Source organism: Amborella trichopoda, chromosome 10, assembly GCF_054954075.1.
Source record: "Amborella trichopoda isolate Santa Cruz 75 chromosome 10, AtrichopodaSantaCruz75HAP2 v2.0, whole genome shotgun sequence".
Classification (NCBI taxonomy): domain Eukaryota; kingdom Viridiplantae; phylum Streptophyta; class Magnoliopsida; order Amborellales; family Amborellaceae; genus Amborella; species Amborella trichopoda.
The window spans coordinates 11340729-11484907 of record NC_142345.1 but is presented as its reverse complement, the minus strand read 5'-3'; the positions used below and the strand labels follow the sequence as shown (position 1 = coordinate 11484907).

General features: G+C 37.9%; 4 protein-coding genes across 24 annotated transcripts in view; 3 read left to right on the top strand and 1 right to left on the bottom strand.

Annotated features, from left to right (window-relative positions):
* Positions 1-53581: 53581 nt before the first annotated feature.
* Positions 53582-95509, top strand: LOC18446103 (beta-1,2-N-acetylglucosaminyltransferase II). 12 transcript variants are annotated; one of them, XR_016042836.1, is made up of 4 exons: positions 53582-53784; positions 54037-55537; positions 56225-56276; positions 95296-95509. XR_016042836.1 is itself a non-coding variant. In XM_006856205.4 (3 exons), exon 2 carries the CDS (start codon positions 54206-54208, stop codon positions 55511-55513), a length of 1308 nt encoding a protein of 435 aa, XP_006856267.1. In that variant the 5' UTR covers positions 53582-53784; positions 54037-54205; the 3' UTR covers positions 55514-55537; positions 56225-56417. The 12 variants fall into 12 exon arrangements, 5 of the variants coding, with proteins under 5 accessions (XP_006856267.1, XP_020530490.1, XP_020530491.1 ...); XR_016042837.1 differs by lacking the exon at positions 95296-95509 and adding an exon at positions 72624-72981; XR_016042835.1 differs by lacking the exon at positions 95296-95509 and adding an exon at positions 68193-68452.
* SVR7 (pentatricopeptide (PPR) repeat-containing protein) lies at positions 85665-87878 on the top strand. Its single transcript, XM_006856207.4, has one exon. It carries the CDS (start codon positions 85694-85696, stop codon positions 87779-87781), a length of 2088 nt encoding a protein of 695 aa, XP_006856269.3. The 5' UTR covers positions 85665-85693; the 3' UTR covers positions 87782-87878.
* A 16641-nt stretch (positions 95510-112150) lies between the features above and the next one.
* LOC18446108 (phytochrome C) lies at positions 112151-122970 on the top strand. The gene is made up of 4 exons (XM_006856210.4): positions 112151-114230; positions 114696-115512; positions 121669-121962; positions 122485-122970. The coding sequence occupies exons 1-4, from the start codon at positions 112178-112180 to the stop codon at positions 122699-122701; spliced, it is 3381 nt and encodes a 1126-aa protein (XP_006856272.3). The 5' UTR covers positions 112151-112177; the 3' UTR covers positions 122702-122970.
* A 6096-nt stretch (positions 122971-129066) lies between these two features.
* The window catches only part of LOC18446109 (Pyridoxal-5'-phosphate-dependent enzyme family protein), a 20424-nt gene continuing 5311 nt past the window's right edge, over positions 129067-144179 (bottom strand). For 2 of the 10 annotated variants that reach the window (XM_088849783.1, XM_020674739.2), the window contains exons 4-7: positions 130652-130834; positions 130429-130545; positions 129724-129959; positions 129067-129553 (exon numbers count right to left, since the gene is read on the bottom strand). In XM_088849783.1, coding sequence (XP_088705909.1) covers positions 129331-129553; positions 129724-129959; positions 130429-130545; positions 130652-130834 — 759 coding nt within the window. In that variant the 3' untranslated portion in view covers positions 129067-129330. Of the gene's footprint in view, positions 129554-129602; positions 129960-130408; positions 130835-144179 lie in introns of those variants that run through there. The other 8 variants (XM_088849780.1, XM_011629485.3, XM_088849781.1 and 5 more) reach the window with 6 other exon arrangements.

The following is a 144179-nucleotide window of genomic DNA, read 5'->3' as shown; positions in this document are numbered from 1 at the left end:
GTTCGTCTCAATGAGACGAACGCGCTCCAACAAGTTTGAGCACGATCCGATCTCGGATGAGGGAGATATAAGCATTGCAATTCACTATTTGTGATTGTCCCTTTAATGGAGTTTAGTTGTAGGGTGGCCACACGGTAATAGGGTGTAGCTCCTCCTGGTTCGATCTTTCGCCTATAACTTCTTCCTAGAGTGCCCGTTTAAGCTAAAATTTGACCCATGGGGGTTTTCAACCATGTTGGCTCCAATGGCGATGGTCCCATATCAATTTGACGCACCAAAAATAGAGCTCTAGTTATAGGGGTTCGTTTCACGGTGCTAAAGGCTAATTCTATCGAAAACTGTCTCTCAGTCTGCATTACCTTAGACACGTCGGATTGTGACGAAACTTGGTAAGAGACTTTTAGGAGTCCTTATAAAGATCTTGACCAGATCTGGGGGCATTTTGAGACTGTGAAATTTTCCACTGTTCGTTAGGCTTTATTGACAGGCTTCTCCCTTTATTCCGCATCGGGGACAAATGGTGCTGAAAAATGTCTTTCAAAAGTCTTCCCTGAGTTGGATTGGATTGTATTCTAAAGCATGGATGGGTCTGGTTGATACTTATTTAGCAGGGATACATGGAAGACATTATGGATATTGGCCAAATCAGGTGTCAGGGCAAGTCGGTACGCCATGTTCCTAACTCTTTCCAGAATTTTTAAGGCCCAATATATAGTGGGCTCAATTTTCCCTTCTTGCCAAATCTCATAATACCCTTGGTCGTTGTTACCTTCAGGAAGACCCGATCACCTACTTCAAATTCGAGGTCTCTCTTGAGTTTATCGGCACAACTATTTTGCTGACTTTAGGTTGTCTTGAGCTGCTCTTTAATTAAGGCAATATTCTCAAAAGTTATTTGGACTATTTCGGGCCCCAGTAATTTCCTCTCGCCCACCTCATCCTAGTAAATCGGCAATAGACACTTCCTCCTATATAGGGCCTCATACGGTGCCATCTGGATGCTGGCTTGGAAGCTATTGTTGTAGGAAAACTCTATCTAGGGAAGATAGTCCTCCCATCTTCTTTAAAATCAGTGATACATGCCCTTGGAATAACTTCTAGTGTTTGAATGGTTCTTTCTGATTGGCCATCTTTTTGGGGATGAAAGGCAGTGCCGAAGGTAAGTTCGGTCCCTAAAGTTGATTGTAGGCTTGACCAAAATATAGAAGTGAACCTGGGTCCCTGTCTGACACAATGCGAATAGGAGTCCCATGAAGTTTCACAATTTCTTTAACGTACAGCTAGGACAACTTGTCCAATGGATAGGTCGTGCAAACCGGTAAGAAGTAAGCAACCTTAGTCAGTCAGTCCACCACGACTTAGATACTATCATGCCCTGCACTCGATCTCGGCAAATCGGAGACAAATTCCATTGCGATGTGTTCCCATTTCCATTTTGATATGAGCAGGGGTTGTAATATCCCAACAGGTTTCTAATGTTCAGCCTTCACTTATTGGCACGTTAGACATTTAGCTACAAACTGAGCCACGTCTCAATTAATGTCATTCCACCAGAAGGCTCCTTTCAAATCCTGATACATCTTTGGTCCCCTAGGGTGTATCGTGTAGCGAGAGTGGTGTGCTTCCTTTAGAATGGCCCTTTTTAACTTTCATCATTGAGAATACATATTCGGCCCTTAAACCTTAACAATCCACCGCTGTCTATGGAGAAGCCCTATTTCCCTCCTATCTTCAGTTCTTCGAGGATTTTCATCAGTTGGGGATCTTCTTTCTAAGCCTTTGGAACTCATTGAAAGAGTTGGGGCTCCACCCTAGGACATGACAGTACTTCATTCTCTTTACCGAGAGGTTAAGATGGGTGCCACTCCACCATATCTTCCAACAACTTCATTTCTCGCACCATCAGTTGTGCTACTGAGACCATGGTTTTCCGACTTAAGGCGTCAGCTACTATATTAGCCTTACCTGGATGGTATTTGATTATGCAATCATAGTCACTCAGTAGGTCCATGCATCTCCTTTGCCTCATGTTCAACTCTTTCTAGGAAAACTAGTACATGAGACTCTTGTGGTCCGTGAACACCTTAAACTGGGCTCCATAGAGGTAGTGCCTCCATACTTGTAGTGCAAATACTATTGCCGCGAGTTCCAAATCATGAGTGGGATAGTTTTACTCGTACGACTTTAATTGCCTGGAGGCATAAGCAATAACCTTACCTCTCTGCATTAGTACACTCACGAGCCCTTTATGGTATAAATCATGAAATCTTCATTTCCCTCAGGCAATGCCAGGATCGGGGTGGTGGTCAATCTCTTTTTAAGTTCTTCGAAACTTTTCTCGCAATCTTCTGACCATATGAAGTTTACGTTCTTCTGAGTCGGCCGAGTTAGGGGAAGTGCTATCTTTGAGAATCCCTATAAAAAACCCTTGTAGTACCCAGCTAGCCCCAGGAAACTACGAAATTCATTCACATTTGCTGGTCTCTCCCATTTAAGTATGGCTTTTACCTTGGAGGGGTTGACCGTGATCCCATTCTTGGTGACACTATGATCAGAGATCGATCTTTGAAAACACCTGGGCCCCCTGGAGCTGATCAAAGAGGTCATCAATTCTAGGCAGAGGATACGTATTCCTTACCGTTACTTGGTTCAACTACCTATAGTCAATGCATAGCCTCAGGGACCCATCTTTCTTCTTCACAAACAGGACGGATGCACCCCAGGGTGACACACTGGGTCGGATAAACCCCTTGTCTAACAATTCTTTCAACTACTCTTTTAATTCCTTCAACTCTGCGGGGGCAATCTTCTACGGGACTTTAGAGATGGGAACCGTGCCTGGGAATACATCTATCTCAAATTCAATTTCTCTCGTTTGAGGTAGGGAGGGTAACTCTTCTGGGAATACCTCAGGGTAGTCCCTTACAACCAGTATTACCTCTAGTTAGACTTGAACACCTTTATTTTTTGCTACATAAGCCATATACCCTTCACATTTCTTAGCCAGGAGGTGAGAGGCCCAGAAGGCGGAAATAAGGTGCAGAGGGGGAATATCCCTGGTGCCCTCAAAGGGCAGTACTGCTTGATCAGGACATTTAAAGGTTACCATCTTTTCATGGCAATTGACAGTGACATGATGGGTGTACAACCAATCCATGTCCAAAATAACATCGAAGTCTTGAATATCTAAAAGGATCAAATCTACAAGTAGGTCGCACCCATCAATTTCAATCCCACACTGTCTAAATACCCTATCAATTTCCAGGGAATCCCCCAGAGGTGTGCATACTACCAGAGTATAATTGAGACATGTAAGTGTAACATTTAACTAGAAAGCAAAATAGGGTGCAACAAATGAATGAGAGGAACCGGGATCAATTAAGGCTTTGGCTCTAACACCACAGATAGAGATCGTACTTCTAATCACCAAGGTGGATGCCCTGGCTTTTTGTTCAATGAGAGCAAACACTCATCTTTATGCCTTCAGTCGATCCTCAGTCTTTGCCAAGGGGCAATCCTTAACCCAGTGACCGAGCTTCCCACACTCTAGGCACATGTTCCGCTTCCTGTAGCATTCGACGGCAGTGTGGCTATCTTTTCCATAATGAGAGCATACCGGGCATCGATCACCTTCGATGTTGCCCGAGTGATTCTTCTGGGTCTTCTGATTAAGCTGGTAAGGGTTTCCTCTAATATCCCTTCTTAGAAATTGTCCAGGCTTCTTTCCAAACCTTCCCGATGGCACAACCTTCATCTTTCCTTCCTTCCTTGATCTATGGTCCTCACAGTCCCTCTCAATCCTTAAGGCGAAGTCCACCAATGGGGCATATGTCTTCAGGTTGGTCTACATTACTCTCCCACTAATATCCGGTCGGAGGCCCCTCTCAAAGTCCGCCACCTTTCGTGCCTCGGTGTTAATAATGTGGGGTGCGTACTTAAAGAGCTCTGCAAATCTGGTAGTTTATTGCTCCACTGCCATACCCCTTTGTTGGAGTTCAATAAACTCTACTTCTTTTATTTCCTTGATGGAGTCTGGAAAATACTTCTCATCGAATGCCGTCAGGAAGTTTTCCCATGTGGTCTCGGTGCCCGACTCCCCCCAAGACCGCGTCACCGAGTCCCACCGGTGTTCAGCTTCTCCTTCCAGCATGAAGGATCCTAATCTAACATTCTTCTCGCTTGAGAAGTGCAACACTTCTAGGATCTTTTCTATCTGCCTCTTCCATCTCTCAACCTTCTCTAATCCTCCTTGCCCCAAAACGTTTGGGGGCGCCAACCTCCTAAACCTCTCTAAAACGCTACTATCATTCTGTTCTAGGGTAGGGGTAGACTGGACGGGCATCGACTCCTTCATAATCTGGGTCATAGCCCCCAAAGTCCCATAAAATTCACTAAGCGCCTCGGTGTTGTCATTACTGGAACTAGCATTGTGGGTATGAGCTCTCGACATCTTCAAGATAACCGTAAGAGCACCCAGTCGCTTGTCCACCCCAAAGCTATTCTAAAGACTCCCTTCCTTACTCTCAAGGCCAAAGACCCTATCCTGGCTGCCCCCCGACCACCTTACCCCTGATGGCAAAGGGCGACCGGGCACAGGTCCATAATCCCAATGTAGCGTTTGTTACTCGAGTAGGAGCAGTCTCAACGCCTTACTCTTGGTAATCAAGCAAACCAAGGAAAATTGATGCTCACAAGCTTAAAAATTTAAAACTTAGCAAATTCATTCATAAGAAAAAATGTTTCGTTACATTACAACCCAAAAGTAGTATAATAGAGTTTAAGGCTCCAGGGCCCAGAGCTACATTGTTCAAAGAAAATAGTACAAATAGAGCTAAGAGCCCAGCTACCTACAAGATCTAAAATCCTTCTTCGAATGGCCGCTTTGATCTTTAGATACAACCCGCACTCCCAACTTTGAACCTGTCACTTTCAGTCTACAAGGAGGGAAAATAATAGAATGAACCTTGAAGCTCAGTAAGTAGATCTATTGTTATTCTTTGGTAACAAGTCTACCCATGTGCGATAAGCAATTTACTAGATCATAATCAGTGGCAGTGCAGTAGTTACATATATTGGTCCTCAGATCAATACATCAATTATAAATAGGATATCCAAGCAATAGAGCATCAATTACAGATAATATTATGCTTCAATTATAGACAATCTCATGCAGTCATTACAACTATAGGAAATCACAGTCATAATTCATTCATTACACACTCCTTAGTTCACCTACTCCTGCTAGTAGAAGCTCTATCCATCAGGCCAAGTCAATCCCGTTGCTTAGGACTTCTACCATCCCATAGGAAGGAAGGTAATGACAAGTGGGGTAATCTTCTTTGTAACCCCCTCAACTCACACTCACAATCCCAACGCTCATTGGGGTTCGACAGGCCCTTACCTTGCAAGGCATCAACCAATCACATATCTCATCTCATGGATCATAGGTAGCGACCTCTTTTCTTCCCTAACCAGTTCTTGTCATTGTGCAAGTTAGGGAACATGCCGGCATTACTGTCTCAGTGCATCAGTCTCCACTACCGATGGGTGTCCCATCGCATAGTGGCCAGTATCAGTAAACCAATGGCCAGTATTCTCATCAATGTAACAGTACAATACCCACTACCAAGGGGTGTCCCATTGCATAGTGGTCATCATTAAGGCCTCTTCTCATGCTCGAGCATTCAATCCATTCATGCCAATTCAGTGCCTCATAACAGGTAAATCACATTCTCATCATATCAGTATGGCAACTAACATGAAACATTCATTACATGAATCGTAGCATAACATTTACACATGGATATCATCAATGACATTTTGGCACTTATCATGAAACTTTCATCATGAAATAATCACATCAATATGGCGCTTATCACTTTTCACAAAGCACATTGTTGTGGAGCATCATTCACATAACCTTGTGGCATATGCATGGCAATTATCATATAGCATTCATATTTGTCACTTACCAAGGGAATTTTAATGCTTCAATTAATAGCTAGATGAGAAAATTTCAATGTTTCCCTTATCACGAGAATCAGACCTCATTAGTTTGGTCGAAAATTCAATTCTAACAAATAATAGTTGCTGAAAATAGTGGGCAATGATACACTCATGCATTTTGGGGTGTAACTCAAAATTTATGGGAAATTTCGAAAATCTCAAAACAAGTAACTTTAATTCTATTCACAAGGATTTCCGTGGCAATTTGAGGATGTTCGGATGTTGTTTGCCAGGCCAAAGTGCTGCCCAAAAAGAGTCATAGGTATTGGAATTTACAGCGAATGTGAGCAGTGACATGTCTCACATTTTAGGTCATATCTTTTGATCAATGTGACATTTTATCATGATAGAAAAAGAAAACTTTAACTAGACATGTATATTTTTCATTTAAAATCGATTTGGGCCCATTCGGGCACCGTTTGTTCAGCGAAAAGCACAAGGCAAAAGCCCATACAATTGCTGGAAAATCTCCTTTCCTCAAGCATTAACATGCCATCACCATATGATACACCATCTTAGAAATCAACTTAATTTATAATTTCAGTCTGAATCATATGAACCAAACTTGTAATTTTTATAAGGAATTAAATCTATAATTTTTTCCAAAATTTATTGGCCATGTTCAAGCATTTATTCCACTTCATTTTTCATCCACTCTACATTCATTCATTCTATCGTTCTTATCCCATTCAAGTGAATCTAAGGGAGGCATAGCACTAAATCCACTTACCTAAAGGTCATGGCGCCCTTAAAAATCCTTGCACATTTTGCCCCTTGCTCCCCTATGGTAGTCTCACTCTTGGATTCTCACACGCAGGTCGTGCTTGCCCAAGACGGTAGCTTCCCAACGGCAGCAGCACAAAGCACGTGCTAGGTGCTAGAGAGAGAAAGTTTGAGGGGAAAGAAAGGGAAGGCACATGGTGGTGGTGAAGGGCATGATTATAGTCGCGTGGGTAGGTGATGCCAACTGTGCCAGACATCGCGGGGTGGTTGAGAAAAGACCTGTGGCTGACGTCACTCACGCAGTGCTGACAGGTACGGCGCGGCGCTGCCACCACTAACGGCTGCACACTTGAAAAACCATGCACGGCGTTACTCAAGGCGGCGATGCTTCTGATGGCAACACACTTGCACTGATGCTCCAGATGCCAACACACGCTCGCGGCAATGCTCCAGATGGTAATTCAGTTTCTCTTTCTCTCCTCACTCACGGTGTTAGGCCTCCTCACGTGGCTGGTGTTATACTTCCTTCCGCCGACGGCGGTGCGCAATCGGCGGTACTCGATTTCATGCACAGCGTTAGTCCAGGCAGCGTTACTCCAAATGGCGATGCTAAGGCTTCTCCACTCTCCCTCAGTGCTACCTCACGTCGTGCTCGACCTTACTCCTTACACTCGTGGCAATGCCTCCATTCATGTGCAGCATTAGTCTAGCCTGAGCACAACGTTAACCCACCCTCTTTCCACCGCCTCTTTTCCTCGGACGGCTATAAGTTCAATTGCACAGCGACACAGCCCAAGCTCATGCACTCCGGTGCCTGCTCACGTGCATGGCATCAACCCTTATACCCACGGCAATGCCCTCATTTGCACCCGGCATTGCCTCCATGTTATATGGACGACACTAGGCCAAATCACACGGACGGTGCTATCCTTCGCCCTTAACACCGTGCATGTGCTCCCATCTCTTTCGACTTCCTTCTCTGTCTGCCGTCAGTGATTAGGCTCAATTGAATTGTGGCCCTTACATTTTGAATCTAGAATCTACAATGTATGGTACATCGGTTCATAAGAGTAGGGAAATGCAATTCAATCAATATGGAGTCTTACTTCCATATCTTTTAGAAATGCAAAATTCTATTTTGTCTACATAATCCTATTTTGTCTGTATAATAATGAAGTCAAAATCACCATTTAGAAATACATATCTTTTGTGTATAATTTTCCTAGTAGATTATTTGACCCTAAGATCAATGGTCAACACAATCACTTTAAAATTTTCTCTACAAGTCTAATAAGAGACATATGATATAGTTCTAAAGTTGATAGGGTTCAAGATGTGTATGGGCTTCCTACTCCATAAAATTGAAATCTTGATTACTGGTAGGGGTCAAACACATTCATTCCACACTAATGTAACTCTCGAATTCAAAATGACATGTATCTCGGATCCATATATGTCAGAAATGTGATTCCAAAGATGTTGGAATCTCTATTCTAAATTGCAACATATCTAATAGATTTTGGAATCTCTATTCCACATATCAAAAAAACTTGACTCCTCGAGTGTCGATCCCAGGGGGTGGGAATCTCGATTCCAAGAAAGCCGAAATCTCGATTCCAAATGTGGATGAATCTTTAATCTATTTTCATCGAAATGCAATTTCAGTAACTTAGGAATTTCATTCCCCAAGATTCCCAAGGTATGGACATCGATTCCTAAAATAGGAATCTTCTAAGCAGCTGTGATTATGTGATTTTGATTCATGAAACAATTCGGGTTCCCAGGTGTTTACAAGAACTATGGTTCATGGTAATGAACTTGCTCATTTCTTGTAAAAAAGGATCATGTGGAGAATTTGGAGTTGGTAGTATAAAGTGCAAAAATGAGATATATTTGTTGTCATTGAAAGGAACTCTTGTTTCCTTTGATGTTTTACTAAAAATTTTGGGGTGTGATTTGTTGAGTTGTTTAAATTGTCATGGTGTTGGTCATATTGATGATCTTGCTCCTTTTCTTGTCAAAAAGGTTCATGTGGATAATTTCTTGTTGGTAGTATAAAATAAATGTTGTCTTACCGTTGTGATCCAGCCATAAGCTATGTAAACCTATTTCAACTCATCCAATACCTTTATTTCATTAATTAGCTAATTGTTTTGCATTGAGATGTCTTTCATATTTTTTTTTCTTTTTTTCTCTAAATCTTCCAAATAGATATTAAGGTTTCTTAGATAGGAACAACAAAAATATTTGGATTCTAGTGATTGAAAGGCTAGTAAAATTATGTGGGCCATGGAAAGAAATGTTTCTTTCTATTGTGGTAGGATCACATTGATTAATACAACATTGAGTTCCATACGATTTATTATTGCATGTCTCTGTTCCAAGTACCCAGTGCTAGTTTAGAAAATAGACTTGGCTAAAGTACTCGGGCCTTGGCTGAGGCGATTTACTCAAGCGAGTCAGAGTAACTTGCATGAGTCCAGCTCTTTTGTTTTTTAAAGAAAAATGAATATAAATTCTAATTATATATAGTGCAAGTGGAGCTTTTTATCATTGATCCATATATGGGCATGCTGGTTATTGTTTCCTCTGTAAATTGACCTCTTAAGAAGAGGTTGTGGGATCCACTCTCATGGAGGCCACCTTTTTTTTTAGACTCCCAAAAGAAAGATGTTTTAAAAGTAGTGTGTAAAACGGGATTGAAACCAACAAGTTCAACTTTATGTGCAAGTAACAACCAAAAGGACATTAGGACATTTTAACCTATCTGATATACGTTGGAGGGTTTAATATAATTAAACTAAAAAAATGGCGTACAACCACCTCGTTCAAAATTCGCCTTGCCCATAGAGCGAGGCCAAGTTACTCAGCCGAGTCTCAGAACGCTGCTCAGTGCCATGCTATGGAATTTTCATGGCAGTGATACTATGACAACTTGGTGAAGTGGGAGGAGTATGCATGCCTAAGCAAGTTTAGGGACTTAGGGTTAAGCGCCTAAAATCAAATATACAAATAGTAAAGTTTTGATTGGGAAATGGCATTAGTGCTTCATTACTAGGACAAATCACTTTGAAATGTGGTTATCGTTGCTAAATATGGGAATGAGAGAGAGGGATGGTGAATATGATCTCCTAGCAGAGAACCTAGGATGTTTGACGTTGGAGGGTTATCATTCTAAAAGAATCTCCAAAAGTAAATCCAAACTCAAACGGGAGATGTTTGAGAAATTGTTCGTTCTTATAGAAATCACAAAATCTGAAGTTTTTGAAGTTATTTTCTCTAAAATAGTTTGAATTGGGGTTTAGGGTGCATATCAACCTAAACTTCTGCAACCTAAAAATTAAAAAAAAAACAAAAAAACAAAATGGCGCTCCACAAAGAGCATTTTTCGCCCATGGGGGAGGTGCAGGCCTTGGCAAACTACCCAAGGTTGGGTGGGACGGTGGCTCAGGGTGCCTGCCTAAGCCTGGGTGATGTGCGCGGGACCCCTTGGTCCACCTCGATGCTAAGCGAGGCACTTTTTTAATCATTGTTTTACGTATCCATAGAACTGACCTTGACAAACTTGTATGACCCATCTTGGAGGAGTGCTTTCTCGGTGAAATCATGTACCAAATGTTATTTTTGGGATTTCCTCCCAATTATAGTCACCTGAATCATGTACCGAGCTCACGATTCCCGATCGAAATCGTGATTCCATGAATCCTAGGATGAAACACGATTTTGGAAGATAGGAATCATGTTTTCAAGTTCTCGAAACGTGTAGTAGGTTATTATTAGAAACCCAATTGCTGGAAGCTTGGAATCAAGATTCCATACCACAAAATTTGTGATTCATAGTTGCACAACAATGCGCTTCAATGGGTGCCAGATGTTGATTCCAATTTTTTAGGAATCACAAATCCATGTTATTTGGAAGCTAGATCCACATCATCAAAACACGCAGTTCGTAGATGCACTAAAAAATGTTTGGATCAACATCGAATCAAGTTCTAATGACACAGAATCAAGATTCAAAGGAAAATGTTGAATGAAATATGTTCACAAATTGTCTGTTGCTTGAGGAGCTCCAGGAACCCATTCTATGTTACTAGTGGAGTTCCAGAAACCCTTTCGGATCATATTACATTTTAATACAAGGTTATTTACCCATTATTTAGGTTTTGGGACCATGATGTTGTGAGAGAAAAAACGCCTTAATAAACTTTTGAGATGAATCCATGTACAATAATCTCTGCCAAGTTACCCAACATATTTATCAATCTATAACTCATGTAGTTGGTGGCAGCCCCACCTCAAGGTAAGACATTCCTATTGTATGCTTGCAATAACCAATTGCTTATTATTTATGTTAAAAAAAATAATATTGATGCTCATTAAAAGAATTTGTTACTTCAAATTAATAGTGTTTGATAATGATGGTACTAAGATACGCTAGGGGTTGGTTTGGCTAAAATCGAATTGCTCACTTTTAAAAACTACATTTAATAGAAATTGAGAATTTCTATTTCATTTTATTGGTTTTACAAACTCCAAGAAAAGATATAAAGGGAGCTCGATCTTGTTTCATTAGTTGTATGGAGAGTTATGTTAAAGGGCTCTTGCTAGACCGAGTCCATTGCATGACAGTGTTAACAAAGATATCGATCAGCATAATATGGTTGCCATTGATAATTGTACTAAAAGTATAGACTTCATATTTCAAGCTTGTAAAAAATGTAAAACTTTAAATCTTTCCTCGCAAAATAATTATCTCATTTACTGGAGGGCATTGGTGCGTGATTCCTGAATTATGGGAATTTTGAATCCAAGTCGATGGGAGAACAATTCTAATAATATAGAAATCACGACTCCTATTTCATCGGATTTAGATTCCAGAGGCCATTAAATGGAGTGTGGTTCATTTGCAATTCCTGAAAGGTAGGAAACTCGATTCCAACATGATGGAATACCGATTCCTACATACAAGAATCTCGATTCCTATTTTATTGGATCACAATTTCGATTATTGGGAATCATACCTCCAACTATTTCCATTAGACTGCGACGATTCTGAGATTAGAAATCATCTGAGACAAGAAATTTTGATTCTTGAAGTGAATTGGAATTAAGGGGTTGTATGGTTTGGAATACACCAGCAATCCCTAAATTGTTATGCTATAGCCTAATGATAGCCAATGTGTTAGACAAAGCTCCAACCCCATACCGCTTACAACACAAAGGTACACAATTACCTAATGTTTTCCTATGTGCCATGACACAAAAGAAATGGTAGACCACTTGTTCTCACATTGCCATTTTGCTAGGATGATTTGGCCAAACATGCTAAAGAGAAATATCTTTGGGATACCTCAGGGTTCTATCCTAAATCACTTTGGGGTTTGTTCTTTAGTTCGAAATTCTGCACATTCTGATAGAATGCCATTATTTTCTGGAGGCTTACCTTTCCTACTATCCTATGGGTATTTGATAAGAATGAAACAAGTGAATCCGTGAGGAAAAGTATCCAAAGATAAATGTACGGGTAATAGATTTCAGGATGTGATGATGTATTAGCTAGTAAAGAGTTTTGGGTTTACAGGTAGTAGATCTGGAAAGAAGATAGAAGGTGGTTGAAAGGACCCGACCTTTTTTGGCATTTTTTGGTGCCGCCGTGCGTGGCGAGGGCGCTGTCGTGCGTGCATGAGAATGCCACCGTGCGAGACATCGCTGTCCACAGTGCCTCCATGCGCGACATCGCCGTGTGCAATGCCACCGTGTGTGACATCACAGTGCGTTGTGCCGCCGAGCACAACATCGTCGTGTGCAACATCACCAAGTGCAGTGCCGTCGTGTCCGACACCGCCGTGCGCGGCATCAATATATGGAAGAAAGTACAGGTAACCCATTTGTTGGGATGAAATTGGTGAAAGAAGGCTTTTAGGGCTAGAAATTGTCCAGATAACCTCAGAACATATTGCTTTAATTTGAGAAAGGCTCAGGACAGCTCAGAGTCGGCAAAAGAGTTACGTCGATAACCGAAGACGAGACCTCAAGTTTGAGGTGGGTAGTCGGGTTTTCTTGAAGGTGTCGTAAACTAAGGCATTATGAGATTCAGAAAGAAAGGGAACTTTAGCCCTCGTTATATTGGACCTTTTGACATTGTGGAAAGACTTGGAAGCATGGCATCTCAACTCACCCTACCACTCGAGTTAGCGAATGTCCACAGCGTTTTTCATGTATCTCTGTTATGGAAGTACCAACCCGACCCATCCCATATTCTGAGGTACGAACAGATTCCGATCAGAGAAGATCTAAGCTTCATCGAGCAGCCAGTTGGGATACTAGATAGAAGGGTGCAGGTATTGCGTAATGAAGAGATCCCTCTAGTCCATGTTGTGTGGCAATACCAATCATAGGAAGAGTCGACCTAGGAACGGGAAGATGAGATGCGGGACAAGTACCACCATTTGTTTGATTAGCAGAGGTGTGATTTTGAGGACAAAATCCTTTTTGAGGGGGGGATGATATCAGGACCTCGGCGTTTCCAGCAGTTTTTGGTGCCATCGTGCGTGGCGAGGGGGCCGCCGCTCTTGCATGAGAATGCCTTCATGCGTGACATCACAGTGTGTAGTGTTGACGTGCGCGACACCTCCATGTGTGACACCGCCGTGCACGAAAACGTCGTGTGTGGTGCCACTGTGCGCAACACTTCCGTGCGTGACATCGTCGTGCACGGTGCCGCCGTGCACGACACTGCAGTACGTGAAATCGTCATGCGCAGTGCTGCCATGCACGACACCGCCATGTGCGACATTGTCGTGTGTAGTGCCACCATGCATGACACTGCCGTGCGTAATAATGTCGTATGCGATGCCGTCGTGAGCGACACCACCGTCCGCAATGCCGCCAAGAACTGTATGCTTGATCTTTCATGAGAGCCATGTGCATGCCACTGAGTGTCATGTGCATGCCACTGTATGCCACTTGTATGCGACTGAGTGCCATATTTATGCCGTTGTATGCCACTTGTGTGCCCTTGCATGCCACCTACCAACTGCCTCACCCTCTTTGCTTATAAGTATTCCCCCTTCACAGCCCTCCCAAAAATTTGGCTCTCTCTCTCTCACGCCTAACCTCCATAGCCTTAAGGACTTGAGACCCCTAACCCATCCTTGGAGCTAGCATTTTAGAGTGCATTTTACAGTTCTTTTGGTACTGTCAGTGGATCTACGATCGCATGTTTCATGCCTTGTTGATGCATATTCAATTTGTTTGAAAAAATATGAAAATTGAGTAGAAATATGGACGTGATTGTAGAATGATGCTCTTGAAATTTTGTCAACTATGCACTCTGTTTTTCAAGGATTGTGACTCTCCTTTGAGTAATTGTTTAAGCACTGAAATTATCTCTGTTGATTCTGAAATTTTGTGGACCCCCCTTGAGTTTATTTGAAGAGGGAAAATACCCCATATCAATAATTCTTTTGATCGGAAAGTTATGATCCATTTCCTAGATTGTGCCAAAATTGTGAAAAGAAATTCCAAAAACTTTATATTTTTATATTGAACAGTTTACTGACCAAATCATGTCCAAATGAGCTCAAAACACTTTTGAATGAAAGATGAGTGAATATAATTTAAATATGGCTATGGAATCAAAATGAAATTCCCTATGGTTCGGAAATTATGCTTCTTTTTTAATGAAGATGTCACTGTAGTGATGACAAGAAATTTTACAAAAACTTTACATGTTTTTGTAAAGAACAATTTATGGAAAAAATCATGTCTAAATGATCTCAAACTACTTTTGAATGAAATATGAGTGAGTATAATTTAAATATGGTTTTGGAATCAAAACTAAATTCCATGTGGCTCGGAAATTATGCCCCTTTTTCTATGAAGATGTCATTGTAGTGATGACAAGAAAATTTCCAAAAACTTTATATGTTTTTGTATTGAACACTTTACTAAACAAATCATGTCCAAATGAGCTCAAACTACGTTTGAATGAAATATGAGAGAGTCTACTTTAAAAATGGCTTTTGGATCATACTGAAATTCTCGGTGATTTGGAAATTATGCTCTTAAAGGTGAAATGTGCTCACTTCTCAAACCAGCAAAATAATTTGAAAATGTTTTTAATGAACCTTATGATTTTTGTTTTGCTTTAGACATACAGGTGTGCATTAAAGTATGCTCTGTGGGGGTAAGAATGCCCGATAATAAGATAGGACCTGCTATGATATGAAAGCATGTTGTAAGATATGCCCTGTTATGATATGTGTACATGACTATTATACACGTTCTATAGTGTTATGTGTGCATGATTAATCGATATGTGATTTTTTCGGCATGCTTTGAGAGTATTGCATAGCGGTAATGTGCTCTGATAGAACTGTGTTCTGATAAAAAGTGTTCTGATAAGACTGTGTTCTGATAAGAATGTGCTCTGATAAGATTGTTCTCTAATAAGAATGTACTTTGATAAAAACATGCTCTGATAAGTGGCACTACGCAACGGGTCATCCGTTGGCAGTGTAATGTGATCTGATAAGAAAGTTGTACCGACAGTTAAGATATTTCCCTAACTCCTTATGATAGGATGGGAGCTAGAACGATTATGTGAGTTGGGATGGGTCGCGCCCCCCAAATATTTGTATGAGGCACTATCCATTGGGACCCCTTTGGTAGTGTAACGCTCTCTCGCAAGAAGGGCACATGAGAGGGTCGTGTCTTGCAAGGCCAGTGCCTAGCAAAAGCGCCAAAACGCATTGGGACTGTGTGTGTGTGTGTGAAGGCATTACAAAGTGGGTCACCCACTTGTCATTGTCTTTCCTCCTGAGTGATGGTAAAAATCCTAAACAATGGGATTAGCTTGGTCTGATGAGTAGGGCTTCTACTTCGGGAGTAGGTGAATTAGAGAGGGAGTTAGTTAATGCCTTTTAATGTGGTTCATGCTTATCATGCTTGTCGAGTTATAGTTATGATGATTGTTATGATGCTCGTGATAGAAAGATTTGATATATTGTTAATTCATATGATATCTACATTATAATTTCTTATCCCTGAAAAGAATCATCCACGACACATTGTTAAATATAATTGTGACGCATGGCATCTAGATCTATTTACTGGGCTTTATAGCTCATTCTTTAACTTCCATCCTTGTAGAGAGATAGTTACAGGTCGAGGACGGCAGGTATGAGAATCACAGCTGGCTGTTGGAGCCCCATGACTACAGAATCATCCTTCTATTGTTTGTTTCTGATGGCAGTTTTGCCATAGTTTTTGCTTAATTTTGAAGTTATGTAATGATTTGTTCCTTTAATGCGCGAGACTCTTTTGTAATAGTTTGAAAATTTATGTACAGTGTATTTACAGTTTTGGGACTGGGTTATCCAGTTTTTGGTGAATGTGTGTGTGTGTGATTTAGAGTTTTTGTTTTCTTTCGTGGTTTGCTTTGATTCCATCTTTCTAAAGCGTTGAGCGCACTTCCACCTGAGTGGCTTTCGCTACCCTGCGGTAAGTATGATAATGGGCAAGGGGGCGGGGTCATGACAGTTATGGTATTACGAGTGTCCTTAAAGTGGTTTTTTGGTAAGTTAGTAACTGGGTGCTCCTTTTTTAGGTTGAGATGACGAGGACTCATGGCAACAATGCGACTTCTAGTAATTAGAACACCGAGGGCATCAAAGAATTCTTCAAGACGCTAGGAGCCATGACTTAAGTTATGAAAGATTTTATGCTAGCCCCAGCTAGCCCTGCCCCAGACCAAGAAGATAGTAGTCTAAGTGAGAGATTTAGGCGGCTAGCACCTCCAGCGTTCTCGCGGCATGAGGGAGTAGAAAAAGCCGGAATATGGAAGAGGCCAGTAGAGAAGATTTTGGATGTTTTACACTGTTTGGACGAGTAGAAAGTCAGCCTAGGAACCATTAAACGAGAGGGGGAAGCCGAACATTGGTGGAGTTCAATGAAACAGTCCTGGAGGGAGACAGGGACGGATGCCACCTGAGATAACTTCCTAGTGGAATTTGTTGAGAAATATTTCCCTTATTCTGTCCAGGAGAAGAAAGAAGTCGAGTTTATTAAGCTGCAACAAGGGAGACTAACGGTAGAGCAATATGTAGCCAAGTTCATATAACTCTCTCGATACGCGCCCCACATCATCAATACAAAGGCATGTAAAGCAAGCAAGTTTGTGTGGGGCCTCCAGCCTGATATAAGAGGGAGAGAAATATCAGCTAACCTTAAGACGTTCTCCCTGTTAGTGGACCTCACTATGAAGATCGAGAGGGATTGTGAGGAGTTCTAGCTAAGGAAAGTAAGTAGAGAAAGGTCTGCACTGTCTTGAAGTTTTTGAAGGAAGACGTGGCCACCTCCTAGGAGAGACTTTAGGGGAAGGGAAAACCAGGGCAGCGTGAAAACTCAAAATACCTTTCCGATGTGAGCGAGAACCGGCACCCAGCCTGCTCATATTGTGGACTAAACAACCATTCTTCGGCGGAGTGCTAAAAGAAATCGAAAACATGTCTTAGGTGTGGAAGCCTGACCACTTAATCAAGGACTGCCTTACGGACCAAAGACTCAAGGTTGGGTATTTGCACTCACGGAGCAGGAAGCTAAGGCATCTACCTCAATGATCAGAGGTACGCTCTTTCTTTGTGGTAGAGAAGCTAAAATCTTGATTGACCCTGGTTCCTCTCATTCTTTTATTGCACCTCATTTTGCATGTCATCTTAATATTGAACCTTCACTTCTTAACTATACTTTAGTAGTGTGCACACTTGTGGGGGATTCTATGGAAACTAATAGGGTATTCAAACAGTGTGGAGTTTTGCTAGAGAGTTGTGACCTACCCATAGATTTGATACTTTTAGATATTCAGGATTTTGATGTTATTCTAAGCATGGACTGGTTGTTCACACACCGCACCACTGTTAACTGTTACGATAAAACTATGACCTTTAAATGCCCTAAGCAACATGAGTTGAGCTTTGTTGGTATCGAGGATGCTCTCCCTCTACATTTTATTTCTGACCTTCAGGCCTCCCATCTTTTAGCTAAAAGATCTGTCGGGTACTTAGCCTATGTGGTAGAAAATCGGGACGTCCAGTCTGATTTAGAAGAGATTCCAGTGATAGGAGTATAGCCAGAAGTTATTTTCAAAGAGTTGTCCTCTTTACCTCCAGTAAGGGAGATTGATTTTTAAATAGATGTGGTCCCTGGTGCTGCCTCCATCTCTAAGGCTCCATATCGGAAGGCCCTAACAGAATTGAAGGAGCTTAAAGAGCAATTGCAGGAGTTGTTAAGAGAAGGGATTCAACCGGCCCAGTGTGTCACCTTGGGGTGCGCCAGTTCTGTTTGTGAAGAAGGACGGGCACTTGAGGCTTTGTATAAACTATAGGCAGTTGAACTAAGTAACAGTAAAGAATAAGTACCCTCTGCCTAGGATTGATGACCTCTTTGATCAGCTTCAGGGGACCCAAGTGTTTTCTAAGATCGATCTCCGAACGAGTTACCATCAATTGCATATTAAGGAGGGAGATATTCCCAAGACTTCCTTCAAAAAGTTGATATGACCATTATGAGTTTTTAGTGATGTCGTTCGTATTGAGTAATGCCCCAGTTGTTTTCATGGACCTGATGAACAAAATTTTCAGACCCTTTTTCGATGATTTTGTTGTGGTTTTTATTGATGATATTTTGGTGTACTCGAAGGGCCTAGAGGAGCATGAGAAGCACCTGAGAGTTGTAATTCAGGTTTTAAGGTCGGAAAAGCTGTATGCCAAGTTAAGCAAGAGTGAATTCTGGCTTGTTAGTGTGGCCTTCCTCAGGCACGTTATTTCTAGGGATCGGGTCATTGTTGAGCCTTCTAAGATTGAGGTCGTACTCTAATGGGGAAGACCAACATACGTGATGGAGGTCCATAGTTTTATGGGATTAGCTGGGTATTACAGACGCTTTGTAGAAGGATTCTCAAAGATAGCACTTCCTTTGACCCGTCAAACCTAGAAGAATGTGATATTTGTGTGTTCATATGAATGTAAGAAAAGCTTTCAAGAGCTTAAGAAGAGACTGACCACGGCCCCGATACTGACCTTACCCGAAGGAAATGAGGACTTTGCAGTTTACACCGATGCCTCTCATAAAAGGCTCAGATATGCATTTATGCAGCGAGGAAAGGTCATTGCATATGCCTCCAGACAGTTAAAACCGAATGGATAGAACTATTCAACTCATGATTTCGAGCTGGCAGCTATAGTATTCGTTTTGAAAGTCTAGAGACACTATCTCTATGGTGTCCAATTTAAGGTATTTACGGATCATAAGGGCCTCAAGTACCTGTTTTCCCAGAAGGAGTTGAACATGAGGCAAAGGAGATTGATGGACCTATTGAACGATTATGATTTTACTATTCAATATCACCTGGGTAAAACTAATGTAGTAGCAGATGCTTTGAGCAAGAAGCCCGTGGTATCGGTGGCTCATCTAACGGTCCGAGAGACGAAGTTATTAGAGGATGTAGTGGGATGGCATCCAACTCTGCCCCTGGGTAGTGCGGTAAGTATGACAGCTTGCATAAGGGTAAAACCCCTTCTTTTTCAACAGATACGCCTGGCACAAAAGAAGGATCCCCATCTCATGAAGATTTTGGAAGAGCTGAAAGTAAGAAAGAGGGAAGATTTCTCTATAAGTAGTGACGACTTGTTGAGATTCAAAAACAGGTCTGTATCCCGAAAGATGAGGATGTGAATAAATCTATCTTAGAGGAAGTTCACCGCTCTCGTTATGCTATACATCCTGGGAGTTCTAAGATGTATTAGGACCGGAAGAAAACTTTCTGGTGGAATGACATGAAAAGAGAAGTAGCATTATTTGTTTCTAAGTGCTTGATATGCCAGCAAGTGAAAGATGAGCATCAGAAACTCATCGGATTATTGTAGCCCTTACCTATGCTAGAATGGAAATGGGTGCACATTGTTATGGACTTTGTTTCTGGTTTACCTAGAACGAGTACTAGGCATGATTGTATTTGGGTCGTTGTGGACAGGCTGACCAAAGTTGTCTACTTCTTACCGATCCACACAACCTACACCTTGGATAAACGGACCCAGTTATACATCAAGGAGAAAGTGAGAATACATGGAGTACCAGTCAGCATCGTGGCCGATAGGGACACTAGATTTAGCTCTAGATTTTGGGCTAGTTTACAGTCAGCACTGGGGATAAGACTCACTTTTAGTACTGGCTTCCACCCCCAGACTGATGGATAATCTGAGAGAACCATTCAAAACTTGGAAGATATGTTAAGGGCTTGTATCTTTGATTTTAAGGGAAGCTAGAATGATCACTTACCCCTGATTTCATTCACCTGTAATAACATCTTCCAAGCCAGTATTCAAATGGCACCTTTTGAGGCCTTGTATAAAAGAAACTACAAGTCACCTATTTGTTGGGATGAAATTGGTGAAAGAAGGCTTTTAAGGGTAAAACTTGTCCAAATGACCTCATAAAAGATTGCTTTAATTCGAGAAAGGCTCAAGACAGCTCAGAGTCAGCAGAAGACTTTCGTCGACAACCAAAGAAGAGACCTCGAGTTTGCGGTGGGTGATCAGGTTTTCTTGAAGGTATCGCCAACTACGGGCATTATGAGATTCGAAAAGAAAGGGAAGTTGAGCTCGCTTTATATTGGACCTTTTGAGATTGTGGAAAGAGTTGGAAGCCTGGCATATCAACTCACCCTACCACTCGAGTTGGCGAATGTCCACAGTGTTTTTCATGCATCTCTTTTAAGGAAGTACCAAACCGACCCGTCCCATATTCTGAGGTGTGAACCGATTACAATCAAAGAAGACCTGACCTTCATCAAGTAGCCAGTTGGGATACTAAATAGAAGGGTGCAGGAGTTTCGTAATAAGGAGATCCCTCTAGTCCATGTTTTGTGGCAATACCAATCACGTGAAGAGTAAAACTGGGAACGGGAAGATGAGATCCAGGAGAAGTACCCCCATTTGTTTGATTAGTAGAGGTACGATTTTTACGGCAAATTCCTTTTTAACGGGGGGATGTTGTATGGACCCAGGCTTTTTCGGCATTTTTGAGTGCCACCGGCGTGGCGAGGGCATCGACATGCGTACCAGAGAATGTTGTCGAGCACGACATCATTGTGCGTTCATGAGAATGTCGTCGTGCATGACATCACCGTGCGGGACACCGCCATGCGTGATATCATCGTGTGTGATGCCACCATGCTTGACACTATCTTGCACAACATCACCGTGAGCGATGTCGTCGTGTGCGACATCACCGTGCATTGTGCCACCGTGCGTGACATCACTGTGCTCGGTGCGGCCATGAGCGACACCACTGTCCGAGACATCATCGTGTGTGGTGCCGCCATGCTAAACACTACCATGCGCGACATCATTGTGCGCGGTGCCGCCGTGCATGACATCGTCATGCGTGACATCGCCATGCACGGTGCCGCCGTGCGAGACACCGTCGTGCGCAATGCAGTTGAGAACTATATGCTTGATCTTTCATGAGTGCCATGTGTACGCCACTGTATGCCACTTGTATGTCACTTAGTGCCATGTGTATGCCACTTGTATGCTACTAAGTGCCATGTGTATGCCACTTTATACCACTTATGTGCCCTTGCATGCCACCTGCCAGCTGCCTCACCCTCTTTTCTTATAAGTATTCCCCCTTTACACTCTCAAAAATTTGGTTCTCTCTCTCTCTTACGCCCACCCTCCTTAGCCTTAAGGATTTGAGACCCTTAACCCATCCTTGGAGCTGGCCTTTTGGAGTGCATTTTAGAGTTCTTTTAGTATTGTAAGTGCATCTAAGATCCCATGTTTCATGCCTTATTGATGCATGTTCAATTTGTTTGATAAAGTATGAAAATCGAGTAGAAATATGGAAGTCATTGTGGAAAAATGCTCTTGAAATTTTGTTAAGTATGCACTCTGCTTTTCCAGGATTGTGGCTCTCCTTTGAGTAATTGTTTGAGCACTAAAATTATCTCTGTTGATTATAAAATTTTGTGGACAAGTACCCATTTGAGTCTATTTGAAGTGGGACAATACTCCATATAAATATTTCGTTTGAAAGGAAAGTTATGATCCATTTTCTAGAACGTGCCAGAATTGTGAAAAGAAATTCCACGAAATTTACATGTTTTTGTATTGAACGGTTTGCTAACCAAATTATATGCAAATGAGCTAAAACCACTTTTGAATGAAAGATGAATGAGAATAATTTAAATATGGTTCTGTAATCAAAATGAAATTCCATATGGTTCAGAAATTGTGCCACTTTTTCTATGAAGATGTCACTGTAGTGATGATAAGAAATATTTCAAAAATGTCACAAGTTTTTGTATTACACCGTTTACTGATCAAATCATGTCTAAATGAGCTCAAACCACTTTGAATAAAATATGAGTGAGTTTAATTTAAATATGATTGTGGAATTGAAACGAAATTCCCTATGGTTTGGAAATTATGCCCCTTTTTCTATGAAGATGTCATTGTAGTGATGACAAGAAATTTTATAAAAACTTTACATGTTTTTGTATTGAATGATTTACTGATAAAATCATATCCAATTGAGCTCAAACTGCATTTGAAGGAAATATAAGTGAGTCTACTTTAAAAATGACTTTTGGATCATACTGAAATTCTCGGTGATTTGGAAATTATACTCTTAAAGGTGAATTGTGCTCACTTGTCAAACCAGCAAAATAATTTGAAAATTTTTTTAATGAACCTTATGAATTGTGTTTTACTTTAGACATACATGTGTGCATTAAAGCACGCTCTGTGGTGGTAAGATTGCCTGATAATAAGATAGGCCCTGTTATGATATGAAAGCATGTTGTCGGATATGCCGCGTTATGATAAGTGTACATGACTATGATACACGTTCTGTAGTGTTATGTGTGCATTATTCTGATACAAGTTAAGTGATATGTGATTTTGTCGACATGGTTTGAGCGTATTGCATAGCCGTAATGTACTCTGATAAGACTATGTTTTGATAAAAATGTGTTCTGATAAGACTGTGTTCTGATAAGATTGTGTTCTGATAAGAATGTGCTTTGATAAGATTGTGCTCTGATAGGAATGTACTCTTATAAAAACGTGTTCTGATAATTGCACTACCCAACAGGTCATCCGTTGGTAGTGTAATGCGATCTTATAAGAATGTTGTGCAGGAAGTTAAGATATTTCCCTAACTCCCTATGATAGGATAGGAGCTAGGATGATTATGCAAGTTGGGATGGGTCGTGCCCCCCAAATTTTTGTATGAGGCACTATCCATTGGGACCCCTTTGGTAGTACTCTTTCGCCAGAAATGCACATGAGAGGGTCATGTCCTGCAAGGCCAGTGCTTATCAAAAGCCCCAAACTGCGCTGAGACTGTGTGTGTGCATGTGAAGGCATTACGAAGTGGGTCACTCACTTGTCATTGTCTTCCCTCCTGAGTGATGGTAGAAATCCTAAACATTGGGATTAGCTTTGTCTGATGAAAAGGGCTTCTACTTCGGGTATAGGTGAATTCGAGAGTGATTTAGTTAATGCCTATTAATGTGGTTATGCATATCATGCTTCTTGAGTTATAGTTACAATTATTGTTATGATGCTCATGATAGAAAGATTTGATAAATTGCTAATTCATATAATATATACATTGTAATTTCTTATCCCTGAAAAGAGTCATCCATGGCACATTGTTAGATATAATTGTGACACATGGCATCTAGATCAACTTACTGGGCTTTATAGCTCATTCATTTAACTTCCGTCCTTGTAGAGCGATAGCCGCAGGTCGAGGATGGGTGGTACGGTAATTGCAGCTTGCGGTTGGATCCCCGTATTACTACAGAAGTATCTTTCTATTGTATGTTTCTGATGACAGTTTGGCCATAGTTTTTCTCTAATTTTGATGTTATGTAATGATTTGGGCCTTTGATGCCCGGGACTCTTTTGTAATACTATGAAAATTTATAGTGCATTTACAGTCTGGGGACTAGGTTATCCTGCTTTTGGTGAATGTGTGTGTATGATTTGGAGTTTTGTTTTCTTTCGTGGTTTGCTTTGATTTCACCTTTTTAAAGCATTGACCGCACTCCCACCTTAGTGGCATTCGCTACTCTATAGTCACGATCCCGCACCCTGCTAACCTTCGTTAAGCACGGTAAGGGGAAAGTGGGCAGGAGCGTGACAGTTATGGTATCAGAGCAGCCATGATAAGATTCTTGGACTAGAGAGTCTTAGGAGTGTCCTTAGAGTGTTTTTGGATAAGCTAGTAACTAGGTGTTCTTGTTTTAGGTTGAGATGATGAGGACTCGTGTCAATAACGCGAGTTCTAGTAATGAGGACACCGAGGCCATCGAAGAATTCTTCAAGCGTTAGGGACCATGACTCAGGTTATGAACCTACCCCAGACCCTGTAGATAATAGTCTAATTGAGAGATTTAGGAGGCTAGCACCTTCAACGTTCTCGAGGCATGAGGGAGTAGAAAAAGTCAGAATATGGAAGAGGCAAATAGAGAAGATATCAGATGTTTTACACTGTTCAAATGAGCAGAAAGTCTGACTAGGAACCTTTATGATGAAGAGGAAAGCCGAACAATTGTGGAGTTCATTGAAACAATCCTGGAGGGAGATAAGGATGGAGATCACCTAGGAGAACTTCCTAGTGGCATTTGATGAGAAATATTTCCCTGATTCTGTTCGGGAGAAGAAAGAAGTCGAATTTATTGAGCTGCAACAAGGGAAACTAACGGTAGAGCAATATGCAACCAAGTTCGTAGAACTCTCTCGGTACGCGCCCCACATCAATACAGAGATGTGTAAAGTAGGCAAGTTTGGGAGGGGCCTTCAGCCAGATATAAGAGGGAGAGTAATATCAGCCAACCTTAAGACGTTCTCCCCGTTAGTGGACCTCGCTATGAAGAACGAGAGGGATTGTGAGGAGTTTCAACTAAGGAAAGAAGGCAGAGAAAGGTCTGCACCGCCTGGAAGTTTTGGAAGGAAGACTCGGCCGTCTCCTAGGAGAGACTTTTGAGGTAGGGCAAACCAGGGTAGCGTGAAAACTCAAAAGACCTTTTCGGGTAATGTGAGGTAGAACCGACACCCGACCTGCTCATATTGTGGACTGAATAACTGTTCTGCGATGGAGTGCTACAAGAAATCGAAAACGTGTCATAGGTGTGGAAAGCCTAACCACTGGATCAAGGACTGCCCAATGGTATAGCCAGAGAACCGACCAAAGACACAAGGTTGAGTATTTGCACTCACGGAGCAGGAAACTAAGACGTGAACCTCAGTGATCAGAGGTACGCTCTTTCTTTGTGGTAGAGAAGCTAAAATTTGGATCGACCTTTTTTCTCCTCGTTCTTTTATTGCACCTCATTTTACATGTCATCTGAATATTGAACTTTCACTTATTGACTATACTTTAGTAATGTGCACACCTGTGGGGGATTATATGGAAACTGATAGGGTATACAAACAGTGTGGAGTTTTGCTAGAGAGTTGTGTCATTAGGTGCCTTGATCTCACCCTCCGGATCCTAGATGATTGGACGGCACGCATCTCGGGTTCGAGAGAAGACCCGAGACTTTTTTGAGATCTCTCTCTCAGGAATCCCGTTCAAAAACGAGGGCTGATGTTACCAACCAGTGAGAGAGGAATTTTAAGTTGGGTTCGAGACTTACTCGAGCTGGCTCATGTGGGCTCCCTCTTAGATCACAAAGAAAGCCCCCCAGTAATGAAACTGGTTTGGAATCGCTTCCCTTGGCTTGTTTCATTCTTCTTTTCTGCAATCACACACAATATGGCAAAGGTTATAAGACAGGTGGGTTAGACCTCACCCTTTTCCTCTTTGATGAACGTACACAAGCAAGCGCATTCAAAAAGAAGGAGAGAAGAAAGATAGGGGAGAGAAGAATTCGATTAAGAGACAGGATTAGAGAGGTGACAAGGCTGATGGATAATTAGCCAGATGTGGTAGTAAAATAGGCTCGATAACTAAGATCGGCTCACAGGATTACTATTAGACGTCGTTACCAAGACCGACTAGTTAGGCACAATGGTCAGTCTGTCGTGGCAATAACGTGGGCCAAGAAACCCTAGCACAACAAAATTACGGCTAGACAACAAGATTACCATGAAAGGCTATTCTCAATCCCTCTTAGCCGAATGAATGAGTAGCAGAATTAAGGCTATGAGGAGAGAATAAGAAGAGAAGAAGGGAAAGAAAAGAAGAGGGAGAAGAAAGGAAGAGAAGAGTAAGAAAGACGAAAGAATAAAGGAGAGAGAGGGAAGGAAGGCGTAGTTGGGGTTTAGCATTGTCGACTGTGTTTAGAAAGAAGAGAGAGAAATCCAGTCGGTGCTAGGCTTCACCGACTGACATGAGAAGAGAAAGAAAACTAGTCGATGCTAGATCTCGTCGACTGACAGAGGAAGAGAGAGCAAATCAATCGGTTAGGTCTCGACGACTGACAGAAGAAGAGAGAGAAAACCAGTCGGTGCTAGGTCTCACCAACTGACAAAAGAAGAGAGAAAAAATTAGTCAGCGCTAGATCTCACTGACTGACAGGGGAAGGGAGAGAAAAGCAGTCGGCACTAGGTTTCGCTGACTGATAAAAGAGGAGAGAGAGGAAGAGAGAGAATACCAGTTGATGTTATGCTTCATCGACTGATAGAAGTGGAGAGAGGAAGAGAGAGAAGATGAGTAGGTGCTAAGCTTGCTGACTGACAGAAGAGGAGAGAGAAAACCAGTCGGCACTAGGTCTCACCAACTGAAAGACAGAAGGAGAGAGAAAACCAATCGGCACTAGGTTTTACAGACTGACAGAGGAAGAAAAAACCAACCAGCGCTAAGCCTCGTCAGTTGTGATAGAAGGGGAAAATCAACCGGTGCTGAGCCTCGTCGTTTACATTAGAAGAGGACAGATGGAGATAGAGATGAGAAGTGAGGAGAGAGAAAGTGGGGAGGATAGAGAAAGGTGAGAGGAGAGAGAAAGTTACCTGTTAGAAGGGTATCGACCCTTTTCTTCTCTCTCCACTCTCTCTTCAAGACGTACTCACAGGCTCAAGCAAGAATGGAAATTTCTATTGAATGATCAAATAATGAACCCAAGGGTCTTTTACAATTTAGCTTTGCACGTTTATATAGAATTGGGCCAAAACATGGGTGGATGCCCAAAAAGTACCTAAAATTGATGATAATTAAAATTATTTTGAATTAAAGAAAATTAAGAAAATAAGGTGCAAAAGGACTATTTTGCCCCTGCCTAACAATTCATGGAATACCAAAACAGTCCCTACTGCTGCCATAGAACTTGTGTGATCTTCCATCACTTATCCGAGGTTACGCTATTGCCCGTTTGATCAAAAGATGATCGTTTTCTTGTAAGGCTTGGCATGGGGATCATTTTGATACCAACTTCGAGTCATGGATCGAGTCTTTGAGCCACGATCACAAGACTTGAAATTTGCTAGAATCTTGAAAACATTAGATTCATAGTACGCTCGTTCGTTTATGTTTTTTTTTTTATTTCTTCATCGTAGTGCACTAAACATGCCTTCACAATCACGTGGCAACAAACGGAACGCGATTTGGAGCCCGAACAAAGATTTTGCAACTTTTGAGTTTTGGCCGGAATCGTGAATCCGGCGGCCAAAATTTTAGTTATTTCATTGGCTTCATTCATGAAATCTGAACGTCCATCATGCACGGGGTTAAGACCACTTATAGCCCTAGACCTTACGCATACAATGAAATTGGTTTCGCATTGATCTGTTGTGCGAGCGTCGTGATTTGGTCCATCAAGCGAGGCATGTCGTTGCTGAATTTTCTGCAACTTCTTCATGGATCGGCAACTTCTCTCTAATTGTTCTCCCTGCTCAGATATCGTCTCAAAGCGTACCACATATCTAAACGCTTGTCTCGACGAGACGAACACGCTCACAAAATTTGAGCGCAATCTCGAAACGATTGACATATGGGCCCCGAAAGTCACGGCCCGTGACTATGAAAGTAGCCACCTTTAATGGTGTTTTAGTGCAGTGAGGCCACTTGGGAATAGTGTGCGGCCTACCCTTTTTTTGTCTTTTTCTCATAACTTTGTCCTGGAGTACCCGATTAAGCCAAAACTTGACCCATAGGGTATTTTGACCATGTTGAATCCAATGGCGGTGGTTCCACAGCTGTTCGATGCACAAAAAATGTAGTTTCAGTTATTGAGTCCGTTTCAGGGTGCTAGAGGCAAATTTTTTAAAAATTGTTTCTTTGTGTTCCCTGGTTTAGACATGTCAAAATGCGACAAAACTTGGCAATTGCCCTTTTGAAGTGCTTATAACGATCTAAACTAGTTCTAGGGCTATTCTGAGACTGTCGGGAATTTCCACTATTTTGTAGGCTTTATTGACCTGCTTCCTACTTATTCCTAATCAGGGACCAAGGTGCTGAAAAATACGTTCAAACATTATGACCTACCCATAAATTTGATACTTTTAGATATTCAGGATTTTGATGTTATTTTTGGCATGGACTGGTTGTCCACACATCGTGCTACTGTTAATTGTTACGACAAAACTTTGACCTTTAAACACCCTAATCAACTTGAGTTGCACTTTGTTGGTATCAAGGATGCTCCCCCTCTACATTTTATTTCTGCCCTTCGGGCTTCCTATCTTCTAGCTAAAATATGTGTCAGGTACTTACCCTTTGTGGTAGAAAATCAAGACGTTCAGTCTAAGTTAGAAGAGATACCAGCGGTAAGAGAATGCCCATAAGTTTTTTTTGAAGAGTTGTCCTCTTTGCCTCCATTAAGGGAGATTGGATTTGAGATAGATGTGGTCCTTGGTACTGCCCCCATCTTTAAGGCCCCGTATCGGATGGCCCTAGCAAAACTGAAGGAGCTAAAATAGCAATTGCAGGAGTTGTTAGAGAAAGGATTCATCCGACTCAGTGTGTCGCCTTGGGGTGCGTCAATTATGTTTGTGAAGAAGAAGGACGGGTCCTTGAGGCTTTGTATAGACTATAGGCAATTGAACCACATAATAGTAAACAATAAGTACCCTTTGCCTAAGATTGATGACCTCTTTGTTCAGCTTCAGGGGGCCCAAGTGTTTTCTAAAATTGACCTCCGAACGGGTTACCATTAACTGCGTATTAAAGATGGAGATATTCCTAAGACCACCTCCAGAACCCGATATGGCCATTATGAGTTTTTAGTGATGTTGTTCGGATTAACTAATGCCCCAATTGTTTTCATGGACCTGATGAACAGAATTTTAAGACCCTTTGTGGATGATTTTGTTAGGGTTTTTATTGATGATATTTTGGTGTATTCGAAGAGCCTAGAGGAGTATGAGTAGCACCTAAGAGTAGTACTTCAAGCTTTAAGGTCAGAAAAGTTGTTTGTCAAGTTAAGCAAGAGTGAATTCTAGCTTCCTAATGTGGCCTTCCTTGGGCACGTTATTTCTAAGGATGGGGTCGCGGTTGACCCTTCTAAGATTGAGGAAGTACTCCAGTGGGGAAGTACAACAAACGTGACGGAGGTCAATAGTTTTCTGGGATTAGCTGGATATTACAGATGCTTTGTGGAAGGATTCTCAAAGATAGCACTTCCTCTGACCCGTCAAACCCAAAAGAATATGAAACTTATGTGGTTAGATGACTGTGAGAAAATATTTCAAGAGTTAAAGAAGAGACAGACCATGGCCCCAATACTGACCTCACCCAAAAGGAAATGAGGACTTTGCAGTTTACACAGATGCCTCTCATAAAGGGCTTCGATGTCTACTTATACAGCGAGGAAAGGTCATTACATATGCCTCCAAACAGTTAAAATTGTATGAACAGAACTATCCAACTCATGATTTGGAGCTAGCAGCTATAGTATTTGCTTTGAAAATCTAGAGACACTATCTCTATGGAGCCCAATTTAAGTTGTTTACGGATCATAAGAGCCTCAAGTACGTGTTTTCCCAGAAGGAGTTGAACATGAGGCAAAGGAGATGGATGGACCAATTGAACGATTATGATTTTCATATTCAATATCACCCGAGAAAAACTAATGTAGTAGCAGATGCTTTGAGCAGGAAGCCCATGGTATCTGTGGCTCATCTAATGGTCTGATAGATGAAGTTGGTAGAGGATGTAGTGGGATGGCATCCAACTCCGCCCTTGGGTAGTGGGATAAGTATGACAGCCTGTATAAGGGTAGAAACCCAGCTTTTTCAACAGATACACCTGGCAAAAAAGAAGGATCCCTATCTTGTGAAGATTTTGGAAGTGATGAAACTGGGAAAGAGGGACGATTTATCTATTAGTAGTGATAACTTGTTGAGATTCAAAGATCGGGTTTGTATCCCGAATGATGAGGATGTGAAGAAAGCTATCGTGGAGGAAGCTCACCGCTCTCATTATGTTATACATCCTGGGAGTACTAAGAAGTATCAGAACCTGAAAAAAACTTTCTGGTGGAATGACATTAAAAGGGAAGTTGTATTGTATGTTTTTAAGTGCTTGACATGCCAGCAAGTGAAAGGTGAGCATCAGAAACCCGCTGGATTGTTGTAGACCTTACCTGTGCCGGAATGGAAGTAAGAGCACAATACTATGGACTTGGTTTTTGGTTTGCCTAGAACGAGTTCTACGCATGATAGCGTTTGGGTCATTATGGACATGCTAAATAAAGCTGCGCACTTCTTGCCGATCCACATGACCTACACCTTGGATAAATGGCTCAGTTATACATCAAGGAGATAATGAGAATGCATGGAGTACCAGTCAGCATCATGTCTGATAAGGACACTAGATTTACCTCTAGATTTTCGGCTAGTCTGCAGTCAGCATTGAGGACGAGACTCACTTTTAGCACTGCCTTCCACCTCCAGACTGATGGACAATCCGAGATAACCATTCAAACTTTGGAAGATATGTTAAGGGCTTGTGTCTTTGATTTTAAGTGAAGCTGGGATGATCATTTACCCCTAATTTAAATCGTTGATAATAACAACTTCCAAGCCAACATTCAGATGGTGCCTTTTGAGGCCCTGTATAGAAGAAAGTGCAGGTCACCCTTTTTGTTGGGATGAAATTGGTGAAAGAAGGCTTTTAAGGCTAGAAATTGTCCAGATGACCTCAGAAAATATTGCTTTAATTCGAGAAAGGCTCACGACAACTCAGAGTCGGCAGAAGAGTTACGTCGATAACCGAAAAAGAGACCTCGAGTTTGAGGTGGGTGATCGGGTTTTCTTGAAGGTATCACCAACAATGGCATTATAAGATTCAAAAGGAAAGGGAAGCTGAGCTCACGTTATATTGGACCTTTTGAGATTGTGGAAAGAGTTGGAAGCATGGCATATCGACTCACCCCACTACCCGAGTTGGCTAACATCCATAGTGTTTTTCATGTATCTCTGTTAAGGAAGTACCAACCCGACCCATCCCATATTCAGAGATATGAACCAATTCTGATCAGAGAAGATCTAACCTTTATCGAGCAGCCAGTTGGGATACTAGATAGAAGAGTGCAGGTGTTACGTAATAAGGAGATCCCTCTGGTCCATATTTTGTGGCAATATCAATCATGGGAAGAGTCGATCTGAGAACGGGAAGATGAGATCCGGGACAAGTACCTCCATTTGTTTGATTAGCAAAGGTACGATTTTGAGAACAAAATCCTTTTTGAGGGGGGGATGATGTAAGGATCCAGGATTTTTCAATATTTTTTGGTGCCACCGTGTGCGACGAGTGCACCACTATGCGTGCATGAGAATGCCATCGTGCGTGACATTGTCGTGCATGGTGTTGTCATGTGCGACACTGCCATGCATGACACCACCGTGTGCGACATCACTGTGTGGTGCCAACATGCACGACACCACTGTGTGCGACATCATTGTGCACGGTGTCGTCATGAACGACACCACCATGCGCAACATCGCCATGCGCGGTGCCGCCGTGTGCGACACTACTTTGCACCACTTCACCATGCACAGTGTCGTCGTGCGCAACACCGCCATCCGTGACATTGTCATGCGCGGTACAGCCATGCGCTACACCGCCGTGCGCAACATGGTTATGCACAGCGACATCGTCAGCGACACCGCCACGAGCGATGCTGTCGAGAACTCTATGCTTGTTCTTTCATGAGTGTCATGCGTATGCCACTTGTATGCCACTGAGTGCCATGTGTATGCCACTGTATGCCACTTGTGTGCCCTTGCATGCCACATGTCAGTTGTCTCCTCCTATTTGCTTATAAGTATTCCCCCTTCACACCCCTCTCAAAAATTTGGCTCTCTCTCTCTCTCTCTCTCTCTCTCTCTCTCTCTCTCTCTCTCTCTCTCTCTCTCTCTCTCTCTCTCTCTCTCTCTCTCTCTCTCTCTCTCTCTCTCTCTCTCTCTCTCTCTCTCTCTCTCTCTCTCTTTTTCCAAGATTGTGACTCTCTTTTGAGTAATTGTTTGAGCACTAAAATTGTCACTGTTGATTATGTAATTTTGTGGACAAGTACCCCTTTGAGTCTATTTTAAGAGGGAAAATACCCCATATCAATACTTCTTTTGATTGGAACGTTATGAGCCATTTTCTAGAACATGTCAGAATTGTGAAAAGAAATTCCAAGAACTTTACATATTTTTGTATTGAATGGTTTACTAACCAAATAAATAAGTTCAAAAAAATTTTGAATGAAATATGACTGAGTCTAATTTAAATATGGTTTTGGAATGAAAACTAAATTCCTTGTGGTTCAGAAATTATGCTGCTTTTTCTATGACGATGTCATTGTAGTGATGACAAGAAAGTTTTCAAAAACTTACATGTTTTTGTATTGAATGGTTTACTAATCAAGTCATTTCTAAATGAGATCAAACCACTTTTGAATGAAATATGAGTGAGTCTTTTAAATATGGCTCTAGAATCAAAAGGAAATTCCCTATGGTTCAGAAATTATGCCACTTTTTCTATGAAGATGTCATTGTAGTGATAACAGGAAATTTTCAAAAAACTTCACATGTTTTTGTATTGAACGGTTTACTGATCAAATCATGTCCACATGAGCTCGAACTACTTTTGAATTAAAGATGAGTGAGTTTACTTTAAAAATGGTGTTTGGAGCAAAATAAAACTCTTAGTGATTTAAAAATTATGCTCTTACAGGTGAATTGTGCTCACTTCTCAAACTAGCAAAATAATTTGAAAATGTTTTTAATGAACCTTATGATTTGTGTTCTGCTTTAGACATACAGGTTTGCATTAAATTATGCTCTGTGGTGGTAAGAATGCCTGATAATAAGATAGGCCCTGCTATGATATGATAGCATGTTGTAAGATATGCCCTGTTATGATATGTGTACATGACTATGATACACGTTTTGTAGTGTTATGTGTGCATGATTTTGAGACAAGTTAAGCGATATGTGATTTTGTTGGCATGCTTTGAGCGTATTACATAGCCGTAATGTGCTATGATAAGATTGTGTTCTGGTAAAAATGTGCTCTGATAAGACTATGTTCTGATAAGAATGTTCTCTGATAAGATTGTGCTCTGATAAGGATATACTCTAATAAAATGTGCTCTGATATGTGGCACTACGCAACAGGTCATTCGTTGGTAGTTTAATGTGATCTGGTAAGAAATTTGTGCCAGCAGTTGATATATTTCCCTAACTCTCTATGATAGGATGAGTGCTAAGACGATTATGTTAGTTGGAATGGGTCGCGCCTCCCAAATATTTGTATGAGGCACTATCCATTAGGACCCCTTTGGCAGTGTAATGCTCTCTCGCCAGAACGGCTCATAAGAGGACTGTGTCTTGCAAGGCCAGTGCCTATTCAAAGCCTCAAAGCACACTAGGACAGTGTGTGTGTGTGTGTAGGTATTACGAAGTGGGTCACCCACTTGTCATTGTCTTCCCTCCTGAGTGACGTGTTTACAGCACAGAATCGAGCGATCTAACGATGTAGATCACCCTGATCTGACACTTCAAACTGATAATATGAAAAGGGGAAAAGATATGGTAGAGAAAGTGTGAACAATCGAATTCAGATCTGAGATCAGATCTTCCGGGAAACGAGCAGACCTGCTCTCAGATCTGTGGAGGAGCCAGCGTGATCCGAAGCATTTCAATACAAGACTTTCAATCAAAAAAAATCAAACTCAGATCAAAACAAAATAAATGAAATAAATAAAGAATAAATGAATGGAGAATGAGTACCTGACCAGGCCAGATGGCCCAGGACTCCGAAGCCCCTGAGGGCTCACCCATATCATAACTGGTACCTCTTTACCCATCTGATTCAGGTGTTGATGATTAGCAAGTCTCTGTAGTTTTGGGGTGGTTGTACTCTAATTTCGGATCTAGGTTGAGTTTAGATTTGAGGTGCAAAGTAGGGTAAAGGTTCTCTCTGTATCTCTCAAATTTATCTTTCCAGCCTAAAGTTTTTAAAGTCTCTCAGGTTTCTAAAAGTCTCCTAGAGTTTTTGTTGCCCCCCCTCAAAAGACCACCCAGATGGTTTTTATGAATGAGGGATTTGTTGGGCAGTGTTATCCCCGCAACCAATAAATCCTCGGTCAACACCATTCAAGTTTAAAAAAACAAATTTTGAGAGGTACGAATAGCTTTCCACGGGCCCCACACCCAAGATAAATTACCTATAAAGTAGGAGAAATGCGTGAGAATGTGTAAAAATGCATTTCAGTGAAAACTCATCTGGGCGACACAAGTAATGTCGCCCAGACCTGGGCGACACAGCCTGTGTCACCCAAGACAAAACACCTCCAATTTGAAAATTTATTTTTCACACGTGTTCTTGAGTCTGTTGTGATGCTCCCAAAAAAAATTTAGGTCAAAACAGATTTTTTTACTATTTTTAATGATTTTTTCCTTAAAACAACGTGTTTTTAGGGTTTTGGGTCAAAACAAGGTTCAACAGGGTTTCTGAGCTGGCAGAATGGTTCTGGGTCCGTGGGTAAGTTGTGTGACCTATGGATTTTGAGTTCACTAAGTCAATGTGATCTTAGTGGTCAAAGAAAACTATAGAACTTGCCATATTTAAAGCAGGGTGTCTACAGTTGCCCCGCTTTGGCACTCCCTGTCCTTCGAGGGACAAGAGAGTGGCAAAGAAGTAGACACGTTGTCATTCCTTATCCTTCGAGGGCAAGCGAATGCACACTCTCTTTCCTTCGAAGGCCAGGCGAGTAGCAACAGTAGACTCTCTTATGCTCCCTGTCCTTCGAGGGACATGAGAATGTCAAAGATGAATGTCATCCCGACGTCAAGCGGGCAGATGGCACACCAACTATCCCTCCAAGCCACTACACTCCCATGCTCACCCACCTAGGGAATTTTCATCCTAGGGCTTTCGACGTGAGGTTTCGGTGAGTTATGTAGGCTTGAAACTCGAGGTGGATTTTACAGCCATGCCACTTGACCTCAGGGTTTTCTCAGTTTGAAAATTTTAACCCTGGCAATTTCTTTGATTTCCTTAGGGGTTTCCTAAGGCTGTATATAGGAAAAGGATTTCTATAGGACGAGACTTGTCTGATCAATTCCAAATAGAGTGGCGAGGCAGCAACGCGGTAATCATGGCAATGCGGTGTTCATCATATATGGGTGCCCAAGCTCCTTTGTTTTTACAAGTCTTTTTAGAATTTTTGAATGTAGGAAGGGATTTGAAAATGAACCCGGAGCAATGACAGGCTACGATTTTAACAAAAAAATTAAAGTTTTTGAAAAGCAATATTGGTTAGCAATTTCAACTATTGCAACCATAGAGCCCTCTAAGCAGTTTAGCATCATGCAGCGATGGATGATGTAGTCGGCAGTTATGCTCATACGACCGACCGTGGAGTTTTTATTTTTTTAGTTTTATATTTATTTTGTTGCCCCTGTTGGGGGGTGGTTTTTCTTTCAATGTGGGTCTTACAATTTTACCACTTGTGACCCCTTTGGTGGACCCTATGTGAGCGTATCGGGTCCTTGCTTGAATCTTCGGGACAAGAAATCATCATGTATTTCTTTATCTTCCAACCTCAACTCTTTTTCTGCAATTCAAGGAGAGTTCTCTAGAGTTTTGAGCGAAACAGAGTCTTGAAAATAAGGATATTGCCCCTAGGTGTTCAGAATCTCTATGGATTTTTTATTTCGTTCCTCCACCGCCCACCTTTTGAAGTTTCAGACGATCTAGGAGCTTAACAATGTTTTGTCAGGCTAATTCTCACCACTTTGACTCAAGGGGTGGAAGAGAAGATGCTTAGAGAGAAGAGACTTTGGAGAGAAGAAAGAAGGAGAGATCTTCTTCTTTTTCATCGCCCCGGGGTCCCTTTCAGGTGTTTTGCTCGGTAGCCTTTTTTCCAACGCTTGAGGTTCCTTTCGAATTTTCAGGCCGGCAGATTTTTTTGTTTTTTTTTTTTCATCGCTCCAAGTTCCCTTTCGGGTTTTCATCCCTGTAGCCTTTTTTCCAACGCTTGGAGTTCCTTTCAGATTTTCAGCCCAGCGAATTTTTTTCTTTTTTTTTAAGAAGAAGAGAACAATGACAAAGGAAGAGGAGGAGGAGGAGGAGGAGTAAGAGTCAAAGGTGCCCCCCTTTTTTTTTTTCGTAGCAATTCGCCTTAAGATCATGTAACAATTTGATCATCTTTTCCTCCTCCAAGTGGCAGGGAGGTTCTAATGTTGTTCTTCCTCTGATTTCCCTTGCCCAGGTTGGCATCCAAAATCTCTTTGACAATGGTTGTTGAATTTTTGTTGAACTACTCCACTTGAACCTTGATCGTGGGACTAAAAATCACTCTTAGTTTTCAAATCCCTTAGCCTACTGTACGGATGGATAGGCTCATCAAGGTTTTTCTCGTTAATGGAGTACTTCATGTGTGAGGCATGAATCCCTCATTTGGTCATTTGCAAGGGGTTAGTGATCACCCAACTCCTTTTCAATAATCTTTTTCATTGAAAATTTTGAATTGTTTCTCGGGGATTAACTCCGTAGTAGACTCCTTTTCAGTGCTCGAGTTTAGGTGAGACTCTCGCACAAGAGGAGTGGTTGAGTTGGTACTAGATGGCCTTACGACATGTTGGGAGTCAACAGAGAAGGGTTCAATCTCATTTGGTGCCACCGTTGCATTAAACGGCCTTATGACGTGTTGGGAATCAACAAACAAGGGTTCAATCTCATTAGTTGTCCCTGTTGTATCCTCTTCATGAGAGGATTTTGCCCCTATTGAATATTTTGATGGGGTTTCCACTGAATGGCTTTTCGTTCCATTGGGAACTTGCTCTTCAATGGATGCATTCTATTCACATAGTGGTGCTCCGGTTATCAAAGTTGTGCTCATGTTGTTAATGACTTTTAGAGAGTCTGCCTCTTCAGGGGGTAACATGATCAGAGTTTCAATATTCAATTATTGATCCCAGATTGGTGGATTACTCAAGAAATCTTGTGAAGGTGGCCCACCCTTAGAATTTTTAAAGGTTTGACTTCTTTTGACATTTGAGGTGTTGGCCCCTTATTTGGACGCGTAGTGGGAGACTTCGGGGTGTTGGCCCCTCGTTTGGAAGATGATCCCCTCTCATTAGCTCTGACCATGTCAATCTCTAAGGTATCATCTTCGTAACACTAGTCCCACTTAGGAGGGTCATTAGAGTTCAGGGACAAAGAGTTTCCTCTAAGAAGACTCAAAAGATCTTCTTCAACCTCTTGGAGACGATGGTCGCCAAGGAATATGAATTGACTAGGATCATCCTCTTCATCTTCGTTCTCAATCATATGAATGATAACATCCTCCTTTGAGTTACTCAGAGCTCCCATTTCTTCGGTCGTTGTAGTCACATTTTTTGGGAGAGGGTTTGTGAAGATACCCATCTTTTGATTAGATTCCTCAACAGGTTGATTTCTAGATCCAACAGTGATGTCGCACCTATTGATAAACCCTTGAATCACCCTCTTCAAATAGAAACAGTTTTGGGTATCATGAGCATGGTTTCTATGCCACTTGCACCATATGTTCTTATCCTTAACCTCAAATGGTGGTTCAGATGGTGGCGGTAGTTGAACCATGTTTTTCTTCACGAGTAACTCCAGCACTTTTTCTAACGGGTCTTTGAAAGGACTGAAGTTGTCCTCTGGCCATCGATTATTATTTTGAGCGTTAGCTCTAAGCTGACCCCTTCGATTTTGATTCATATTGTTATGCTGGGTGGCTGAACCTTGAGCAAGTCCGGTAATGACAACCTCAATAACCTAACCGAAAACATTCCCCTTACCATTGCTCTTACTCTTTTTTTGGGGAGTCGTGATGGGTTTGTTATCGGGCCTAGTGCTAAGGGGTGTCCCTCTCTCCCTTTCATGTCGTTCCACCTGCTCGATCATAGAGTCGAAAGAGTGGGGGACAATGCCTTGGCTAAAAAAAGTCTTGTATTCAGAAGCGACATTTTCTAAGGCCATGGAGATTTTAGCTGAGTCTGTAAGTGGACATTTGATGACCCCCATCACTGCCTCGCGAAATTGACCAATGAAATCCTCGAAGGATTCTCCTAAGTTTTGTTTTGTGGCACTGAGCTCACCTAGGGAGAGAGATCTTGGTGTCGACCCACGGTAATGAGAGAGGAACTGGTTAAACATTTCATCTGGAGTAATGTGTGGTTGAGCGATCATTATTCTCCAATGTCAGTTCAAGGCCTCGTCGGTCAATGTTTGTGAAAACAGGGCCTTCAACTGGTTGGGACTGTCTCGTAAGGCTTGGATGGAGAGGAGGTACGCGTTGACATGCATATCTGGATCGCTCTTCCTATTGAACTTATTTCTAAATTCTAGGATGACAAAACTCAGGGGAAGATTTTCCATGCCTCCAAGGGTCTCTTGGACATAGGCCTTTAGGGGTAGGACTCCAAGCATACCCATCCTTACAAGCATATCTTGTATCGCTTTTAAGGTTCCTTTTTGTTGGGTATTCAGCATGAGAGTAGGCCCACCGGTCAGTGGGTTCCCAAGCATAGACTGATGAGTCAAGACTTGGGATAGATGTTGGCCTGCTTGGGCCTGAAATTGATGAGTTGTGGTCACCAGCATGGTTTGACACATTTGTTCTTGAGGGGCGTACTGACCCATAGGTATCGCCACCGATTGCGAAAACTGCACGGTTTGTTGGACCGGATGTACTAAAGGGACCGATTGAAGAATTGGCTAACTCAGTTGTGCTAGGGGTTGATCTATACTGTTAAGTTGGTTTAGGATTGACTCATGAGCTGGGGCAAGAATAGTGTAACCTAAGTCAACTAGACTTTTAAGGGTAGTCTGGATGCCTTTCTCGCCTGAGGGTCGGTCTAGATTGACGCGTCTACTGCATACAGTGCTCGGGACATCATGGGTAGTACTATGGTGACTCGAGGTTGGGTTAGATCTCTTAGACCTAGATAGGTCTTGATTTTGAGACCACTGAGCCCCAAGGTTATCTTAGTGTGACTTTTGGGAATTAGCATTAGATACAGTGTGAACTTCTTCCCTCGCACGGCTCCTACTTTGGTTGGCTAAGGTAACACAACTCCTACTGTGGTTACGTAAGGTTCCTTGTAGGACAATGCCCAGTCGGACCCCCCTGACTATTCAATGTTTTTCAAGCAGAGCCAAATTTTTGGACCATACAGAGCTCAAGGTTAAGAGTGGATCCTTAGGACTCAACTTTTAATTGAAGACCTGGACGATGGATAATCGATTGGCCCAAGTTCTGGCCGTAATCCCAAGGGATTGTGGCATACTGGTCCCTAGGTTTAGGAAGGTTCGGTTTAAAGTCAGCCGTGGAGCGGTCATCATAATCGCCTTGGGTGACTGGCATCATGATCGCCCTTGGCAGGGTTCTAGAATCAAGCTTGGGAAAGATCTAGACTTGACGGCTTAGGATAGACCTAACCTGACTCTAGGGGTAAACCTTAAGTAAGACCTAAGCTAGGACTAGACTAAAATCTAGACTCAGTGGGTTTTGGTTGGACCCTAAGTTAGGGTGAACTAAAGTATCCCTCGAGCTAACTATAAACTTAGACTTAACTAGAACCTAAACAAAGATCTAGACAAGGTAGGTCCAACTCTTGGCTTGGGCCAAGTGTAGGTCTAAGTTCGGACCTATGTGTAAACTTGGTCCAGACTTGGACAGAGCGGGGTGCAAGCCTAGGCTTGGACCTAGAGGGTTATGATAATCAGATCGAGTGTGGACCCAGACTGGATCAAATTTGGTTTAGTCACGAGCCCTTGGCTTCGACTAAAAAGGGGCCTAGGTTGGATCCTGGGTGTGAACCTGGTTCAGATTTGGGCTAGGCTGGGTATAAGCCTGAACTTCAACCCAGAGAGTTGAATGATCAAGCCAGGTATGGACCTAGATTGGATCAAAGACAAATTAGGAACAATCCTTCAGCTCGGACCAAGAGGGGCCTAAGTTCGGACCAAGGCTAAACCTGGTTGGGACCTGGGCTAGGCTGGGTACAAGTCTAAACCTGGACCTAAAGGGTTCAGCTTGGACCAAAAGAAAAATTCGGGCTGAGACCCAAGATCAATGAGCAAGCAAACACAAGAAAACATTTGACCTAGTATAGTATTATAAGTCGGCTTGGCTTGAGAGTGGGTTCCTAACTACTGAAATGAGGCTAGGCTGATATAGGTCCTGGCCTCCTGTTATAGGATTTTTCCAGGTCCTACTATATGCGAAGTTTCTTTGAGGAAAAGGATTACAGAGGGGTGCTCATAGTTAGAGTTACGCGAATCCCAACCGCCTCGACTCTCAAAGCTGGGTTCCCCTCACGCTGTTAATGCGGATTTTGGGGGTTTTTGAAAAATTTGTTTTCTGGTTTTCTGGGATTTCTGGTCGGTGGTGCTAGAGTGTGTTAAGAAGCATGCAAATGAAAATAAAGTCAAGCACATAGGCACACAACAAGAAAGAAAATAAGTGAGCGCTCAACGTTAATCGCACCTAACGATGCGCGCTTCAAGGCGAAACTCGCTCGAGAAACAATATAGATGAAGGGGTGAGGAACCCCTAAGAATGTGTGGTCAAAGCAGTGAAACTAGGCATAGTTCGTGCTAAGTCGAGCGTTACCCGAGTCGAGGATGACTCGAACGGGACCGGTTCAGAGAGGGTGCAGGCAAGCCTCAACAAAAAAATTTTCTTTTTTTTTGTATGTTTACATTTTTTTATTTTAAATTTGATGAAAAAACTAAACTAAGCATGATTAAAATGGTAAAAAAAGTAATTCAACCAAAATTAACTAACTAGAATGAAATCAGAAAGTCAAGAGTAGAGCAGACCTACCTAAAGAAAAATATTTTTTTTTGGTATGTTTAAAAATTTTATTTTAAGTTCAAATTTTGTGATCATCCAGATAAGAGTCTCTAAAAGATACATACAAAGTTTCAGAACAATCTGAGACTTTTAGTTTTGGGCGACACAAGGCGTGTCTCCGGTGCAACACATGTAGTGTCGCCCTTGTAAGCGAGGCGACCCAGGTGTGTCGCCCATAACAAATATTTTAATTTTACTTATTTATTTTGTTTTTTATGATGGATTTTGATGTAATAAAACTACTATAAACTTTCAGAAACAAGAAAATAGTTTGTTTGATGAAATAAATTAAAATATCTGGAAAACAGGGAAATTCAGAAAGGACAGACCTGTATCAAGTAAACTATTTTTTTGATATTTTTAAAAATTCTATTTTTCTCTGAAATTTTGTGAGAAGACTCTAGAGAGTCCTAGAACATATTTAAAAATTTCAAAAAAATTAAAAAATGTCCTGGTTTGGGCAACACAGGGCGTGTTGCCCTTGTAAGTTGGACGACACCAGGTGTGTTGCCCAAAAAAATATTTTTTTATATTTTTTTTATATGTTTTTTTTGTATATATTGATAAAATAAGCTTACTTTAAACTTTAAGAAATAGCAAATAAAATTTTTTTTTATGAAAATAAATTAAAATAAAGCCACAGGAGGGGACTCTAGATTTAAAAGAAAAATATTTTATTTGTATGTTTAAATATTTTATTTTGACCTAAAAAGTCACAAAATGGTACCCAGAACATTTCTGAAAAGTTTCAAAATGTTATAAGATTTTCAAAATTTTGCTGCTCGGATCACGCTCAATTTACCCCACAATGGGCGCCAAACTGTTTACAACGCAGAATCGAGAGATCTAACGATGTAGATCACCCTCATATGACACTTCAAACTGATAAAAATGAAAAGGAAAAGATATGGTAGAGAAAGTGGGAACAATTGAATTCAGATCTGAGATCAGATCTGCCCGGAAACGAGCAGACCTGCTCCTAGATCTCTGGCGGAGCTCCGAAGCATTTCAAAACAATATTTTAATAAAAATAAATAAAAATCAGATCAAAAATAAATAAACAAAATAAAATCAAGAAGAAATGAAGGGAGAATGATTACCTGACTGGGCCGGATGGCCCGAGACTCAGAGGCACGCCAGTATCAAAACAAGTTTTTCTTTACCCTTCTAATTCAGGTGTTGATGATCAGCAAGTCTCTGTAGTATTGGGGTGCTTGTATCATAATTTCGGATCTAGGGTGAGTTTAGATTTGAGGTGCAGAGCAGGGTAAAGGTTCTCTCTATATCTCTCAAGTTTATCTTTCCAGCCTAAAGTTTCTAAAGTTTCTCAGATTTTTAAAACTCTCCAAGAGTTTTTGTTCCCCCCCCCCCGCCCCCCTAAAATGACCACCCAGATGGTTTTTATGAACGAGGGATTTGTTGGGGCAGTGTTAACCCCACAACCAACAAATCCTCGGTCAACACCATTGGAATTTAAAAAAAAACAAATTTTGGGACGTATGGATAGCTTTCCACGGACCCCACACCCAAGATAAATGACCTATAAAGAAGGGGAAACATGTGAGAATGCGTAAAAACACATTTCTGTGGAAACACATCTGGGCGGCAAGGGTACTGTCGCTCAGACCTAGTGTCGCCCAAGTCAAAAAACCTTCAATTTGAAAAATTCTTTTATACACCTGTTCTTGAGCGTGTTGTGAAGCTCCCAGAAATAATTTGGGTCAAAAAGAATTTTTTTACTATTTTTAATGATTTTTCTGTAAAATAGCGTGTTTTTAGGGTTTTGGGTCAAAACGGGGTGTAACAGGGTTTTTGGGCTGGCATAATAGTTATGGGTCCAAGGGTAAGTTGTGTGTGGTTACGTTCCTTGATCTCACCCTCAGGATCTAGATGATCAGGCGGCATGCATCTCAGGTTTCAAGGGAAGAGCCGGAACGTTTTTGAGATCGCTCTCTCGAGAACCTCGTTCGAAAATAGGGGCAGGTGGTACCAACCGGTGAGAAAGGAATTTAAAGGTGGGTTTGGGACTTACTCGAGTTGACTCACGTGGGTGCCCTCTTAGATCACAAAGAAAGCCCCCCAGTAATAAAACTGGTTCGGAATCGCCTCCCTTGGCTCGTATTCTTCCTATTTTCTGCAATCAAACACATATATGGCAAAGGTTATAAGACAGGTGGGTCGGACCTCACCCTTTTCCTCTTTGATGAACGTACACAAGCATGCGCATTCAAAAAGAAGAAGAAAAGAAGGACGGCGGAGAGAAGAGTTCGACTGAGAGAGAGGATCAAGCTAGCGAACAATTGGCCTTACGTGGTAGCAAAACAGGCTCGCTACTAAGACCGGTTCATGGCATCACTACTACACATCCTTACCAATACCAACTAGCTAAGCACTATGGGTAGTCTATCGTTCCAATAAAGTGAGCCAAATAATCCTGGCACAACAACATTACGGCTAGACGACAGGACTTCCATGAGAGGTCAACCTCAATCCCTCTTAGTAGAATGAAAGAATAGCAGAGTGGTGGTTATGGGGGAAAGAATGAGGTAAGAGAAGAAGAGAACAAACAGAAGGAGCGAGAAGAGACGAGAGGATAAAAGAGAGAGGGAAGGAAGATGCAATCGCCGCTAGACATTGTCGACTGTTTCAGAAGAGGAGAGAGAGGACGCAATCGATGCTAAGCTTCATCTCTTGTCAGAAGATGAGAGAGAGAGGATGCAATTGGTGCTGGGCTTCGCCGACTATGTCAAATGAGAAGAGAGGAAAAGAACCAACTGGTGCTACGCTTTTGTCAATTGCGATGGGAGAGAAGCAAGGGAGAGAGGTCGAGTTGGCACTAAGCTTGCACTGGTTGCGATGGGAGAGAAGCACGAGAGAGAGATCTAGCCGGTGTTAAGCTTCATCGGCTGCAACAGAAGAGAGACAAATCCAACCGATGCTAGGCTTCACCGATTGTGACAAGAGAGGAGAGAGAAATCCAATCGGTGCTAGGGTTCATCGACTGTTACGGAAAAGAGGAGAGAGAAATCTAACCGGTGTTGGGATGAAGGAAGAGGAGAGAGAATCCCATCTACTATTAAGAATGAAAGACAAAGAGTATAGAGAAAACCCCACCTGGCGTTGGGAATGAAAGAGAGGAGAGATAAAACCCCGCTCAACATAGGGCATGAAAGAGATGAGAGAGAAAACCCCACTCGGTGCAGGGAATGAAAGAGAGGAGAGAGAGAGAGGAGAACCAACCGACGTTAGGCTTGTGTCAGTTGTGACGGGAGAGAGATAAAGATGGGAAGAAGTGAGAGAAAGAGATAGAGATGAGAAGAAGAGAGAGAAAGAAAGAAAGATGACAAGAAGAGAGAGAAAGAGGGAAAGATGAGATGAAGAGAGAGACAGAGGGAAAGATGAGATGAAGAGAGAGAAAGAGGGAAAGGTGAGATGAAGAGAGAGAAAGAGGGAAATATGAGATGAAGAGAGAAAAAGAGATATATATGAGAAGAAGAAAGAGAAAGAGAGAAAGATAAGAAGAAGAGAGAGAGGGGAGGAGAAAGAAAGAGGGGAGGAGAGAGAAAGTTACATGCTCGAAGGGTACCGGCCCTTTTCTTCTCTCTCCTTTCTCTCTCTTCAAGATGTACTCACAGGCTCAAGTAAGAATGGAAATTGAGCCTACCTCAAGAATTTCACTAGAAGAGGTTGTTTTGATGCCCAAATATCTTCAAATTGATCATCTCGACATCAATATGTATGAACATCAGAAAAAAATAGATTGCAAGTTTTGAAAAAAGTGTATTTTATAACGCATTTTTTGACCATCAATTTTCAAGATTTTCAAGTTGTTATGGATATGTCGATCTACACTATTTTTTAAGCTTGAAACTTTATAAGTAAATATGAAAATATATTTATAGCTATCACAAAGATTTTCAATATTGAAACCATATTTCCCGATACTATTTGATGGTAGGCTCTAATTTGATTATTTAGAGCCTATGCTCTAGACAAAATACACCCATATACACACACGCACTCACACTCATGAGTGAAGTTCTACAATATTTCATTCATGGCTCATCTTTGTTTAAAGTCTATCAAATGATTACAATTGTCTAATAGCGTTTGAATTTTAATAATTTTTACAAATCTGATTAACCCCAAATTTTGTGGGTGTGTAAACCTTAGTGAGACACGCTTGAATAACTAAACTCCTATGAATATTTTAAGGGTATTTTTCAGTATTTTATTTTTAAATGATTATTTAATATTTTATTTTAGTGCTAGTTGGTTAGATGTACACACGTCCAAAATTTCAAATGAATTTCATTAGTAGGAAAATGATTAAAGTTTAAATATTATCAGACAACCATGATATTACAATGGACTCTGATAAGTTATGATTGAAATTGTGTAGAAATTCGCTCATTAGTATTTGTTGTGTGTGTGTTTCTTTTATATTTTTTTTGTTTTTATTTCATAATTTCTTTGTTTTTATTTCATATTTTCTTTGGTTCTCTATGACATGATAAGTCGTTCAAGCCAGTGTTCTATGGGACTCAGCTGAGTCGACTTGAACTAAGTCGAGTAAACTCGGCCACGACACCCCGGCGAGGTGAGTTTATGCACCCACCTTTCCATTTATAAAATCCCTTTAAAAATAACAAATTTGTTACAAAACCACTAATACATGATTGAGAAATATGCTTCCAAATTAGGGGTTTATGATGATTTGTGAATTTTTCATATGGTATGCTTTAATTTTTTACCTTTTGATTTTTCTAAAATATTTTAAGGTGTAAATCAAATTTTGTATAACCATCTTTTATACAATTTTGTAATATTTTTTATAGACTTTTAATGATTTCGATTATATATTTTAATTTTCACAGATTTGGAATATTTTTAATAATTTTTTAAAATTTATTTTTGGACTTTTGGGCATGTTTTGGTATTGTACTGGGTTCAGCAGGGTAACTATGCTCGGGCCAAGTCCGAGTCTGAGGCCCAAGCCAAGTTATTGAACCTTGATTCAAGCGTTTTTCTCAATAGTCGGAAATATTCATGGGGTTACTGTTCTCAGCGTTGGAAACCCATTATGACATCTATAGATGAATGGTTGTTGATTCACATGATTCCTAAATATGGGTCTCCATTTGTGTCTCTTGTTTATTAGGTTAAAAGAAGTTTTTGATACGAATGACTATAAGCTTAATCATACTAAAAAATTCAAATTCATATGGTGATTAATTGCAAATACTGTAATTGGTTTTCCATAATATTATTTTGTGCATTGTTTTAACCAACATTTTCCTGCAACTTTTGATAAAAGAGAAGTCACTTTACTACAACATCCTTGCTTCTACAACTTGATTAAAGAGAAATCACTTTCCCATAACATCTTCGTGCTTCTTGACCAACTGTGCACACAAAGATTTTGATTATCTAGGTCAACAACAGTAATAACGTTTATTACCCAAATGATGTATCGTTCTTTAATTTAAGGGTGCGGTTTGTATAGAGCCGAGGCTCGAAACAATCAAAGTAGAGCCCACCTTTAAATAGTGTCGAGAATTGTAGTTTCAACATTGAATATATTTGTGATAACCTAAAAATATATTTTCATCTTTAATTATAAAATTCAAAGCTTCTAAAACAGTGTAAATCAAGCAGATCTATGAAAACTTAGAAATCTTAAAAATTGACGGTCAAAAAATGCATTATAAGATCACTATTTTCAAAACTTGAAATCCATTTTTTTATCATATCCATGCATCTTGATGTCGAGATGATCGATTTGAAGATATTTGGATATCAAAACAACCTCTTCTAGTGAATTTTTTGAGGTAGGCTCTAATTTGATTATTTGGAGCCTCGGCTCTATATAAACTTTTCCCTTGATTTAAAATGAGCTTTGAGGAAGCTATCCCTAATATTCTTCTTATTTTAAAAATTTTAAAAATACTTCAAATTTTTATATATTATGCCTATATTTATTTTTTCCTTATTTATTTTTATACCTAAAATGCCTTTGCTAAGTATAGAGTGCACCTGTAGCACTAGAAAGCGATACGGATCTAACAGATCTATAGCGATTTAGTGACACCTCTATTATCTTGTTAGATCCATAGTGGTGCAGACCGTGCAGTATTTGGGTTCTTCCTAGAATTCCAAGAAGTACCAAAATTTGCACTACCATGGAGCTAACAAGTCTCTAGCCCATCACTTAGATCTATTAGGTCCATGGTGCTAAAAAGCAATTTGAATGTAACAGATCCAATACTGGTTCTTACCACGTACCTAGCAGGTTTATAGTAGTGGCATTTTAATTACAAAAATAAAGAAGGGAAAAAATGGGTAGGGGCATAATATATGAAAATTTAGGAATTTTGTTAATTTTTAAAAACTAAGGGGGATATTAGTGATAATTTCCCTATGGTTTAAAGCAAGGTTTTAAAATAAGGTGCAATTGGCATACGTTGCCCTTCAAATTTTATCATGGTATATAATTTTGATGTAAAATGTTATTATGATTATCTCAAAATCTATTTTTATATCTAATTATAAAATTTTAAAATTAAAAAATGGTTAAAATCAAGTAGATCTATAAACGTATGAAAATCTTGAAAATGGACGTTGTAGATAATATATTGTAAAATGAGCTATTTCTGAGACTGAAAATCTTTTTATTTTTCATAGTCATACATCTCGATGTCGAGATAATCAATCAAAGGGTTTTTCAACATTAAAACTAACTTTTCCAATGATTTTTTAGGGGCATCCGTAGTTCTACATTATAAGGTAGCATCCTTATATAAACTTTTTCTTTAAAATAATTCAAAATACACCTTGTTGTTCAATTTTTAGAAAGGAAGAACATGAGTTTTGAAACTTTTGAAAGATAGAATAATTGTTCAAGTTTTTTAAAACTAGGGACATAAACAGGTCTCGATTGTCAGAGTTGGACTTGGCCCCGACCCGATGGGTCAAGTTGGATCCAATTCTAGATAAAAGAAGAGATAAATAAATTATATTACATTATAAGGGAAATGACCTTGTAAGACCTTCTCACACCCATGTGTGTAGGACCCTAAAGGATCACTATTAAATTTGGTGAAGATATCTAAAAAAGTCAAGTCCCAGACTCATGTGATAACTTTTCTGATATCTGTGCCAAATTTAATGGTGATCCTTTGGGTTCTATATACATGGGCATGGGAGGGTCTCATAGGATCAAAACTCATATTATAAATACTTTTTAATAAATAAATAATATTACTCAAGAATATATTACATACAGAAGTTTCAAGTCTGGTCCAATCTAAACTTGACCCGGCTTGATAAGGTCCATGATAGACTAAGACCTAGATCCAACTCAAGTTATTTGTGGGTCGAATGGATGTGGATCTAAACCACCGGGTCCAGGTCTAGACCCAAACTTAGGTCAAATCGTGTCATCTGCTTGGTGGACAGAGCTATCGATTCATTATGCAAAACTGAAAACAGGGCTTAAGATAATTATTTGCTCGGGCAACTTAAATTGGTCCTTTAATTTAAGAAACATGATATTGTCAAAAAAAAGAAGAAGAGAAAAAACACGACGATGATAACCCTCCTTGTTCATACCAGGGAGCTTGAGATAAACATTTTCAATTGAAAAACAAAGTTCGAAGTCCTACTGATAGGTAGAGCTCTCATTTTTTTTGGGTTGGTGGAATTTATAAAAAATGCCCCTAGTTGTTTAGAGTTGTCAATCCCGAACAGTGGCAATTTAAGTGTTTTTAAACCATTTATTGATGTAAATGAAATAAAACTAATAAAGTAACGATATGCATGTTAATTGAAATTATTTGACTCTTCTAATGATTTTATAAGGTATTTTGAAAATTTAAGTGATATATTCCCTCATTTTTAATGCCTTTAGATACATGTGCAATGCTCATGCCATCTTACAGGTGTTTAGAACGAGAGAGGAAAGTCAAAACCAAATGAGAGAAAATATAATAATTATAGAATATAAAAATGAAACTAAATTGTTAGATAGAGGTTTTGATGAAAAAAATAAAGTGTATCAAACTTACTTAAGATATCATACTATTTTACGTTTTATCTATTTAACAAAAACAGACAGATTTTGATAAAAAAATAAAGTGTATCAGACTAACTTATCATATTAAGATTTTATCTATTTAACAAGATCATGTGTCCTTTTATGGATTTTCAAAGTAAAATAAAAAATAAGTGAAATGTCATTTCATGTCTAAATGGAAAGGTAGAGGTTTTGATGAAAAAATAAAGTGTATCAAACTTACTTAAGATATCATACTATTTAACATTTTATCTATTTCAAAAAAACAGAAAGGTTTTGATTAAAAAAATAAAGTGTATTGGACTAACTTATCATATTAAGATTTTATCCATTTAACAAAAACATACCTGAAATATCAATTGTGATCATGTGTCCTTTTATGGATTTTCAAAGTAAAATAAAAAATAAGTGAAATGTTATTTTCATGTCTAAATTGAAAGATAGAGGTTTTGATGAAAAAATAAAGTGTATCAAACTTACTTAAGATATCATACTATTTAACATTTTATCTATTTAACAAAAACATACAGGTTTTGATAAAAAAATAAAGTGTATCAGACTAACTTATCATATTAAGATTTTATCTATTTAACAAAAACATACCTAAAATATCAATTGTGATCATGGGTCCCTTTATGGATTTTCAAAGTAAAATAAAAAATAAGTGAAATGTTATTTTCATGTCTTGGATGCGTTTTTGCTAGAGTTTTATACCCAAAAAAAAAAATCATAAAACAGAGATCTTTGGCATACAATAAAGACTAAAACAGTAAGGAAAAATATCGTCAAGGTCCCCTTACAAAATTATCGAGGGTCAAAACATCCCAATGGCTAGTACATATTTTATTTCTAAATTTTTAAGTCACTCATTTTCTTCTTTAAAAAATCCTAAAAATGCTCCATCCTAAACAAGTAGGGAAGTTTTAGTAATTCGACCTAACTAAGAGTCTCAACGGAATGACAGAGGAGCTTTTCTTTGTTTCCAAGGTGGATTAAATTACTAAATGTTATTATTTAAAAGGGAAAAAAGTATTAAAAAAGTGGTTGATACTTTTTTATATTATCACTAAAGATGCTTGTAAATTTTATTTAATCAGGTAATGTTGAAAAGTTCTCAAATTGCCCCAGTTTTTATTGGAAACGGAGCAATTTGGGGTGCTTTGTAAATTTACCCCAAAGAGTCACTTATTTCATTCAGTTGAGTCCTGTTCATGGTATTACTGTTCCATGGTATTACATAAATGCCCCTAATTGTTATGGCTTATTGGCAGCAAATATTGGCAATTTAGGAGTTTTTAACATTTTTATGATGAAGTATCTATTTAATATATAAATTTAAACGGTGTGGTTTCAATAAGGTTGCAACCTTAAACAATCCAATTAAGGCGCACCTCCAAATTTTATTATAACATGTAATTTTGTTGTAAAATGTTTTTAGGATTATCTAAAAATGTATTTTCATATCTACTTATAAAATTTTAAACTCCAGAAATGGTTAAAATCATGTAGATCTATAAACATGTGAAAATCTTGAAAATGGACGGTCTATATAATGTGTTGCAAGATGCACTATTTTTGCAACTCAAAATCTTTTTTTTACACATTCATACATCTCGATGTCGAGATGATCAATTAGAGGGTCTTTCAACATTAAAACAACCTTTTTCGATAGATTTTTTGAGGTGCATTTGTACTTCTACATTTTAAGGTTGCAACCTTTATAGAAACTTTTCCTAAATTTAAAAGCATTGCCCTCAAGTGTAATTTGTAAATTTGTAATCTATAACCTCTTTAATAAGAAAAAAAAAATCTAAAAAACGCCTATAGGCAAAATGCTACAGTATTTCACCTCCATCACGGACTTGCTATATCCGTGGCGGTTTAATAAATGAACCCGCAATGGACGGTATCGTTTGTTGCGATTCCGCGTGCACTTTTGGACCACCACGGACCTAGCATGTTCATGGTAGGTACCATCACAGACATGCTAGGTCCGTGGCGGTAGAAAAATGCATGTTGTCCGATTTTTTCAAACGGCGATTGGCTTATGAGTGAAATCATTGTAGCATTTCGCCAATAGGTGTAGCGTAGATGCTTCCCTTTAATAAATTGTTACGCCTTTCAATTTATTTTTTCATACTTTCCCTAAAATCTTTTGGGAAAGGTGTCACGCCCCAAGATTTCTAACATTCCCGAGGTGCGACAGACTATTCGTATACTAGAAAAAATTCAAATTCCTATTAATATATATTGTAACAAAACAAAATTTTTTTTCTATTAATTAAAATTTGTACAAAGTTTGCTCACAACTTGTATTAACATGAAGGATAGGTATACATCTATTGATAAAACAAAAATTTACAGTGGTGAAGTTAAACAAAAGTTACAAAGGAGAATTTAGTTATGACATGACTGCATCTTCTTCACAAGCTGGTCTTGATGTGCATTTAACTATGAGGCCGCAATTACCCTGAAAAATATTTACCATAGTTTGGTGAGTTTGGCTACTCAGTAAGTGATCCTCATGGTCCTAAAAATAATTATGGTTGGAAGATATAAACATTTTCCGAAGAATTATGTAAAAAAAAACAACCTGAGGAAGAATTTCGAGCAAAAGCATTTATAGATAATAATTGCACTTTCACAAATCCACAGTTAAACATAATCCAAATAATGGGAATGCATATAAACATTTTAATAGAGATGCATAATTCAAAGGATTTCACAAAATACCCTACTGGCGTCCCAAGTAGGTCACCTAAATGCCCCACTAGCTATCTGATAGGTCCAACAACCACTGCAAGTCCAAACATACCTCACCGGCGTACCGAATGAGTCCAAATAGCTCCTACCGGATAAGTATAAACAATCTATGCAGGTCCAAACATACCTCAACGGCGTCCCTGATGAGTCCAAATAGTCCCTACGGTCATAACCGAATAGGTCCTAACAATCCCTGCAGGTCTGATCATGCCTCACTGGCATCCCGGATGAGTCCAAATAGTCCCTACCGACATAACGAGATGGGTCCTAAGGATCACTGCAGGTCCACTTATACTAAAATTATCTCTGAAACTCTTTAAACATCAGAAAACAACAATATCATATATGCGAAGTATCATTGAAACATTAACTTGAATTCACTTTAAGCAATTTAATAACAATCACTTCCATTGAAATATCTCTAAGTAGCCATTTAAACATTTTGTACAATAATTTCTAAAAGGTAATAGTTCTGAAGGACATTCTTGAAATCTAACATGATAACAGTCTAGTATCAATAGACGAACTTTTATAAGAATCCAAAATTAAATACGGAATTATCACAATTTATGGAATTGCCAATTTGTAAATAATCATGTCATAGGCAATACTACAACATAGAAGATTTATGCTTCTCCTACCATCCAGCCGTTGAATTTTGATCAAGAGAGCCTTCACCATTTGATCTTAGATCCAACATCTCAAAGTATTTTATTTTTAATTTTTTTATACAAATTGTATGAATATAAAATTTAGTACCTGCCATCTTCTCATTTGGGCGTACCTATAAAAAAATAAATTTTTGATAATATATAATGACCAAAATACCCCTTGAATCTTTTAGGGGTATTTTGGTTATTGTATTTTATTAAAAATGTTATATATATATATATTTTATTAGTACGAGTTTAATAGAGGATTGGACTTCCAAAATTTTGTATCAAAATAGGTTATATAAAGAAAATTAAAAATAAAATAGTGAAGAGATTTGACAATCTTAACCCTCCATTCGGAATGGACGATTAGATAAGAGGAAGTATATGCGGATATAGCTGTTTGAAATTTGGATCGAATTTTTGCAATCTAATCGAAATATAGAACTATAGATTAGATTATAAATAGAGATTCTTATATATGTAGATACATACATATATAATCATACATAATGGGATCATATGAAGGAAGGTTTATTGATACCTAACTTATTCGATGAGTTGTTCCTGATATAAGTTTTGTATTGTAGGGGAAGCATAAAAAACTTGCCTAAATATTTTACAATATGTTCTTAAGAAAAAAATCGAGTGAAATACAAATTAAAAAGTAAACCTTTTAATAAAGAGATTATATGCTATGAGATGTTTCTTATAAGGAGGTGAGAATTACTTCTAATAATTAGATTTCAAATCGAATGGTTTGAGATGTGTCAAGAAATTTATCCTTGTCAAAAATAGTTTTTTTTTAATTTTTTTTTTTAAAATTTTTAAGTCCAATCAATTTTATATATATATATATATATATATATATATATATATATATATATATATATATATATATTATTTTGTAGTTACGAGGGATGTAATGTCCAGATGTCCATGGCTTATAATGAACAACTTTAATGTTCCCGTAAAAATGAAAAAAATAAAATAAAATAAAATAAAATGAAATTGAGATAGAGAGAGGTTCAGGTCTTCCTCGTAAAACCCAAGAACAAAACCTCAACAACTCCTGCACCAGAAGACCCTTATTTTCTAAGAATGTGATAAAGGCGTTCTAAGAAATCCACCCCAAACCCAGAAGCTTTTGAAGCATTCAACAAAGGAGTCAACCCCTAAGGCATCAAGCTTTTCAAGCTTTAATGGCGTCTTCTCAGGTTCATGAGGTAGTTCTTCCTTGACCGTTGTTTATGTATTTTCTTTGTCTTGATTTGGGTAAAAACCGGTGAAAATTAAAGCCTTTTTCACCTTGTTCTTCACTGTTCGTTTTTCATCTCAAATCTGTGGGGTATAAGCCTCATTTGTTTTACTGTAAAATGAGTTGATGCTTTCTTGGCTTGCCGTGAGATGGATTTATTTTGTTTCTATTATTTTAATAGGTATATTCTCTTGTTTTGAATAGGGTCTTTTCTCTGCAGATTTGTCAGTGATGAAACCTGGGTTTTTATGGATTAATGAGTTTTTTCCAAGAACTTGCAGCGAAGAAGTGAGAACCTGAAGTATTATGCTAATCTCTCATATTGGTTTTTACCGTTGAGATAAAATGAATACTGAAATCACACTTTGGATGGAACTGAGATAGGTTTAATGGGTTTTTATAAGAGAAATCGTAGTAAAGATGTGGGTTTTAAGCGTCTACTTCCCTTGATCCTTTGTGTGCTTTTGGGGGTTCTGGGATTGATTGTTTTCATAAGGAGAGATACATTTTCAAAACTTTCGACATGGATATCTGATGATATATATCAAGTTTATATTCCAGAACGAAAAGATGGTCAAATTTTGAGTTTACCAAAACCCAATTTACCAGCCCAAAGCAAGCATTCTGAATCACTGGAACTGAGGAATAGCTTGCCTCCTAAGAACATAGATCTTTTCCCTAGCTTGCCAAACGATCATGTTAAAATTGTTCTCTACGTTCACAATAGGCCTCAGTATCTCAAGGTAGTTATAAAAAGCCTTTCGAAGGTTGTGGGTATCAGTGAAACACTATTGATAGTCAGCCATGATGGGTACTTCGAAGAAATGAATAAAATTGTTGAGAGTATCAAGTTTTGTCAAGTGAAACAGATTTTTGCACCCTATTCACCCCACCTATTCCCGAATTCATTCCCTGGCATGTCTCTTAATGACTGCCAAAAGAGGGATGATCCTTTAGAGAAGAGCTGTACAGGGAATGCCGATCAATATGGGAATCATAGATCACCTAGGATTGTATCTCTGAAGCATCACTGGTGGTGGATGATGAACACTGTGTGGGATGGTTTAGAGGAGACCAAGCACCACTCTGGTCACATTTTGTTCATTGAAGAAGACCACTATATTTTACCTAATGCATATAGAAATATCCAGATTTTGATTCAGTTGAAGGCTCATAAGTGTCCGAATTGCTATGCTGCGAATTTGGCTCCATCTGATGTGAATTTGAAGGGCGAAGGTTGGGAGAGCTTGGTAGCTGAGAAGATTGGCAATGTGGGTTATGCTTTTAATAGAACTGTTTGGACCAAGATTCATTCTAGAGCTCAAGAGTTCTGTTTTTTTGATGATTATAATTGGGATATAACTATGTGGGCTACTGTTTATCCCTCTTTTGGCTCCCCAGTTCACACTTTAAGAGGCCCCAGAAGAAGTGCGGCTCATTTTGGTAAGTGTGGATTGCATCAAGGTCAGGGGACAAAGAATGTGTGTATTGACAATGGGTCAGTTGGTTTTGATGTTGAGGAGCAAGACAAATTTCCAAACATAAATGTGGAATGGGGGGTACATGAAATTCAGAACCAAGGGGGCTATCAAGCTGGATTCAAAGGCTGGGGAGGTTGGGGTGATGAGAGGGATCGCCAGTTGTGCTTAGCATTTGCTTCGATGTATCGTAACATGGGTTCTTCTTCAAGTGACTAAGGAGTTGAATCATTGCCTATCGAGGTATTGAATATGTGGAGCATGTTAGTTGCATTGTGTTTGATTAGCAGTTCGCCTTTTAATGTATCTCTCTGATGGGTTGAGAGAGAGAGAGAGAATCTGTGAGAGATCTTGAATCTTGAATATTCCTCCTCTTCTTGTCTTTCTCTGCTGTTGTTTCACATTATTCTTGTAATGAACATCCCTATACTGAGAATCACTCTATCTGAAGTGTCTATGTTTTTGTTGAGAGATTGGAACAGAGAAACGGTGGGGGATCATGGATGTCCCTCTCTTCTTTTCTTTGCTGGAGTTTCATATTATGGCTGTAATGAGCATTTTTCAACAGATAATCATATCATTTGAATAGTTCCTTGTGCATACATTTGTTTGTTGTCAGCTGGCATATTATCTGCTTTCTAGGATTAAAATCCAGGCTCTAGTTTAACTTGTTGTTATGTTAGAGTATGTTTACCTTTTCACTTTCCATTTTCGTTTTGATGATTGTGTAGCTTTTCTTGTATCATTAACTTGCGCTGACAATTATGAATAACAATTGAAAATTTAGTGTTCCTATTGCACTGCAGTATAGGACGTAGTTGTCATGAATGTGGGTTGTCTGGCTTTTTGTGTCACTGCAACAACCATTTTGACTTGTGCTGTGGTGATTCTATGGGATACTATTTGATCATAAAAACTATGGATACACAGGGTATGCGTTTGGGTCCTGCTACATTACCAGCAAATAGCAGCTGATATATGGGTAATTTTCATTTGGCATTATTCCTTTCAGTTGAAACTTTTTGTTCTCGCTGCCAGAAATGATTCTCCTGTTCAAATCGTCATGCCTACTCAAACATGTATCTCCTGGTTGATTTATCAATAGATAATTTGTTTGCTGTAATTGATTATTTCATGGTTTTTCTCTCAAAAGAAAGTTATTATTCGTGATTTGCTGCTTACTTGACGCTATTGTGTTACTTGAAAAGTTATTTTTCTTGAGCTCTCTTCATTTGTTGGTTGGTGTTAAATCATTGCAATCTTATGTTGATGTAGCAGTTTCCCCTTAGATGAGAACCAGTATTGTTATTTGTCATCAATACATTTGACCATCTAGTATGGTTTATAATTTTGATAGTGCACCAAATGAATGTCTTAAAAGTCAGGGCATCTAGCCACCTCAAATGCAGCTATAGGGGCACACCGACCGCACTTTGCTGGGGCCCTCTAAGAACCCTCTTGGGCAGGCTCAGCGTCACCTACCATCTTGGCCCAAGTGTGGGTGCCCTTGAGCCCCTACGCAAGGAATGCCCTCAGGTAGGCACCTTTTGTGTCAATTTTCCATACTAAAAAGGAGGAAGGGTCTCGTAGGTATTCTAATCTCTAAACTCTTTTATGGAGTGATTTAAAAGAGAAGACCTCCTGGAATCTCTCTTTCTGAATTTTGTCCGATCAAGATTCTTATGGGTTTCAATAGGAACTTCCAAAACAAAGGGGGTTATTGTCGATCTATTGTGGGACTCATGGAGGAGTTTGAAGGGGTCTTTGCATTTGATGTTCATTGATCCAGGCCAACTTCAATTAAGTTTAAAGGTTTTTTTTTTTTTTTTTCTAGTAAGCTTGGATTTGTTGACTTTTTTCCCGGATTGAATTTTGTTTGTTTGACTTTCTTCAAGATTGGATTTTGGCTTCTTTTTTTTTTATTTTTTTTACTTTTTTCAAGTTTGGGTTTTGTCTACTTCTTTTTATGTTGAAACTGGTAATGTTTTACGTTGATGTTCATGATTACAAAAAGAAAACGTTGTCTTATTTGCACAAGAAAAACATTGGATACCTAGAAGACTAGAATTTATTTAAAAAAATCAAAATTAGGGGGTTTCCCCAACCTGGCACCCCACTCCCTTCAAATCGTATGTGGGCTCTCAGTTATGTGGTGCCTGCCTAGGCTGCCAAGGTGACTTGTGTATCTTAAAGCAATGGTTAAGTTAGCAAGCCAAGTAACATGTTAGGATCACTTAAAATATGTTTTGGTTGATGAATGGGCCTTTGAGATATTGACCTCGGTTTTGATGAACTAGGTTATCCATTTCTCTGGTTTGTGAACTTCACTATAATGCTCATATGAGGTAGGCTCTAGAAATGTACTTACCCCCCTTGGCTGGTTTGTCCATCTTGTGTTGCATTTTGATTCAGTCTTATTACTGGTTTGGATCACTTGATTTAAACTATTCTCATTGGTTGGTTTGCTAAATTGAAAGAAGACATCATCATCATCATTCGAGCCGTATCCCAACTATCTGAGGCCAGCTACACGAATCCCTATTATGCCCATCCGCTCTATTTAGGGCCATGTCCTTAGTTAGACTATATGTCATCATACTTGTTTTCACGACTTCCATCCATATTCTACTGGGTCTTTCCCGTGCACGTTTAGAGCTTTTCATAGTCGATGCTGAACATGACCAGACCACCTAAGTTTACTTTCCCTCATTTTATTGCCTATTGGATCTACCCCTAAGTTCACTCAAATGTACCCATTCCGAATTCTATCCATCCTTGTCTTGCCACTCATGCATTTCAACATCCTCATCTCAACTACAATCATTATATGGATATGTTGTTTCTTGACCACTCAACAATCGGTTCTATAAATGTAATTGGGCATATCTATAAGCCTTTTCATCATTTCAGTGTGTTTGAGTTTGTATCGTCTGGTCCTTCTCTCAGGGACTATGACACAACTGAGGTCCTCGAGTGGTGGACCTAACTTTGACGGTGTAACTCCTTTTAAATTTTAAGTTAAGTCAACTTCTATAAAAAAAACAATGTGTTCTATAAAACATGGTTGGTCTTACAACTGTCCCATAGAACTTCCTCTTTAGTATAATTGGTATACAATGACCGCATAAGACTTTAAAAGCACATCTCCTCTTCATCCACCCAGCAATAATTCTATGAGCAACATCTTCCTCAATCTCTCCGTTCTCATGGATTATCAATCCGAGATATCGAAAATAAATTTTTTGAGGTACTTCTTTGTCATCAATCTTAACTAATTTATCGTTTCTGCTCTTATTATTTCTAAACTTGCATTCTATATATTATGTCTTTGTCCAGCTAATTTTATAACATTTAGATTCTAAAGCAACTCTACAAAGTTTTAACTTTGCATTTATGCCGTTTATAGTTTCATCAATCACGACTATGTCATCCTCAAACAACGTACAACATGGGACCTCATCCTGTAGGCACCTAGTAAAATTGTCCATAACCCAAGTAAAGAGATATAGGCTCCATGCTGACCCCTGATGTAGCCTATTATATCCGAAAATTCACTTGTCTCTCTGCTAGTTATCTTCACATTAGTTAGTGCTCCCTCGTACATATTCCTAACTATGTCAATATCCTCTTGAAACTTCTTTCTTTTCCAGCACCCAACAAAGTATCTCTCTAGGTACCATAGTGTATGCTTTCTCTAAATCAATAAAGACCATATAAAGGTCTTTTCTCTTCTCCCTAAACTTCTCAAGCAATTGCATTAAGTAGGAAAATAGCTTCAATGGTTGACCTTCCTGACATAAATCCATACTGATTTTATGATACACTCGTTTGATGTCTTAGTCATTGCTCAATCAGTTTCTCATAATTTCAAAATGTGGCTCATAAGTTTGATGCCTTGATAGTTTGTACAATTTTATATTTCTCCTTTGTTCTTGTTAATAAATATTACAGTACTTTTTGTTCATACATGTGACATTTTATTTGTTCTCAAAACCTTATTGAACAACATGGTTAACCAGAATATGCCAATCTATCCCATGCACTTTCAAACCTATATTGGTATTATCATCTGGTCCTAAAGCTTTTTCTATCTTCATCTTTCTTAAAACTTATGTTATTTCAGATATCCTAATCTTATGAAAGCATCTATGACCTCCAATCTCATTTATGTCAATGATTCCTCCTAACTCCGAGCTTAGAATTGTCGTCATTTAACAAATTTTTAAAATATATTCTCCACCTTTCATTGACCCCCATCATCCTTCACCTGTACCCTTTGATCTCACTGTTAATGCATGTAACATAATATAGGTTTCTCAATTTCCTCTTTTTTATTTTTGCTAGTTTGAAGACCTCTTTTCATCTCTTCTTGTCCGTAATTTAATGTATGGATCGCCTTACTGTTTTCGTAAAGTTCCTCTTACGTCTTAGCATTTCTATATTCTTCTTAATTCTAATCATTTTTATTCCTTTGCCATGCTTTATACATGTTCGTTTTTTGCTATTAGCTTTTTGAACCTCATCATCTCACCACCTAGTTTCCGTATTTGAAAGTCTTTTCCCTATTGATTCTCCTAAAACTTCTTTTGTCATTTTCTTAATAAAATCAACCACCTAATTCCATGTAAGATTAACTTCCCGAATGAAATCTATTTTCTCATTTTTTGACTTCCACCACCTGGTTCTTAGACACCCATTAATGTCACTCTTTCAATTTCATCTCTTAATGCAAAGTTTATGATGCATGGTCAAACTCTCTCCTAAAATAACCTTACAATCTTTACATGATGATTGTTTTGTCTTCTTACCTTGGAAAAAGTCTATTTGGTTTTATATGATCCAATTTTCTAAGTAATTAAATGTTCACCCCACTTTTTAATGATAAATTAAAAGGCGTGATTAATTATTTTTTGGCCTTTTCATAATAACAACAATAGCAATCTACACAAACATGAAACTATATAGTCATTTTTGTATCCATGGATCCATACGTTCATGTGGCAAAGATAGAAGAGAAAAAATTAACTTGAAAGGACTGTACCCACTCCGTGTGCAATAATACCCTTTAAATGAACGGGGAAAAATATAATATGTACATTCTTTTCGTACCTACTTAATGTACCTCTCTCTCTCTCTCTCTAAACCTCACCTATTTCTTTACCCACTTAATGTACCTCTCTCTCTCTAAACCTCTCCTATTCCTTTACCCACTTTTTCCTTCTCTCTTGCCATTTTTCTTTCTCTAAACCAGTACTGGACTCTCTCTTAGCAACAAGAAGATCAGTCCCTCTCCAAAGCCCTCCTTTCTTTGAGATAATGCGTATGAGAAAGGAGAGTGTAGGTTTGTGGTTAGTGAGAAGAACGACCAGTCCTTGACCTCACCCCAATACAAGAGGCGCTTGGCCATGGAGTAAGCAAAGGCTTCTCCAACTTTGTGCCCTTTGTTCTTTTCCAACCTGATTACTTTTCAAAGAATGATAAGCCATCTGGTTCCACAAAGACCTCATCCTCTATTTTCTCCTAGTGTTTGTACTACTCAAGAGAGGAGCAAAAGTGATTCTTCAGTTGGAGGGGCCCAACAACGGAAAATCCTGAGAATAAGAGAGATTGGAAGCAAGGATTTTGCTAGCAAAACTCTCGAGCAGGTTCATTCATTCTCTTGCTAATACAGAAGAACCCAAATACCAGCATTTATTTTCAGTCCCTGTCCTATTCATAACACAACCAACAAAAAAAAGAAAAAACAAAACCATAAAATAACAGCTCAATGGATTTTTATCATCTTCACACAAATCCGCCAATATGTTGAAACTAAAGCTGCATCTTATTCTTCCTTTCAATAAGTTAAGCTTGCTTCTTAACAACTCAACAGACTCAAATTTCAAGTACCTGAGGAAGCTGGAAAGAGATTTGTTTTTTCACATGTAAATAACATACCTGGCGCTCTTATTTGAGCTTGTGTTTATTCATGTCCTTCTTCTTAAATGTAAATCCCAAAACCCACATTGGGAGGTTTCACAACAAACACGCAAGATGCAATGTCATGAATAAACATATTAGGCATTTAAGATGCTAATGAATAGCCTAATCAGCCATGCACAAACAGTAATTAACATCTAGCCAAAACAGCCATGCATTAAGTTTAAATGTTTCACATACATTGGGATTTATTCAGCTAATGAATATCTTTGTCGGCCACGCACAGTCAATAGTATGAACAAACAGTAGTCATGAAGAATAAGTGGCATTAATGACAGTAAATATGTCTTATCAACCATGAACAAACATTGAGGAATATCCAATCAAAACTAGTAACTTTACGCTCTCTCCACATCATTTCTCTCACTCCTCTCTCTAAAACTTACTGAGACAGATCTTCCTCATTTGCTCCTGCATCCCAATTGTCACCCCTTTCCAAAGCTCTCATCAACCCTCTCACTTGCCATCTTCATCCCTTTCTCGCTCTAAGGCTACTAGGCCTCAACTCCCCTCAAATTCTTTGAGCTCGAAGCTCCACATGAAATCGGCCCCCTTTTGGATCCAACTTGCTCTTACTATGTCTTGATTGCCATCGAAGGAAGCCTGTAGAAGGGAGGAGATTGTGCTATAATGGAAAGAATTTAACATGGAGGGATTGTGGAGAGAGAGAATGGAAAGAATTTAACATGGAGGGATTGTAGAGAGAGAGAGTGAGAGAGAGAGAGAGAGAGAGAGAGAGAGAGTACATGATGATGGGTTTACTCGGATAGAGTTCAACGTGGAAATTGTACTCTCGAGTTTCGAAGAAGTGGAATCGAGTGCAAGTTTGGTATTGCCTCTTCTATATTCCATTCATTTGGTGCAGTCTTTTCAACTTTCTTTTTTTACCCCTAACTTTGCCATGTATTATGCACGGATCTATGGTCATGTAATATGGATGGATTGGTTAGCCTTTGCGCAAAATGCTTAGGCTTTGTGCTAAATGCTTATATTATATTGATGTTATTGTAGAGAACCCTTATCTTGATATTAAGTCTGCATATCTTGTTTGTGGGATTCGGGACGCTGGCTTGCTGAAACAGCATAACTAGTTTGTCTAGGTCAAGTTATGGGTTAGTCCATTTGTTCATTCGTGGACCAAATCACCTGATTTTCTTTTCCCTGATTGATTATCTTGGCTCACATATTGGGAATTCCATTATCAGATTATTTTGGTATATCAACATTTACATTATACCAATCAAAAAAATATTATGATATATAAATGATATAAACTCACACATATGCCTCATTTTATGGCATTATGATTGCCATACACATCACAATTTATATATTTTTGGATTATGCTGTGATATGATAAAATGTGCAACTCATTTATTTTTTGGTTATTACTTTATATCTTCAGTCCTCAAGAAAGTGCATGCATTCTGCGGTATTCGGCTTGAAATAGATACAATTGAGACAACAAATATATTTCCACGAGAAATTAAGTGTCAAGGGGATGTGTTATGTTCCTAATGGTGAGCTCTTCCGTAAACCTCCCGCCCTTTTGAAGGAATGGACGTTGTTGGCATCCTTAAATGACATTTTCCAGGTCTCAAGGAGATGCCCAGTGTGTGACACATTTAAAATAACAAAAAACAGAGGCAGCATGTTGCATATCTCAAGGATCTATTCAAGAAAATCGCCTCTCCTTCATGGCATTGCTGATTCTTGTTTTTCTCCTCTGATCACATGTGGTGAGATTCATGTTCCATCATTAGAGCTTTATACTAGTAGAATACTCTTGGATCCAGAAAGTACGAGTCTTTCTTTTAGTTATAAGTTTAAGTTGCTCAGAAAAGAGCTTCTCATTGTGACGTGCAAGTTGCAATATCAATGGTGATGCCACCTATTCTAGAAGGACCACAGCAACCATTAAACTTACCAACCACGGTAAGTTTCAGAGGACCTTATTCTCCACTGAACCTTGGGCTTAGTCTCAAGATTTTCGTTGGTGATACTGATCTCCAGTTTCAAAACCGAGTCTTCCTCCTGTATTCCAAGAATGTTTCCCACTTAATGTCAAAGAAGTGAAGAAAACTGTGATGCATTTTATACCTGAAAGTTCCTCAATACTATGATAATAATAGCCTTAAAAAATTGTGTTATTTGTTGCATTAGTTTCCAAAAGTGTGCAAGTGCATAAATCTTCAAATTTTGATGTCTCCAAGAAAAGAGCAGTCAACTAATAGTCAGCCGCATAGAACAACCACAGCTGTTGACGTCCGATAGAATAAACCAAAGGAACCTGCAAAATTACTTTAGATCCTATTCTAGAAGTTTCAATGCAATAAAGTTTTGTTGAAACTGTAAGGTGTCTCTCGTTTCCGTTCCATGAAATCCTCCTGAGTGGACCCATCAATCAGCTAAGAATTCCATAATCTCCTTCTCCTAAAGATTCCAGTTGTGGCAGTAACCTTCTTTTTTTTCCTTTTTTTTTTTGGGTATTTCAAATGTAGGAGTAGAAATTGGGATATAATGTTAGATCATCAACACCTATAATCAATCAAGCCCATGCCTGATTCCTAAACATTGTAAACAAGGACGATGGCCATACTTAACCTTGGCCATACTTAGCCTTAAGGACTACCATATGAGAGTCCAGTTTCCTCGTCAAATATCTGATTTCCCTACTTTAAGAGCTTTTTCACATTCTTAATCCTCCAAATGCCAGACTTCCCTACCCCCTTTAGTCTGCAGTCATTCCATTCTATAATGCTAAATTTGTGCGCCACACTGTTACCCCTCCGTAGGACATTCCTCTTAAATTATTTTAATCTTCTTTTCCATCCCATCAAGGACTTGGTTACTGATGCTGTGAAGGAGAAAGAAAAATAAAATAAATCTGAAAATGAGAAAATTGTTCGTGAGAGATTGTACTATCTCTCTGGGTCTACAAGGGAGTCTACCCAAAAAGATCAATGCGCAAGTCTTAAAATCAATGTCTTTTTTTCTTTGCTTTCTTTTTTTTACTTGTCTAACAAGGGCGTATTTGTAAAAAACCCTAAACCACAACTAAATCCTCGCCTTTTCTATTTAAAATTAAACTATTTAAAATTAAACTTCGAACTCTGCCCCTCTCTCTACAACTGAAAAAGACACAAATACCCTTAAGTAAATAAAAGATCACATGATCTCGGTCTCCTAAAAGAAAAAGTAAACAAACCAGAGGAACCTTATTGTATCAGTAACAGAGATAAGGTACTCCTACAAGGTGGCCTTAATTAGGGAAACCTTAGGAGCAAGAGTAGATATGGGATTTCCAGGCCGCGAAGATCCTCTCCCGTTCTCTATGATGTCACACAATCTTCAACCATGTTAATCTTCACATATGGTGAGGCTGAAGTTGTTGTGGGCACCTTATACCTAAATCTTTTCATTGCCTCCACAGAGTGGCACTCTTCTCCCTTTATTCTTTACCTTTAAAGTCTGATCAAGATATATCCTATTGTGATCACATCATGGCAAATGAAACACCATCCTGAAATTACCGGCAAGCATCACAAGGTAGCTCCGACAAAGTGGAGCTGTGAGGTCATTGGTGCCTTTATTTCTTCCCTAAAATTCTCTACAAGCTTGGTGCTGACCTGCTCATCGATCAGACGATATTGATTTTTTTCAAAGATGGGTTGAATATTGTTTGTGAGACAATTGGGAGGTTCTAAAATATTGACCTACCTCCCTTGGGGTTTGAAAATATTTGGCTTCCTAAGATGAGGTATTCAGAATATTTGGAATATCTTAGGAATATTTAGAGACTATTTGGTTTCCTAAGTTTTGGGATATATAAGGATATACGGTTTCTTACAATGAGATATGTATCAGAATATCTAAGGAATATTTTAAAGCTGAACTATGGTCTAGGTGTGTACTATAGCTCATAATGTCAATGGTGTACTAGGATATTGTGCACAAGCGTTTGGGAATTATGACATAAAATTAATTCGAAGGGGGTGCCTACGGTTAGCTGTACACATGACCCAAATTTTCAGATGAACATGATATATTAGAAAATTATTAATATTCAAACACACTCTCTCTCTCTCTCTCTCTCGATATATATATATATATATATATATATATATATATATATATATATATATATATATATAGGAAAACACAATGTAACGCCTATAGGCGAAAATGAACGGTGATTTCGCCTACCCCTATCACCGTCCAAAGTTCATCGCGCGGTCACGATTGTCCGGTAGTGTTTTATTTTTCATTTTTTTTTTCAACAAATCGGAATGATCTGAAATTTGGAGCGTGTATTTATCAAAAATAGGAGAATCTTCGAAAATTATAAAAAAAATATTTTACATGAAAAAATTGATCAAAATACTTTCGAAAAGTATATATATATAGGAAAACTCTTCCCAACACCTATAGGCAAAAATGAACAGCGATTTTACCTACTGTCATCACCACTCAAACTTCATCGCATAGTCATAGTTGTCTGGTAGTGTTTCTATTTTTATTTTTTTTCTACAAATCCAAATTATTTGAAATTTGAAGTGTGTGTAATCATAGTGAGACGCACATAATAAAAATATGAAAAAATTAATTTATAAAATATAAATTGGTCAAAATACCCCAGAAAATTTAAGTGGGTATTTTGGTTAATTTATTTTTTGCGAATTATTTTTTTCATATTTTTTTTTAAGTGTGCCTCACTAAGATGTACACATACTCCAAATTTCAAATTATTCTGATTAGTAAAAAAAAAAATGAAAATTGAAATACTACCGGACAACTGTGACCGTACGATGAAGTTTGGATGGTGATGAAGGTAGGAAAAATCACTATTCATTTTTGCCTATAAACGATTTGTAGTATCTTTTATATATATATATATATATATATATATATATATATATATATATATATATATCATTTACAAAACCCCTATAGGTGAAGATCTACAGAATTTCACCTACATCTCATCATCGTCCAAAGTTCATCACATGGTCACAGTTGTCAGGTAGTATTTGAATTTTATAATTATTATACTAATCAGATTTATCTAAAATTTGGAGCGTGTGCACATATGACTAAGTCGCATCAAAATAAAATATTTAAAAAATAATAGACAAAATAAAATGATAAAATTACCCCTAAAACTTTATAGGGGTATTTTGCATAAATTTTATCATTCAAATTATTTCTTTTATATTTTATTCATGTGCATCTCACTAAGGCACACACACCTACAAAATTTCAGATCATTATGATTTATTAAAAAAATATTAAAATTCAAACATTATCGGACATCTGTGACCTTGTAATAAACTTTGAACGGTGTTAAAGCCGTAGGTGAAGTATTGTAAAACTTCACCTATAGGCGTTTTGTAGTGTTTTCTATGTACACACACACATACACACACACACACATACACACACACACACACACACATATATATATATATATATATATACACACATAGAAAACACTGCAAAAACGTCTATCGGCGAAAATGAACAGTGATTTCACATACTTTCAGCACTGTCTAAAGTTCATCGTATGGTCACACACACACACATACACACACACACACACACACACACACATATATATATATATATATATATATATATATATATTCTGTATCAGTAGAAGAGTCTGAAGAATCAGATGACTCTGTCCATATTAGGTCATCATCTTGGATATTTCCTATAAGTGATTTAGTAGAATCTGAGGAGGTTGTATCACAATTGATTATATTAAATAATTTTGATTTAATTGATTCATCTAGATGTAATGATTCTATTTTCTTTTTTAATTTGCATTGGTGTTTGTAATGACCAACTTTTCCACATTTATAACATACTGGAAGTTTCCTTTTATGTTTAGTATTTGGAAAAAACTTTTTTATAAACTTTTGTTTAGATTTTTTATATTTTTTATTTATTTTATCTGATCTATATTTTTCTTTCTTGTATTTTTTCTTTTTCTTATATAACTTTTCAAGTTTATTATTTTTTCTATTTAAATGATAACCAAATTGTTCAAAAAAATCGTCAAGTTCTTTACGCTTGGGAATTTGTTGTTTATCAAGTTGTCTTGTGAGTTTAAGATCAGTACATAAAGCTAATCCTTCAGCACATATTTCTGCTGATAATTCTCCAAGTGTATATGCAGAGTATATGATAATTCCATTATGTTTATTTCTTAGTCTTTCTTTGACTTTTTCTGCAAATAGGTATATATATATATATATATATATATATATATATGTGAAGATATTACAAAATGCCTATAGGCAAAAATGAACAGTGATTTTCACATACCCTCATCACCGTCCAAAGTTCATCGCACGGTCACGATTGTCCAGTAGTGTTTCATTTTTCATTTTTTTTCTACAAATCGGAAAAATCTAAAATTTGGAGCGTGTGTTCATCAAAACTTGGTGAATCTACGAAAAATATAAAAAAAATATTTTACAAGAAATAAATTGATCAAAATACCCCTAAAAAGTATTGGGGGTATTTTGATCAATTTGTTTTTACGAATTATGGTTTTTATATTTTTATTAGGTGCGACTCACTAATATATACACACGCTTCAAATTTTAGATTATTTCAATTTGTAGAAAAAAAAATGAAAAATGAAACACTATCGGACAATCGTATCCGTGCGATGAACTTTGGAAGGTGATGAAGGTAGGTGAAATTACTGTTCATTTTCGCCTATAGGCGTTGGGAAGACTTTTAAACATATATATATATATATATATATATATATATATATATATATATATATATATATATATATATATATATAGTTGCTATGAGTGTTACCTTGAGATATATTCATATTTGTATGAGTATTGTGCAAAAATAGCTGTAAACCGTAAGGAATACTATCTGGCTCAGGTAGTGGTGGTAATATACGGTCCCCCCTGCAAAAATTCACGGGTAAGAAAGTCAGGCAACAAATTAGCAGAGCCGGGAAGATGTTCAATAGAAAAATCAAAAGCGGATAAGATCGCTTGGCAACGGGCAAATATTTGTTTTGAAACATTTGCTTTTTATTTAATATGTCAAGAATTAGTAATCTCCTTACATTTACTGTCTATATAAACACTTGAATTTTAAGTACCTTGGGAAAGAATGCCATAAAAGGATCTTACTAGACAATCTCTCTCATTTTTGCTTCCCTAATCGCTTCATGCTATTGTATAAGGTTAATAATGTGAGAAATCTCTATATTTTATATACATTCATCTTGTGGGAAAGGTCCCATATATGTATAAAATGGTTGATGCATTATAGAACCTATGTAATATACAAAAAAGCAATGTAAATATCATAAAATATATACAGCCTGTATGATTAAGGAAAGAAATATAAAAGAAAGATACACATGCACACTTTTTATAATCACACACTCCCCTTCAAACTCGTGATGGTCGGAAGCGAAGCATTGAGAGTTTGAAGGTTGGAGAAATGAGAAGCATGATAGGACTTCATAAAGAATTCAACAAGCTATGTGGATGAAGAGATACATAGAAGACAAATTATCTTGGTTAGATATTTTTGATGAACAAAATGACAATCCACTACAATATGCTTGCCATGCTCATGGAATCAAGGTTCTTAGTAATATAAATTGCACTTTTGTTATCATAATATAAAGTAGTAGGAGCACAAAGTTTCACACCCAATTAGCCAATAACTAGTGATCAGTCGTTGTTTGAGCCATGACACCATAACCAACGTCTATTGTGGACTTAGCAATATGTTGGTACTTTTTGTTCTTCCAAGAAATAAGTCACCAAGAAAAATAAAAAAAACTTATAGTAAATTTGCGATTGAAAATGGATCCTACAAAATCAAAGTTAGTGTAAGCACAAAGCTCAAGAGAGGAAGTCGAAGAGAACAATAGAGCATAATCAAGAATGTCTCATACATAACAAATAATATGTAAAAAAGTTGTCATATGAACAAAATGAGGAGTACTAAAAAATTGAATGACTTGATGAATACTATAAGTAATGTCTGACTGGCAGAGATGGTCAAATAAATCAATCTTCCAACTAACTGCTAGTAAAATATAAGATCAAGAAGAAGCTCAGTATCAACAGAATGAAGGTTGACATTCAACTTAATAGGTGTGTCAACACGCTTGATATCATCATTTAAACGAGCTCGAGAAACAACGTCAGTAGCACACTTACATTGAGAAAGCAAATATCCCCAAGATGAATAAGCAACTTCTAGGCCCAAACAATTCCTTACGGATCCCAAATCTTTCATTTCAAAAAGCTTACTTAGTTGCTGCTTAATTAGATGAACTGCACCCTCTTCATCACTAAAAAATAATCATATCATCAATATAGAATAGAAGAATTGTAAGTCTTCTAGCTGTGACTAAGACAAAAATGGCAGGGTCATGATGACTCTGTAAATATCATGTGGAAATAACAACAGTATTGAATTTACCGAAACAAGCATGAGGAGCATGTTTAAGCGTATAGAATGTGCATCATAAACAATAGACTCTATTATCAAGATCTGAAATCCCATAAGGTAACTTCATATAACCATCCACTGCAAGATCTCTATCGAGAAATGCACTTTTGACATCAAGTTGCCATTATTGAATGATAGCCCTAGAAATCAGGGTGTGAGTTGTAGTAATGTAAGAGTAAAAGTTTCAAGAAAATCAATTCCGAAGTGTTGATTACAACCTTTGCCCATAAGTTGTACTTTATAATGCTCAATACTTCTATCAACTTTAGTTTTAATCTTGTACACCCATCGACAACTAATGCCATGCTTCCTTTTGGGAAGAGGAAAAAGGTCCCAAGTAACCAATTCTTCTATTGCATGTTGCTATTCAGGTTGTTTTGTAACTTCGCTATTAGTTTGCAGCTTAGAGAAAGAATAAACATAAGTTACAAAAGCCTAATGTTGAGATAAAAAGGTTTCATAATCAATGAAATGAGAAGGTAAAACAAAGACGAGTACTGCTACATACTTAAGGCATTTGCACAAGAGCAGCAGGTGCATGTTCTTGAATTGGTTCATCAACAATAGTTGAGTATTTTACCATTTGACCATCCACAAGAGGTGATATTAGAGAACTGGAGAACAATCATTAGAAAAAGGAGCAAGAAAAGAAGTGGAAGAAAAATCAACAACAGATGGAGGGGAATGAAAATGAATGTACTAAAAAAATACCACGTCGGCACACATAAAGTTTCTTTCAAGATCATAACGCCTACATCCCTTTTGGTAATCAAGATAACCCAAAGAGCAACATTTGACTATTTTGGCTAAAAGTTTATCCCATTCAAATGTTGATAACAGAACAAAGCATGTATAACCAAAGACACAGATAACAGAGTAATCTGGGGGTTTACTAAATAATTTCTCAAAAGGGGAATATCAAGACAAAATAATAGAAAGTGTAATGTTAATTCAATAAAATGATACGCAAATAGATTTGACCCAAAAAGTCTTTGAAACCAAGGTTGACATGAGAAGAGCTCGTGCATATTCTAATATGTGAGTTTTTGCGCTCAGCAACACCATTTTGCTCAGCTTTATAAGGACAAGATTGTTTATTTTGGATATTTTTTTCTTAAAGAAACTTTTTAAAGGTCCCACTAATATACTCACTATAATAAGGTGGTAAGGCTTTAATTTTGGTAGAAAACTAGACTAAAATTGATAAAGATGTCATATAACTCATTGCGGTTATTCATAAAAATAAAAAAATAAATAAATAAAAAATCCAAGTCTATCTAGTATGATCATCAATAAAAATGACAAAACACCATGACCCCCTTATTGGATTGATTAAGATTGTCCACTATGCGAGGGCAGTTGGAAATCTTATGTATGCAATAGTTTGCACTCGTCCAAATATTTCTCATGTCGTTAGTGTTGTTAGCAAGTATATGGCTAATCCAAGAAAGGAGCATTGACATCCGATAAAATGGATTATGCGTTACCTAAATGGTACATCAGATGTGAGTCTGATGATTGATAGAGATAGCAAGTTTGGTGACAAGGTTGTTAGTTATGTTAATGCAAACTTTGCAGGTAATTTAGACTGTAGGAGATCTACTACAGGTTATGTGTTTACACTTGCAGAAGCTCTAATCAGTTGGAGGTCGGTGATAGAAATTGTAGTTGCCTTGTCTAGACTGAAGCAGAATGCATGGCTGTTACTGAGGTAGTAAAATAAGTAACTTGGCTTAGAGGACTTGTAAGTGATTTAGGTTTACGACAGGATGAGACTGTTATTTATTGTGACAGTCATAGTGTAATATATTTGGCGAAGAACCAGGTGTATCATGCAAGGACGAAGCATATTGATGTCAAATAACATTTTATTCGTGAGATCATAGTTGAAGATGATATCTTGTTGCTAAAGATTGACACTAAGAATAATGTTGTAGATATATTGACAAAGCCGATTCCATTACAGAAGTTCAAGCTATGCTTGGACTTGACTAATGTCCTGCTCAAGTGAGTGCCTGGTGAGGTGCGCGTGGAGAAGGTGGTCGATGGGAATATCCATTGGAATTCAAGCCAAGGTGGAGATTTGTTGATTTGTCTTGTATTCCAAGATCTGTTTTGGTTAGGTTTCCATATAATTGTTGGGATGTGAATCCTAAATTTTAGGAAACAAATATTTTTTGGATATCTCTAAATTGGCAAGAGATAAGGGTATAAAGATTTTTCCCTTATGTGATCTCTCGAGGTTTCTTATTTATTTCGGTAGAGCCTATTGTTTATTACCTAAGTTTATAGATAAATCTTACTTAGATTAGGATGAGGTATTGAGTCCACATGGATAGGGATAAAAGTCATTTTTTTTATAAAGTTAGGAAAGTTGATATTGGTTTGACGTACTTGTCTTTGGGGATTTATTTTCTCTATATAAAGATGTTTTTCTAGAGAGAGAAAACATGTGTAGAAAAAGTAGGTCATACGTGGTTGCACTTTTAGATTTGTCCTCTCTTATTGAGATATTTGTAGAGAGAGAAAGTGCATAGAGAAAAAATAAAGGGAAATTTTTAGGGTTTTTGCAGAGAGAAAATTATAGAGACTAAGGCTTTGTGGGAGATTGAGTCTCTAGTTCTCTCAAGTAACTTGTTTTGTAATTTTTTTTCTTTGATTTAGTGAAAAACATCGATTGTCTGCACCTGTAGATGTAGTCCCAATTATGACGAACAATGTAAATCCTGGTGTTTTTTTTTTCTGTTATTTATTTCCTATTTTATTTTTGTTGCTTGTTTTTTGTTGATTCTTTTTCTCGTACTTTATTTGTCAAAAATCAATTCGTTGGATTTAGAGCTTCTGCGCACAACAAATGGTATCAGAGCACAACAAATGGTGCCTGATTTGGGTCACCATATGAGAATGGTCGTTCCTCTGGAGAGAGAGGGAGCAAGAGCCTCATGTGCATAAAATGCAATTTCGTCTTGGAGAGAAGAAAGCTTCATTTGGACAGAAACATTGTGATGGTGCCTCGTTTAAACTTCCAAAGATTGAGAGACTTGTTTGTTTTTCGTAAAGAAGCGGTTCCCGTGGAGATTTTTTGGGTGTTTCCCTTTTAATGAGATAAAGTCTCGTTTACTCTCAAAGTTGTTCTCTTCTTAGACAGTGGTCTACTTATGGAATAAAGATTGGACAATTGACATGGTGTTGTTTGAGAGAGCAGGTTTAAAATGGTTTGCTCGACTTGTGTTTTTTGCCAATGTTTGTTCCAAAATCTTTGATGTAACTTTCATTGGTATAGTGGATTTATGTTTGTCGTGCCCGTGGATGTACCCCTCTTGAGTAAACCACGTAAATCTTTATGTTCTTGTGATGTGTATTCTATTGTTTTATTTCTTGTACTTTATTTGTCAAAGATATTATCTCATCGGGTTTAAAGTTTCTGCCCGAACAACAAATGGTATCAGAGCACAATACCCCTTTGATACAAGAGGATCTGGTCCCTAAATATCAATATGCACGAGATCACACATAGAGATAAAAATAGAACTACTACGATTGAATGGCAATTTATGCATTTTGAAGTATTTACAAGGCCTGCGGCAGTAGGTAGAAATTTAAAAGGAATAAAATCTATAACATCACGAGAAAACAAAAATAAAAAACTGGAAACATAACCCAAGTGTTGATGCCACAAAGATCATTTATCAACAATTAAAGCATACTCAGAAAGTGTCAGTCTAAGAATTTATCAACTACTGCAGCATAGTCAGAGGTTTCAGTAGAAGCACTTATCAACTATTGCAGCATAGTCAGAGGTTTCGATAGAAATCCTCAAATAAAGATGGTCCAAGAAGTAGAGGTTACCAACTTCATGTCGAGTTCCAATCAACTTCTTTGATTGCCGATCCTGCACGTAACATCCAAAAGAAGAGAAAACCGCATTACAATTGGAACGGATAATTTGACAAACAGAAAACAAATTCATAGTGATGGAGGGAACATGGTAAACAATAGAAACACTCAATTTACCAAAGGGATTAGACGTTGTAGTAATTGAAATTCTATAGTGGCACCATCAACAATATGAATATTATCAAAAAATAATTTACATTCAACAAGAATAGACTCATTGGTTATCATATGATGGGAGGCAACATTGTCCATTAACCCAAAAGCTGAAATTGTTTAACCTAAAAAAGCAGAAGCATATATATGTTGGATACTTGGGATTGTGGCAACAATGATTGTTGTTGTTCCATTGTTAGAGTGGCTGATGACGAAGTAGCACTAATAGCGAATTGACTAGGAATGCATCTCTCTGAGGACTGGCTTGACTCTACAACTGTAACAACGGGTTTCTTATTTTTTCTTTGGGCATGTGAATTTCATATGCCTAAATTCCTTACAATAATTGCATCTAACATAGGACATATCCTTGCGGGATATATAAAGGTCTTTGTATTCCAAATTTTGAGTTGCAAGAAAAGTTGTTTCTCCCTTGAAGCATTACTAAGAGACTTAATCTTAATCTCTTATGAAATCAACTTAGAAAGAAATTACATGAAAGTAGAAAGAGTGGCTATGTGTAGCATGGCATTCTTAGTGCACTCGAATTTCGGCTATAGTTCATTAAGAATTTAAAAACTAAACTCATAACGTGATTTTTCGACAATCTTTATATTGAGCGTATTGTGATTTCATGTTCCATAAGGGCCAAAACATCCAAAAACACTTTCACAGAAGAAGAAAAGTCCAAAAAATGAACTAGTTACCTTTTTAGAGTGAAAGAAGTTCATGTATTAACTAATATTTTAGTATGATGACAAATTTCTTCTAGAAAAAACCCATACCTCTCGACCACTCCCAAAATTACTCAAACTAACACTAATATTGTTTTCCACATATCCCATCACATAGGCTATTATCTAAGAATTTTGGATTCCCCATTTAACTAAATTTTCATGTGGTTTATATAAATTCCATCTATATAGCCTAAAGGGATATTTGTTTCATGTCACGTGAAATAATCCCCTTATATGGTTATGTGAGAATATTTTCATGCTAATTAGTCCCAATTCATATTTTCACATCAATTGCCAGCTAATTAGTTTAAAAATATTCTCATATCTGATCACATGAGTGAATTTTTTCACGTGAAAATATTTATTGGGAAATACTTTCATGCAAACCAAACATGCCCTAAGAGACATTTTCCATGAACTACATTTTTTTCACAAAAGAAGCCTAAAAAGTATAATTATTTTCATTTACTGTAACTGTCAGAAGCTGAAAAGATTAGGACTTTTCCAAGAACTACCTTCTAAATAGTTGAGGAACACAATGGACCACCAAGGCCTAACACTCCCCCTTTTTTCTTTAAAAAGATTTAAAACATCTAGCAAGGATGAATAGGTGGGTTTAAAAGGAGGCACATGCCTACCAAAACAAATGTTTTAATACTATGAGATTTTAGAGGCAACTGTTTTGTTGTGGAGAGATAGTGTCAACTAAAAAGGAGAGAGAAAAATGATAGTAGTAGAGAGTACAACTTGACCTTCATGGATGCGATTGCTTTGCACAAAAAACAATGAGAGAGAGGGAGAACGACCTTGTTAAGCTTGATGAACTAAAATAACTCATAAGGACTTTAGATCTTATTCGTCCATTTGTGATTAGATCTATGAGAATGACTCCACCTTGCTTGAGGGTTGCATGGATTAGATTTGTGACTGGATCTATAAGAATGGCTCCAATCTGCTTGATGGGGTTTCACTTTCTTCTTCTTTTTTCTTTTTTTTTTATTATAATTGGTGGTTTTCAAGGAGGGGCGATTTCTACAGTGCGTATGTGGATCTGACGGATATGGCTGAGACAGATATTACAAACCAAGCTCATGTGAGAAATCTCTTTATCTTTTTTATATTCATCTTGTGGAAAATGCACCTATTGAAATGTCTCCTGATGCTTGCTACACTTTTCCATATTTAAAACTTAGTTGTCTTCCTATCGTAAATAGACTCTATCTAGTTGTGGCAATGCACGGGTGGCTCGGCCCAGCTCGACCCTAAAATACTAGGGCCTCAACAACAAAATGTGGATGGGGGGACGGGCTTGGACCACGGCCAAGGCAGGGTTGACCCGACCTGCCTAGCTTGGCCTTAAAAGGGCCAGGGCCTCTATGGCCCAGTTCGAGCCCAACCAAACCTGTTATAGCCCTTAGAGAAATAGGGCCAGGGCAGCCCTTACCAAGGCCGGGCCGGTTGCCAGCCCTAACTCTATTAAAAAATATGGGATTTGCATCATTTAAAATGTAGAAAATACCCTATACGGCATAACTAAATTGTTATTCATAAGGCACCTTCCCTGCATCTTCTCTAGATATGGGGTCCCTTTTTATTCTTCTACTAGGTGTCTTCTCTTTAAATACAACTTAATAATAGGGTACAATGCCGCTTACTAATATAATATATTATAATATAAAAAATGATCTTAAGAAAATGGCCATGCTATCAAGCTAGGTAAAAAATGTTGATAAGTATGGGTGGCCATGGGGCCCTCATACATGCTATTTTTTCTCACTTTAATATTTATCATAAATATTATGTTTACCACTAAATAAGGGCATTTTTTAGAGAGAGAAGAGTCATCATCTAATGGGTAGATGATAACTACCCACCTCCCAGGATTATGGGTCACGTTTCTTAGAGTTTTCAGGAGAAAGTCGAACGTTAGAGAACAGTCTCCTCCATCCTTTTATAACTAGGCCTTTCATGGCTATGGAGAGGCATATACAGAGACACATTGAGTTATCATTGTTCAAGAAAGTCCTCCACTCTGCGATCATCAGTCTCACGATACCTCCAACAAATCCTGGGAGTTTGGGGGTCCATCTCTTCCCATATAATCCAACATTGGTATCAGAGCTACATTGTGGAAGCATGGTGGGCGCATAACCTACAGTCCCAGGTACTATTTTTCGTTTTATTGATGTTAATTTACAGTAACTTTGATATTGTACTCTGTCATTCACGTATATCTTGCTGTAAATTTTTTCTAACCTTAAATTTAGTAGTTTGAATTTTTTTTTGAACTCCATTCTCCTTTTCTCTTTCGTGATCCTTTCTTCTATTGAGTTTTTTTTTTTAAACCCAATAGGTGAACACATTTCTTAAAGAAACATTATTCTCTTTAAGATATTCTCCGCTCTCTGAGATATTCTCTACTTATCCATTTTTTAAAGATATTATCTGCTTATCCCTTTTAAGATATTTTTTCCTTATCCTATTTTGTCTCTCAAATATTCTCTGCTTATCGCTTTTAAGAAATTATCAGTATCGAAAGGAGAAAGAAAAACTTTGAACCAATCCAAAACTCTATTATCTTCTCTCTATATAAAGATTAAAAAAAAAAAAATTTCCTATTTCCCCATTTTTTGGGTTCGGTTGTTGAAACCGCATTTTTTGTCTTGCCTTCATTATTTACTCTTTCTCTCCAATTCAGTGAATATCAGTAAAATTCACTGAAATTTCAAGAGAACTTAGTTGTTTGATTTTGAATACCTCCATCTTGCAACCTCACAAATTCAAGAATTTTTGTGAAACTCACTCCAAGATGTAAAAAGCAGAATGCAACTAAAAGTTAGTCAGTAGCCATCAGCAGTGCAGAAGTGTTGAACGAATGAGCATCATCATAGAAAAATTTATCCAATCAGCAGTGCAGAATTTCGATGTTGTTTTTGACATCATACTGTTGCTCAATATCAAGAGATCTTTCGTCTTTTATTGTAGAGAGAAAGATAGAGCTATTGCTGGAGTTTTAGAGAGTTAAAACTCTTGATATTTTTAGAGAGAGACACAAAATTGTTGTTGTAATTTTAGAGAGAGCGACAAAGAGACACATAACTACTGTAAAAAATTAGTAACTAAAAAAAATAATAATAATAAAAAGTTTGTAAAGACTGCCCAAAATTCTTATACTTTGTGCGTGGCAGCTAAGCACACATGCTTGCTTTTCTTGGGTAGTGAGAATCTAAATTTCCGTACTGTTATATACTCTTTATTGACCATGAACTGTTGAAAAGCAGTTGGCTTGCATCTTTTTTTTTTCTTCCACATTTTGTTGCTGAAAATTAGTGCATATTTTTATTGGATTATTGAAAATTATTATGCACACAACAACTATTCAAGTAAAGGTCAACATATCAATTGCATGCATTTTTTTTGTGGCTTATAATTTAGGGATTTTCTACATATTTTATTTGCATAATAACTATCATTGCATTACATAATTATTCTATGCTTTGGTCTCTTTTTTTTAAGTAAGAAAATCTCATGATCTTGATTTTGTGAATTCATTTTTGTGATTTATGCTATGCCATATTTTTGTTGAAAAATATAAAATATCATTGTAGACTCTCTTTAGAGCTAAAACATATATTTATAAAAATTAGTCTTACGCAAGAATTACACAAAGTAGATTGATGGCTTACCTTTTGATTTTCTTGCATCACAATAGTGTGACATAAATCTTTTGAGAGAATTCTTCATTGAAGTCACTGCCCATACAAGGTCAGCAATATATTGATTTGACTAGCAGATAACCCTGTTCTTAAACACAATAGAAATTTTTTTGAACTTTTAAGCATTATCTAAAAATTTAAAATGGCATCTAGGCTAGTCATGTCAGAACTGTCAAAACTTGAAAAACTCAATGGAACCAATTTTTTTATGTGGAAAAAAAAAAATAGATATATTCTCTTCCAAGATAGGATTGATTATGTCTTAGATACATAACCACCAGTTTTAGAGCCTAATGCCAATGGTTAAGCTAGAAAGCAACTTGACAAGTGGTTAGAAAATGATAAAGTAGCTAGGACTACTATGTTAAGCTTTATGGAAGATGATTTAATTAGAGTATTTGAGGATCACACCACAACTCAAAGTATGATAGGTGCCATATCTGAAAAGTATGGGACCACGTTTGAGACCCATATGCAATTGTTGATAGAAAAAGACAATTCTTACAGAATGAAAGAATCAGACTCAGTGACCGAGCATGTCAATAAAATGACAGTGTCTCGCAAAGGACCTTACTGCAACCGGGAATCCAGTCACCAACCGCATGCAAATGTCCATTGTCCTTAACAGTCTCCCTCTATCTTGGGAGCCTGTTGTAATTGCATTGAACTATTCTGCACAAGGGATAACCATGTTAAATCTTCCCATGCATCTCAGTATTGAAGATGAGAGAAGAATGACGAAGAAGTCACATGAGTTACACTTTGCCCAAAATTCATCTTCTTAGATCCCCAAGAAACCCTACAATAATAAAAATAATAATAGGTATAAAAGAATAAGGTTGAGAAGATCTGTTTTTATTATAAGGAAATTGGACACATCGAGTTTAATTTTCCTAAGCTGAAAAACAAAAATAGGAACCAAAATAACAACCTGTTTGAAATAATCAAAATAAAAGAAAGAATTTGATATGCGTAATCCTAGAATCAATAGTTGTCGACCATGACCTGAGAAATTGGTGGGTCGACTCAGCTTCCACTCGACATGTCTCGAGGATTAATGACGGATTCACAGAATTGAAGGAGATTGCAACCGGTAACCAACAAATTTATATGGGAAATGACATCTATTGTGATGTACTTGGTGTCGGTACTTTCAAGCTGTGTTTATCAGGAGGAACAAATCTCATATTGATTGATACTTTGTATGCACCGAATATGAGGCGCAATTTGATTTCTGTTCCTATGCTAGACTACAAGGGTTATGAAATAAGAATCAGGTCTGGTCGGGTCACCATTGGGAAGCATACTAAAGTTGACGATCTGTACCAACTGAATATTAATGAAAGTTCATCATTTTCTGATTATTTTGATGCTTCTTTTGATGCTTTTGTGTGCATGGATGATCCATATTTATGACACTTAAGATTAGGATATATAAATAAAGACAGAATGAATCAAATGGTTAAAAGAGGCTTGCTCTCCAATTTAGGAGAAATTGTGTTCAAAATATACGAGTCATGTATTTCTGGTAAATTAACTAAGAAGTATTTCTCTAAAGGGAAAAGGTCTAGTGAACTACTTAGTATTATTCACTGTGATATATGCGGCCCATTAAATGTAAAAACATAAAGAGGTATGAAATATTTCATAACATTTATAGATGATTTTCACGTTATAGGTATGTATACCTAATTAGTAAAAAATCAGATGCATTAGAAACATTTAAAGAATATAAAGCTGAGGTGGATAATTAGTTAGGTAAACATATTAAAATTCTTTGAACAGATAGGGGAGGTGAATATTGCTCTCCCTTATTTACCAAATTTTATAAGGAGCATGGTATAATTCACCAAACAACTAAAATGATGTAGCTGAAAAGAGAAATAGAACTCTAATGGACATGATTAGGTCCATTGTGAGCCATTCAAATTTATCACTTCATTTTTTGGGTGAGGCTCTCAACACTGCAATGTATATTATTAATCTTGTCCCAACTAAATCTATAGACTTGACCCCATATGAATTATAGATAGGATTGGGAGCCATTCAAATTTATCACCTCATTTTTTGGGTGAGGCTCTCAACACTGCAATGTATATTATTAATCGTGTCCTAACTAAATCTATAGACTTGACCCCATATGAATTATAGACAGATAGAAAACCTGACTTTACTATCTTGAAAGTTTGGGGCTCTTGGGCACATGTGCTTATACCACCAAAAAATAGAGATAAATTACAAAGTAAAACTATAAAATGTTATTTTATATGCTATTCAGAAAATTCTAATGGGTATAAATTCTATAACCATGATACTAGATCATTAGTAGAGAGTCGTGATACTCATTTCTTAGAAAATATAAACGATGAAATTATTTTAAATAAGCATGTTGACTTACATGAAATTGATAAAGATAATCTGGAAGACTCTATCTCTCAGACTCCCTCTACATTTGATGAGAATGATTCAATTGAATCAAGTATATCAGACATGCCTAAAAGAATTAGAGCCCCACCTACGATTTTAGAATAATTTTATGTATTTATGAATAAAGATAATTATTCTTCAATGAGTGATGATACAATAGATGAACCTCAAAGCTACAGTGAAACTATTAGCTCATATGACTCAATTGAGTGGACTCAAGCTATGAATGATGAACTTGATTCTATTAAAAGAAATCAAGTTTGGGAGTTGGTTGACATCCCTAAAGATAGAAAAGCCATCGGTTGCAAATGGGTCCTAAAAAAAAAGCTGAATGCAAATGGATCTATTGATAAATATAAAGCTAGGTTGATAGCTAAAGGATTTACCCAAAAAGAGGGTGTAGATTATGTAGAGACTTATTCTCCTGTAGTAAAATTTTTATCTCTTAGGATCATCCTAGCATTAATTACATATTATGATCTAGAATTATTTCAAATGGATGTCAAAACAGCTTTCTTAAATGAAGAATTAAAGGAAGATATATATATGAAACAACCAGAAGGATATATAATTAAAGGGCAAGAAGACAAAATATACAAACTTAAGAAATGTTTATATGGTCTAAAACAGTCTAGACAATGGTACTTTACTTTTCATAATGCAAGCACTAAAATTGGTTGTATAGCCAATAGGTTAGACTATTGTGTATATGTCTGAAATAATGGGAGAAATTTTGTTATATTATTACTATATGTGGATGATATTTTGCTAGTCGGTAATGATATTGGCATGATTAACTATACCAAATCATGGCTAAGTTCCCATTTTGAGATGAAAGATATGAGAAAAGCTTCATATGTAGTGGGCATTAAGATAACAAGAGATAGAAGTTCAAGACTTTTATGTTTATCTCAAGAAAATTATTTAAAAAGTGTTTTAAAAAGATTTAAGATGGAAAATTGCAAGCTCATAGATACACATGTTTGTAAAGGCTTAAAATTGTCAAAAAAAATGTGTCCATTAAATGATAGTGACAAATCTGAAATGGAAAGAATTCCATATGCTCAAGCTGTAGGATGCATAAATTATGTCATGTTGTGTACAAGACCTGATTTGAGTAATGCATGTGGTCTTGTAGGTAGATTTCAGAGTAATCCTGGGATGGCTCATTGGAAAGCCGTAAAAAAGATACTCAAATATATTTAGAAAATTAAAATTTGCAAGTTGTGCTTCCAGGCTGATAACTTAGAGATTACTGTGTACTCTAATGCTGACTTTGCAGGAGACCCAAATGATAGAAAATCAATCTCAGGATTTATATTCATCTTTGGAGGTGGTTGTGTTTCTTGGTCTAGCAAGAAACAAGATTGTATAACTCGGTATATTATCGAAGCCGAGTATATTGCTTGTAGCATTGCTACAACTTATGCCATCTGGATTAAATGCTTCATAAATGTTTTGAAGTTGGATATAGCCGACAGACCTGTTAAATTTTTTTGTGATAATCAGGCTGCTATCTCATCAATTAGAAATGGAGTTTATAGTTCCAAGGGTAAGCATATTGAAATTGATTATCATTATATTTATGATATTATTGAAAAGAATGAAATAACTGCAAGTTATTTGTCATCTTCAGATATGATTGCAGACCCTTTAGCAAAAGGATTGAGTGCAGAAATATTATCAAAGCATATAGCTTTAATGAGACTTAAAAATATGTAAGCCAGGAACTCCCAAATGGGATATTTCTTTTGATATCTTGATCATGAGAGGAAAAATCGCATGAGCGTGAAAAACCCTATGACATGACTTTGGATATTTTTTGTTATGAGATGTATAACCTTCACTAGTGTGACAAGCCTCATGACAAGGATATGCTCATTAAGTGGTCTTATATCAATATACCTGGCCCTCATGGGCAAGTGGGAGATGTTGGTATGTATGGGTGGCCATGAGGCCCTCATACATGCTACTTTTTTTCTCTTTAATCTTTATCATAAATATTATGTTTATCACTAAATAAGGGTCTTTTTTAGATAGAGAAGAGTCATCATCTAACGGGTAGATGATAACTACCCACCTCCCATGACTATAAGCCACGTTTCTCAGAGTTTTCAGGAGAAAACCGAACGTTGGAAAACGACCTCCTCCATCCCTTTATAACTAGGCCTTTCATGGCCATGGAGAGGTCTATGTAGAGACGCTTTGAGTTCTCATTATTCAGGAAAATCCTCCACACTGTGATCCTTAATGTCACGATACCGCCAACAAATTTTGGGAGTTTGGGGTCCATTTCTTCCCACATAATCCAATAAAAAAATAGTTATCTCATTCCCAATGCAATGTGCCAGGAGCCTCCCCCCTTTCTCATTCTCTCCAATGGAGTGAGCCATGAGTCAAAGCTCCCTCGAACATTAAGCCCTAACACCGTAGCTCTTTCTCCACCATATTTCCAAATCTCTCTTTCTCTCTTCCCTAAATAAAATGTAACTTTCTTTTAACTTTCACTTGCAACCATTTCGCTCAAAGTATATGATTTTACAAGTCAGGCTTGCCACATCATCAAAAATGGAGCTAAAACCATTACTTTCTATCTACTCTCTTCTCTCTCCATCTATTACTAATCCATGGGCCTAAGTTCTCTTTAAGAACAATTATGTTTCCCTCCCATAGATCTACTCAATCTACACTATTCTTTAATAGAAAAGGTTTATATAATGTTGCAACCTTAAAATGCAGAATTAAAAGTGCACTTCAAAATCCATCATAAAAGTATGTTTGGATGTTGGAAAACCCTCTAATTGATTATCTCAACATCGAGATATATGAATATGGAGAAAAAAAAAATTTGAGTCTGCGAAATAGTGTATCTTACAACGCATTATCTGGACCATCAATTTTCAAGATTTTCATATGTTTATATATCTACTTGATTTAAACTAGAGTTGTAAATTTTATAATTAGAGATGAAAATAGATTCTCAAGCCATCCTAATAGTTTCTTATATCAAAATGGTATTTATGATAAACTTTAGAAATGCCCCTTAATTGGATTGTTTAAGGTTGCAACCTTATACAAACCACACCCTTCTTTAATATTTAATTTTTATAATTATTGATAAGAAAATAAATATTATCGATATATAAACCGATGTGCATTACTCAAGGTTTAAAAAAACGCTAGGCAGCCAGTCTGGCGCCAAACACCGAACGTCTAAGTATGCGCCCGAGCCCAGAACCTCTTGAGTTCAAATGACCCCTTTTGCCCTTTTGGGCTAATTTAAAAATCGAAAAACTCCTTACAAGTGGCACTGGGCCCGTCAAGCCTACCTAGGTACAACCGTCCGTGTAAGCCACCTAGGTCAAGGGGCATGGTTTTTTTGTTGAGGCTGCCTAGGCACGGACCGTTTTTTTAAAACCTTGGCCTTACTTTGAGGGGCCGTTTGGGTACCTGGAAATCTATTATATAATAATAGATTATAAGGAAATATGACATTTCCACTATTTGGGTACACTTAATAGTAAGAAAATGGAAAGAGATTACGTGAGATTTCTCCAAAAATCTGGAAATCCATTTACGCGCGATGATAGGTGAAAATCTATTACGATAGTGACGGGTAATTTTGAGAAATCTTTCGCGTGCCTTTTTGCCTACCCTATCCCTGATTAAATTTTTTTTCTAAGCCCTCTCTCTTCATAATAACTAGGTGATCCCTCCTTTTTAAGCTCGTCCCCTTATCTAGGTGATCCCTCTCTTTTTAAGCTCGTCCCCTTATCTGAAGGCATCAGCTGTCATATAAAAATAAAAATAAAAAAATAAAAATTAGTAATCAATGATAAATTACACGACACAATCATAATAAAAAATTTCATACAACATAATGTGATCCCTCCCTTTTTAAGCTCGTCCCTTCATATAAAGGCATCAGTGTCATATAAAAACAAAATAATAAAAATAAACAAAAGTAATCAATGATAAATTACACAACACAATCATAATAAAAAATTTCACACAACATAATCCTCATAAGAGATTACTGAAATCTCAATTGAAATAACATACCTACTCTCCTCTAATACCTCAAAATTTTATACTGCAATTACCAAACCTTATAGTTTACTGATCAAACTCTCGTATCCTACAGATTTTGAATTTAGTATCATAAATTTATTGTTTATTGGAAATTATATAGCGAGACATTTGAAAGACTTCTATAAAAAATAAATAAAAATAAGGCTTATCATAAAAAATCATGTTATTCCAATCATATTGTTTCAATGACTTATCATGTTGAAATCAATGTCATGTTAGAAAATGGTACAAGTTTTTATTAGAAAATCTTTTTAGAATGACGATAATGTTATTATTAGAAATCTTTTTGGAATGGTATGATGATGATTTGAATTCAGTATTTTAGTGGAATTTTTTGATAAAAAAGAAAGAAATGATAATTCTACATTTTAGTGGAATTTTGTGACAAAAAGGAAAGAAATAAGTGGAATTTTGTGATAAAAAAGAAAGAAATGATAATTCTACATTTTAGTGGAATTTTGTGACAAAAAGAAAAGAAATAATAGTTTATAGGTACGTGCTAATAAAATGTTGGTAATGTATTTTTTTTATTTCTTCTAGACATAGCCGAACAACAACAATGTATTTCCTAAATTCATCTAAATACTACTAACAAAAATTTCATCTAAATACTACTAACAATCCATTTATAGGTACGGTATTACGCCTCTAATATAATTCACATACAATATAATAGCCAAACCTCCCCGATTATTTAGGGCCTCAGCCTTATAGAAATCAATATGAACCCATCAATCTTGTCCACATATAAACCGATGTGCCCTAGTTTGATTGTTTAGGGCCTCGGCCTTATACAAATCAATATGAAGCTATCAATCTTATCGCGATATAAACCGATGCGCCTTCATTTTCTCTGGAGACTCGGAGAAGTCGGAGAGAGGGAGATGTCTTTTCCCATGGCTAGTGCTCACCTCCACTCCCAATCTCTCTCTGATTTCCTAGGGCACCCATTCTTTCAATCTCTTTTTCTCTCTAGAAAAATTCCGCAAAAGACCAATTCCTTCTTGCCCTTTAGGCTCCCTTCTCACTCTAAACCGCCAAAACTCCACTCCATTTCTCAAACTCAAAGCTCCGATCCTGACCCACAAGCAAAATCGCAATCCACAGTTCCTAAACCATCTCAGTTGAGAAAGAACTCAATTTGGGTGAACCCAAACAGAGCCAAATCATCGAATGTGCAGTTAAACAGGTACGCCCATCTCTGTAAACTCTCTGAATCATTGAACTCCCTTGACCCAATGCAAGAAAACTCCATTTATGAGATTTTAAGTACTTTGGGTGAAAACCCAGATGAGAGAGAAGCTGTAATGCTTCTTAACGGTATAGAAAACTGGAAAGTTGCACTTCTCTCTCTTAGGTATTTCCAAGAGAGGATTAAACCCAAGAGGGAGGTCGTTCTTTACAATGTAACTTTGAAGGCTTTAAGGAAAGCTAGAGAGTGGGAGGAAGCCGATAAATTGTTGAATGAAATGGTATCAAAAGGGATTAATTTCGATAATATAACATTCTCCACCATTATAAGCTTTGCTAGGCTCTGTAGTTTACATCATAAAGCGGTTGAGTGGTTTGAGAAAATGGACCAACTTGGTTGTGTTCCGGATATTGTTACATATTCAGCCATGATCGATGCTTATTGGCGGGCAGGCTTTGTAGACAAGGCCATGGCTTTGTATGATCAATCAAGGAGAGAGAAATGGCGTTTAGACACTGTAACATTCTCAACAATTATCAAAATGTACGGGATGACTGGTAATTTTGATGGCGCGTTGAATGTTTATGAGGAGATGAAGGCTTTAGGAATTAAGTGTAATTTGGTTATCTATAACACATTATTGGATGCTATGGGAAGAGCTGGGAGACCATGGCAAATGAAAAATATTTATAAGGAGATGAATGACTCAGGTTTTGTACCTAGTGCAATTACTTACTCTGCTCTTATTAGGGGATATTCGAGGGCTCGCTATGCTGAAGATGCGCTATTGGCCTACAGAGAGATGAGAGAGAAAGGATTTCCAATGGATGTGGTTTTATATAACTGTGTTTTATCAATGTGTGCTGATTTGGGTTGTGCTGACGAAGCGATTGAGATTTTCAAAGAACTCGAGAATTCAGAGGATTGTAAGCCTGATAGTTGGACCTTTTCATCATTGATTACTATATACTCATGTAGTGGGCAAGTTTCAGAGGCTGAGAATATGTTGAATAAGATGGTGGGAGCTGGGTTTGAGCCTAATATCTTTGTTTTGACATCTCTAGTTCAGTGTTATGGAAAAGCTAAAAGGACTAATGATGTTGTGATGACTTTTAATAAAGTTTTAGAGATGGGTTTGAGCCCAGATGATAGGCTTTGCGGTTGTTTATTATCAGTAATGTCACAAACGCCGAAGAAAGAGCTTGATGTTTTGATGGACTGTCTAGAGAGGGCTAACACCAAACTAAGCTCTGTTGTGAAGCTCATAGTGAGAGATGAATTGGAGCAAGGTATCCTCAAACAAGAGGTTGGTGATCTCTTTTACAATTTAGGAGAGGAGACGAGGAAGGCTTACTGTAATTGTTTGATTGATTTGTGCGTGAACCTTGACTTGTTAGACCGAGCCTGTGAGCTACTTGAGTTGGGTCTCTCTCTAGAAATCTATACGGGTATTCAATCGAAATCCCCAACGCAGTGGTCTTTACATGTGAGGAGTCTCTCTCTTGGGGCTGCTCTCACTGCCTTGCATGCTTGGATGAATGATTTGTCTCGAGCTTTGGAGAGCGGAGAGGAGTTTCCCCCATTGCTTGGCATTCATACTGGTCATGGCAAACATAAGTACAATGACAGTGGTCTAGCCACTGTATTTGAGTCTCATTTAAGAGAGATAAATGCTCCTTTCCATGAGGCCCCAGATAGGGCTGGTTGGTTCTTGACCACAAAGGTTGCAGCCACATCATGGTTGGAATCTAGAAATTCTCCTGAACCAGTTGTTGCTTAGGCAATTGATTTTCATGGTTGGATCTTTGGATGTGAGAGATGTGGTAATTTTTTCAGATTTTTCTTTGTATATGGAATATATAAACTTGGTTCTTTTTTATTTTGCTTTGATGGGATTTTGCGGCTCATCTGGCCTTGTTTCTTCTTCTACTTATCGCTTTCATGATATTTATAAACTGTCAAAGAAGTAGCATGTTTCTGTTAGTCTTAGGGGTTCACAGCACCCACATAGCTTTCATTCTAGGATCTGGGCATCATTTGAGTAAGTTATTCTAGTATTCAGGTACATCCTCTTTGAGACGAACAACTAGAGTGAAATAAATTATTTTGGAAGACCTCCAGTAGTACTGTGGTATTAATAGCTGTTATGAGATTTTGCCCAAAAAACGATAGCTGTTAATGAGCATGACTCTATCTTTGGTTTTTATAAGTACCATAATTGTCGTTTTAGCTAAAATGTGAGAACCGAGAAACGACTTTCATCTGAGGTAAGAAATTACCATTATTGTTTCTTTTCATTTAGTTTTGTTGGATATGCTTGCATCACCTGTTTTAAAACTTAAACTGTAAGTGTTCATGATTTGCTTATACTTATGGAACAGACAAAATGTGTTGTATGCTTTTCCATCAGAGTAGTCAAGAAAATAAAATGGTATCTAGTAATCAAGGTTTTGAAAAGCACTAGACAGTGGCTGGGTGGCTGGGATGTTGGCAATCTAGGTGGGATGTAGCTGTGTATGCGAGTTCCTTAGTTTTGAGGCACCTGAAGCGTACATATATGCATGATGCGCCCACCTAAGCAGTGTATGGGCCGCACATGTGGGCAAATCACACCATGAAATGCACCCGTGTATGCGGACCTTGCTTGTGAGTGGCAATAATGCCCATGTGCAGGGACAAAAAATCTTTTCCCCCAAAAAGGTTGTGAAATGTTTTTTCTTTTTCTTTTTACTTTGGGGAGGGCGTTATATGCGAGTGCATCGCACCAAGTGGTGTGATGTTTATGCAGACCTTACATTCATGGAAACTTGCTTGTGGGTAAACATGGGTGAAAAGTCTTTCCCCTCAACTAGTGAACAAGGAAGAGCAAACCTACAACTGCGGTCGCAGGGGATGTGGGATGGAATGAGCGAACAGGGGTGTAGCTTTGTGAGCTGAGGTTGTTTTCCAAATTCCAATACATTAAAGGGATGGGTGTGGTTTTCAGAGAGTGTAGCCAATATGCAGGAAATCCATTACAAACCCTGCCAGCCTATGCCTTGCATTCTCTTCTTTGATGGGTTGGATTCCATTGCTACTCAAAAAGAGAGCAGCATTGGAGATGCTGTGGTGGTGGCACATCGAGTACCGACAATGCTTTCCCAAAAGCTATGACGAGCTCCATGTCATCACACCTTCAGTTGACTCCAGTTTGTGAAGAAGCTGATATGGGTATCAAGGCAAACTATGTGGATTGCAATTTTTTCTGTTTTTTTGGATAAATGATGTGGATGGCAATTTTGAGATGACAATATGTATCCGTGGTAGACCATGTTGTATAAGTTGATTGGAAGAAAGAGGTTTCTGGCCTAAATAATTTTATGGCTGATGCGCTTAGTCGACAATCATATTTTGTATTCTGGCACTTGAAATGTATTTGGGTGTTTGTCGTGGGAGTTGCCAAGTGGATGAAACATATCCAGTCTTCAATGTTCAAGATCAATTCGTGTTCCATGGTGATGTCGAATCGACAGAGTCAAGACTTCTCCTACTCTGGGAGGATGATTGCAAATCAAGAGAGGCTGATTTGGATTTTTAAATTTATTTTTATAATTTCAGTTTTCAGGATGCTGATGGCTTTTTATTTGTTATTAGGTTCAATTTTTAGTTATTGTAGCATTGGGTTCGAAAAGAGATTTGATTATTTGTGATGGAATGGGTAGCAAAGTGTTTGCTTTCTAATAGGAAGGCTGTTTTCTAATAGGAAGGTTGTGAATATGTCCCACTATCTTAAAACTAATGATTTTTGGGAAGGTTCACTTTCGGTGGTGTGGGTGGCTTGAGATTGTTTGGTTAGAATTTCTTTGAAGTTGGAAACATAATGTAGAGATCTAAAGGAGTAGGATGAGAAAATATGCAGGTCTAAGAGAAACAATCCTACAAAAGCAGAACTCGGAATAGAGAAAATAGGTGAGTCCTCGAAAGTTGGGAATTTGATAGAGAATGCATGAAGTCCAAGGTTGGGAGATATAGGGAGAAAAATAGTGGAAGAGATGGGTTGGTGCGGTAGGGAGAGAGAGGGCCTTACATAGTTACCGAAATCTCTCCTCAGACCCCGTGATTCTAGTTCCGAAATCCGTTTCCACGTTTCCGTTAAGTGCTCCACGGAAACTGTTTTTTTGAACCAACGAAACTTGATTCTTTTACTTCGGAATCTCGATTCCGTACCTAGGTGGAAACCTGTTTTTTGAAACATTAGAAACTCAATTCCTTAATTTCGGAATCTCGATTCCTCACATATGTGGAAACCTACTTTTGGAACCAAGGAAACTCGATTCCTTAATTTCGGAATCTTGATTCAACATTTCTTTTAAAAATATTTTTTGGAGCCAAGGAAACTCGATTCTTTAGTTTTTGAACCTCGATTCCTTAATTTCGGAATCTCGATCCAACAGATTTAGAGAAACTTGAACCCCCTAATTGTGGGTAGACACTCCCAAATAGATTAAATCTGGCTTCTAGCAAGGTTTAAATCTTGATTCCATGTTAAATGATACACGATTCTATAAGTAATGGAACTCATTTCGTCAGGGTTTTGAATCATCTACATCGTATAAAACATTGGTTTCTTGTAAATAATAACCACAAAAGTAATGTTTTATTTTCTAGTGGATATCATGCTTTAAGGTCCCAAATTATAGCATTAGGCAGCATGTATACTAGGAAGGGGTATTATTATTTGTAAGGCATGTATTTTAAAAAGAATTTAATGAGATTGTGTTGCTTTTTTAGTTATCTTTATTATGTTTCTTTTATTTGCGTTAATATAAGCTGCTATAGTTTCTTGCTCATAGTTATGTGAATTTGCTTAAGTGAACTTGCACCACGTCTCGCCTTGCAACATTGCTTAGTACTGTACTACCGATTGCAATGCCTATAAACTGTTGAAATCATTTAATAACATATAAAGCAACACATATGGACTGACGCTTCTACACAGCAACATATCTATGTACCACATATGTCAGAAACTCGAATCAAGTGATGTCGAAAACTCGATTCTGCTATTGTAATTCTCGATGTCAAACCAGCATGGATCTCTTATCCATATACTTCAGAAACTTGATTCCAAATATGTTAGAAACATGATTCCATAGATGATGGAAACTCGATTCCAAATATGTTAGAATCACAATTCCATAAATGATGGAAACTCGATTCCGCATATGTCGGAATGCGATTCCGCATATGTCAGAAACTCGATTCCATAGTTGACGGACACTCGATTCCGCCTATTCATGAAACTTGACACTTGGAGTGTCGAACCCAAGCGGATGGGAATCTCGATTCCAAGGAGGCTGGAATTTCGATTCCATATGTGGATAAAACTTGGACCTATTCCGATCAATACTCGATTCTTGAAAGTCACTGTAGATGAACACCGTCATGGCCTTAGCTTTATCAAGTGTCCCCTTTGCCCTTGGCATTCTAACAGTGTGATGTCCATGGTATCCAAAAATATGAGGCCCCACAAAATTAATTGGCAACATACATATCGGTTGCAGCCATGTCTGTTCCTACCTGCATAACATGCCCTTCTCCAATCTCCACAATACCCTTATCAACCAAAGAAATGATGTTATGCATCATGAACATCAGCAGAAGCATCGATAGGACTCAAAGTTTTATCGTTAAAGGCAATTCACCATCAAATTTATCATGAATCTATCATGATTGAAACCCCATATTGGACCCATGCATCCATGTGGACCTTGAGGTATTCCTTTCTGAGTTCATGTGGACCTTGAGGTATTCCTTTCTGAGTTTACTTCCTTTTTAGCGGTGGATTGGGTGTTTGAGCATCCATGTTGGTCAATAACCTCTAACATTATATCGATGCCGGAAAGAATGATGCATTGAAGGCAATGCCCATCTGATACATTTACCAAGCACCATTGACATGCCTGGCCTCGGTTTCTTTTTTAGACATGGATTCAATCATAGTTTGCTTCTTCCCTTTCTCCTTATCATATGTCATTTTCCTTTTTGCTATCTAAATTCTCAATTAAATCTTCTATAGCTCTCCTTTTTTCTATCTAAATTCTCAATTACCTCCCTCCTGAAATCTTTTGTAGCTTTTCGTTTTGCTATCTAAATTCTCAATTACCTCCCTCCTGAAATCTTCTATGGCTTTCTTATATGAGGCAAAATCCCCTCTAATACTGGCGAGTTGTTTTTTAAGTATATTAATAACCTGATCGTATCTTGTTCACAATAATTGCACCATATTTTATTTTGATCATTTTCATCCAGGGGATAATGATATCTCTTACCCAGATCCCTACTCCCACAAGCACCCAGATAAGACTATTGAAAGATCACAACAAATATAGAGATTCAACCAAAGATGACTAACCTCTATTGCATGATCTTTGATTCCTGATGCTTTGAATTAATGTTGACCTTTAAATTGACAAAAATCTCCTCTTGTAACCTCCCTTGATATTTCACGATGAATCAAATCTGAAAAACCTGGACTTGCAATAATTTCTCAAAGTTCTTAAATTTCTTGTCTTAAAAAGGTTTCATTTTCCCCCCCTTACCAAAACTGAGTTTAGATCACCTAAGTGCCTGAGGCAGGTACTTTTTAAAACATCAGTAGGGATCAACATCATGTATAACTTAAGAGTGATATACTTATTTTACAGGTGAGTTCAGTGTATCATTGATATTATTCCTCTACATATTATTCCCCATGTGTTTATTACTTAGGGTTTATAAATATCACTACTGGTGTTTATCAATTTCCCTTGATTAGTGATGTTAACATTTGTCTACTTTGTTATTAAGGAAAGAATATGCTTCATTTCCTTTTATTCTTTTTTCTTTCCGCCATTCAAACTACATGTACCATCGTATCAGGAATTTGGAAACTCAAGCTCCATCATTGTGATCCAGAGTTTCTTGTTTCATGTCATATGGATGGCATGGTTGAATAATCTACACTGAATGTTGAATGAAATTCAATTTATAGCATGTCTGCTACAGTACCAACATTTGACATAAATAATCATGAGCCACCTTATTTGGACGTCCTATAATATCTACCAATATGGAGCCTAATGTTCTTTCCAGCCCTAAATGAACAAAGCCAGATTGTGAGATATGACTGTATTAACTTTATGACTATATTAACTTGAGATGTTACTAGTAGCAATGGTGCTTCTATTCTATAATTTATATAGTGTTGAAAAATGTGCATTAAAACCTTTGCCAGATTTTATATTTTAATTAATTAAAGGTTCTTTTGGATGATACTATGTTAAACTACCAATTAGTAACTTTTTCAACCATGTTGAATTTGGGAAAGTCTTTGCTCTTGAATTTGGGAAGTGTTTCGTTTTCAATCCCAATCAATACTTCTTCATGCTCATGTTCTTCCATCTTCCTATTGTTATCATGGTGATACATGATTTGTTGCTGTCGGTTGGTGAAGATCTAACTGCTTTATAACTTTGCTATTTATAAAGTCTGACAACTATTTTACCTGGACACTAAAAAATAGGTGGAGTGTCTATATCAGAAACATGTTGAACACCGAACATCCTGTCGACAATGTAGATCCAGAAGACAGTTTAATTTTATGTACATATTTTTGGAAATGGCTATGGTCTAACATCCCGGTATTAAACATGTTGATTATTTTAACTCAATGAAACACTAGATGTAAGTTGAAATTTTTCTTTTCTTCTTCCCTTTTTTTGTAAAAAAACTATGGTTGCATGAATATAAAAATGAAATTGGGATCAGATTAGAGCCTTTTCCTTGTTGGCATTATTAGTATTTTCCATTTTGTTCGTTTAGGATAAGATTGGAGCCCACATTTCTGAAGATTTTGACAGACAAATTAAAATCATTCCCCACTAATGATGAACTTGATATGTAATTGATTTTCTTGAGTGCTAGATAGCTTAGAATTTTCTTATTGTGGCTGAAATTTTCACCTCCCTTGGTGAATTTCCTCGATTTAATCTCAATCCTAGTGTTGGGAGAAGTCAACTTGGTTCCTCTCCTCAGCATATTGGTCTATGTAATCTTGGATCTGATAGTACTCCTGGATCGCTTCCTAATCAGGCAGTCATCCACATCTATTCAAGTGTCTAGCAAGTGTGGCCACACTGTGTTGCCATGTTATCATTATTTTAACCCATGTAACACAACATCAAAGGACAAGTTCCTCAAAATATCTATTGCATCTGCCAGGGATACACTTTGGTACTCCATAAGTGCTGCTGCAAAACATATTGCCAAAGATCAACGTGCATAATTCCCATGAAATTCCATATCATGCGTTTCTACAATTATTTCCAATTAGGCAGGCCCCGTTTGGACAGCCAAAGAAGTCTATTAATAAAAAAAAGTCTTTTTTTTTTTTTAACTTTTTCCACAGAATGTACTTGTGCATCTATTCTCATTTAATTAAGTACAGTCATTGGGTTTTTTTTTTTTTAGCTCCATGGATGTTTTGGTCGTTTTGGCAGCATGTAATTGACAAGTGGGGTTCCAAAAATCATCTGAACTGACCAACTGGTCAATGGAAAAACTGGCCCTAATACTGCAATTAAGTGCTCCCAAATGGGGACCAAGGAACTGCCTTATGCCTTCCTAATTTGGCAAATTTTACTATTCCTGATGTCTTATAGACGTCAAAGGTGACAAAGAAGTTACTGCCTTGATACCCAGTTCAGTGTGCACAATGACACGGAAAGTTGTTTCCTCTAAGTTGTGACCAGTTGCATCCCTCACTATTCTCTGTAGTTTCCAGGTTCATTTGGCATCATGGGCTTGCACATTTGTAATTTTCCTTAGAGTAAATTGTTTTGCCAGTCAATTTCATCTAATTAGTGTGAGAAAAATTCTTTTATCATATGGTTGTCATATGATTTTCGCTGTTAGTGATCCTAGCAATTTCAGTTTCTATACTTCCAACTTAATTCACGATGTTGATATTTGAGTTGCTTGTTCATTTTGTTCTTGTTTTTCATCAGATGATTGCACGTAATGGACTTTGACTTTGTTACCTCAAAATTTGATGTAGTTGATAAGTTTAAATATAGCGGGAAAAGAAATTAGTGAATGTAGTAATGTATTTTACATTTGATAGTATTATTGAGATATCTATCTAATGATTGTGATCTTATGGAATTTTTTCTAAGCCCACATAGCCAGTGTTGGCTATATTGTTCCGAAGGTTTTATAGACCGAAGCAGTTGAGACTTTGGAATGTTGTTTGTCTTCTAACAAGGTCTTATGCAGTTATAAAGAAAAGGAAAGGAACGGAGAAGTTCCGATCATCATTCTTCAAGTCATTTCTCAAAGTTTTGAACTTATCGGGCATCTGCACACTCTGATATTGTTACAATCTCTTGGGCATGTTTATCATGTTAATATATGTTGTATACAAGGCGCAAATATGTTCTACCTTCCCAAATATGTTCTACCTTTCAGGCAAATTATTATTTTTTATTATGGAAATTATCAAAAATATCCTTATATTTTCAAAAATTTAAAACATACCAAAAAAATTTAAAAACTACGTCCATACCCAACAAACATTTTTTAGCCCAAAATGCCCTTCAAGGCCCTAATAGGGTGTTGATGCCCTAGGACTCCCCATCGTAGCTTTCCTTGGGCAACACGGTTCTAGCACCACCAGGGCCCTAATAGAACTATGATTCATTATCACGGCCCTATTAAGGGCTGTGATGCCCAAGGCACCCGATGCTTTGGATGCACAAGGAAATCCGTGATGGCGAGTCCTTAGCTGTTAAGGGCATTTTGGGCTAAAAAATAGTTTGTTTGGTGTGGACATAGTTTGTTAAAAAAATTGGTTTTTTTTAAATTTTTTAAAATTATAAGGAGATTTTTTATAATTTCCCTTTTTACGATGCTATGGCAATGTTTTTCCTGGTCCATCAACTTGCATGACTGTTTAAAGAAGCTCGTAGGAAGGGTGGATTTTTCTAAGCAGGGAGTTTATATTACAGGTCTGCCTTAAGCCATGTTATGCCCATTCTTTACCACTCTTTCATTATATGCGACCTTTTTCCCTATCTTTGCTTGTAGCTCTTCTTATTTGTGTAGACACTTCCAAATTCTCTCCTTTTTCCTTGCTCAACATCAAATGTAAAACCCTAAGTGTGTCAGGGCTCTCATTGGCTAAGGTACTCAACCCTTGGCCGAGGTGAGTCACTTGGACGAGTCTAAGCGACTCACCCAAGTCCAAACTAAAAAAAATACATGAAATAATCTTGACAACAAGTTTAAAAGCGTTTATTGGTTAGATGGCGTGACCCAATCTAGGGATCAAACCATCTCATGTGTACTTTTTTTTCTAACTTGTATAAAACAATGAAGAAATAGAAAAAAAAAGAAGCTCCATATTCAAATTGAAGGCTATGCACTCAAAATTAGAGGGCGAAATTTGAGGGGAGCAGAACCTTCACCGTGAGGACCAGTAAACGCAATTGCTAGCTACTTCAATGTCTTTGGATCAATGAACATATTAGTGTTCATACACTACACATTCATGGGTGTACAGCATACTTGGGACAAACTCGAGGGCGAGGCCACGTCCTGTCACGCTGGTAGAACTCAATTTGCAGGTGTTGCTAAGTTAAGCTACTTACATGGCTGCTTCATATAAGCATCTTTGAAGCTTTAGATCATCGAGGTGGTAAAAATTACAGGCTCTGATTGCCTTGGTTAAACTATGATTCAAATGCTCTGGTTTCTCAGTATACCCGACCTCTCCGATTGAAACTGAATATAACTATTTCCTTGACTGATGGAGAAGTGGTAACAATGGGGGGAAATGGAGTTCCAGTGAAGAAAATAATAGTAAGAGTTTCATGAATAAAGCACATGGACCTTTGCATCCCTCTCAGGACCTCCAATGAATCTAATTTCTTTATTAACATTCATACTTCTGCATAGGCCAAATTGTTTAATTCTTTTAAAAGATGATTTTTTCAATCTGTTATTGAATCATGTGGCTGGGGTGATTTTTATCGACTGCAAAACTCATATGGTCAAGATCATTCGCGGCCATGCTTAACTCATATGATTAAAATCCACGACTCGTACTGTTGCATGATGCATTACTGATACACATCTTCATATGATCATATACATATCTTTAATAATCAATCATGTGAGCCTTCTCCATGGATGGTTCGACAAGTGGTCATGTATCACATAACCATTTATGATGTCATGATCCGAATGAGGATGTGGCATTTGTTGTTTAGCTTGGTGAGACAAATTTAATTAAGCTATGATGGGCATCATTATTGTTTCAAAGCCCACGCTCAAATCATGAACTGATTTGACACCACCTCCAATTTGAATATGATTTTAGTCAGTGGCCTCTCCCCTTCTCTGAAATAGTGGGTTTGGAACCTGGAATTGACAATTCTAGACTCGGAGCTACAAACCAATGGGCCTATTCTATTCAACACACACACATACACACTCTCTCACACACACACACACACCCCCTCAGCCCCCCCGAAACACCCCTCACCCCAAAAAATAAAAACAAAATCAAATCCATTTCAAGAGTTGTGTAGACCTTGATCTTCAATGAAAGCTTTTTGTATGTGGAACATTTAGTTTTGGGGTCCCATTCAACAGGTATCCCCCCCCCCCCCCCCCCCCCCCCAACCATCTCTCTCTCTCTCATGTGACCCACCACCATGGTCAAGTTCTATGAATACCCGGAACCTCTATAAAGGGTATTGTGTTGGTGGAACGTTAGGTTGCATGTGTCCCACCACCATGCTTGCTATTCATGTTCAGTAGTTCTATGAATACCTGGAACTTCTACAAAGAGTATTGTGTTTGTGGAACTTTCGGGTGATGTCACATTCAATCTACACCACCACTAAACAACATAGGACAATAGAAACAAAGAGATCACTAATTTCATTATGCTAGATTTCAATGAAAATGGTTCAAGAAAGTTTTTCGAGCTTTGTGACACCCAATCCGTCAAAGTTTACATCAGATGGTATCTGATTATCAGTAATTGTATTGGGACCGCGGTCTCATAATATCGATGGTCCAAATGATATCCACTGGAATATGTTGTATGTTACACTAAAGGGCATCCACCATCCATTTCATATGATGAACTGTCTATATCAACTAGATAGCTGTCGTGTGGACCCAACTAAGCATTATCTCCACTGAGATTTCTTCCTCAGATGGTATCTGCCTCTTGGAGTACCATAGACCATAGACTGTGGATTTTGGCACACTTTTCCTTTCAAGGTACGGTTTGTATAAGGTTGCAATATTATTTGTAGAAGGGAAAATTGTTTTAAGGTTGCAATATTATTTGTAGAAAGGAAAATTGTTTCATGCAGGTTGGACTGCATTTCTACATATGTGGTCCAGAAAGTGTAAAGCATCCATTTTAAAGATGGATGCAAGTAGGTGTTCCATCAAAAAACTATAGAAACTAACGGTCCAAATGTTTTCTTATTAGAATTATTATTTTTAGTTTTTAAAATTTATTTATTTATTCATATTCATGATCTCCATGTTAGAGATTACATGTCCTTAAAAATTAGGCCTTAAAAACCATCTCAAATATAGATTAGAGGCCCACATTTCTACATATGCGGGCTTGGCCGCATAAAAACCGGGTGCATCATCCATTTTATTTGAAAGGTGTAAGTTTGACATATCTTTTAAGACAATTTCAATGTTTAACAAGTCTTTTAAGATAGTGTCTAATTTGCTATAGACTTTTTCCTTTCATAAATGTTTCCTTGCATGCTATACAAGTTAAATGTATATCATTGGTTGGCTAGACAATAAATAAAGGTGTGGTTTCTGTAAGGTTGCGACTTTAAACAGTCCAATTACGGCGAATCTACAAATTTAATTATAACAGGTAATTTTCGTATAAAATTCTTAGGATTATTGGAAACTTTATTTTCATATCCAATTATAAAATTTTAAACTCAAAAAATGGTTAAAATCAAATAGATCTATAAACATATGAAAAATATTGAAAATGGACGGTCTAGATGATATGTTGCAAGATGTACTATTTCTAGAACCTAAAATCTTTTTTTATTCATATTCATTCATCTCGATATTGAGATGACCAATTAGAGGTGTTTCAACATTAAAACAACATTTTCTGATGGATTTTTAAGGTGCATCTTTACTTCTATATTTTAAGGTTGCAACCTTATATAAACTTTTTCCATAAATAAATTATAAATTTGAATTATTGTGGATCCTACCATCCTACTTTTATAGTCTTTACTTTAAGCGCCAAGCAACAAAAGTTAGATTCTATTTTTACAGGGGTTGAAGCCTAGATGATCTAAAGTCACTACTGGAATAATTGTAAAAAGTTTGTGGTTATTGCTCTCTCATGTCTCATCTGTCACCTTTTGAAAAAGGTTTATATAAGGTGTCAACCTTATACAAGTAAGGTGCATCCAAATAAATCCACTAAGAAGGTTTTTTTCCACTAAGAAGGTTTTTTTTATGCTGGAAAACCTTTAATCATCTTCTAGCACATTATCTGGATTGTCCATTTTCAAGATTTTCAAGTGTTCATAGATCCGTTTGATTGTCTTCATTTTTAGAACTTTAAATTTTATAATTGGGAGTAACAATAAATTTTCATATCATAACAAAACTTTGCAGCGCTGAAAATACATTTTCGGCATAATTTTGAGGTGCCTTATACAAACCTCACCCTTCACTTTTTGGCATCTTTGGTTTTTGTCAAACACTTGGTTTTACTTTCCAAAGTTTCTATTTGCGAACAATAAACAAGGATAACACTCAATTATCATAAAATATTAAGGCACATAACATCTAATATGACCTTTATTATAATGCCTACAAATGAAAAGAGTTATTTCACTCACTTGATACTGATAGCAGCCACATGCGAATATGCAGCCTATAGTTCCACAGTTGAAAATTGGCTCCGATATCATGAAATCACCAATATACCCTTGACAAAGCACCTTTCATCATATTTTCCATGGGCCTTCTTGGAAATAGTTGCATTATTGATGTATGCATGTTTGGAGGTTCTTTATCGATGCGTTTGCTATGTTGCTTTATGTAAAGGTTTCTAAATTCTACCGCATGATTTCTTCGCCATCGATCCCCATTTAGAAAAGGCAATTTACAAACCATCGTAGAATGATAGAAGGAAAAAGTTAATAATAGCTGGGCAGCTATAATGAATAGTATTATAGGTGAAATTCCAACCGTCAGAATTTCATCATGTGGTTTAAAATATATATCATTATATGAATTTTAATAATTTTTTCTAGAAATCAAATCATAATGAAATTTTGGACATGTGTACTAAAAAATAGGGTATACAATTAAAAAATATATAAAAATTATTTTCAAAAATATAAAATAACCGAAATACCCCAAAAAAATGACAGGGCTAATTTGGTCATTTTAAATTATTTAATTTTTTTATGTTTTTATATGGTGTGAAATATTGTTGGATATATACACCCAAAATTTCATCTTAATTAGATTTATAAAAAAAAATTAAAATTAAAATATTGATATGTGTTTGGAACCACTTGATGAAGATCTGATGATTGGGATTCCACCTATATTACTATTGTAAGGTTTACTCATAATAGAAAGCAATTGTATATTTTGAGACCATTTACCTTTGGTACAAGACTCGTACCTGACCTGACTAGGTTTCACTTGGAATGGGGCCAAATCGAAATGACTTGGACCTAGACCCAATCTAGACTGGTCTGTGGAAATTAAAAAAGAAAAAAATTATTTTACATCGGGTCAGGTTGGGTCAACCTGGACCCAGACCCAACCCATGAGGATCCGTGCTGGACCCAAATCGTTTCGGGTCCAAGTCACAAGTCCCGATTTAGGTTGACCCAACCTGGTTGCCACCCATCGATACAAGGAGGTCAAAGTTATTGATAACCATCTAATGTAAATTTTGATGGCTTGGGTGTGTCACAAAATCGAAAAACTTCATCGTATTAAAAATAATTGGTCTCATTGTATACTTTTCTTTTACAAATAAATACTTGTAAATGATAGTGACTAGTCAAGGCAGCGGCCTTGACAAGATATAAGCAATAAATGTAAAGTGCACTATGCTCCCTCGGAAGTATAGTTTACTTCTACTCCCTTTATCAGGTGACCTACTTGGGAGGATTTTCTCAATCTAAAATTTGGGAACTGCTTGAAAATTACTAGATGATTATTCTAATTTTTTTTTTGAAATTTGAGTTTTCTAATGCTTAGAACTCACTATCTAAAATTTGGATGGTCTCTATTCAATCTCAATACATACTTTTTTTTTCGTGTTACAATTAGGAATTTTTCTTTTCTATTGAGGTTACTCTATGGGTTGAAGAGGTTACATCCCTAAAATTCTGGGTCCTAAAATTAATTCTAGGTAGGGTTAATGGACATTGTACTCCGGCGAGAGTAGACTAATTTTTTCTCATTAATGTAGTGGAACCGGTGGCTTAAAAAACGGATCGGTGACCCGGATCGGGAACATAAAAAACCTATCCGGATTGGTGAATCGACGATCCGGATCGAGAATTAGTTCAATCGGTCGGATTAAGCCTTAAAAAAAATCCGAAAAAATTATTAAAATTCATTATAAATATTTTTTTTTAGGAATCCAATAAGAAATGGGGGTACTCTGCATAAATATGCGAATATTGATATGTTCTTGTCCTACATGAACTACTGTTTACCATTGAATTTACATCACACAAAAGGACAAACATAGAATTATCATGGATTAAGTATATCATCATACATGGACTACAATAAAGATACAATTCGTAACATACTACTTAAAAATAAAATGACAAACGACATCGTTCTTCATCTTGGTCACGGTGGTGCCATTGATTGAATTCGCATGACAATTCATTGACTCATTCTAAAAATGAATCATCCAAATCAGTGGGCACCTGACTATACCCAAATCCTTGAGTGTTAGTGTTTTGTTGTGGTCCTAATCCAAAATCCTCGAAGCATGTCCAACCTTCATGCTCACCTACACTGTCGTGCTCGTCCCTACCCTCTTGCTGTTGGGACTCCATATGTGAATAATTTGGCTGGAACTGGGTGGCCTCAGAATCATTCTCTCTCATATTTTCCCTTAGACCCCCTTCCCACTCTCCCTCATTAGATGTAATATCACTGACATTTCCAATGAATTGTGGATATGTTGGCGGGTTGCTTCCTCTTTCATACTGCCCATCACTTTCTTCAAGATCTTCCTCACCTTGTGTAACACTAGCTCCTCTTCCTCTATTACCCATTGTTCTGCTGTGCCTATGACAAATATTGTATCAACGTCTATCGACCCGTAGTCTTCAAGCTTCCTTCTTATTTGTCGCTCTCAGAGGTTTAAGTTGTAATGAACGTAGACTAGTTTATGAAGTCTCTTTGAAGCGAGTAGATTCCGCCTATAGTGTGCAACCATTGGAACGTACTCCAGTTTCGCTCACACCCAATAGCAGAACATGTCTAGGAGAGCACATTGATTATTATCCTCTTTAGGTGAGGTACATCATTACCATATATCTCCCACCATTCAGCTGAATTAAATGCAAAAAGCATTGTAAGAGCAAAAATAATTCATAAGAGTAAATATATGAATGAACAAAATACTAGTTAGGGGATAACCTGGATCTATCTTAGTTCGAGAATTCCTGGTAAGTCTAGTTTCGAAGGATCCTATAGCATCCTTATACATGGCAAGCTAAAACAAAATATTTCGTTTTAGTGTATTATTCCTCACAAATATAACAACTCATGGAAGTTCTTACCCAAATATTAAATATTACCTCTTATATTGCTGCTACCTGGTTTCGATGGCTTCTCTCCAACCTAGCAATAATGTATCTTCCATAATCTTATGGGGATGTTCAGGTGTCAAATAGAAAATTTTTGGGTTAAAGTAGTAACCTAGAAAATACATAAATAGAGAAAGGTCATTTAAATTTTCGTAAAAAAATAATTTAGAATTAAACATCCTACGATATAAATATATATGTACCTGCATAATGAATTGAACGTCCAAATTTGGTGTTCCATCTTCTTTTTATAATCTCGATCACTTTACTAGCAAAACTACACTTCTCCTCAATATCTGATTTGGCCATCTAAATGATGCTCATGGTAGCTTTCTTATCAGTATCCATCATTCTTAATACTGTGATCAAAGGGGCAGTGGCCTCTACGACACTAGAACATCGAGACCAGAACCTCCTATTTGAAGCTATGCCTTCCACTTTTAGTCCTGTAATGGACATCGAGAGGTAGTCATTTAACCACTCTTCACTGGTAAACAATCTCTTTAGTGCACCTTCAGATTCCCGAATGGAATCCACAGCCAAGTAATCTGTCGCAAAGCGGGTTATGACAGGCCTGATTATCTCTTTTTTCTTAGACTGTTCTCTGAACAAAAATAAAATTTTAGAGTGGTTACATATAAAGCTTGACACCAACCTCGCTTCCTGTAGAGTCTCCTTCACAATTTTGATCTCACCGATCTCCTCTAACATAAGATCGATGTTGTGTGCAGCACACGGGGTTCATACTAGATGCTTCCTCTTATCCATCAACTTGCTGCCTGTAGAAACACATGCACGTGCATTGTCTGTAATAAACTGCACTACATGTTTATCTCCCACCTCCTCCACTATTTAATCATATAGTCGTACCAAGAAGTTTGAATCTTTCTTTATCCCTGATAGGTCTTTGCTAGACAAAAAAACTGTACCTTTTGAAAATTAGGCCAAGAAGTTAAAAAACTCATTTTTGCTAACTTTATTCAACCAACCATCACTCATGAGCGTAATGTCTATTCTTGGTCAACTCTGTTTATATTCTTCAATCCACTTTCTAACTTCCTCCACCTCTTCATCCAAGATTGGCCCACTGAGCTCATATACCGTCGAGGGCTTTACCCCGGGCCCGGCTCTCTAGATTGTGTTAACCAAAAGTGGAAAATATGGGCTATTGGCTGCATCAAAGGGGATCCCTTTATCGTATAACCATTTACCAACATATCTGCCCAACATGTTCCTCGTACCTTTCACCATGCCTTTGAGGGTCATCTGTTGTGACTTAGGCTTTGAGAGAAATGCGTCTAGACGACCATGACTTGCAATACTGACACTCTTAGATAAGCTAAAAATAAATTTTTCAACGTCCGATTCCTCTTGATACATATTGTTACCAACCCCTCTATGCATATTTGAGTTGGGCCCTCCATACATACTCGAGCTGGGCCTGCTATGCATGCTCAAGCTGGGTCTGCCATGCATATCTGAGCTAGGGCCACCATGCATGCCCATGTCATAACCACCCGGCATTCTAAACTCGTTTTCCCTCTGGTATGTTTTCTGTAAACTCATTCTTGTGGCCATCTCCAAGTCATTATTATATTGTTCTTCTGGATCATTCTCGTTTGATAGCGTATATAAACCAGTTATCTCCTCATCCATCATCTGCTTTGCAATTTTTTTACCTTTGGTAGCTTTGAGAATGCCGCCATCTATTTTTTTACACTACTAGGGATACTATTACATGCAAAAACATCTCTTTTAACCCCTGCTAAGTGTTGCTTGAACTTATGTACCCCACTACTTATTACTTTTTGGCAGTAATTACAAATAATTGTCTTTTTTGTTGGGATCAAGTCTGGCCCCATGTTGCCATGCAGGGTCTTCCCTAAATCTTGTCATAGTTCAACTGTTTTAATATGTAAATGGTTAAAAATTAACCTGCCAATTCAACATGAAAAATAATCACCATGTGTAGTGATAATATGTAGGGGTAGTTCATGAAGTTATCTTTGTTGTTAATGCAAAATACTTCTACTGGCAAAAATATTTTAGTTCCTACAAGCAAAAATAATTTATTTATACAACATTATAGATAAAAATAGTCAATATCAGCCATTACAAGAATATAGTCATCCATAATGCCACTACATGTACATTTGACGCAAAAAATATTTACAATGATATAGTCATTCACAATGCCACAAATAATATTTACAATAATATATGGGCACAATCCCAACTCAATTAAAATGATCACAAATAGTCGTATATCTCAATTACAAAAATGCAAGATAATATAATAAAAATTGCAAGCTCCAAACATGCCTACAACTCAATTATCAAGAATATATATACAATTTATGTATCAACATACATTTTTTTGCGTTAAAAATTTAGTAATAAAATTGAAAAATGCAAGATAATATATTTATCATACATGAAACGACTCTTTTACAATGATATTCATACAGTTAATACCAAGAATATATATACATGCCACAAATAATATTTACAATGATATAGTTATTCAAGATAACATAATGATAAAATATTTATCAATCATATACATACATTTTATGCATTAAAATTAAAAAATACAGTTTTGCATTAAAAATTTAACATGTATTTTTTTGCATCAATAATTTATCAACATGCAATTTTTTGCATTAAATATTTAACAATAAAAAATTAAAAATACAGTTTAATTCGTCATGATAATCAAAACCTAGTCACGATTTTCACAATTTTTCATAAAATCACGTTTTCTCGAATAAATCAATCATCAAATTTTTTTTATTATAAAAACGCAGTTCTTCACAGACCCACTTGACATAAGTTATTCCAACTCGAAAATCCGCCTCAAATCGAATAAATTACATCAAAATGAATACATGTTATGATAAACAACACTATAAGGAATCAAAGCCCTATAATATTAACACATTATTATCAAAAAATTGAATAAAATTGATTGAATGGCATGAAAAAATAAAAAAATAAAAAAAATAATAAAAAAAATAAAACGCAGTTCTTCACAGACCCACTTGACATCAGTCATTCCATCTCAAAAATCAAACTCAAATTGAATAAATCAGATCAAAATTGAATACATGTGACGATAAAACAACACTATAATGAATCAAAATCCTATAAAATTAACACATTATTTGCAAATAATTGAGTAAAATCGATTGTATGATGGAAAAAGAAAAATAAAAAAAGGAAAAAGCAGTTCTTCATAGACATCAGCCATTTTTTCTTAAAAATCAAATTGAATAAATCCAATCAAATAGAATACATGTGATGATAAACAACACCATAAGGAATCAAAACCCTATAAATTTAACATATTATTTGCAAATAATTGAGTAATATCGATTGAATGGAGGAAAAAAAAAAAAAACACACAGTTCTTCAGAAACATCAGTCATTTTTTCTCGAAAATCAACCTTAAATTGAATAAATCAGATCAAATTGAATACATTTGATAATAAACAACATTATAAGGAATCAAAACCCTATAATATTAACACATTATTTGTAAAATATTGAATAAAATTGATAGAATGGCGGGAAAAAAAGAAACCGCAGTTCTTACCTATTTTTCTTGCACCTGTGGCTTCAAATTCAAATTTGAGATGTAATCGTCCAAAATACTCACAAATTATGAACAACAACTTCTAAACAATACTCTTAAGATCAATAACTCTCAGATTTTACAAAAAATGATGCCCTAAAACTCACGCTTTGTTTTTCACATATCCAAATATTTGTGATCAAAATCGATGATCTCTACTACAATTTATTGACTGAAATGTTTGAAAAGATTAAAGTAAAGGCTGAAAGATTCGATTGCAAAGCTGAAAACGATAAAAAATGACAAAAAACCATGAATCTCATGAAGAACACTGTGTAGCCCGTGTTTTACTTTTGGGAACCAGGATGACTCGGCGATTCATTGCGAATTGCCCGGTATTTCACTGGAACCGGCATGGGTGTGACGATTCCCAAGTCGAACCGAGCGAGTCCAGTTCGACTCGCCGAGTTTTGAATCGCTGAGTGGAACTATTATCAACACCACCTCCACATCTTCGAAATGGACAAGTAAGATCCTATTTAATTATCTATCATTTATACAAGTATGGTACATTTAGGGGAGGGGAATGGATTGACCCGTGCATTCGATAGTTTGACCTAGTCTAGATCAAGATGATGGACCCGATGGGTCGGTCAGGATCCACTTGGCCTTGATTCTACCCTACTTAGATCTGGGTCTAGGTTTGGATTCATCTAGCTTGGACCCTATGGGATTCGGGTCTGGTTTGGCCCCATTTGACCTTGACCCAAACACGGGTTGGGTCTGGGTTCAGGTCTAGCGTGGATCCTATGGGGTCAGGCGTCAGGTTTAGTCTACTTGACCTTGACCTTGGTTGAATATGGGTCTAGATGTGAGTCTAGCTTGGATCCTATCGGTCAGGTCCGTGTTGGGATCAACCACCTAACTTGATATATTAGTATGAGATACATATAAATATATATATTAACTTCATATCATGTAGTGCGTCGAACCCACTTCTGACAAAAAGCCAACACAAAATGTGTCATATTGGCTTTAGATTTTCAAATTCAACCGATTCGGGACAATATGTATTGAATCGATTTATGCTGAAATGTGTCGGTCCAGCATCTATATTCAAGTTGTGTCGATCTGGTACATTTTGTGCTGAACCGGCTTAGATGAAGGTCTTTTTTTATCCATAAAAAGTTAACTTTTTTGCTTACAGGGATTGGATGCAAAAATAAACAGTATTGGATTAATAACGTGGTATCAAAAATATTGGTGGACAGTGGCCATGCTTATAAATTCCAATTTGGTGTGTATTTATAATTTTCGAAGTTTTGAGTTAGCTTTACAAAAAAAAAGGAAAAATGTTTATATAAGGGCGCTAAATAATCAAATCAAGGCGCACCTAAAAAATTTAACTAGAAGATGTTTGTTTCAATGCCCAAAAATCTTCAAATTGATCATCTCAACCTCAAGATGCATGTACATGAGAAAAAATGGATCTCAAGTATTAGAAATAGTGCATCTTGTAATGTATATTCGGAATATCAATTTTCACGATTTTATAGTGTTCATAGATCTACTCGATCTACACTATTTTTGAAGCTTTAAATTTTATAATTAGGGTGAAAAATAAATTTTCAGGCCATCACAAAGTTATTTAGAATTGAAACATCTTCGGCGCTATTTGAAGGTGCACGTTACTTTGATTGTTTAAGACCTCGGCCTTATACAAACTACACCCTCAAATAAAAGAAGTTGGTTTTTATGACATCTATGGGATATATTTAATTTGTTCAATATAATTCCTCTATATTCCATAATACTGTCCTTGGCTCCATTCCCATCATATATTTTTAGGTAATTCAGTGAGGAAGACATGCCATATATTAGGGACTTAGCTATTTTTAAGGTGTCAGTAGGATTAGAAAACGCAATGTGATAACTAGGTATGAGGGTGCTACCACCATGACCTAGCCCCTTTCTTAAAGGAATTTGGGTGAATCAGTGTCGAAAAGGGTCCCTATTTTTTGTAGGAATTGAGCGTCGGATGTAGCATACAATTCGTCAAGTACTAATCAATTAAGTCCAGGCTCTTTTCCTATAAAATTTTGGGTGCAGTGGGGGAGAGGGCCCCTACTTTTCGTAGAGATTGAGCCAAAGATGTAGCGTTAATATTCATCAAGCACCAACCAATTAAGTCCGGGCTCTTTTTCTAAAAAAAGATAAGTCGGTGGGAATTTGGCGCTTGTCCTTGTATCAATAGAGAAAGAAAAAAAAAAAAAATTTCATAGTACAATATGTTTACCCAAAATCCTCGTTTTAGTAGCGCAAATAGTTTGGGAGGAAGACAAAGAATGGGTATAAAAATTGATCCTAATTCTATTATTTTTGCAAGAGGAAAACGAATGCAGACAAAAGAAACGAAGCATCCAGATTTGAGAGTGCTCCAAAAAGAATATATTAAATAAAAAAAATTGGATAAAAAAATGATCAAGTTGCAAGAATCGACTGTTGAGTCATCATTTGGTCCGCTTCTTTTACCTGGGCCCCCGGCTACACACCGGTGTGGGGGACCGCCGCGCATGGTGACGTGGCGGGCGAATAATATGCCACGTGGAATTATCCTCAAGAGCCTTGTGAGCAGACAGTACTGGCGACCTGCCATTGTCCACTTGCCACGTGGTCCACCGCCTGCTGATGGGTCCACTTCAACAGCCTCCATCCCCCGCTTTCTCTCAACCTTCCCCCTCTTTCTCTCAACCTTCGTAAAATTACAAAATAATAATAATAATAAAATAAATAAATAAATAAATAAATACAACATTTACTATACAACTTACCCCAACCCAATATTTTTTCACTTTTATTCTCAAAATAAACTTTCCATGTAAATTTCCCCTCAAATAAAAAAATTCACTTTTTTAGACGGTAATGTGTACACAAAAAATCATTTCGACCAGATTTAACATTAAGCACATTGTCGAGGTGCACAAGTGCGACACAGCCATAAGACAATTACCAGACGAAACTGAGTACTGTCTGACCGTCTTTTACATAGTGCCGAAGTCCTGGAGTCCAGTAACATCTATTGTCAGACCAGCCTTTACAACTGTCGGGCTGCTTTTTGTAATTGTCGGACCGCCTTTTACCACTATTGCATTGCCCTTTACCACTGTCGAATAGCCCTTTACCGCTGTCGGACCCCATTTTACACAGAGCCCCTATTGCTGAACTACATTTTACACAGTGCCGGGAGCCCTACTGCCGAATCATACTTTACACAGTGCTAGAGTTCTACTATCGGACCACAGTTTACATAATGTCGAAGCCCTATTCAGTTCTACTATCGGACCACATTTTACATAATGTCGAAGCCCTATTCTCGGACCGTGGGTGACAGACCGCCCCTTACCACTGTTGGACTGCATTTTATACAGTGCCAGGGTGCTATTGCCAGACCGCATTTTACACAGTGCCGAGAGCCCTACTGTCGGACCATCCTTTACACAGTGGTAGAGCTCTACAGCCGGAATTCAATTTACACAATGCCAAAGCCCTAATGTCGGACCGCGGGAAGCGAACCCCTATTTTGGTGGAATAGAGGAGGTGGGATAGGAGTGAGAGACGTAGGTAAAGTAAAAATAAAAGAGGGATCGTCTAGATATCTTTTTATTTCTTTTTTATTGGAGCCATTTACATAAAAAAATATATTTTAGATAAAAAATGAAAAAAAATAAAATTGGGTTAAGAAAGTTAAACCAATTTTCTCTCTTCTCTCTTCTTTCTCTCTTCAGTCTTCACCACTTTTCTCTCTTTTCACTTTTCTTTTTCCTTCTTCACCTCTTTTCTTTTTTTCACTCTTTTTTCTCTCTCTTCCCCTCTTTCCTCTTCTTCCTCTCGGAAAAAGGTTTATATAAAATTGATTCCTAAAATGTAGAAATATGGATATAACTGAAAAATCTGTCAAAAAAATTGTTTTAATGTTGAAAAACCATTTCATTAATCATCTCGACAATGTCGAGATGTCTAAACATGAATAAAAATTGAAACAATTTAGTCTTATAAATAATGCATCTTACAACACATTATCTAGACCATTTATTTTCATGATTTTTATATGTGTATAGATTTACTCGATCTTAATTATTTTTAAAATTTGAAATTTCATAATTAAATTTAAAAATAGATTTTAAGATAAACCTAAGAGTTTTTTACAACAAAATTAAGTTACGATAAAAATTAGAAAAGCGCTTTAATTGAATTGTTTAAGGTTGCGACCTTATATAGAAACCACACCCTTTATTTGAATATTCTTTCCACTCTTCTCTCTTCAGTCTTTGTCTCTCTTTACCTGTTTCCTCTCTTCTCTCTTTAGAGATTCAAAACTCTCTCTCCTCATATCTTTCTCTCTCTACTCTCTCATCCAGCCCTTCTCTCTCCTACCAAGACCCCTCCTCTCTCTCTATGCTTCTTCGCAGTCGCTTATCTCTCTTCTCTCCCCGCTCCTTCGTCTCTCTCATCAGAAGTCCCCTCTCTCTCTCTCTAAAAAGTGGAGTTTTTATTGGTTTCTTTTGTCTCAAGAATCTCTATCCTCTTTACGTTATTTATTCGTTTGGTATTTCTCTATATTTTTCAGAAGACCATAACATTGTGCTCAAAGAATATGATAAATTGTCTCCTGCACCGCTTTACCCGATTCAATTCTTCATATTTTTACAATTTCCCAATCTCTCTTTTTCTCTCTCTCACTAATTCATCCCAGTAATTTCTGCAAACTTACTACGCGTGAGTCTTCTCTCCATAATTCAGAGTTTCTCTCTCTAGAATTACTTATGTCCCCTCTCTCTTTCTCTACATTTTAAAATGATGGGTGTAGAATATTTCATCTTGAGAGATGAATCCTGAGTATAGAACGGAAAACCCATAAACGGAAATGAGAAGAAGTTGGTTTGCCTGGTCACCAAAGAGAAAAGATGGAATTATTGGCTGTGGCGCCTGGTTCAGGGATTCCCTGTGTCTCGTGTTCTTGGGTTTCTCAGAATTGCAAGCGTCTTGGGTTTTGTTTGATGAGAAAGGAGAGAGAAAGTTTATTTTAAGGAACAACCCACTTCTACTTTTACCTCTATGCTTTATTTCTTCCTTTTTGTGGGAATTTATTCATGGTGGTGAAGGTGCTTGTGGGCTTCGGGTTTTCTGAGTCCTCGAGCTTCTTTGCAAGGTGAAAACTGCACATGGCTTGATTTTCACTAATATTTCAAGTACCATTTCTCTGAAAAAGACCCATCTTTTTCCTTTATGTGATTTTCACGGGAACCCCGTTTTGTTTGATATGTTATTCTATCACTGAACTGATCCAATGATCCGTAGTTTGAGATGATCCTTTCTTGGGGTTGTCAGTAAGAACTGGTACTGATTTCCTCTTTCTAATGTAAGAACCAATGTTAATTACTTCTCTCTACAGGACTATCTTTCATGGGTTTTCGTTTGTTATATGATATTAGGAACTGGTAGAGCTCGCAATTTTGAGATTTTCCCTTTAACCAGACATGATTTTCAGAGGATTTAGTTGTTCAAGAACGAAACACATTGATTTTTCAGTCTCCTTGACTGGACTCCATAGTCATCGACTAAAAGTACTCTTCTCTCTCCTATATATATATCAGTAGCAGCTGAGTCTGGAAACTCGAGAGAGAGAGAATTTCAGTGAGTGAAAATGTCTTCTAGGTCTAACAGAGTTTCCAACTCCCCCGCTAGCTCTAGCCGATCAAAACACAGTGCCAGAGTGGTTGCTCAAACCACTGTGGATGCAAAGCTCCATGTTGATTTTGAAAACTCCGAAGACCTCTTTGATTACTCAAACTCCATTGATGCGAATATCTCAAGAGCAGATGGTAACATACCATCTTCAGCTGTTGGTGCTTACCTCCAAAGAATGCAAAGAGGGAACCTAATCCAACCATTTGGGTGCATGATTGCAGTTGAGGAACACACTTTCTCAATCTTAGCTTACAGTGAGAATGCACCCGAGATGCTAGATTTAGCTTCTCATGCAGTTCCTAGTATAGGACAACAAGAAGCTCTTTCTATAGGGATGGATGCTAGGACTCTCTTTAAGTCTTTAGGGGCACAAGCTCTTCAAAAAGCCGCTAACTTTGGTGAAGTTAATCTTCTAAATCCTATATTGGTTCATTGTAGAAGCTCTGGTAAACCTTTTTATGCAATAATTCATAGAATCGATGTTGGGTTAGTGATAGATCTAGAGCCAGTTAACCCAGCTGATGTACCTGTAACAGCTGCTGGTGCTTTAAAATCTTATAAGCTTGCAGCTAAGGCTATATCAAAGCTTCAATCTTTGCCAAGTGGGAACATCGAGCTTTTGTGTGATGTTTTGGTTCGAGAGGTGAGAGAGCTCACTGGTTATGATAGGGTAATGGCCTATAAGTTCCACGAAGATGAGCATGGTGAGGTAGTTGCAGAGTATAGAAGAGCTGATTTGGATCCATACCTTGGCCTTCATTACCCAGCAACTGATATTCCTCAAGCTTCGAGGTTTCTTTTTCTGAAGAATAAGGTAAGAATGATATGTGATTGTACAGCTTCTCCAGTGAAAGTGATCCAAGACAAAAAATTAGACAAGCCTTTGAGCCTTTGTGGCTCGACACTGAGAGCTCCTCATGGATGCCACGCCCAATACATGGCTAATATGGGCTCGATCGCCTCTTTGGTAATGTCAGTTACTATAAATGAAAATGATGAGGATTCAAGTCCTAATGAGCCCAGTTTCCATAAGGGGAGGAAGCTTTGGGGTCTAGTAGTTTGTCACCACACAACCCCGAGGTTTGTGCCCTTCCCTTTAAGATATGCCTGCGAGTTTCTCTTACAAGTTTTTGGGATCCAACTAAATAAGGAAGTCGAATTGGCCGCCCAATTGAGAGAGAAACACATTCTTCGCACCCAAACTGTGCTCTGTGATATGTTGCTTCGAGATGCTCCAGTGGGGATAGTTACTCAATCACCCAATATCATGGATCTAGTTAAGTGTGATGGTGCTGCTCTTTATTATCAAAAACAGGTATGGCTACTTGGAACAACCCCATTGGAGGCTCAAATAAGAGACATATCTGGTTGGCTTCTTGAGTACCATTGTGGTTCAACTGGGTTAAGTACTGATAGCTTAATGGAAGCTGGTTACCCTGGGGCTTTGGCTTTGGGTGACGCAGTTTGTGGAATGGCAGCTGTTAAAATCACATCAAAAGATTTTCTCTTTTGGTTTAGGTCTCATACTGCGAAAGAGATCAAGTGGGGTGGAGCCAAACATGACCCAGTTGATAGAGATGATGGTAGGAAGATGCACCCAAGGTCTTCTTTCAAGGCTTTCCTTGAGGTGGTCAAGCAAAGAAGCCTTCCTTGGGAAGATGTGGAGATGGATGCCATCCATTCTTTGCAGCTTATATTGAGGGGATCTCTTATTCAAGAAGAGAATGAGAGTGATACTAAAACAATTGTGGAGACAGGGAATGAGGTTATGAGGATTCAGGGGGTGGATGAGCTTCGTATTGTCACAAATGAGATGGTTCGCCTTATTGAAACAGCAACAGTACCAATCCTGGCCGTTGATTCCTCAGGAGTGATAAATGGATGGAACACCAGAGCTGCAGAGCTCACGGGATTGGGTGTAGATCAAGCCCTTGGCATTCCTCTAATTGATGTTGTTGAGGAGGACTCAGTTGCAGTGGCGAAGAACATGCTGTACTTGGCCATGCAAGGTGACATTACTTCTCCTTTATGTTTATGGGCCCCTCGATTGAATCATGTTTATTCTTCTTCTTAATTTGGTCTTTGTGGCTATCACTCACATAGTCATGTCATTCGCACATAAAGCACCCCGCACCCCTCACACACACACACCCCCCCCCCCCCCCCCCCCCCCCCGACAACACACACACAAAAAAGATATTTAGTCCATGGGGGGTCATTACCACCCCAATGAAATAATGGAAAGAGAACCATGAGATGATGTCCTGTTTTGGTGTTTCTCACTTTCTCTCTCCATTACTATCCATCATTCCATTGGACCGACTATGGTTTTTCCATATTCCATTGCATTTTATAATTATCTAGACTTTTTGCTTGTATATATACACACATTTGCTTGCATTAATGGATGAAGAGATGTATTTTTGTCTTGTGTCATTCAAATATATGTTTTTCTTTCTTTATATCTGTGGCAGGAAAAGAGGAGAGAAATGTTGAGATAAAGCTTAAAACGTTTGGGCAGCGGGAGGAATCTGGACCCGTGATCTTGGTTGTAAATGCATGCTCCAGCCGAGACCTTAAGGAACACGTTGTTGGCGTGTGCTTTGTGTCCCAAGACATGACCGGCCAGAAGATGGTGATGGACAAATTCACTCGTATCCAAGGCGATTATAATGCAATAGTAAGGAACCCAAATCCTCTTATCCCTCCAATTTTCATAATTGATGAATACGGTTCTTGCTTGGAGTGGAACCCTGCAATGGAGCAGTTGTCAGGCTTGAAAAGAGAGGAAGCAATTGATAAAATGCTTGTTGGGGAGGTATTTGGTCTCAATAACGTCAACTGCAGAGTCAAAGACCATGACACACTAACCAAGCTTAGGATAGTATTGAATTGTGTAATTGCAGGTCAAGAAACAAGCCAATTGCTCTTTGGTTTCTATGATTTTCATGGAAAGTATATTGAGGCGCTTCTTTCAGCAAATAAGAGGACTGATGGAGAGGGTAAGATAAAAGGAGCCTTATGCTTTTTGCATGTGGCAAGGCCAGAGCTTCAACAAGCTTTGCAAGTTCAGAGGATCTCAGAGAAAGCGGCCGTAAATAGGCTTAAGGAATTGGCATACATACGCCAGGAAGTAAGAAGCCCACTTAATGGAATAGCATTTATGGGTGGGTTAATGGAGGCATCCGATTTGACTGAGGTTCAGAGGCGTCTATTGAGGACAAGTGTGCTTTGTCGAGAGCAGTTGACAAAGATTTTGAATGACATGGATTTAGAAAGTATCGAAGAATGGTATGCCTCTTATAGTGATTTAGATTGCTTTAGCTACTTTATTAGTTTGTATCATTCAAACTTTTGACAATATATCCAACTTGAATCATTGCAAAGTTTTCCACAAACTTGGTTCTTGGGCTAGTAAAATGCATATCCAATGCTTTTGAGGTAGCTGCCAAGGAGGAACCTAGCTAATTTTGAGTGATTATGTTGAAGTTTGTAATGTGTAGGACTTAGAGACACTACAAAGTGAACAAAGAATTACTTTGAAGTCCTCTTTCAGAGGACCTAAGATAAAATGATAAAAACAGAAACTAAGCATCAATTTATTCCTCTGAAATTGACATAATTGTGAAGTCCAAAGCAAGAAAAGAAGTAACACCTCTAATAAACTAGATTTTCCTACCTTGAAGGAGACCCGCCTGTGTCCCACCAGCCTGCATGGTCAGCTAAAAGACACGAATGGGGACTTTTCATTGATAAGCTTGGGATTGAAATTCACAACTTAGGAATGTGAGACTTGGAGGTCCAAACCACTAGACCAAGATAACTAATTTATAACATAATCATTATAAGCTTGCAAAATTTTAGGGGTACAACTCCACCAATGAGAAAGAGACAGGGTCATACTTCCAGAATTCATGAAATAGCTAAATTTACATGGTATGCGACCAAGAAAACACCCTAAACAAGATATTAGGCACACTCTCCCTTGAATATGCAATACAGCCCAGCTATACCCTCATCTTAAATTGGGGAGATAGAGGCTGCATTATGATCTGCAATTAATGCATGCGCAGTATGAAGTTTATTGTATCCCTCATAAATTTTGCCAGTGGAGCTGGCAGTAAGGATCATTGCAAAGCATTAAACTTGTTATCTATGTAGGCATGAGATAACATCTAGGCAAGTCTTCAAGTAAAAAGGGGCATTTTCAATCTAGTGCAAACCCAATTGACACACCATGCTCTTATAGAATAAAGGAATCATATCAATATATTACTGAGGATAGCAAATGTTTAGACTTGTACCTGCAGTGATTGGGAATGCTAGGCTGACCATTCTTGTAAAACTTGTCTAGGTTTTTGGCCATTGTCAACTAGAGCAGTTGGGTTATCCTGTTTGTCTTCTACATGACAACTAAGATAGATATATATCCTTGGTCTTTGGTGATAGGAATTTTCTGTTTCTTGGGTATGTTATTTTCCAAGATCTTATGATCATAATTGACACCTTGAAAAGCATACGAAGGGCACCTTAATATTAGATCCTAAAGCTATAGTCGATGCCTCCTCATTTTCTTGGGAAATGTTTCCACACATCAAACTTTGAGACAATTGTTGCTTGCAACACTTCTTTCATCTTTTTCTATGCTTTGTGATTATTAATCAAAGGTACCTTATGTTCAGTTTCAATGTCACTGTTGGAGTTTTCAGCCTCAGGCAATGCCATAATAGGTTGATACTTGAGTGTATAAATAATCAAAAAGCCAGAAAAAAAATGAATATGAAGAATACTTTTCATTGTGATTACTAAGGAGAGGAAGTATGCACAGTGTCCACCTGCATTAATAATTCACACCAAGTGCAAATATAAGAAAAGTGCTCTATGAAATCATGCTCTGGTGTTCTAGTTGAGAAATTTACCCTTGAAGAGCTTGGTTTTAAGTAGAGCAATTTTTAAGTGGCATAAGTTGGAATATCCTTTGTTTGTTCAAATTACACTTCTCCACAAGTTATTCTTGTGCTTGTCAGTGTAAATTATATTCTCCTTCTTGGCAATGTTCAGGCTAATGTTAGGGCTCATTTGATTGGTAGATGCCGTGTCTTCCACCAACTGTAGCTCTTCCCATGTTCGTAAACATGAAGTGCTATGCCCTCAGCCTCCAAAATCATGTTAAACCCACCGCCCCCTTCCGCCATTCCATAAGTTGGTGGAAGGCGTGGCTTTGTAAGCGGCATTTGCATCAATCAAACACGCCCTTAATGTAATTGAGGTTGGTAAGAACATATATCGGAAATATAAAAGTGACGGCCCTGCAATTCAGAGTTTCTAAAGTAAGAAAAGAGAGCAGAATGATTCTTATTCAGAATATTTTATTTGTTTCATGCATTTAAAAAAACCCTTTATTTTGTCTCAAAGTTCCGGAAACCGAAACACAAGTTGGATTTGGTTGGGGAAATCCCATTGGACTCAATAGCACAAGTCAATGTTACTTTGTTGTATGTGTTTACAAATGTACTTAAACAAGGCTCGGACTCAGGACTCGGCAAAGTCCCGAATCTAAGCTGTGTTCAGACTTGGCCGAGTCTGTACACATTCTAATAGTAAAATATAGGAACCAGCCTAGTTTAGCCGGCTCCTGCTCAGACTCGGCACCTTGCAAGTCTGAGTAACTCAGGTGAGTCTGAGTGTACTCGCTCGAGTTTTAGATCACTGATGGGGAAATCCCATTTAGTATTTCTAAAACGTTGACAATTAAATGCTTCCCTTAAGCTTGGGCTTAGTGGTGGACATCCCAGTTTGGGTGACGGAGGTGAAGGGCCCCTTTGAAGTTTGACCTGAGAAACCCAAACAAGCTAATATAAGCTTTTGCATATACAATTAACTCGTAGAAAACATATTGTTTTATACCTATTACATGTTATGCAAGTTGTAAGTTAGATTTCTAGAAATCCAATTTTAAAAATCATTTTTGGAAGGCTTTAAAAATGATTATGAAAGGGCTTTAGAAATGATACTGAGAAAACGTTTATGCGCCCTTTGGGATTTTGGATGTTTGTTGTAGTGAGTGGTTTTTGTTTGCCAAGAGTGGGGGTTGAGGGTGGTAAACAGGACTGAATATGTCAAATCCTGAGGGTATAAAAGGCTCTCTAGGAGTGCAAAACAAAACAAATACTTTCTTACAGGCTCTATATTTTCTTTCATCGTCTTTGTTAATTTTATTTTGTGAAATTGAAACAAATTAGAGAGAGACATAATATTTATTGTTAAGTTTCCTCATGTCTATCTTGAGGCCATGTCAAGTGGACTCAGTGCATCAAGTTCAGTTCTCTACTTGCTACACAATCCTTTTGAAACGATTAGGATGTCAGACCTATGGCCACTCTTAATTGACTGGAATAAGTTGTATAAATGAGGGAGAAGGATTTTCTTGCCTACAGTGATGAGGTGCATTATGGGAGGTTTGCACTATATGTTTTACTCATCCTATGCATTATGGGAGAATTGCATTATATGTTTTTACTTATCCTAATAAGTCATTGTGATTAGTCAATATGCTAACTTATGCACGTTCTTAGAGAGCCCTACTTAGAGATTATCAAGAGGCTCTTGAGATATTAGAAAGATTTCTTCGGTGACATCCGGTGGTTTCTGTATCCAGAGACCTTGTATGTGAGAGGCTAATAAGTGATAAATAGACTTTCAACTCATTTTAGAGGACAATGAACTTGTTCTTAGTTCTACAAGACTTGCTTGGTACTAATGCTCTGACCTCGATCTGCAGACCATCAACCCTGGGGTTTGACCTCTAAAGGGTTACCAGATCTCGCAAAACAATGATTAATTATTCATAGTGAGATCCAATGCTTCTCTATATTTCCTTATTTTATGCAGTGTTTTTTTTTTTTATCATGATGCCAAGTAATCATTTAGTACCTGCTTTAAGAGTTCATCTAGCATTGCCTTCTCAACCATGGTCCTAAAGTTTTCATACGTTCTCTCATGCACCATTCATATTTTTGGGTAGGCAGTAGGTGAATGGTGGCATTGAAACCTTGGATATGGTGTTGCTAATTTGCAATTGCCAACAATGGGGGCACAGGGGATGGGATTGAATATTTCAAATGCTAGGGGTATAAAAGTCTCCCTGGGTGTGCGAAACAAAAACAAAGACTTTCTGATGGGTTATATAGTTTCTATCATTGTTAATTTTCTTTTGTGAAATTAGCAAAATAGAGAGAGACATAGCATATATTATTTAGTTTCATCGCTGTATTAATCAAGTCAGCGTTAACTTAAAGTTTCATCATGTTTATCTTGGTGCCATGTTGAGTGGACTCAGTGCATTCAAGTCCTGTCCTCTACTTTCAACAATATCCTTTTGAAAAAGATTCGGATCAGGCCTATGACCACTCTTGATTGACTTGAATAAGTTGTATGAGGGAGAATGATTTTCTAGCCTACAGTGATGAGGTGCATTATGGGAGCTTTGCATTATATGTTTTTACTCATCCTATGCATTATGGGAAGATTGCATTATATGTTTTTACTCATCCTAATAAGTCGTTAGTGGTTAGTCAATATGTTAACTTAAGCACATTCTTAGAGAGCCCTGTTTAGAGATTATTAAGAGACTCTTTAGATCAAGTTTTCTTTGACGACCTCTGGCGGTTTATGTGTCCAGACACCTTGCATATGAGAGGCTATTAAGAAGTAGATAAGACTTTTAGCTCATTTTAGAGGAGAATGAAATTATTTTAATTCTACAAGACTTGCATGGTATTAGTGCTCTAAACCCGAGCTTCGGACTATCAACCCAGGGGCTTGACCTCTATACATTAACAGATCTCACAAAACAATCATAAATTATTCATAGCTTGATCCAATGCTTCTCTTTCTTTCCTTATTTTTGCAGTGTTTTCTCATTATCATGATGCCAAGTGATCTTTTAGTATCTGCTTTATAGTTCATCTAGCATTGCCTTAGCCAGCCTCTTTAATTCTCTACCACGGTCCTAAAGGTTTTATATATTCTCGTGTACTACTATTATTTTTTTGGGTAGGCAGTAGGTGAATGGTGGCATTAGAACCTGGGACATGGTGTTGCAAATTTGCAATTGTCAACACCGTAACCAATGAAGCCAGTGCATGATTCCCAAAATTGGGCAGTTTACTTGGTTTGCTCTTGGGGTACATAATTAAGGGTAAAAATTTTGACCTGGGGTTTCTACCTCTAGCCAAAAGACCTTTTATACCCCAGTTGAAGCTAGGATTTTATGGAATTCAGTTGTCCAGTATATATTTGATACTCAAAGGTTTGCACTCTAATAATTCTGATCTCTGTTGAGGATGTGTTTATCGAGAATTAAGTTTCTTTGGATCATTGATGTCAGTACTATATTTGATACTCAAAAGGTTTGCACTCTAATAATTCTAATCTCTGTTGAGGATGTGTTTATCGAGAATTAAGTTTCTTTGGATCATTGATGTTAGTCCTCTTGGTTTTCTCCAAGTGAAGGCACTACTCTATCCGTAGACCTAAGTATTTTCAAATATGGAAGTATGTCAGCTTCATGGATTTCATCCCTTATCATGATTCAATGCTTTTAAATCTCACATACGTGGTATCACTTTAAGATAATCTTATTTCTATTCTGTGGCACAGTTAATTTATTTGTTAAAATAAGAGATGCAGTTATTATAAGTTGGCATTCCTCTTTATAGATAAGTTACTAGCTCTAAATAAATGGGTTCTTTTATTATTATGGATTTGGGGCCATAGCTCAATTAGAAAGCTCGAGTTTCAACCAATAGGTTGTGGGCTTAAATGCAACTTCCACAGAATAAATAAGGGTGTGGTTTGCATAAAGGTTGCAACCTTAAACAATCAAATCATGGTGCACCTCCAAATGGTTATTATAAGATGTAATTTTGGTGTCAAAATTTCTTATGGTGGCCTGAGAATCTATTTTCATCTATAATTTTGAAATTTTAAATTTTAATATACAAAAATGGTTCAAATCAAGTAGATCTATTTTCATCTATAATTTTGAAATTTTAAATTTTAAACTACAAAAATGGTTCAAATCAAGTAGATCAATAAACACATGAAAATCTTGAAAATGGACGGTCTAGATAATATGTTGCAAGATGCATTAGTTTTGGGACTAGTAATCGTTTTTTTTCTTTTTTCTCATATCCATATATCTTGATGTTGAGATGATCAATTACAGGGTTTTCTAACATCAGAAGAGCCTTTTCCGATTGATTTTTGAGGTGCACCTTTTAAGATTGCAACCTTATATATACTTTTCCAATGAATAATAATAGTTTGTTTTTTATTGGTAGACTGAATGTTTTTCTTTTTACAATTTTCCAGTTGGTTGATGATATAACTCTAGCTCTGATTATTAGTGCTCCCTCTTATATGGTTGGATATATTTTGAAACAGTTATCATGATATGAATATGGTGGAATTCAACCTTGGGGAAGCTCTAGAAGCAGTTGTTAGTCAAGGCATGACTATCAGCAAAGAAAGAAATGTCCAGATTATCCGTGATTGGTCCACAGAAGTGTCGTCAATGTATTTATATGGAGATAACCTGAGGCTTCAACAAGCTCTCTCTGATTTCTTGGTGAATTCCCTGCAATTTACATCCCCATCAGAAGGATCAGTTGCACTGAAAGTCATCTCAAGAAAAGAACGCATAGGAACTGGAGTACATATTATCCATCTTGAGTTCAGGTGACCCTCCGTAGGTCATTTTTTTATCCATATTTCCACCATCTTTTCCTTTTCTCTTGGCCTCGTGCTCAATATTAATATATTTTAATGGATGATCCATGTTTGCAACTCTCAAATATCTCTCTCCACAGTCACTACCACTATTAAGGAAACTAATCCTGCCCTTCTCTTTGCACCTTGCTTAAACGGTGAATACATTGTGTTTAGAGAAACATTTCTATAGAAACTACTAATGTTGATCTCTCTACCTCTATTATATTAGCTTAATGTGCTTACCATTTTGTGATAAATATGTACAAAACGAAATAGAGAAGAATCATTGACTCCTTTTATGTTAAATAAGGTATATATGTTCTATGATGTGCAGGTCTTAGTAACCTTGCAACTAATTCCTTCTTCTTTTTATTTTTCTTTATCTTTTTTTTTTTTTTCTTCTTGAAGAGAATCTAGCAACTTTTTCCATGACCACTCAAATTATCTGATTATTCTGTACTGATCAGCAAAACCCATAAAAATGCACAGGATTGCTCACTCAGCCCCGGGAATTCCAGAAGCTCTGATTCAACAAATGTTCCACCACAACCATGACATTTCAAGGGAAGTTTTGGGTCTTTACATAAGCCAAAAGCTTGTGAAGATTATGAGTGGCACTGTACAGTATCTTAGAGAGGCAGAAAAGTCATCATTCATTGTTCTTGTTGAGTTTCCTTTGGCCCACCATGGTGATCATCGGAACTGATGTTCAAAAGAGAGGGAGAGCAGATTTGTAATTAAACGAAGAAGTGAGGATCACATTATCAATCAACAATATGATCCTTGATGCGGGACCTGTGCATTGCAAATTCAGGCAGTACTGTGAGTCTCCATTTCTTTCCTGAGAGAATATGTGGTGGTACTGCTGTAACAATGGGTTGGTTTTTGTGTTTGCCATGACATGTTTTGAGGGTGCTTGCATTCTTGAATTCTTCCACGTGCTAGTAATATATTTCATATTTGTTACCAGATAAACATGCAGCTCAATTTTGTGGGTAACAGATTGCATTTTTATTGGTTTGGTGGTCTCACGGTGCATGCATTATTCAGGAAGAAGGGCAGGTCGTTTTTCTTTAGTAGGCGGGGGACATTATTTGGCATTTTTCTAATAAGTCGAGGAGCCATTGTGATAGAAAAACCGGCCGGTTAGATTGGAGCTGCTAGGGTTCCGAGTCCGGTTAGGGCCGGTTTTGGGTTTCCTGTAGCCTAGGGTACACCCTCAAAAATATTCCAGCCCAAAACCTACTGGTTAGAGGTCGAACCAGCCATTTTTTAGTCAAGCCGGCCGGTTTTATGCTAACCTGACCAATTAGACAATATGACGGACGTTTTTATGAAATAACAGTAATGTACTTGTTACGGCCGTTATTTTGAAATCGGGACCGTTATTTGTAGTAGGCATTATTGAATCCAAATCTTCACTTTTTTTTATTCATTTTCGTGCATGTTTTTGTCTTTTTTTGTGATTTACAGCACTATCTAGAATCTATAAAACAAGAAATTTCTATTGAAAGTTCGAAAAAAAAAAAGTTTCTTAGATCGAAATGGTGGATGTTTTAGGTTTTTGAAAATTTCAGCCATTCTTTCGATAGTTTCTTCAATACCTAATAGCTCTTGAAGAAATTTGGTGGCTTTGATAGATAATCAAAGTATTTATTAGATTCATGTTTCAATTTGTTAAAAAAACCAAAGATTATGAGTTGATGTTGGCCTGAAAAGTTGTTGCTCAAAGAACTTGCGTTCGATCCAAAAACACATATTTTTTATCAATTTATTGGTCGTTTTTTATTAAATTGAGTTGTGTATTTTGATCACCAAGGTTTAATCTCTCAAATAAAATAGGTATATCTATTTATGAGTGATTAAAAGTTTTTATATGAATTTTTTTGTTGCACCATATCATGAAAATTTTATCGATTTGAAATTTTCGCCATTTTTTCAATTAAATGAAAAGTACCAAATATTTTTTTATGAGATTTGGTGCGTTGAAAGATGATCGCAAATTTTACAATGCATGTATGTTGATCTGTTCAATTATCCAAACATTAAGGGTTGTTTTTTGCTCGAAATGTTGCTCGATTTTAGGGGCTTTTGAAAAATCGATTTTTCTAAAAAAAAAATATTGTTTAATAAAATTATGTTTTTTGATGAATATGAGAAGTGTTTTTTTATTTTTTTTTAATAAAATTATTTTTAATAGCATTATGATTTTTTAATAAAATTACGTTTTTTGGATGAATATGGGAATTGTTTTTCTTTTTTGCTTAATAAAATTATTCTTTTTGATAAAATTATTTTTTTAATGAAATTGAATCTTCTTTTTTATCAGTGCATGATAATGTCCCTCGATCTTTTGACTGATTTTTTTTAATTATGTTTTTTTAAGTGCATGATATAGTTATATTTGTAATAATGAAAATGGGACATTTTGTTTTTTTAAGTGCATGCAAAAATTTTGGTTGCATTATGTTCTATGAAACACTACATCATCGTCTTGTATGTGCTTGGTTCTTCTCCTTTTTTTTTTTTCTTTTTTTCTTTTTGTTCATTTTCTATCTAGGTTTTTTTAATGTTATGGAAAAATCAGCCGACTAACTTGGGATCGGTCACTAGCTGATCCCGATCAGGCCTGATTCCAGAGTGAGAGAGAGAGAGAGTTTTACAAAGTTGATCTTAGTTTTCAAATCATCCCTCACATTAGTCCACTTCCGGTTCTAACTACTCCAGACCCCATGTCATGTTAACCGTTTCGGTTCGATTTTGCAAACGCCTATGAATTGGAATGTGAAACAAACAATGTTGCTTTCAGGGAAGAGAAATAGCATTATTTGTTAGGGATTGTATACCATAAGATGGTAACAATTACTCCTAGCTATATTAGATGTCAAATTGATGTTTGGGGTAGAAATGTATTGGAAAATTATAAAAAATATCCCCTTTTTTTTTTTAGGTTATTAGAAATAAACTTCAAAACTTTCAAAACCTTATCCATATCAATTTTCACCACTTTTCGCATTTTTTGCTAAAATACATTTCATGAAAGTATTAGGTCCATGAAGGCATCATGGTTAACCTAGAGCCTTGGTCGTGGAGGGTTCAAACGTTGTTGGTGTGGGGTTTAAGTCATCACGGTTCTATTAAGACCGTTACGATGGGGCAACATTAGAACCGTCACAGTACTTACATAACCATGATGATCACCTTGCCTATCACGGATTTCACACCACCGTGATACCTTTTTAGAAACATGATTATTACATAATACTATCACAGTTTAAATTAGAACTGTGATAGTTGAATAACCCATCATGATGCTTCAAGTGTTGTGATGCTTCAAACATGGCTCTAGTGTTCTACTAGAACTGTGATGACTTAAACTTAATACAAAGTTACTTAGAACCCATTATGACCATCACAGTTCTAGTTCAACCGTGATGCCTTCATAGACCTAAGATTATCGTGAAGGGCAATGAAAAAGGGTATGAAATATATTTTAAAAATTTTGGAGTTTATTTTTAGTAATCTGAAAAAACAAAAGAAATATTTTTAATAATTTTATAAATTCTTTTTAAACTTTAAATCTAGTCAATGACACTCTTACAACTACTTGATTTAAAATCCCAATTTTTGTGGCTTTATACCATTGTCTTTGTATACTTTTTCTCTTCGTAAATAGATGGCAATCCAAGTTGGGCGTAAGAGTATCACACTACCAACGTCTCACACTACCAACGTCTGCACGAAACCGTCTGGGTTGTATTGAGTCAATTTTATGTCCCCGAAGATGCAGGAAATGTTCAACTTTATATCGAGTGGTCCAAAAAACACCATCACCCAATTATGATTAGAAAAAGTACACAAGAAGGCTCATATAGATTATTAAACATGAATATAAGTACAGCTTACGGCCAAGGTGTTTTCTTTAGGAACCATGGCCACAAAGGGCAAACCATTTGAGTACACAAAGAAGTCAAATACAAAAAAATCAGAGGGAACCAAATAAATAAAAAAACAGCTCCTAGTACAGCCATTTCTTTTTATAATCAAACGGAAAATTTATCTAAATACGGATAAAATACAAACTATTTAATAGCAACATCCAACCTGGGCCTCGGGTTCGGCATCATGTCACTCGCCTCGGGCCCCATCTTTGATAAAATTACCCATCCAGTGTTTCAAAAAGCGGACCGCCAAGCGCCTAGGCGGTTTTGGGGACCTAAACACATCGCCAAGGCCTAGGCGCAAAAAAAAAACGGATATCCGAAACGCTCAGGAATCTGCCTAAGCAGCCGCCCAGAAGCGAAAATGCCTCTCATTGAGGGTATTTTTAAATCATTTTTTAATATTAAAAGTGTAAAATTTGAAACTTAAAACTCATTAGAACCTATTTTAGAGAGAAAAAAAAAAAAAAATCTGCTAAGCCACCTAGATTCTGGGTGCCCGGCCTGGACCCCCAACCGCCTAAATGCCGCCTAACATTTTTTGAAACACTGTAACCCACCTTAGAAGAGGCATCACTATCGCATGAAGCCACATATGGTGAGAAAGCAACTCTGATGTTGGCATAATGGCAAAGGCAGGAGCTATTAACACTAGTATATATATATATATATATATATATATATATATATATATATATATATATATATATATATATATATATATATATATATATATAGTTCCATAAAGTTGCAAACCTTAAACAATCCAATTAAAGCGCACCTTCAAATTTTATTATAACATATAATTTTGATGTAAAATATTCTTAGGATTATGTCAAAATCTATTTTTATATCTAATTATAAAATTTTAAACTCCAAAAATGTTTAAAATCAAGTAGATCTACAGACATATGAAAATCTTGAAAATGGACGGTCCAGATTGTGAGATGCATTATTTTAGAGACTCAAAATCGGTTTATTTTTCACCGTCACACATCTTGATATCGAGATGATCAATCATAACGTTTTTCAACATTAAACAACATTTTTCGATGGATTCTTGAGGCGTATGTGGAGTTCTACATTTGAAGGTTGCAACCTTATATAAACTTTTTTCATATATATATAGGGAAAAGTTTATATAAAACCAAGGCTCTATACAAACCACACACACACACACACACACACACACACACACACACATATATATATATATATATATATATATATATATATATATATATATATATATATGAAAAAAGATCCTATCAGCCCATGGGCTGATAGCTACAGTATCAATCAATGGCCCAAATTGAATTTGTACCGATCTAATGGTCACGACCTCATTTCGTATTTGAATTTTTTTTTTAAAAAAAAATCCAAATCACTTGAAATTTGGAGCATCTATTATTCAAAAATAGAAGAATCTAATAAAAATATAAAAAATAATTCACAAAATATAAATTGACCAAAATATGCCCGAAACATTTCACGAGTATTTGGTCAATTTATATTTTGTGAATTATGTTTTTTATATTTTTATTAGGTGCATCTTGATGAGAAGAATGGACGCATAAAATTTCAAGTGATTTAGATTTGTAGAAAAAAAAAATGAAAATTCAAATACGAAATGAGATTGTAATCGTCAGATCAGTCCGAATTGAGTCTAGACCATTTATATAATTATGTACACCCACGTGCGTACTACTACAGTAAATGCCCAACAGCCCAGATTAAATCTGGGTCCATCTGACGGTCATGACCTCATTTCGTATTTGAATTTTAATTTGTTTTCTACGAATGCAAATCATTTGAAATTTTAGACGTGTATTCTTCAAAAATAGGTGAATCTAATATAAATATCAAAAAAATATTTTACGTGAAATAAATTGACCAAAATATCCCCATAAAATTTCAAAGGTATTTTGGTCAATTTATTTTTAACGAATTATTTTTGTGATATTTTTATTAAGTGCATCTTAATGGAAAAAACACACGCCTAAAATTTCAAATGATTTAGATGTATAAAAAAAAAAAAAATTCAAACACGAAATAAAATCGTGATCGCCTTGTGACCGTCATATCGACCCAGATTCAATTTGAGCTGTTGGGCGTATTCATACACGTACACCCGTCCGCATACCGTAGCTTCTTCGATATATATATAATGATCCTATGAGTCCAATGATTCAAGTTGAATCTCTGATGATCACGAATGCTTGATAGTATTTGAATTTTAATTTTTTTCTACAAATCCTAATCACTTGAAATTTTAAACACATGTTCATAAAAAAAAAAAGTGAATCTTCAAAAAATATCAAAAACATATTTTACATGAAAAAAATTGACCAAAATACGTCCATAAAATTTCAGAAGTATTTTGGTCAATTTTTTTTATGGATTATTTTTTTATATTTTTATTAAGTGTAACTTGATGAGAAGAATACACGCCTAAAATTTATAAAGGATTTGGATTTGTAAAAAAAAATTTAAAATTCAAACACGACCGGATATCCGTGATCGTCGGATCAACTCAGATTCAATCTGGACTGCTGAGCTGATGTTTTCTTGTGAACTCACTGATTCACAAGATCATTTTCCATATATATATATATATATATATATATATATATATATATATATATATATATATATATATATATATATATATATATATATATATCTTGCAAGCTCAATCTATATTTTATGGAATCTTCAACACTTTGGAAGCATTTGTGTAGTGCTCACTCAGTGGGCTGCCATTTTTTCACTATACATAGTCTCCACCAGGAGACACAATTTTGTACTATTCTTTCCTTTTAATAGAACAGTATACTTTATCAAAAAACAAATTTAACTATTCAACAATTACCAAAATTCAACTATTTGAACTCAGTCAACTCACGATCATGTGTGTTTTGATGGGATTTCTGAAATTAAATCAAAAGAAACACGTAAAATATTAAATTGTTCATCTCTAGTGTATTTTGATAAATTTCCTAATCAACCACATTTCAGTCATTTCTAGATAATTAAGGATCAGCCTTTCGGATGAATGAGAAGTATAAAGGGTTTAGAGATCTTTCATTTGTAAGCTAGCTTTTGGTCATGGGTTATTCAAGAAAACCAATGAAAACATATCACGTCTCAATAAATTGTATATAAAGGGCATCACAGTTTCCTTTGGAAAATGGGAGACAAGAAAACCCACTTCAAGTTTGCAAATGTAAAATGAGGCATGGATGAGGCAGCGGATAACGGATATGGTCCCTAGAGTTTCCTAGCTAATCAGACCCTATAAATTTATCTAGCCATAAAAAGAGAACCTAAAATACATAAAATGCTAATTCAACAAATAATGGAATGAAAATTAATTGAGGTAAACCACCATTAATCATCTTACATCCAAGAATTCTAATCCAGTTGCCGAGGGTGTCAAGCCACGATCGGATAAATACTGGGGATTAAAGAATTTACTCAGATGCCTCATACCACTGTCACAAAGAATCGTCACGATTGTATGGCCTGGCCCAAGTAACTGTGCCACCCTAACTGCTCCAACACAATTCATGGCTGATGAACTCCCAACAAACAGCCCACCGTTCTTCAGTAAGAACCTGCCCTCATGAGAGAGAGAGACGGAGACAGACGAGTTCAAATGGCATAGGAACGAGAATAAACAGTTTTCATATCAAATTACTTGATACACAGGAAATGTGGATATTTTCCACACACACAGTAACACAAAGATATTCGTCATGGTAATTCACTTTAACACAATGCAAACCTGGACATTTCCACGGCCTCCATGTCTGTGCCCCTAAATGCTCCATCCAGCCTTGCCATCATGAAGTTCTTTGTAAGCCTGTTTATGCCGATCCCTTCGGTTACGGTATCAAAAGGGTTCTTCAACCTCCGGCCCTCTGCCTCCTCTCTTGTATACATTACTCCCCTGGTCACCTTGTTGTACAAGCCTGAACCAGGTGGGTCTATAAGGAAGCACTTGATATCATTCTTCTTTTCCTGTAACAAGAGAAAGGTCAAAATACCTTTAATTCAGAATCTCAAAATTCTAAAGTAGAATCAAGGGGAACTAATGACAAGATGTACTTGCTTGAGATTCTATTTAACATCATTAGCAGTTGCTCTATCAAACCCACTATCTAACAGCATTAGCAGTTTCTCTACCCAACCCAGAACATGATGAGGTCATTTTTTAGGGTGGAGTACCCTCTGCCCTAAAAACAACACAAATTCCATAAAATAAAAACAACACAAAAATAAAGAAAAGACTCATTCCAAGAAAGGAGCGAATTTTAGGGAACTCTCTGATGATGGCAGACTCTTTCCCCTTTTATGTTGACATACAGTTTTTCTTTTTTCCTTTCTCTTCTAGGCAATTTAACATGGTATTTTAATTTTGTGGGGTGTGTGTGTGAGAGTGAGAGAGAGAGATTATAAGAAATACAAACCTGAAGGAATCGGGAGATACCAGCAATACAAACCTGAAGGAATCGGGAGATACCAGCAAGTGTGCCCCCTGTACCAGCAGCTGCCACAAAAGCGTCCAAATTTTCTCCTGTTTGGGCCCAAATCTCAGGACCAGTGCCTTCATAGTGAGCACGAAAATTGGCAAGGTTTTCAAATTGGTCAGCAAAGAAACCTCCTTTGCAATCATTTGGGAACACAAAAGCAGGGCTAATATCAGGGCTCACATGACCATTTGGTAGAGAGTCAATAGCTCTTGTTTTCTTTGCTTCTTTGTCATGTTTTCCTTGAGAGAACTTGGTTGCTTCTGAGGCTCTTCGCCTCGCAACATTAACAAAGTGGTCCTTGTGTGTTATTGAAACAGGTCTCACTCTTTCTACAGTGGCTCCAAGAGATTCAAGTATTTGCAACTGAAGAACACTCAACAAATAAGAAACCCTGCAATATTTTTTATGTGTGTGGTGTGTGTGTTTTTTTTGGGAGGGGGAGGGAGGGTTACAAATAAATCCCATTATAACTTTGTAGATTTAAAACAAGGGTTGCATATTATATCATATTATATATTATGCAAACACAACAAGGGTTGCATATTATATCATATTATATATTATGCAAACACCCCCCCCCCCCGCCCCTCGCCCTCCCCTTCCCCCTCCCCCTTTTTTGTCATTCTTTTAATCCCCAAATTGCCCCAGTTCAGACGCCGGGTGTTCACACGAGGTATTCTTTTCTTTTTTAAGTGGAAGACAGGTTTGTACATTGCGTAAATGCGTCAGTCCAGGTCTAATTTCCGAACCTATCTCCACTTAAAAAATCACAAGTGACCAAGTTCAAACGCTCAATGCTTGAACCCACTCATTTTCTTGTTCTTTTTATTATTATTATAATTATGTTTGTATGTGAGGTGGGTTAGGACATTGGGTATCCAAACCCGCCTAATGGAGTTTTTCTCAATTGCATATCCGAACTAGTCTCCCACCTAAAAAGAAAAATCTTAAGTGGGCGTATTCAAACATTGGGTGTATGAACTCGCCGACTTATGATTTTTAAGTGGGAGATGAGTTCCACTACTGGAGGGTCTGGACCTCCAGTGCACGAACTCATCTCCCACTTTAAAAAAATATTGGGTGCAAGTATGGACATTGAGTGTCTAAACCCATCTCCTACTTGAAAAAACATGTGAGCAAGTTCGGACACTGAATATATGAGCATGTCCACTTGTAAAAAAGTATAAGTGGAGTGGTTCGGAACCCAATGTCCAAACTCACCTCCCATTTAACGAAAAAAACAAATGAGACCCCCTCGATTTGGGAATTAAAAAAAAAGACAAAAAAGTGGTACCTTTGCGTAATCTATAACATACGTGATCCTTTTCTTAAGTATACATCTTACAATGAGATTTAACTGCAAATTTCGCTCCCCTCTCTCTCTCTCTCTCTCTCTCTCTCTCTGTCTATATATATATATATATATATATATATATATAAGAAAACACTTACAAACACCCATGAGGGAATTCCTACAGTATTTCACACGTCTTATCACCATCCGAAGTCCATCAGAAGGTCATGATTGTCCTATAGTGTTTGAATTTTAGTACTTTTTTGACAAATCAAATTAACATGAAATTTTGTGGGTTGTGTGCACCTTAGTGAGGAGCACCTAAATATAATATAAAAAATAATCCAAATAATAAAAACAACCAAATTACCCCTAAAATACTTATTTTAGGAGTTGGTTAGACATACAAATGCTCCAAATTTCAAATGAATCTGATTTGTAAAAATATTATTAAAATTTAAACACTATCATACAATCTTAACCGTTGGATGGACCTTGAATGGTGATGAGCCATGAGAAAAATACAGTAGAAATTTGCTCTCGAGTGTTTGTAAATGTTTTACTCATGTATATATGGGTGCGGTTTGTATAGAGCCTAAGCTCTAAACAATCAAATTAGAGCCTACCTTCAAATAGTGTCGAGAAACGTGATTTCACTTCTAGAAATCTTTGTGATAGCCTTAAAATATGTTTTCATATTTATTTATAAAGTTTAAAGCTTCAAAAATAGTGCAGATCGACAAATCTATGAGGACTTGAAAATCTTGAAAATTGACAGTCCCAAAATGCATAACATAATACACTATTTCCAAAACTTGAAATCCAATTTTTCCTCATGTCCATGCATCTTGATGTCGAGATGATCAATTTGAAGATATTTGGGTATCAAAACAACATCTTCTAATGAAATTTTTGAGGTAGGCTCAAATTTGATTGTTTAGAGCCTCGGCCCTATATAAACTTTTCCCTATATATATAGTCAAGCAAGGTGATAGGATGCTTTTAATTAAACTTATGTTAGGGGAGGAGATAATTAATGTAACTAGTACTTATGTGCCACATGTAGGGCTAGAGGATAACATTAAGAGAATTCTGAGAAGACATCGATGCACTAGTCCAAGACATACTAAATGGAGAGTCTAGGACGAGACTTAAATGGTCACATAGGGAAGGACAGCAGAGGATATGAGGGGGTATATGGCGGATATGGTTTTGGGGAAAGAAATGAGATGGGTGAGGCTATTCTGGATTTTGTTATGGCCTATGACCTAGCAATAGTAAGCACCTACTTTAAAAAACGAGATGAAAAACGAGATGAACATTTAATACCTTATAAAAATGGATCGTATAAAAGCTAGACAAACTTCTTCCTAGTGAAGAAAGTAGATCGACCATAATGTGAAGACTGTAAGGTTATGGATGTATGCATAAAGAGATGGAAGGTGGAAGAGAAGGAGTGAAATTAGTAGGTGTCCAAGAACTAGGTGGTCAATTTAAAATAGAAGAAAATAAACTACAGGAGAAAAAAGGGGCAACTGCTTCGCACTTTGCGTTCTTGCTTCTAGCTTCGACACGCAGCAGACATAGCAATGCAATAGCAAAGAGAGCCAAGCAGAGCATGTGCTTTGGCCTGCTAAAGTTACCAAGCTACTACACGCTAGGAAAGATAAGGAAGCCACGAACTCCAGCTGCCAGACTAAGGGGGAAGAAGGAACTTATTTAGTGATAAATTGGTAACTCTGAACACGAAGTTAATGTGATGTGATATGAGATGGCCGACTGAATTAAGAAATTGGCAAAAGAAGTTTAGCAGAAACTAGAAAGAAAAGAAATTTCGATAAGATCTTGGTGATGGAGTGACAAGGTTCAGAAGGGCCATTAACGAAAAATGATCATGTTACAAAACTTGGCGATGTAATAGCAACGACCAAAACTAAAAAGAATATAAAAATACTACGAAAATAATAAGGGTAAAGTTAAGGCATATGATAATTTATATAATTAACTGGGGACAAGAAAAGGTGAAAAAGATGTTTTCATACTAGCAAAAATATGAGAGAGGAAGTCTAGGGATCTAGACCATATTACATGTATTAAGAGTGAGAATTAGAGGGTCTTGGTGAAGGATGACAAAGTGAACAAAGGTGAAGAGTTTATTTTCAAAAATTATTAAATGACGATCAGAATGGGAACACAGTGCTAGAAGGAACCTTTGGCATAAATGAGGACGGAGGGGATAGATACAGCATGAAGTGAAAGAAGCTTCGAGGAGGATGGAATTAGGAAAGGCTTTGGGACCAAATGGTATCCTAATAGACGTTTGGAAATGCATGGGGGATATTGGCATATGTTGGCTGACCAAGTTGTTCAACAAGGTGCTGAGACTAAAGAAAAGGCTAGACGAATGGTGGAAAAGTAGTGAGGTGCTTATTTACAAGAACAAAGGAGACATGCAGAATTGTGCGAACTATCGAGGGATCAAATTATGAGCCATACTATGGAGCTGCAGGAGAGAGTTATTAAGTAACGTGTAAGGTATGAAATGTATGTATCAGAAAATCAAATTAGTTTTATGCTAGTATGGTCAACAGTTGAGGCCATTTTCCTACTTAGGCAACTGATAGAGAAGTTCAGGGAGAAAGAAAAAGACCTCCACATGGTCTTTATTGATTTAGAGAAAGCTTATAGTAGGGTACCCCTAAGAATTTAATTTGGTGGGTGTTGGAAAGAAAGGAGTCTCCAAATGCTATATTGATATGTTGGGAGATAGGTAAAAGGGAAAACTAACTATTGTGCAGACAACTAGTGGAGAGACAAGTGAATTTTCAGTAACAATAGGCCGATATCAGGATTAACGTTCAGCACATATCTCTTCGCTGTAATTATCGATGAGTTAACAAGGCATCTACAAGATGAGATACTGTTAGGACCCCAGTTGCACACATGTGTGCTAGTCAAGGACAGGACCAACAAACCTCCCTTGACACACCACCCCACCAGCCTGACGCATCACACGTCCTTCTCGTTAGCCACACGCATTAGCCAACGAGCATCATGCACCACCTTGGTGCGCCAGCGTGCCCCATCCGCGCTTAATGTGCAATTATGCCACTTCTGGGCAAACGACGCCAAACTCACACCTTTCCAATTTTTTGTCTATACCCCTTATTGAGTGGGTATATGAGCCTTGGGTCTACTGGCGGATAGCGGTGGACAGGTCTAGTGTGAACCATGATGGCACACCACATGGTAGCACGACTCAATTGTGGGCTGACCGAGGGACCAAGGAGCTTGGGCTAGGCAAGCGCCATGCTTGAATTCAAATTAAACTAATCAAGAGATGCGGCATCTGGGTGTATTGGCCACGGCGTGGGCCACTGAGATATGGGCAACAATTATGGTGTTAGAACGTGCTGACCGGCTAGGTGGCCTCACCTCAGGATGTGGCCAGAGGGTGGTGGATAATCATGTGTAACTGCTCGCGACATGGGCAGCCTGGCAAGCTACCAGGTGCCCATGACCAGGCCATTAACAGTGGTTGGCCACCATTGGGCCTATAAAGACCTCTAACCCAGACCCTTTGGGGGCATGGCATCTGTGGCAGTACAGTGAGCAATTGTACATCTTGAATAAACGGGCTATGGCCCTTGACCGTGCTTGTGTATGTTTGTATGGTGCATGTAACTATACTTGGTGTGCATTAAACTGAACTTAACCCTTAGTAGCTAGGCTAAGAGTCAAGGTCGTATTGTGCTAAGCCAAACATTTAGACCTGTGACAGTTGGTATCAGAGCAAGCTCCACAATTAGCTCAAAGCAATGGCCCCGATGGATGACCAATTGAGTGTGGTCAAGCATTGACTCCAGCAACTAGACCAGTTGGTGGCTCGAGTGGCTCGGCGCATTAGAGAATCCGTTTTCTTGCAAGAAGCAAGGGCTAGCCTAGTGCGGCGCGTTAGCGCATCCATTTTTCCGAGAAGGAGAGCCCAAGACCTAAGCACCAGATTTGATGGACTGGTTGCTTCACATGAGGAGCATGTTAGTAACTTGGGAACTCGGTTGGGGGACCTGAAAAGCTGATGTTGCTTCCTCGACCGACGTCTTCAAGGAAAACCTCAAGACGTTAAATAAAGAAGCTGAGCCTAGTCAAAAGGGCTGTAAGCAACTCTACAGCATGCTTGAGCAGCCATGTGTGAAGGTGCATGAGCCTAAGCCTTTTAGCGAGGCTAGAAGTGAGAAAGAGCTAGAGAAATTTCTTACGAGACATGAAGCAGTATTTCACTGATGCTCATGCCCACAAGGAGGGCCGTGTGACAGTAATATCGATGTATCTCCCTGGAAACGCTAATCTTTGATGGAAAACTCACATGACAGATGGGTCGAAGCCCCCTACTATTGTTTGGGAGGAAGAGGGAGCTCAAAGGGCAGTTCCTGCTAGAGAACGCAGCTTGGATGGCTAGAGAGGCCCTGTGTAAACTCAAGCACACAGCCACAGTGGGTGAATACCCCAAGCAATTTTCAAGTTTGAAATCAAGAACATTTCGGAAGAAGATAATCTTTTCAACTTCATGGCTAGGCTACAGCCTTGGGCCAAAGCTGAGTTAAGAAGGCAAGGAGTGAAGGATCTCCCAGCAGCTGTGGCTGCTGCAGAGTCCTTAGTGGACTACAAAGTAAATGCCTCATCAGAGGACTCACGACAAGGCAAAGGGAAAGGAAACCAGGTACCAAGAAGGACTTCTCCGGGTGCTTCATTAGCAAAGGCCCTCATAGAGCCAAGGACTGCCCCCAAATGCAGTTCCTAGTGCCATTCAAACGGTGGATGAAGGAGAAGATGAAGTTGTGAGGGCTACACCCCTTCAACTTCATATGAACGCAATACAAAATGTGGGCAAGGAGTGTGGTGGCCTGATGTATGCCAAGATCATCAGGAATGGGAAGGACGTGAGAGCCATGGTGGACACCAGTGCTACTCACAATTTCATGGCTGACCGCGAGGTCGCGCGTTTGGGGCCTCAAGCTGGCTGGGGATACTAGCAAAATGAAAATAGTCAATTTTGCCCCCAAGTTAGTTGTGGGCACGGCTCGTGATTTCTTAGTTAAGGTGGAAGCCTGGATTGGACGGATCGCATTCATGGCAGTGCCTTTGGATGACTTCAAGGTCATCCTTGGGCTAGAGTTCCTGATGACAGCAAAGGCGGTAGTGGTGACACACCTCAGTGTATTGACCGTCCTTGATGAGTCAAGCCCCTGCATGATCCCAGTCGAGCGCAAGGGGAAGGGCAAGGCGTTGTCCGCCCTACAAGTAAAAATAGCGCTGCAGCAAGGTTGGGGTACATATCTGGTGACCCTTGTGCTCAATGAATTCAAGGAGAATGCCTTGGTGCCCCGAGTTGTCACGGAGTTACTGAGGGAGTATGCTAATGTGGTACCCCCAGAACCCCCTAAGTCCCTTCCTCCTCGAAGAGCTGTGGACCACCAAAACGAGCTAGAGGGAGGACCTTGACCCCTAGCTCATGCCCTTACCGCATGGTCCATCGAAGTTAGCAAAACTACACAAGCGACTAGATGAGCTGCTGGAGGCTAGAAGGTCCATATAGTAAAAGGCGACAAAGAAAAGACAGCTTGTGTAACCCGTTACGGGTCCTTCGAATTCCTTGTAATATTGTTTGGGCTTACTAATGCCCCAACAACTTTTAGTCACTTAATAAATGATGTGCTTATAGCGTATATCGATGTCTTTGTAGTGCTGTACTTCGACAATATTGTGGTGTATAGCTAGAACCTCTATGACGATGTTCGGCATCTAAGGCTGGTGCTAGAGCAATTGAGGGAGAGTCACCTATATGTACAGCTCGAGAAGTGTGTATTTGCCCAAAAGAAGATAAGTGTTCCTCAGGCACAAATGGGTCATGATATGATCAAAATGGACGATAACTAGAACCTCTATGACGATGTTCGGCATCTAAGGCTGGTGCTAGAGCAATTGAGGGAGAGTCACCTATATGTACAGCTCGAGAAGTGTGTATTTGCCGAAAAGAAGATAAGTGTTCCTCAGGCACAAAATGGGTCATGATATGATCAAAATGGATGATAAGAAGGTGTGGGCCATTTTTGGATTGGCCTCAGCATAAGAATGTCCATGAGCTAGATTCCTTTTTGGGCTACCCAACTACTACCGACAATTCATTAAGAGCTACTCAAAGAAGATGGTGGTGTTGACCAAACTCCTCAAGAAGGATGTCAAGTGGGACTGGACACATGACTACAAGGACGCCTTTCAAAAGTTAAAAAAGGGCAGTGACCAGCAAGCCGGTGTTGTGCCTCCCTAACTTTGATCAGCCACTTGAGATGCAAACTGATGCATCGAGTCAAGTCCTAATACAGGAAGGACACCCAGTTGACTTTGAGAGCCAACATTTCAATGAGACCAAGCAGAAATTCTCGGTCCACGAGAAGGAAATCACGATGATCGTATATTGCTTGTGAGCATGGCAGCATTATCTGTTGGGAAGTAAGTTTGTTGCCCGCACAGACAATGTGACCACGTGCTGCTTCACTACACAAAAAAAGTTGACACCAAAACAAGCCTAGTGGCAAGAGTTTCAAGCAGAATTTGACTTTGCCTTGGAATACAAATCAAGCAACGCCAATGTGGTAGCTAATGCCCTGAGCAGAAAGGCTGACCATATGGTTATGGTTGAAGCCATGGTTTGAGTAAAAGGGGAACTACAAAAGACCCATCAACCAAGAAGCTGGTGCTTGATGTCCAGGAGGGACGCACCAAGCGCTTTTGGCTAGAGGGTGGTGTCCTTTATGCCAAGGGCCGGCACATGTACGTGCCAAATGGAAAATTCAAAAAGGAACTGTTGAGAGTGTGCCATGATGCACTAGCAGCCAGCCATCCTGATGAAGAGAGGATCCTAGCTCTCTTGTCTAGAAACTTCTATTGGCTTCATATGGACCAAGACGTAGAGTACTACCTCAAAACTTGCTTGGTATGCCAGCAGGACAAGACGGACTGACAGAAGCAGGCTGGGCTACTTGAGCCCCCTTCCCATCCCTGATGGTCCATGGGTGTCCCTCTCGATGGACTTCATTGATGGCTTGCCAAAGGTGGACGCAATGACCCAGATCATGGTGGTGGTTGATCGGCTCTCCAAGTAAAGAACCTTCATCCCGAACCTGATCACTGCACTTAAGAGGCAGCAGCCAAATTGTTCTTGACCCACATAGTGAATATGTGGGGTGTCCCTGACAACATAGTAAGTGACTGGGATGCTTGGTTCATTGGGAGATTTTTGGGACATTTGTTCAAGCTGATGGGGACAAACTCAATTTCTACAGTAGCAACCACCCTCAAACAAATGGCCTAACCGAGAGGGTGAATGATGCGTTGGAGGAGTACCTGAGGCACTACGAGACAGTTAACCAGCACAATTGGGTCAGTCTGCGAGACATGGCCCCAGGTTTTCTACAAACTCCATAAGAGCTCGTCCACTGGGAAGAGCCCATTCAAGCTGGCTATTGGTCAATAGCCCCTAGAGCCACATGATGTGGCCGTGCAGCATGGCAAGCCCAACGCCCAGCAGTATTGAGACTAGCAAAGGCTCGTGAGGAACAGCTGGACCCATGAGTGCCTCAACCGAGCAGTCAAGTGTATGAAGAAATATGTAGACCAGGGCAACTAGAGTTTGAAGTAGGTGACTAGCTCATGCTCAAACTCAACCCTCAAATATAGAAGAAAATCAGTCCCAAGATAGCACACCGAGAGCTGATCCAGAGCTATGATCATTTGAGGTGACCTAGCGCATAGGCAAGCTGGGCTATCGGTTGGCACTACCTGACCAGATTAAGGTTCATCGGTGTTCCGCGTGAGCTTTTGAAGCCCTACCACACAGATGAGGACCCAAGTAGGGTTCAGGCGGTATGAGCTCCACCAAATGTGAGGACCCAGTTTGAGCATAAGGTGGAGGCTATATTGGCTCGACGGTCAGGCCAAAGCAAGAAGAACAGGAGGGTGGAATTCTTGGTCAAGTGGAAGGAGTTGCCTGAGGAAAAAGCCAGTTGGGAGAAGGATGCGACCCTCTAGGAATACGAGGATCTAGTCCAAGAGTTCTTGGATAGACCCCCGACGAGAACATCAGGAACCGCTGGTGTGGGAGGCTTGTCAAGACCGCAGCTGGGCACGGCACATGCCTGCATTCAGGGGTAGGACCAACAAACCTCCCTTGACGCACCACTGACCAGCCCGACACATCACGGGACCCTCCTGCTAGCTACAGCATCAAACAGAGAACATCATGGGCCAGTATAGTGCACCAGTGTGCCCCATGCGCCCACAGCGTGCACTTATGCCACTTCTTGGTAAACAGCGTCAACCCACGCCTTTTCAGTTTTTATGTCTACACCCCTTAATGAGCAGGATATATGAGCCTTGGGTCGACTGCCAGATAGCAGTGGACAATGTTCTGCACCATGGTGCGTGGTGCAAGAGCCTGCGCACCACATGGTGGCACGACTCAATTGTGGGCTGACTGAGGGACCAAGGCACATGGGCTGGGTAAGCACCATGCTTGAATTCAAATTCAAACTGAACAAGAGATGCGGCATCATGGGTGTAACAGCTAGGGCATGGGCCGTTAAGATGTGGGTAATGGTTGTGGTGTTGAAACGTGCTGACCGGCCATTGGCCTCACCGCAGGACGTGGCCTGAGGGTGTTGGTTGGTCATGTGTAAACTGCTCATGACATTGGCAACCTGGCTAGCTACCAAGTACCCCCGACCGGGCTATAGACAGTGCCTGGCCACCAAGTGAATACATTTGAATTTTAAAACTGTCGTAACATGGGGCTTATAAAGAACCCTAGCCCAGACCCTTTGAGGGCATCTATGGCAGTATAATGAGCAATTGTACAACTTGGATAACGAGCTAGGCCCTTAACACTTTGTTGTGCTTGTGTGATGCATGTGATTATACTTGGCACTCATTAGAGGAGAGGCTGAACTTGACCCTTAATAGCTAGGCTAAGAGTCAAGGCGCATGGTGCTAAGCAAAACAATTAGATCCGTTACAGGTACCATGGTGTATGTTGTTAACGGATGACATAATTTTGATCGATGAGACTAGAGGTGATATCAATGCAAAGTTAGGCCTTCAAAAGGATGCTCTAGATTTTAAATGTTCTAAACTTAGCCGAATTAAGACAGAATATATAAACTACAAGTTTAGTAATAATAGGAGTAGAAACGAAGAAGTAGTTAAGATTGATGACCAAGAAATACTTCAAAGGGAGTATCTTCAATATCTTGGGTCAATAATCAAGAAAATGGAGAGATTGAAGAAGATGTTGCACATAAAATTAGAAGTAGGTGGGCGAATTGGAGATGTGCAACTTGAGTTTTATGTGATTGCTGCATACCAATGAAGATGAAGGGGGAAGTTCTATAGGACAGCTGTGAAACTAGCTGTACTTTACGGGACAGAATGTTGGGCGGTCAAGATACAACATACCCATGAGATGAGTCTAGTAGAGATGAGAATGTTGAGATAGATGAGTGGCAAGACAAGAAAAGATAGATTTCAAAATGAATATATTTGAGGGAACTTAGTGATGGCTCCAATAGCTGACAAGATGAGGGAAAGTAGACTCAGTGGGCTGGCTATGTTCAGCGCAGACCCAATAAAGCACCAGTTAGGAGATGCGATTTGGTTCAAGTGGGAGGCAAGCCCAAAAGGACGTAGATGGAAATAGTGAGAAAATATATGAGGACTTCTTGTTACTAAGAGTATGGTCCTTGATAGAGCAGAATGACGGAACAAGACTCGTGTAACGGGCCCTAAATAATTAGGATAAGGCTTTGATGATGATGATAATATATATATATATATATATATATATATATATATATATAGAAAACGTTTATATAAGATGCACCTCAAAAAACTAGTAGAAACAGTGTTCCGAAGTTGGAAAACCTTCCAATTGATCATCTCAACCTTGAGATGTATGGGTACAAAAATAAAGAACTTTTGAGTTCTATAAATAGTGCATCTTGCAACATATCCATATAATGAGTATAGTTGTGATGGCAATGTTGAGATAGATGAGTAGCAAGACAAAAAAAGATAGAATTCAGAAACTGAATACATCCAAGGGAACCTAGTTGTGGCCCCAGTAGACAACAAGATGAGGAAAAGTAGACTTAAAGTGGCCTAGACATGTACAGCGTTGACCTAGTACGATAATAGGAGGAGGGGTGATCTGGTTCAAGTAGAAAGCTCTGAAAGCATAGTTACCGAGAACGAGGACGTGAGAATAACCGAGAACGAGAATGGGAGCACAAAGCGAGTCAAGCTCAAAGTTCCCTGGACGACAGAGTGAGCTCCGTACATGGCCTGGGGATGGGAGCGAGTTCCATTACTCCTAAGGAGCACATTGCTATCTGAACGCGAGCGGTTTCCCTACTAAAAGGGATCGCGTTGTGTCGTTCTTAGGATCGGGGTTTACGGAGTTCTCTATTTTTGTATATTGTAAATTGGGAGCGAGTTCCATTTAGATAAGCATGTTTAACTCTTTCCAAATCCACAGTTCCAAGGTATCAATGTAATAAAAAATTATGGCATTGAGATTGCCTTTGAATTGTTGATGTCATTGTAGCATGGTTTCATACCAAATTCAGCAAACAACAGTATTGGGGTGCATTGGAGCATGATTTCATACCGAATTCAGTGAAAAACCTTATTGTGATGCATTGGAGCATGATGTCACACCAAATTCAGTAAACAATATTATTGTGGTATACAGTGCACCACTACACCTTACCTTAATTATACAATACCCTTCTCTAAACTGGCACTCGATGCTAGGCAAGATTTAACCTTCTCAAGACTATACTATTGACACTCAAGGATGGGCTAGATTTCCCATTTCGACTTAGTCGATTGAGCCCATGTATTGTGCTCATGCACGAGCACATTGTGCATTACTCCCTTAGTCTTTTGACTCAAAACACCACATTAGGTTGATTGTTTTAGGCTCAAATTTTGGGAACTATATAGCAATTGCTAGATGATTTTTTTTTTTAAGAAGATTTTGAAATTTGAGTTTTGTGACACAAAGATCAATGAAGTCTATTCATCGTGACCTCACTTCACAATGAAATTCCAACGCGGCTAACTTTTGAACCTCCTTCCAATCTTGTCCCTACTTTAGTTGCCTTTCTTTAAATATGGACACAAGTGTCATTGCAAACTGTGTGCGCCGTACAAAATTTGACGAAAACTGAATACTATATACGAATAAAATTAACTTTGTAGGTGTAGCTTGCTCCCATGGTATAGAATACTCAGTTCCTAGTGTGATGGAATCGTGGTTCCGAATAATATTGGAGCCATGATCTTGGGCATGCGGATCTGGATCCCACTTGCTAGGGAACTCGTTCCCAAATAGCATCGAGCACCCCTAACCCCGACTACAAGATCCAAATATGCAAGAAAGCATCTGGAATCGAGATTTGGTCACTCGAAGCACAGGATCGAGATTCCGGGGCGGAAGCAGGCCCCAACATGGGTACTCCCGGTAACTATGTCTGAACGGGCAAGGGAAAGGCCTAAAAGGGCATGGATGGAAGTAGTGGGACGGGATATGGTCACGTATGGTCTGACCGAAGGTATGGCCCTTGATAGAATGGAATAGCAGAAAACGATTCATATAGACGACCCCAAATAGTTGGGATAAGGCTTGGATGATGATGATGATGATCTGTGTGTATGGTACGTGTGTATTTGTGTGTCCATTGCATTCCTCATGAGAACTATTAAATATATGGACTTGTAAGTTGCTTGTTATCACAAGAAACATCATTAAAAATTCATAAATTCCATAAGGGAATCATAAGGAATGCAATGGAAATAGTTCAAGTCAAAAGCTAAGAAGGAAACGAATGCCACAAATTTTAGGTATAATAAAAACTTGAATTTCTACTAAATTCCAAAGTTTATCAAGGTGCTCTTGAAAATGACTAACAAATTTGAAGTCACCCATTTCCCAAAGCAAGCCCTTTTGGGACATTCAATTTTAATATATATATTTCCTGAATAATTCATAAATTTCCATTGTCATCCTCAGTGTTTTATATTTCTTCTCTGGCAAGTTGGCCGTAATTGTGGCTAGCTCTCTTCATTGGGGTAATTACTTTTTTGGCAATGGAGCAGCACAGAATGGTGTTTAGCCTTCTCAAACCAATTTTCTATGTCATTATCCTACATTTGTTTCCTTTTCTTATTGATTAGCTCCTTTCCAACTGTTCTTTCTCGAAGTCACTACTTTTTATTACCCCTTTCCTTTTGGTTGAGATAAGTACTCCATGAGATAGATGGATCAAACAGAATTTATTGTCTTTTGGTTTAATGATA

Coding starts and splice junctions, on each gene's coding strand:
- LOC18446103 (XM_006856205.4), top strand. CDS start 54,206: ATGGGTTTTTATAAGAGAAATCGTAGTAAAGATGTGGGTTTTAAGCGT.
- SVR7 (XM_006856207.4), top strand. CDS start 85,694: ATGTCTTTTCCCATGGCTAGTGCTCACCTCCACTCCCAATCTCTCTCT.
- LOC18446108 (XM_006856210.4), top strand. CDS start 112,178: ATGTCTTCTAGGTCTAACAGAGTTTCCAACTCCCCCGCTAGCTCTAGC. Junction 114,231..114,695: donor GCTGTACTTGGCCATGCAAG/GTGACATTACTT, acceptor TATCTGTGGCAG/GAAAAGAGGAGAGAAATGTT. Junction 115,513..121,668: donor TTAGAAAGTATCGAAGAATG/GTATGCCTCTTA, acceptor ATTTTGAAACAG/TTATCATGATATGAATATGG.